General features: G+C 36.7%; 5 protein-coding genes across 12 annotated transcripts; 2 read left to right on the top strand and 3 right to left on the bottom strand.

The window, feature by feature from the left end:
• Nucleotides 1-12,202: 12,202 nt before the first annotated feature.
• On the bottom strand, nt 12,203-24,170 carry if-1 (cytoplasmic intermediate filament protein). Of its 3 annotated transcripts, XM_006814706.2 has the most exons (25): nt 24,060-24,170; nt 23,427-23,513; nt 19,817-19,855; nt 19,525-19,569; nt 19,079-19,132; nt 18,818-18,880; nt 18,298-18,357; nt 17,858-17,920; nt 17,706-17,765; nt 17,562-17,612; nt 17,364-17,420; nt 17,093-17,152; nt 16,446-16,499; nt 16,275-16,331; nt 16,096-16,167; nt 15,899-15,982; nt 15,719-15,760; nt 15,147-15,496; nt 14,842-15,052; nt 14,557-14,733; nt 14,303-14,428; nt 13,847-14,076; nt 13,412-13,514; nt 13,090-13,308; nt 12,203-12,936 (listed from the first exon to the last, which is right to left on the bottom strand). In XM_006814706.2, exons 2-25 carry the CDS (start codon nt 23,493-23,495, stop codon nt 12,886-12,888), a joined length of 2,397 nt encoding a protein of 798 aa, XP_006814769.1. In that variant the 5' UTR covers nt 23,496-23,513; nt 24,060-24,170; the 3' UTR covers nt 12,203-12,885.
• Nucleotides 24,171-27,414: 3,244 nt separating this feature from the next.
• Nucleotides 27,415-71,731, bottom strand: LOC102809371 (transient receptor potential cation channel subfamily M member-like 2). Its single transcript, XM_085502056.1, has 27 exons — nt 71,556-71,731; nt 71,219-71,338; nt 69,418-69,610; nt 68,488-68,651; nt 67,798-68,002; nt 67,569-67,605; nt 65,343-65,453; nt 64,832-64,878; nt 64,193-64,232; nt 59,002-59,136; nt 57,286-57,332; nt 39,716-39,872; nt 39,142-39,274; nt 38,731-38,791; nt 36,774-36,874; nt 35,510-35,644; nt 35,046-35,117; nt 34,751-34,844; nt 34,439-34,543; nt 33,721-33,820; nt 32,437-32,716; nt 30,726-30,863; nt 30,172-30,426; nt 29,870-30,047; nt 29,538-29,667; nt 29,206-29,399; nt 27,415-28,528 (listed from the first exon to the last, which is right to left on the bottom strand). Exons 1-27 carry the CDS (start codon nt 71,598-71,600, stop codon nt 28,446-28,448), a joined length of 3,360 nt encoding a protein of 1,119 aa, XP_085358182.1. The 5' UTR covers nt 71,601-71,731; the 3' UTR covers nt 27,415-28,445.
• Nucleotides 71,732-73,431: 1,700 nt separating this feature from the next.
• LOC144349483 (uncharacterized) lies at nt 73,432-83,595 on the top strand. Of its 4 annotated transcripts, none has more exons than XM_078008050.1 (8): nt 73,432-73,623; nt 73,826-73,905; nt 74,916-75,015; nt 75,327-75,434; nt 75,735-75,847; nt 81,556-81,664; nt 82,217-82,336; nt 82,819-83,595. In XM_078008050.1, the coding sequence occupies exons 1-8, from the start codon at nt 73,540-73,542 to the stop codon at nt 82,948-82,950; spliced, it is 846 nt and encodes a 281-aa protein (XP_077864176.1). In that variant the 5' UTR covers nt 73,432-73,539; the 3' UTR covers nt 82,951-83,595. The 4 variants fall into 4 exon arrangements, with proteins under 4 accessions (XP_077864176.1, XP_077864178.1, XP_077864175.1 ...); XM_078008052.2 differs by having other exon boundaries at nt 73,440-73,589; nt 73,826-73,895; XM_078008049.2 differs by having other exon boundaries at nt 73,440-73,633; nt 73,826-73,895.
• Nucleotides 83,596-86,036: 2,441 nt separating this feature from the next.
• On the top strand, nt 86,037-103,632 carry LOC100378364 (hepatocyte growth factor-regulated tyrosine kinase substrate-like). 3 transcript variants are annotated; one of them, XM_002733345.4, is made up of 17 exons: nt 86,037-86,142; nt 89,318-89,402; nt 92,124-92,199; nt 93,419-93,511; nt 95,636-95,756; nt 96,023-96,075; nt 97,662-97,730; nt 98,133-98,257; nt 98,603-98,681; nt 99,158-99,250; nt 99,493-99,573; nt 100,290-100,322; nt 100,875-101,039; nt 101,441-101,645; nt 102,095-102,267; nt 102,447-102,620; nt 102,854-103,632. In XM_002733345.4, exons 1-17 carry the CDS (start codon nt 86,106-86,108, stop codon nt 103,415-103,417), a joined length of 2,226 nt encoding a protein of 741 aa, XP_002733391.1. In that variant the 5' UTR covers nt 86,037-86,105; the 3' UTR covers nt 103,418-103,632. The 3 variants fall into 3 exon arrangements, with proteins under 3 accessions (XP_002733391.1, XP_085358181.1, XP_085358180.1); XM_085502055.1 differs by having other exon boundaries at nt 98,603-98,687; nt 101,444-101,645; XM_085502054.1 differs by having other exon boundaries at nt 98,603-98,687.
• Nucleotides 103,633-113,942: 10,310 nt separating this feature from the next.
• LOC100378213 (acid sphingomyelinase-like phosphodiesterase 3b) lies at nt 113,943-120,446 on the bottom strand. Its single transcript, XM_002733344.4, has 6 exons — nt 120,209-120,446; nt 117,493-117,706; nt 116,319-116,566; nt 115,878-116,041; nt 115,180-115,360; nt 113,943-114,660 (listed from the first exon to the last, which is right to left on the bottom strand). The coding sequence occupies exons 1-6, from the start codon at nt 120,303-120,305 to the stop codon at nt 114,149-114,151; spliced, it is 1,416 nt and encodes a 471-aa protein (XP_002733390.1). The 5' UTR covers nt 120,306-120,446; the 3' UTR covers nt 113,943-114,148.
• Nucleotides 120,447-126,744: the final 6,298 nt, after the last annotated feature.

Genomic DNA, 126,744 nt, shown 5'->3' with positions numbered 1-126,744 from the left:
TACTGCCTTCATTATGAATTTATGCCACCAACAATAAAAATGCGGTCACTGGACAATTACAGATACAAGAGTACAAAATGTCAGGGGAAAATTATTAGAAATGGCATTACTTTCTATAATGAGATTATATCTTCACATCTCAAAAAAATATTCCAAATCATAATATTTATAAAACATTTGAAAAAAAAATAATATAAATTATACACAATTGGATGTTCATTCCTATAATGCATTGCATGGATGTGCTGCGCAGTAGTTCACATTTTAAATTCGGTTACATATTTGCTTTAGGGTACACCATATATATTTATTAATATTAAACATTTGAGTGGTTTGTCTCCGCCCCTGTTTATATCACAGATTAGTCATTTGCATATGAATGTGTCAGACACAAGGTCACACAGCCACTGAAAAAAATCATTGATTTTAGTGTTTTCATCTGCCGTTTTATCGAACTATAGCTATCCCATTCCTTTAATTTTTTTGGGTTTCCAATAGCCTTACACATTTGGATGCCCCTACACATGTTAAAACAGACCTTGATGGGAAAAAAATCGCTTGTGCAGATAAACAAGCTTGAAAATCTTTGCTGTGACTTCATCGACGTTTTCTAGGAGTTTATGTTTTTCAAAATACAAGGTCTTTAACAAAAAATAACGTATACTTATTGTCGTTGGATTAACACCAAATTTAAGGTGACAATGAGAGGAACTTGAATGTGTCCAGACAAATTATTTCATGGATTATTTACCAATGTGTTGTGGTTTGAGTTGGGGTCAATGCGACTAAAACAGAAATTAAAATTCAGGACACTATTTTTCAAAATGCGTTGCTTGAATAAAATGATCAGACACATTCAATTTACCAGACTATTGAACAACTAGGAAAAGCGAAAACAAAACTTATTATCACCAGCATAAATGCGTAATTATTTTTTTTACAAAAAAAGTAATTTTTCACTTTTGATTAAGTAACTCACCGTAGAATGCAGATACGGGCATGACAAACACACCTTTGAAATGCTTGAAGTCTGGCGATTCCAAAAATATATACTTTCCTGGGTCTATTTGTAGTCGTTTGCTCCCAATTAGAAGATGAAAAAAAGTATGCAAATAATAGTCCCGCTACCTTAACTGAAAACTGAGGGGCTGCGCCTCGGTGAGTAATTGTTCCATCGGGGAGACACATCGTCAAATAATTCTCTGTTAATTATTTTGATTTGTTTATTATTTTATAACAAATCTCCCATACTTGACAAGCGTCACCTACATATTACACAGGGTATACATATTTGAATTCCCCCAAAAAATAGATATAAACGTCTGTATATATTGGATTATAATACCGTCATATTTTAAGTAGAAAGAAATGGACTCGGGACTACTCACTTCGATTTCGGACGGGAGCGTTCCGCAACCAGTTGAAAAATAGGCCCGCATAAATCGACTTTAAGGTGCCTTTGGCCTCAAAATTGTCACTTTTCGCAAAAAACGGGCCTAAATTCTCCTAAAATCACCAAAAATCTCTAAATAGGTCGGATCGATTCCCCATCCCACCCGTGAGATAGACAATATGGTAAGCGCGTTGTAGACTCTTGTATTTCAGTTACGCATAGGCGTTCACAAAAAAACGATTTTTAAACTTCCAGGTGAAAATGACCAGGATGTCTCAACCTGGACAAAAAACAGTGGGTTTGTTGTTTAAACGATCTATACTAATGTTGGGGACTTTGAAATTGAAAACAATGAATGTTGACGAGTCGCACATCATGGCTGAGTAACAAGAATTACGCCGATATCCTTTTGGTGGCTTAACACAATATTTATATAGAATTATTATTAATGCTTATATTAATTCCAATAATTCTGGTAGTTTCAGATGTTGACTAAATCGGTATAAACCGTAATTATAGTGATGCCTCCAAAATAATAATTTCTTAACCGAAACAGCGTAAACTAACAATGTTCATGGTTTTCGAACTGTTATACAAAATAATGAACCAGGGCGTTCCACGATGTTATTGAAACGCGCTTTCCAAAATTACTACCACTGCGTTAGCTTTAGCTTTCAGAAGCTGTGAAATGGATACATGGGCTAAACAAGATATCAAGTTCCTTATCCTACACTATCAACTTGTGAAGTAATTTTCATTAGTTCAGACCCCGTTGAATAATGACAGTGTACTAGCGACACATATACACTGACACATATACACTGACACATATACACTGACACATATACGGCGATAATATCAGAATATTATGGTCTGGCAGATGTGTTGTTTGTCGCAGGGTGTTCCACGGCGTTAGCGGCAAAAATACATCCTACAAAATAAAGTTTAATAGCTTTTAAATCACATGCTTCTTTAAAGATAACATTGATATCATAGAATGAATACGATATTTAATGCCGTGATGATGTATCTTGTGGCAAAGCGAGTGAAAATACAGCATGAATACACCGCGTCACGAGTAAAAATAACTGCCATACCCCACAAACGTTATAGCGAGTCCGTGGCGTTATGTTTTGTAACATATGCTTCCAAACATGAGTAAACCCGCCAGGAAACTGGGGAACTGAGGAAAGTCGTAAATATGTCATCCAAGCTGCTCGTACACACGGTGACTTATTTAAAATTATTGGTTAATTTGGCGAACCATTCTATTTGTAGGCAAATGTCGACGGGTAATAACAGCGAACAGTAAGCTACAAACAATTCAATGTCTCACACATTTATTTGACAGAATTTGTCGTAGCAAATACTAAGTGGGCACGTGTCTGTTCTTTGTACATATTCCATGACGCTTGATACTTTTTGTGTGCACAAATATTATTCAAATATGCATGGCTGTTCAACAACAATAATAATAGTAGAGTGGCAGGATATATCTTGGCAGTTCAAATTGCGCAATCTCAGAAGCAACAACGGTAGTGACATTGTAGCGTTAGGTGGTGAAACTGGCATACACTACGCTCTACACTTTCGGCACTTCAGTATAACGCGTTTAACAAAAAGGGTAATTTATTCTGAATATTAAATTATTCTCCGGTGTACTGTCGCAGTCTTTATAGTATAATTGCCTCAGTAACGAAAGTACGTGGGCTAATTACCGAGAAGACGGTTTTTCATGGCGGAGGTATCATAATTGTTGTACAGCGTGTGACATTGCTCTTCAAAACTGAATGACACGCATGTATCCAACAAGCTTTAGCTGTACGCGTACGTTATGACCAACAAGAATAGTCAATCATATTACCAACACTTGTACGTTTCATATGCAGAAAATATATCATGAGTGACCCTACAATATCAGATTTATTTAAAACGGGGGTAGTAATTTTCGTTTGCTCTGCTCTGAACCTTTGACGAGAAACAAACTGACAATTTCTACGCAAGTGTAATGAATGCATTATATTCTTTGGTCACGAATTTGTTATGATAATTGGAAATTATATGTCGCGAATATATATGATTTCACACTGCGAGTCGGCCTATTTATTTATTTATTTATTTATTTATTTATTTATTTATTTATTTATTTATTTATTTATTTATTTATTTATTTATTTATTTATTTATTTAATGTTTTCGAGTTTGCGAAATTTGAAAACTCCGTTGGTGATTACTTGCGCGAGCGTGAGTGTACATGCTGAAACCAAGAAATACACACTTTCCGCAACGGAATCGAAAACTTCAAATTAGCCACCTACTGTTCACAACGTCTAATGCTCCCTTACATTTAACATCAGTCTGTAATACTCCAAACACATTCCCCTAATTAGGCTGTTTAACTTAAATCTTTAGTAAGTCATCAATCATTTTTTATGATCTAACTCGGCATCCAAAATATATTTCACTTACACTAATTGTATACATAAAACACAGACGAGCTTTGGCTGACAGCTCGGATGAAATTAATAAAATAATAAAACCATGCTGTTTTATATGAGATTGGTCGTGTACTCAGTCACAGTCAAATCAATTGCGTTTAAATTACTTTGGGTCAATTCCACGAACTATCGGTGTACATGTTTCAATTTGATATGATTGATAAGATTACGTGAATAAGGTATAGGAGCATTCAATGACGACTCGCGTAAAAATCCGACCAAATCATATGAATACTAAAGTGTCGTTACATATTGATGACTTGGTTAAGATATATGTTCAAAGGTGACTTGTTGAACTTTTATTTTCATCCAAATGACATTTTTTGTTTGTTTCTTCAAAGTAAAGTTGTGTGATCGTGTATCCAAGGATCACTGTGTTTATTTTATTAATATTTTGTTAAATGTAAATACAAATACTCCTCCGTGCGTTATGACGAACTCACTCATAATCCTATTAGTTTAACATAAAGAAATAAAAGAAATGACTATGAAATCTGATAAGGGCTGTCTAGGTGTTGTCATATTCTGTTTTTTCCAGTATTATAATTTCCAGTATTTACTGTGAATGGTTACTAAACGCCAAAAATAGTTTTTATCCCCGAATAGATATTCGTTTGTAAAGTTAGATTGTGTCATTCAGTCTTATCTTTGATTTTGTTTGTACTTCATACAACTATATTACGTGATTAAGGTACATATATTTTTTTATTTAATTGTCTGTCATATAATAGAAGCGAATAAAGAGCAGTTCTCAAAACACAAAAAGCAAACATTTCATACGCGGCTATGAAAGCTATGAAAGTATTCGAGTGTTTAAATAAGTACGCTAAATATTCCGTTCCATCATAATATGTGAGAGCTCCGTATAATTTTACTACGACGATAAAATAGTTCGAATAGTGTAATGTGTAAAGCAGTTTACGAGATATCGCGTAACATAAAAAAGCATGACTATTAAATAGTTGAGTGTCGTTGGCATGTTGAAACCTTAGCAACAGTTGCTATAGAATCCCATCTTAACGCATTGAAGAACTCGAAATATAGCTCGCATGGATAACTGGAGACAAGCAACTAAGTTAAAACACACCTGGTATCCATAATTAATATACGATTAGTTCAGAATAGTTGTCAGTATTGTCACACACAATTACACAAGCAGAGTATTTTTCAAAATACTCCAAATGTATTCACCTTGTCTGGAAAATTTCTACACTCGTAATTAACATTACTGCATTGTCTGAGGACTAATTTGAAATAAAATGTTTGACGGATAAGTAGTGTGTAAACATACAAAGCGCTTGCTCGCAAAAAGAAACGGTGTAATTTTGCAATATTGTTATTCAAGGCAGCGTCAGCAAGTAGAAATTTGCGCCGATATGTTTATTTGGTATTTCGCAATGGATAATACGCTAAACGTATATAGTGTGTGGTAGCGAACTCCATGATTGAGCGAACTTGTGTTACCGCTACCGTCAATTGCACAGTTTGTCGAATGGACCGAGAGTCAAATATGTGTTAATATTTCGTGTCATGACACATTGTGACAATCATTTCCTGAACTGAATACAATATCGAAATCCGATCGATTTGATTTTAATAAAATATCCCGAAAAAGTTTATCAGAGAATTGTGGGTATATTATGTGCACCTAACAAAAAGACACGATCCGACACCATTGCATGTACATTTGTTCGAACAAAAAACATAATCGTATTAAACATGTTCCTTTGTTTTCAAATATGAAAAACGGTTAGCTTTGCGTGCATAGTATCATGCGCTTATTTTACGGCATTATACAGAAATGATGTAGCGACAATAACGATAGCGATTTATGATATGAATTGGTAAATTCTCGATGTATTTTCCCATCGTATTGATGTATTTTCTCTACTTTTTTCACCTAAGTTTGCGGCAGACAATGTTGAATATTGCATTGTTTCTTACCTGCAACACAGTCACTCTCCACAGTCTGAAATAGCATGAATAACACATTCACGAAGACGTAAAGTATACTGGAAACCATTTTAGTATCGTTGCAGCTTCGGCTCATGATACAACGACGAACGCTCCCTTGACGGGAATACTTTATTATTTGTGGCTCCCAGTCGTTCCTTGCTATGAACTTTCTCCTCAGTTATGAGAAAAGAAATGATTACTGCTAAATGTAGCACGTGACTAGGTGAATGCTAAAATATGCGCATGCGTGGCGGTAGTCAAGCTATAGTTATTTGAATTTGTTTCTTTTTTGTTATAAACATGAATGCATAACAGGTTGCACTGAACATTTAATTAAGAACAAATGGTATGACGCAATTCAATGCCCCTCACTGTGTACACTAGCGTTTTAACGTTTAAAAACAATTAGTCGTATAATTGCACGTTTACGGTGATCATCCTCAATGTGATCCATAAACAGACGGTGATTGGTCGAATTACATACATTGAGTTTAGAGTCTGGGCGTTGTAGTAAATGTATTTATTAAATATTTGGCTACTTTTTTATTATTATCAACTTGTGAGTATGTTATAGTTTCGCAGAATACACTTCGTAAACTGCAGAAAGGGGACACTGTTAGAAACTGTACCAGGTACAACTGTCGAATTAAATGATTTTATAGCTTAAACTTGACGTCACTGAAGACAAATCGCCGAATAATGCGGCAGATGATGTGCATTAAATAACAAATTAAACTAAATTATTTTTTATATATATAATAAATTGTCAGCTGACGGAAACCACGAATCACGAATGTCATACGATTTTCTTTAAATTGGCAGATTACATTGGCCAACAACGTTAATTTCATGGTAACGAATGCAAATAAGCTCACATGTTACACGAACACTGTATTTGGAGCGTGCAACATTACAACAATGATAAGGTGTGTCACCTTGGTTACCCGAAAGACGAGAAATATTAAATCACTCTTACTTACCGGGTTTGTAATATGTGTCGACAGAAAATAATAGTGTATTGTTAAACAAGTGTACTATGTTAGCATAAAGGAAATTAATTTTTAAAATTATAGGCGAGTCAACTTTTCATTACACTTTGTTTCATTTGCCAGGTTAACGGTGACAAAGACAGAGAATTGGTGCGTATAGCGATTTTCTCGTGAATTATTTCCACTCCTTTTAACCCCCACCAATACCACGACGATCGACTACGTGCTAAGCGACATTTTATTATTAACACATATTTGTAATGTATTGACTCTATGTTTCTATGGTTCACTCTTTTTTACTTTTTACTGTTGCTTTTTAGACTACGTAGCAGTATATAGGTTACAAATCCAACTTGTTCTTTTATTGTCTTGAATATCAACTAAGGCGGAATAAGCTAAAACATAATTACCGTTGCTCATTTGCTCAAATGTTTCTTTCAACTTCGACAATCAAATAGGAAACAATCAAACAATTTATTTTTTAGACAAATTATAGACATGTGAGACAAAGTTTCTCCTTAAATCCCTTGAAATTCACCAACGGCATTCAATACCACGCATCGATAATTGCGCATGTGATTGGCTTTCTTGTACTCGTTTCCTGTTATGCGCGCGGTGGTAAAGAACTGGCGGGCAAATTGCTTTACGGAAATGTTCGCAAGATGTTCAACTGTGAAATTGTCACATAAATTGTTCTAATTGTGTTGATTCAATTAATTTGTTTTTTTATACGAAAAAGCATATTAACTTGACGGAAGTTAGTAAATGTCTTCCTTTTTAGATTTATCGTAGGGTCATAAATTTGGATGACGACAGAAGATCACACCTCGGTTGCTATTGCAATTTGCTATTTTATAATTTGGTCCAATCTCTATATTTATTTCCAATGACGTATGTTATGGAATATTAAAAAAAAAACAATATGCAAACTAGAATCCATAGATCATCGACAGTTTTTAAACAAAAGATTGACTGTCTTTATACCATGTCTCTAACATGTTGCATAGCGTATGTTAAAAATAATTAATTATGTTATTACAAATGTATTCATGCTATGTAATACTTTCACATGCAGATCATTGCAACTGGTTTGAATAAATATCACTGTAATGTTTGCTGCAGTGCCGATCAGAACGTGCAGCGTGTCTGATGGTTACCGGAATCGTTACTGACACTTTAATAACTCTGTACGAGCGTAGTGGCGACATTGAATTAATGAATTCTCAAGTTGGCCATGAAAATGATTGATTTAAAATGACAATTTCGTCAAATTGGGATTAAATCGGACGCGTTAGATAGATTATTCCGATATTTAAATTGCTCTTTTATTTTGAGTGCTTTATCGGTGACAGTCAGGTTTGTTTTTCATATATTTTTTTTATAACGCGCGTTAGGCGGCGCCTAAATTATGAACATTTAAGATTGCGAGTGCACATTTGTCTTAGTGTGTTGTACCCGGGGGAACAGTGGGTTATAGCGTTATTGGTAGGAATCGCATTTGTAGTGGTTCGAATTACGTGTTTCGTGTTCGTATATATCTCTGTAATTTGTAGTAGTGGAGTGAATGTCGCTTTGGATAATGTCACTTCTCTCCTCCGTCCACACAGTGACAATACTGCGTCAAACTATTAATTATTAAGTTATTTACCCATGTAGAAGCTTGAGAGCATTCCTGCTATAAACGTTATAGCGGGTGCAAACTAGATTCGTACTGGTAAATTGAAACTTCCCTTTTCAGTCCATATCAATGTTCCAATAAACCCACCAACTACCCCAGACGGTTAAAGCAACCGCAAGTAAGATTCGTAAGGATAATTTACAACTTCATTTGCATAGTGCATACTATACACAGATTAAATATCCCCAAAACAGGGGAACTGAGATTGTTACAAATTGAAGCAAATCGTTTTCATAACATAGATAATTTGATAGCGACAATAAGAAAGTCCCTTGCTATATTGTAATGTTCATAGGAACTTTGTAAAATAGTGTAAAGAGGGGAACAGGTGCATTGCGGAATCGCGTATAGAATACAAATGAACAAGCAATATATACACGTAAACCAGATGAGATTTTAATGGACTTAAATTGGGATTTACGAGTAATTATAGTATGCTTGAGTATTACCGCCAATCATTAAAAAATGAAAGGAATATCAAACTACCGACGGTGGTCACGCAGTGGCACTCTTGAGCGACCACAAGAGAAGTGGTTTTAAAACTCGTACGAATAGTTTATATACACAGATTATGTTGCAATGTAAACATCTTATTTAAATACATTGAAATGTTAAATATTGTTTAACAAATCACTAATACGAGTGAAATGTGAAATATTATTAGCCCCTCTGCGCTTTATTGTATGTGTTATCGTCTACATTTATTCTCCCTACTGAACTATACATTATTACATTGAATGAAGCGACAATTTACAATTCATATGTACATAAGTTGTTCGGGATCTCGCGTTGTGGTGACATAACCTAGTCACATTTGTTGTCCGAGTACGGTTTAGGTATAAGTACTATCACGGGACAGAAGGGTGCTATGAGGACATAGCCCGAAACATCTTCCGATGACCCACGGTGTTACTTGCACTGGTTGCTTCAATTTAATTCAGAGTAAAACTAGACTCGGTTCCATTTCTCTTGCCGCTGCATTAATATTATTGACTTAGGCACCCGAGGCTGTATGTATTGCAGTCATTTGTGATACATTTGGTGTCCGCAAATGTGTTGGTTTTAGATATGAGTATTTTATAGACACAGTAGAGCAATGGTTTCTTCTATACACTTGTGTAACACAAACGAGCGACGCCAATTGGCACCGCAAATAAAAGTCGACAAAAGCAGAAATTGTTTTTTTACCATAGAAACAAATGGCAATTGATAATATGTTTATCACACTCTCATCAAAACGAAAACCGTGACAAAAACGATGAATTTGATGTTTTCTTCTCCAGGATATAGTGCTCATGATCTCACGTAACTCCGGTGGCAGCCATTTTCTTAAGGTCGAACGAGGACAACATTACGTCACTGGAGTAGGTATTTCAGATAGATACTCCCGTAAAGCAAACATGGCATCTGGATCAGATGCATGTGTTGCCAACTAGTCTTTTGCGTACAAATAAATGTTTTTCCATCCATGTAGGGAAAATAGACAACAACAGCAAATACCAAGAAGTCCACAGCCAACTATTTACAGCAGTATTAGCTGTTCTACTATAGCCAAGTAATGGTGTCCTCGTTTGAGCTCAAGACTGAAATGGCCGTCACTATAGTTCAAGTCATGATCCGGTTACTTCATTCTTTTAAATAAAACGTTTTAGACAGAATAAATTAATTAGATTGAAATATACATGATTTGCGTCAGGAAAGATGCAAAAACATTAGTTTGTACAATAAAATAACTAACTTTATAAACTGACTAGTCCTATGACAGTTTTAGTGTACCACGCGCACCATTGCACTACAAATGAATAACACTGCTTTGTTTTAGAGCTGACACCAGGCCCACTATTTCAGCCAATGAGTAACAAGTCAATGGCTGTGATGGTCGCTGACGTACAGAGGAAACCATTGAAACGTGTGATTGCGTGAATTGTTCGTGCTTGTGGTTTAAATGTGTAGACAATATGATTTATTCAGTTTGTGTTTTTTGTGTGTATTACTGAAATTCAGACAATCTTTACCTGTGTACTTTGTGCTCACACCAAGGAATCCACAGTCACAAGCTGTGGCAAGCCCTGTGGTATGCGCCCTCGTCAAAATATCCTTCGTATAGGATTGGCATGAGAGGGCGCCATACGACCTAGATGGAACGTTTCGAAGTTAGCCGTTCTCATGCAAGCATGCAAAATACGTAACAAGGCGGTGCGGTCTCACATCCACGACCCAGATTCTTTAGACAAGTTATTGCCATAAATCAGGTAAATTCAGGAGAAAGGTATCCTGATGGAGGTAGACATACGAATATGTCAGCAGGTAGACACATGAATATGTCTACACGTAATGCCGAATCTGATTGACTGTCATGGTCATGAGGTATAATAATATTATATAATACACAACAACACACGCGACACGCTAACTAACACAAGCATTATATTGTTTATATTTTAATAAGCACTATATAAAACAGCCCATATAAAATAACAAGCATATCTTCCATAAATAAACCATTGGTAAAACGAGACAAAGTAAACGAGTACTATGTGATCATATTCAATAAAGTGCATAAGACCAAACTTAAAGTTACTTCACGCTTGTCTGTTTACAACCGTCATGGATGTTGGGTAACATGCGCGTTCTTGTAAGGTCACTGATTGAACTACTTGTAACACTCTATTCGAGGGTGTGTCTCTGCATTATCTGTGATAACTAATCAACTACAAACATTCAGTATTTATTTATTCAATGATAATGTCACCTGATTATACAGCACCTTTAAATGAGTGTATGCCGAATGATCACACCACTGAAGTTTTTATGTGATTAACCTTAGACTTTACGATAAATTCAATGAATTACGTGTCTTATAAGTTTCTAGACACGATGTCAACCCTTCGCCAACGTCGCGCAACTGTGGCTTAAGCTATTCTACATTTGACTGAGTACGGCTAATTAGTATTCGTCGCTGGTGTATTTTAATATTTGAACAGTCTTTTTTTTTCACAGACCCCGTCGTATGGTGACCAGTTTTCGCGCTCCATCGTCCCCACATGCTAGAAAACATATCTAGAATAATAAACGTTTATTCTGCTTTGTTTTTATACTATATTAGGTATTCAACAACACCCGTACGGCACACTCCCTCTCCTTCAGCGTGCTATTTTCACATACCAAGTTTTACCTTATCATTTCTTTGATACAAGCTTCTGTACGGTCAAATACTAAACTATGAATGAAGCCTGAAGAAAACGCAATACTCGAAATGAAAATAATCTCCCAAACTAAGTAAGCCCCCTACTATATAGAACTCCTACCTATATATAGGACGACTATTGAATTGCAGCATGATAAGAGCTGCCGCCAGGTGACCAAGAAAAATGGAACAAAATATTAGAACTGATAGATCAATCAAAATGCTGAAACCATTACTAGTTACCGGGCTTTTTGGCTTGTTTTACGATGACAAATAAAGCGGAAACCAGCCAATAAGAATGACTTGGGTGTTCGAAGTCGCTCAGGGAGCCGCCCGCAACACAGCATATGTTCCAAACAAACACCGTTGGGGGCAGTATATCAAAATTAGAAGTCAATATACAAACATCCCATGCGGGATGTAAACTGGAAATCGTGTCTAGCCTTGTTCTTGTTCAATAATAGAAATAACATACATTCAGGTGAACTGCCAACAACTCCATGGATTGAAAACAACAACTATCCTTTATTTCATTATATTCAGCACACACTGTATCTGTTTATTACAAAGTTTCTAGGATATATTTCAGTTAATACGTGCTGTCAAATAATATCATGAACCATTGTCCAATGGAAGCAATGTAAACGCCCAGAGACAACACAATTGACTTAGAAACATGTGAAAATATATTCTCAGATCCATGATGCGCGGAGGGTGCCCATTCAACAATTCGAGCAATGAAATTAGATAAGAAACCGGAAAATGTATGCTTATAACTCAAGGCTAGTAAAACGACGGGAAATAATGTGAAAGACTTAATAGGTAGCAGATTGTTTGGTTCTGGGGATAATCCACGCAAATTATAGGAATTTTCTGAACTCATTTATTTTGGACAGCGCTATGAGTTGACAAAGCTTATTATATGAATAATACTTCACATCACACTGTAGACTAGGAGCACATTCAGTATATAGTTGTTTACAGCAATTAATGAATTTAAGTAAGTAAGTCAATAAACAAACAAATCAAATTAACTACTGGAATATAAAAGAGAAAGTCATGGTCTATATAATGCGACAACCAGACTGCTTGATATAGTTCACACTTATGAAAAATTACACATCTAAGTGTTTTATCGCATGTATAAAATCGTTGTCTTCAACGGAGTTCATCAGTTTGGATACCTAAGCGTATTCTAATACTCTTTTGGACTTGCTAAAGTGGGTTGTCTTGACCTACAGAATAACGGAACAAAATACTATAAGTTAGAAAAATAAGTTTGGAAGACTAATGCCATTATTACTGATATCAACGATGGGAGTATATGCAGTGCACAGTTTGAAGACAAATGTGTGAGTTAAGTATGTATATCAATTTGTGAGCCGTACCGTTCCACTTGTATCAACCAAGCATGTTTCACTTTCGTCATCACTGATGTCACTCATATCGTCCCATTCATCTTCGTCATCGTCTTTATTGACCGTTTGTCCTTTCATTTTGATTGTCATACTTGAGCCTGCCCTCAATACCTGTCCAGACTTGAAGCTGAAGTTGAAGTCCCTGCCTCCCTTGCTCCTTCGTAGTTTGTAACCTTCCAGTGTTTGATCCTAGTGAGTCAAATGAACGATAAACGCATACCATAATATTAATAGATCACATCGATTATTTTTAAAACCACTTCACTTAATCTGTTTGGTAAAGCTAACTCACCGAATCTCCCTTGTTAACTATCTTTACACTTTTTTTGGATACATCGATTGAAATTTCAAAGCTTGATTTCTGCTCTTCCATTTCCATTTCATCCAAATTCAGCCTAAAAAAACAAAAAATGGCATTAATGGTTTTCGTAGAACGCGAGTGGGGGTATTACGTTGAAAATTAATACAACTTGTGTAATATTAATCGTAATCATGATGCGTTTTAATAAAGAAGACACACTATAAATAAAACGATGGGTTTATATGTGCTTTTTATATGTTTTAAATGTACGACCCCCTTCTTTCACGAGGACCCTAGTAAGTCGCGACCCTCGATAAGTCGCACTTTTTGCTTGGATCCCGACACCCGCGACTTAGCGAGGTGCAACTGTATTGTATACAATGATGGATTACAATGCTTTGATACTTAATAATTTTTACTTCTGACCTGTTTTCTTCCATCTCCAACAATTTTCTGAATTTCGCAATTTCTTTGTCAAGCAAAATTCGGTCTCTTTCGGCTTCGGCGAACTCCCTCGCTTGTCTGTCTAGTCGATTGAGTAATTCGCGGATTTCTTCGTCCTTCTCTCTAATAAGACCGAATTGGCGTTCCTGGTCTTCTAATAGTTTCTTTTTTCTTTCTTCGAGTTCTTGAACGCGTTCTTCCATGAAACCAATCTGCACAAATTATAAAAAAACAGCGAAAGTATAATGTAAACAAGTACGTCAACAGTTTCAATGGTAAAATACTTTCCCGGCAACATGCTAAACATATATTACATTACCGGCATCATTTGTAGATAATTATCAACAGAGTTTTGTTAACTATTGTGTAAGTGGTATTCAACGATGTTTATAGTTATGCAAAATTTCCTCATTTGGATTCATATATATATATACTTGCCTTTGCTAAAACTGATCTGTGCTGATCATCCATTTCACCAATCTTGAGAAGGGCAAGTTTCAGTTCGTATTCCGTTGCGTTAGATCTGCTCTTGAATTCGTCAACTTGTCGTCTCATTTTTTTCAACTATGTAATACATACAAATAGTGTAAGAACAATCACACATTTCAATTGGCTTCGGTATGTATTTAACACAATCATATTGACCAAGTCTCTCCATATATTAAAGGTTAGTGATTATGATAAAAACCTACTTCAAAGCCGTACTCATTTTCAATAGTCTTTTTGTATTTCTTAAGCTCTTCGCTATAATGTTCACTCCATTTCTGTAATGTCGCTTTCAGTTTCATCTTTTCTTCTTCCGCTGCCTTCTTGTCCTGGTCAAGAATACCAGATATGATCTGTTTCTTTGCCATCTTGATTTCTTCCCACTATGACAGTAATAAGAAAATTATTGAAATGTGGTTATAGTCGTACATGTAAATTTCAATGCAGTGTTAGACATTAATTAATTGTATGAATTTGAATAAGTTACAAACCTGCTTCTCGATTTCATCTTGTAGTGACATTTCTTTCCTGAAGGTACTCTCCAGTTCTTCACGCAGCTTCCGCTCCTGTTCCGCTATTTTACGAGCTGCAGCCAGTGCCTTAGCTTTGCTCGCCACTTCTTCATTGAGCGTGTCTTTTTCCAAATTAATAGTTTTGACTTCTACGGTTTTATTTGCTAAATCAATTTCTACTGATTTTAGCCTGTGGAAAAAAAGCGTTACAAGTTTAAAATTTGTTTAGATTTTATGTCTGAAATACTTGTGCCGTGGAGACACTTCTTTGTATATATACTCACTCTGCCCGGAGGTCTCCAATTTTCTTATTCCAGTCATCCCTCTCATCGTCATTCTGTTGTCTCTCTTCATTGATCGTCTTGATAAGTTCACGGATGTCACGTAATGATATTTCGTACTCATCCTTCAAGTCTCCAATTGCATTAGCTACCCGTTCCTCACTAGTGTTTAGTTTACCCCAGACTTTTTTCACTCTCTCGTCTCCAGTTTCAATCTTCCTCACAACATCCACATAGCATGCGAGACGTTCGTTCAGAATACGTAATTCGCCCTCGTAGTGTCTAGCTAAACTGACATCTTTATCTCTGGTACGCCTATTTTCCACTTCATCTTCTAGACTTCGCTGTTTGGCCTGTATAAGACAAACATTGTATAAGAAAGAGGCATATGCAAATCGCAATCATCCTCTCTGGTGAAATCTGTACATTGAGAAAAACTATTATTCAGACGTGTGTGTAATATACAAGTGTGTTCGTCGCACTCAACGTGGCTAAGAAGGTTTTTAGGAAAGATTATACCGGATGTTGAATAGTGAGACAACCTGATGAAACATTTAATCCAAGATAATGAATACCTCCTTAGAAATGTCTACAGATTTTTCGACGTCAATCTTCTCCTACAGAAAAAAAAACAAGTAAATGTTGTTATCAAAAATGCAGAAGTAGCAACATTGTTCTTAATGTTTACGTTTTCTATCTAGAACCGAGGTTATAATGATTCATAATTCGTTATTGGTTTCAATTCAGTACCCCACCTTTAGCGACGCGGATTCATCTTCATCACTTGAACTGCTTGAGGAACTGCTAGATGAACCGCGCCTGTCGTCTTTTACCTCGGGCTACAAAGATAGTTTTTATCTCATTAAAATTTAAATTACTTGAAATAAATGTATATTAGATTTAGAAAGTTACACTGGACGTGTACAACACACACTATAAAAAGCAAATGTACCTTTTCCGGTTCTTCCTCTGCATCACCACTACTTATCATATCCTGTGCACCGTCTAAGATCTGCTGCAGTTTCTAAATTTAAAAAATAAAGAGGGCTATTGACATGAATAATATTTGATTAGAAGTATTCGGTAAATTACCACAAATAAATATTTTGTAAGTTAATGATGCTTCCCTACCTCAGCTGACATGTCGTCAAGATCGCCCTCAATGGTCAAGCTAGTTTCAACAGATACCTTGAAAAGTAATACATATTTGATGAGTTCCATATATCTTTGCTACTAGCCTATGCAACATTTAAATATAGAACTGCTTATTCATTTACTATTATGGTGGTAATCTGAACTTACTTTGCTGTCTCCAACTTCTATCGTCTTTTGTTTTTCGACTTCTATTTTCACGCCCTAATAAAAAAGTGTCAATTAAAACAAATCATAAACACGTCACAATTGCATACTTTATACATATAATCACATTAGGCATTATTACTGATAATAAAGTTTGCACTACTTGAACACTTAACTACCCCTATGGTAAAAATGGAACGTGTGATGGCGTCATGCATTGTAAGGAAATTTCTCATACCAGCCGTTAAATCATTTTCATAATTTCCACCTGTAATTATAGGGTTAATACGTTTTCATGACAGATCATCCTATTTTTTTCTAAATAAAAGTGCTTGCTTCTATTATCCACTTCAATAGGAGTAGATTTTACTGGGGTAACATAAAAATGCACGATTTGACGTTGTTGTCAAACTCCATGTGTCGCGAACTACATTTCTCTGTTAGCAATGTATAAATATATAAACTGTTAAGAATATACTACACTCCTCTGTGCATTTGTATTGAATTGTGTTTGTGAGTAACCAGTCAATGACCATATAGGCATTAAAATCAACATACGTTCTTTGATGCAGAAAGCATACATAAATACAGGCACAGCCCATTACCATTTACGAATAAAGCAAACTATGCAATACTAAATTGAAACTTACGTCTGTCTCTGTGTCACCTTGTTTCTCTTCTTCTCTTTCATTCTTTATAGTCTTAGTGTCCTATAATATAAAATGCGACGATGCGAGTTAGATCAAAACCAAAAGTCCATGAATGTTATATTAAGTACATCTAATAGTGAATGTACTTAATTAATGATGTGAAAGAATTGAAATACTACTTAGTGAATTTCTGATATAACGTATACATGGTAACATGACTTCACATGTAGAACTGGATAGATATAGAGTTGCAGTTTACATGAAATCTTACCTCCTCTTTTTCCTTCTCTACTTCTTTTTCTGTTGTAACACTTGTTTCTACTTCCATCTGTAAGAAAACACTACGATATTAAAATAGTGACTGCAATCTGCTGTGCACATCAAACCCACCTCATTGAAGGAGAGTAGTTTGTTAGTAACACAGAAATGCATTGATTATTATCACTGTTATTATGCATAACATACATACCTCAACTTTGACGCCATCTTTTTCTATGGTGACGCTTTTTTCCGTTTCCACCTATAAAATAATGTCTTTTGTTATAGCAAAATGCAGTTAAGTAAACCATTGATTACTTTTTCTTTCTGTCACTCACTCATACAATGTTTTTACCTCTGTTGTAACGGTCTTTTCACCATCTTCCCCTTCCGTGACAGTCTGCTCTACTTGCATCTATGTATGGTCAAAGGAAATGAGGTTATTGAAATGAGGTTTTGAAAATAGATGTAAAAATACATACTATATATTTGTACACTTATACTTACTTCTTCAGTGACTTCCACTTTCTCACCGTTTGCTTCGACACTCACACTTTTCTCCACTTCCATCTACAGAAACACATTAACAAGTGTTTTAATTATTTATTTTAGTATTTTTGATTTATTTAGTGAGAACTGTACAACACATGTGTGATATATTTATCGCAATATCAATCAGATTAGAGTGGGAGCAAACATTCACAAGACAAAAAACAAATAAATGACTGATAAGTATGAGCAAGCACATGTTTTTCAGGTGATGACCTTATTAACATGTGTTATCTGTATTCATACATTGAACACATTGAACAAGTTATATTTCGATTAACCATATTTCGTTTAATTTGCTTGTAGCCAACTACAGTCAGTAACTGTAAGTTGTCAGTAACTGTTTCTACACTGTTTGCCCCCCTCTTCCAAACAGAAGCAAATGGGCCGTCACTTACTTCAGTCGAAACTGTCTTAACACCATCCTCGTCTTCTGTCACAGTTTGTTCTATTTCAACCTGTGTAGATAATAATACGGGGAAACGCATGGAGTGAATAAATCAGAAAACCTGAAGTTTGAGATAACACAATGCTGGAGGAAACAAATTACAAAACAAAATAGAATGCGCATATCTTTCATAATATACATAACAAGGGTTTATATATTTTTACATATTTTTTACAAAGAGTGGATATTATTCCTAGTCACAGCAAGAATTCCATCTTTCCCTTATTCAATAATTGTTTCAACCTCGACCTGGTGATTTTAAACACATTTTTTGAATGTACAAATAATTTCACAAACCGCATTATTCCATTGCACTATTCCATCTCTCGATATTTTCAATGGACATAAATAGCATATATACTGATAAAAAGATTGTGGCGCTGTATTGTGATTATTTGCCAGAAGCGTATGATTCCTGGTGTATGTATATTTCTAACAATGGCACACCTTCTATAATCACATGTATTTACCTTTGTCGTGACTTCTTCTATTTCGCCATCTTTCTCAGTCGTCACTGTTTGTGTCACTTCAATCTTTGGCAGACAGAACAATCAAATTAAAATGAGATAAGAGATACTTATTTTTATATCACATATTATTTAAGCAATGGCTGCGTTTTTCGTATAATTCCTTTGTCGGTTAAAATGTTTTTGTAATAAGGGGCAACACATGTTTTGTAAATTTTACAATCTAGGATTTGGAGTAATCTAAAATATATGTTTATACTATACCTCCACGCTTTTTTCTCCATCTTCGCCATCGTTTATTGTCTTCTCTATTTCTACCTGCAATTAAGAAGAGTGTAATATACGACCTTGTTATTACACAGGTGACGATGATATGAAACAAGGACACACATACTGTAAAATGACTAATTTTCGCTGGGTTGAAAATTCAGGCATATTCAGTGGGTTTTAAATTCACTGATATATCGTTTAGATAATGTGTTCTAAGCTATTTTTTACATATTCACTGACTGTGTTTACATTTAGCTCATTTTACAGTCAGCGAAATATGCAAAAGTAAACCCCAGTGAATAATTATCTCTTTTATAGTAGCATACACTAGTTTACTGTTACTGCACAGCACAGACACATCAGACTTACAATTAATGATTATAAACGTGTATGAACAATGATTATACGAAAATTCATAAGATTCTGCATTGGAAACTCACAGATTTGATGTCTTCTCCTTCCGATCCTGAATCTTTAATATCGACCTAATTATTAAATACAAATATGTTTAATAATTATAATATATACTTTTAACTGACACATGGCGCATTCTTATATGATCTAGACATGTTATCATCGGATGGTCGAATATCAAAACTGCTGTAGAGGTTTAATCAGTAAAACTAAATCATTTGTTTTCGTTAATGTCAAAAATATTTACGAGAGACCAATAATGTTTTATTATGATTATCGCACTGTAGGCACTATAAATTATATGGTGTTTATGCTTACGTCTCTACTGTTATTATTAGATAGATCAACCTTGACACCCTAGAAAAAAAAGAATACAGAATTATTGGCAATCTGATCTACATGAACCATAATCGATCGTATGGCTATAAATGTCAATATGACGTCGACCCTATAATCATCTAAAATATGCAGTGTCGTTATGCTAAACTATAAGTTTGGCTTGACTGATTTGCTGGCTACCTGTATATTTGTTCACATCTCCCATCTACCTCGTTTTGATACCTTACTGGTAAGCTAGCTGGTTACATTTTGACTACCTGGCTAACTACCGCCTCGTTCTCATTACATACCTGGGCACCTGCCTGACTACACATCTGCCTTCCTTCTAACTACCGAGCTAGCTAGCTCCTGACCGCACGGATGGATACGTTCCTAACTACACATCTGTTTTGACTACCAAGCTGGCTACCTAGCTGCCGATCTCCCTAACTGCCTAAACTGGCTACTGCATGCCTAACTTACTGCTTACCTTCCTAGTTACCTAAGCTAGCTACCAACAGCCCACGTAGCTGGCTACCTTCCTATCTACTTATCTACCTAGCTTCCTAATTACCTAACTGTTTTCCTTCCTATGCTAGATACCGTCTGGTCAGTAGCAGGTTACCTTCAAGTAACTAGTACGAAGACTACCTAGGTGTCTGATTACCTAACTGGTTACCTTCCTGACTACATGGTTACCTACCCCACTGTATACATAGCTGACTACATTCCTGGCTACATAGCCGTCTACAATACTATTATCTAGCTGGCTACCTTCCTTGATAACTAACCCCTTATCTGTGCACTTTCATGGTTACAATCCTGGATGCCTCACTGGCTACCGAGATGAATGTCTTGCTGGACATCTAGCTTTAGCGATTGGGAGTTACGCCGCCTTATTTCCATATTTTGCTTTAGTTCTCCCAAATAACCTATTTTAAAACATGTAATAAATTGCTTGTCGTGTTTTATTGGAACAAAATATGGCATTCTCGTAAACACAAGATAAAATCCAGAGGCTCTTACATTTTTGCATAATCACCTATGAAATATACACCTACACATTTGGGCAAACAATGGATTTAGTTAGAATGACCCCTGAATGACCCGCCTGGTGTTTTATGTGTGTTGGCGAGTACGACAACGAGTCCACTGTATTTTAACTATTCAACTACCGAATCAGTATGTTTGATGATGTTACATAACGCGGTAGGTACTGTAACGCTCAAAAGTCTCGCAGGTTCGCCACTGATTTTCTTAGCAAGGGAAAATAATCGGGTGTTCAACAGACAATGGGCCAGTGAATTAAGTTATTTATGATGGTGTAATTGTTTATAAGCACTTTAGATTACTTAATTTAATGACTAGGTCTTAACAGTTTATGAGAAGAGAAGATGGGTGTGGTATTCATGTCATAAAAGGACGTTTACCTCCAAATTTACACAAAACACTGATGACGTGACGATTCTTCGAGAACAATTTGCAAACGTACATGGAGGGTATAACTTATTTTCGGCTATTCATTTTATATTTTTAAGAATTTATAAGAATACTAAAATGGTTCCTCTCGAATATATTTCAAGAACATAAATATTAACTTGCTCTGTAACTTATACTCGTGTTCACTACAACGAATGATATACTGTTATTAAAATGCCATGGACACGAATTCTGATTTGTTGTAGTAACTAAACTATTTACCGCTCCTAGGTAGAGTTTATAGATGATATAATTAAATAGATGTGCCAGGTTAAATGTCTTACTGTGCCTCTCCAGGTACGTTTGGGCGTTTTCAGTTAATCAACGAACAAATCAATCAAACAATTAATCAAATCATAACTAAATACACGGTAACACTATTTATTTCAAGGTCCATTAGTCCTGTTCATGTACCTGTTCAGACATTGTCACAAAGGAGTGTCTCGTCAGTGTTTCTAGTACGAGGCCATAATAGGGTTATTGTTATCATGGTGGCAAGGTTCAGAGGTTCATATCGCCGTTACCCACTTTACCGCACGTACCAGTTTAATCTTACACTGTGTCTAACGATTATTATTTATATGCATTGGATGATAGGGAATAATAATATTATTATTTTTATGCAATTAAATATCATATATATTGCACCGAAATAATGTATTTTACGATAAAATTAAGCTATTCATTTTTTCGCAGTTATTTAGTTGCAAACAAGTTCTTTATAATGAGTTATTTCGTGACACTAACAACTAAAATGGCTGTTTTATTATTACCACGAAGTACGAACAACTATAAAATGACTGGACAAAGAACCCTGCATTCTGATATACATTGAGAATGTACTTACAAGAGTAATTGCTTGAACTGTTATTGAAGAATATAAATTGAAATAGAAGAGATGAAATACTAAATTTTGGTCAAATAAACATGCTAATAAACGTAAATCGAATAATATTTCAGTTCCCTACCAGTCGTACTGTGCATAAGCAAGTCAATGTATATTACTTTGCACCATTCCTCGTCCGCATAGAATAGTGGTGTGAGAGAAATTATAGGTACTAAATTATAACTGAAGAGTGTGGGCGAATCATCTAAATATGTTGCATTTATTGTTTGTGTTTTACTTTAATTATGTCATACTTGCATTGAATATCTGTTACACATTTATTTTATTTTATTTTCGGCACTCTTTTATATAATGACCTACATCTCACCAAACTGGCTCTGACTGGATTTACCAAACTCCCACCGCCGCTCCCACATTTTTGATTACAGTAAAAGACGTGGCCCAACGCCAAATACGATAATAATCTTTGTGGTAACTAACTAGATCTAGTCTCTCAGATTATAAGAACACACAGTCACAGACTTACACCAGGGCGTATGTTTTTAAATAGTTAGGTAATTAGGAACATGCCCATTTACCAACACACTTGGGAGACGTATAGCTTCTTGGATGTGTCGAAGACGAGGTTATTTTCTCCCCAAATTATTTCTATCTGGTAATGGTTACCATCCTTATACAGCCTGGCCTAACAAATAGGCCATTGGACATGAATAAAATAATCAGATAGCTTTCTTAGAAACACCTTTCTTATAGGATGGAGTCATATTCGACAATATCACTGTCGTCACATTATTAAGCGATGATATTATTATCGTGATACATCTATAGTGATACAGTATCTGCTGTGGTTAACATGTAACTGTAATCCATTCATTGAACTTAACGACCAATCGATGAACTTACACTCTTCTACTGCAAATGTCTTATTCATTTTTGATTCTTTTTCGTTTGACTTGTTGCGTTTTCTGTATTTCTTTTTACTTTCGCCAAGCATTTGTTGTTCCTGATGTTGTCAGGGTTACGTTTAATGACAACCTGTCCAATTTTGATTGTAAGGTTAACAAAGGTCAAGCCTCGGTGTAATGTGTGTCAGACGCACTCGGTCAAAGGTTAGAAATAAACACAACCTATGTTTTAGTGCATTTATCAAGTGGCCCACAGTCTATCTATACCTGCTGGATATATCATATACTAAATAGCGTCAGTAATCAGTGGTCACCGAACCTTGCCTACTTCACGTAAATTCGATCATGCTAACGAAACATTAGTTCAAACAAAACGTACCTTCACATCGACGTCGACACTTAACCCTTCTTTGCTTTTAGCTTCCGCCTGTCCCATTCCGTCTTCCATGTCCGTTAATGGTGGTTACTTATAATTGAAAAATAAAAAATAAACATATAATTCCAAAATATATTTAACCTTGCACCACTATGTGTGTACGAGAGTTTTTACAATTTAGTCGCAAAAGCGATTTACGTAAAATATTTTCCATTATAGCCGTAATTTAATGTTCTGAAGCTAGCTTTGGTAATGCAGCGCGATCTAGGTGAGGCTTCTTCTCATTTAGATGGCATACCGAGATAATGAACGCACATAACTAGAATACTACTATAATGAACTATATTGCAATCATTACTGAATAATCTACCAATTATATTAATCGCATTCTGTGTTTTTATATATGCGCGTTTTAAACACGAGACATTATATACACTGTACATTGGGTTTGGTCCAATTACGTATATTTCTTCAAAAGTTCGGATAAAAGTAATCGGAGTTTCTGTCTTAACTAAAACGGTTGTTGAATAATACTCCGTTCAATTACAAGGTTATGGATAAATATATAATACATATTATGCAAAGATTTTACCAATTCAACATTCTGTCCAACATTAATACAGTAGCTGCACTCACCTTGTTGCAGAGTGAAGATAACGCCAGCTTAATTCGAATGAACGAAATATCGAACGATAGCAACTTTAGTATTACCAGGCGCCTCGTACGCCCTCCGCCTACGCTGTGCAATAGCCAAATATGGGCATACTCGTGATACCTAGGTCATAGATGCTTAATCGTCGTATGACATCCATCAGTTGAAGTGGCTAATAATTAACGCCATATTTATTTATCTGCCGACGGTACTGTGTTATCAAACGTAGTGCATCATACTATGGATTGTCCTTAAAGGGCTGTGGTCGTCACACAGCGCGTCTTCTAATTACGCGTAAATGTTTTTATTCGCGGGATGAACAGGTATCCAGTGAAAAGTTGGCCAAATATTGTGATCTATGTAGTAATATGGAGTAATACATATAACAATTGGCAAGATTGATCTTTTGATTCAATCAGCGCTGAATACACTATTAATATATGGTTTTACAAGCTCAATCACTTACAAATGTCATTCAATGCCACTGAGCGTGTGTTCATCATTCTGTCCCCTGATAGGCTCTTACCTTCATCACGTGCACTACGCATTTCAATACAATATGATATGACAATACTATGATCTACATATACTATACGTTTGTTTGGTTCAATTGTTGTAAACAACTACCCTGCCTTATGGCACCAAATCGCCTAGCTGCACGTCACCACACGTGCTAATAGCATAAAACCCGTCCACGCGATCCGCGTCACACAGTGTAGCCAGATTGCTGATGGCTTTCACCATCCTAGTAGAGTCAGATCTGAAGGTCTTTGCCGCACTCTGGCTACGCTGTGTGACACAGTTCGTGTGATCTGTATTACGGGGACTAAGTGTTCGGAATAGTGCCCTCAAATAATTAGTATGGAAACACGATGTTGGTGTCGAGCCTGTGTTGTTTCTTTTCATGTTGAGCTAAACCTACTAAGAACATGTCATCTTACCGTGACCGCTTCGGGGACCGCTTCTACGATTTTTATCTCTGGTACCTTCAATTTTCATTGGATCTGTTCATTCCTTCTTTCAAGTTTTTGTCGCATAATTCTGTACGCCATTTTCTGTTTCCCAATTGACCTGTCAATCTATCGCAGTATTTCTTTACTCTGCCAAATAGATATTAGGGCGCGTACCTTTTCATCAAATCGGAAATTGCGTAAAGTTACGAACGATGTTGTCTTCACCATAATTGCAATGAGAGGTTACTTCAAGTTGAAGAAGACGATTGAGGGCGTGATTAGGGCTCCAATGGTTGGGCCCTGCGTATACACAGTCGGGGCCATGTCGGGGTTCAACCCTATAGGAGTTCAACCCCGAGGGTTTATTGGAGCCGAACTTGGCTCTAGCTAAACACGTATACACGGCCATTTTTGCTGGCTCGAGTCGTAGGGCTCCGATAAAATGCTATCCTGTGAACGTAGCAATTATCATCACCGCATAATAATAATGGTGACGATGTCATGCTATGCGTCAAAAGAAGAAAAATTTTATTACATACAAACTTCGTACACACAACGAACGGCACCAATACTCTTTCCATTCTCCATATCATCGCTTCCATTTGCAATTCGCTACCTCATTACTATTCAACCTGCCTATTTTCCCCTATGCTTGTCAGAGCTATAAAGGGTTGTACACGAACCGTCTAGCTTTGTTTACCACATCTATTGTTTATATTAATCCTGAGTGGTTGGTTTTATCCATGAATACATATATTTGTATCGTATCCAAATGACACGCATATTGATAAATATTAGAATGCAAAGTCATAATACAAACAATTAGCATAAAGTTATAGAGAACTAATGTAAAATTCAACAAATGTAAAATACAACAAATTTGGGCTTCAACTCATTTAAATATTTCGCACTGTCTCCTAAATAAAAATTAGCAATTTGAATGTAGTGTAGTGCGACGTAATGTTCTTAGGATCGTAGATCGAGAATATGTGATGTGTATACTGAATTTTAGTTTTATTGCAACAATTAATAATTCAAAACTGAATCAAGGTAGGTTGATTAATAAAAATCACTGGAAATAGGCAAATAATTTTCTAATTGAAAAATACTAACACAGATAGCGAAATAATCCAATCTGTTACATCGAACCGTTCAATGTGACGGTACACTATGATTGATACTTTCCTCTGGGATGAATTTTAAATTTTTACCGAGTCTATAATTTTACATGGTAATACTTTCTTCTATTTACCAAATTGAGGATTTTGGGTCCCGGCATTATGAATGTATTCACGATGGTTGAGAACGTTGTAAAATAACCTGAATTACAATAAAGGGGAAAATAAACGAATCGTTAAAAAAAAACATGCGAATACTATCACAATATAGCTTAATTTAACCAAATGTATATAAAACATGTACAGATCCTCCACGGACGGGTTTTATTTTTGATAATAATATTCAGCGGGTACAGACAACACCCTGAAATCAGGGTTGAGCTGGCACTAAAGGTATTATCCTAGGTCCTATGTAACCGCTTTTACTGACGTAATGCTTTTAATAAAACACAACCGTTAAGTGAGAACAGAACAAAATTAAATTTGTCCAAGTCAGACAGACTTACTGCCGATAAAACTGCATTCATTGTTTCCAAATTAACAAATTACAGGGAGTTTACAACAACTATTTATCTCTTTTAAAATATTATCTACATCTCATAACTTTTACAATGATGACGCCGTACTCAGCTAATATATTCATCCCTCAAAATGAATAGATTTCAACACTCACAATTGCTACGTTTTAGCGCTCGCTATTCATACATATTGCAATAATTTGGCGACTGAGTTTGTCGTCAATCATTATCACTAGCGGTGACTATCTAACAATAACATCACCGCCTTCGCATTATGTATATTTTCTGTAGTGCTAATTCAGCACGAGATCGAGTAGAATTTTTACATTTTCTGGGTCGCGTTTTCGAAATCATGGTCTATTTTATTACAATCTACCGTGTTTACAAATTTTGACGGGGTAACATTGAGGTAAATAACAATAACAAAATAACACAACGACGCCCCTCGCATTTTGTACATTAAATTGAACAAATCTGACAGAGGATCACCCAAGATATCTACATCCAGAGTATTGAAGCAATTGAGATGGTAGTTTTGAACAAATCTGACAGAGATCACCCAAGATATCTACATCCCGAGTATTGAAGCAATTGAGATGGTAGTTTTGAAGAAGTCGAAAGTAGCGTTTTTGTTGTCAAAAATGATATTTGCTAAAAATAAAGAATTGAAAAAAATTCCACAAAAAAGTAATAAAATCTGACATACGTCTACCCAAGGTATCTACATCCCAAGTATTAAAACAATTGAGCTTGTAGTTTCAAGAAGTCGAAAGTAGCTTTTTTTATTCAAAAATGACATAAATACTCGGTAAAAATATAGAATTGAACAATTCTGACATAAGTCTATTCAGGATACTGACAGTATCAAAGCAATTTATGTGGCACTTATCAAGAAAAAAATGAACATTTTAGAGATCCACCCAAGGTATCTACATACCTTGTATCAAACAATTCAACTGTTTTTGCCAAGAAGAAAATACCATTTTTACAAAAGAATTACAAAAATATTCATTAAAAAATGACAATGACACGGTCAACCCAATGTATGTGCACTGTAGACCAAATTCCATCATACTAGAAGTCATTTAAGCAATAGTTTTTGGTAGCTAATTTGCATGATTTTGCAAACTAATTCTACTTGTCTTCATGAGGCAGAGTCTACTCTGTTTCATTTGACTAGATAAGGCAGGTTGAACCCATTCTACTTGTCTTCATAAGGTAGGGTAGTCTGTTCTATTCTATTTGTCTTCACAAGTTAGAGTAGTCTGTTCTACTTGACTTCACAAGTTAGGGTAGTCTGTTCTATTTGTCTCCATGACGTAGGGTAGTCTGATCTAACTACTTGTCGTCATAAGGTGTGGTAGTCTGATCTACTTGCTTCATAAGGTAGGGTAGTCTGTTCTATTTGTCTCCATGACGTAGGGTAGTCTGATCTAACTACTTGTCGTCATAAGGTGTGGTAGTCTGATCTACTTGTCTTCATAAGGTAGGGTAATCTGTTCTATTTGTCTTCATAACGTAGGGTAGTCTGATCTAACTACTTGTCTTCATAAGGTGTGGTAGTCTGCTCGACTTGTCTTTGTAATTTATGGTAGTCTGTTCTACTTGTCTTCATAAGGTTGGTTAGTCAGATCTACTTGTCTCCATAAGGTAGGGTAGTCTGATCTACTTGTCTTCATAAGGTAGGGTAGTCTGATCTACTTGTCTTCATATGGTAGGGCTGTCTGAACTATCCTAGAATGATGAGAACCAGAGAATATATCTTGCCAGTAGCGACTGTCCTACGAGGTAACCTCAGTTTTTACTTGTCTCCAGCACTGGTTTACACCACGATGCTCAAAACTTTCCAATTCATAGTCCGACTCTGTAAGCAATTAACACTAGTATCAACATCTCATGTGATATTTATCTGTGTGAAAATCAATTTTGCAATCATTTGGCCATGATAATGTTATTCACTACAGTGTTGGGTACATAATTAATAGTGTGTATTGCATTATCCCGTGAAATTGCAAACCATTATACACATTTAAACGAAACATGTATGTAATTTAACGGATTCGATTAAGTAATCTCAATAAAGCCAATCCTATATCCCTACATGTAGCTATATTTAGTATTTATTTATTAATATAAAATGATTTATATAAAAATTATTCTATGAGCATTTTCAGCCATTTTATTGATATACACTCCTTTTTTATTATCACATGTGTAGGTTGTGTAGTTGTTTTTATTATAATGCAAAATTCAATTGTGGTAGTAATATCTATATATTTATCTATTACTTTAATCACATCAGAATTATTAAAATAACAGGACTTACAAACTGGTCATTCAATAATTTGAGTAAACTAAAGTTTGTGTGCATAATGAAAAAAAAGTGATTTAAAATGCACAATTTCTAATAGGAAAATTAAGTGTAAAAATAATGAATACATAGTAATAGACACATGTGTTAAATCAGTATGTGTATAATTGTATTAGACCTAATTTACATAATAATAAATAATGAGGTATATGAAGAAAGAAAAATCCCACCTGATTTAGGTACAGATGTATAACGTTTCTGTTTATAGCATTTACTTGAAACACACTTGTACATAAGATATGGCCAATAAAACAGACAACCAAATGGAAAGAATGGTACTTTGTTCTTGTATTCCATAATTAGTCCATATCGATAAAAAGCCCACACTACTTCTGAACGTGCCTGGATATCCTCAATGTAAAAACTAAAAGAGTTCAGAACTCAATGAGAAAATACAGTCATGAATATATCTGAATTGTCTTTACGTGTATTTATAAATCAATACACTGCCCTGGAGTTGATGATACAGCCATTATTATGAACGATATTACTACATACAAACCTGAAAACAGCAATCAACAGGTTGAGAAGTAGGACGTTAGTGATGAGTACATAAATTCCAGTTAATATAGGAATTAACACTTGGATAATACATCCTTCATTGGTTAAACTTTCACATGCAATGTCATCACCTGTGACACAGATACGTAGGAGTACATTAGTTATATTTGCATATGATACATTTAGTCTAGTTGAAAGCTTCAGGTTTTGAATATATATAGAACATACAATGCGTTTTCAAATATTCACGTACAATGGACGGCTATTGTTGCTATTTTGGGCTGTGTCATGTAAACATGTTGATGCTTTATTTGATTAAATTAAATACTATACCTTCATATTCGTCAGTCAATAAATCTCCAAGAATTTGGAAAAAGGGCTTGTATAGCAAATGGGGCAGTGTTTCCATTTTGGAGTGTGGATTGTTCGGGTGAAGTAGTGCTTCCATCATGGCACCATAACCAAAAATAAACACGAGTAATATTACCAGAAATATGAAGAGTTCCATCACCTACAATTGAATTCAATTGGGACTATTGAAATGTCAAATGTATGTCCATTTTGCACGTATTATCTCACATGTGTGTGAATGTAAGTTGTAGAGTAACTTTGTAGAAACCAACCAAGGTACTTACCATTCCTCTGATCATGACGAGCTTCGGGCCAAGTTTGTCATTGGCAAAGCCCATAGGTAGTAAATTCAAGTAAGATGCGCATAAGGTGAAACTATAGAGCACTCGTACGAACACAAAATAATTGTCAGGTACAACGATTCGTGCAAGTACAGATATCCAAAATAAAGCTAACATTGTCACTTTGATCACGTTCCACTGCCTGAAACAGAAACTAATCAGTTTTCGTCGTAATCCAACTCTGTCAATATAGGAAATCTGTAAATTTGAGGAAATGATAAAATTATATATTTATTTGGCCATTGCTGACAAATGTGTAAATACGGCAGTTTGTATTTACATTGCACGTATGGTATTGAATTAGGAGGTGAATTTCATTACAAGCATCACAGCAAACATACTTAAAATTAAAACTAGTCTGCTTGGTGTGAACTAAAGTACAAACATGCTCGCACAGTGTCACGGTAAATTGCGAGGGATTAACACGTTCTCACTTCAAATATATGAATTATACAATTCTACTCAGTAATAATTTCAAATGGCAAAAAGACACCTACCAGTCGGATTTCCTCGATAGTGATACAAAACATCCATACAAGTACAATTATTTCCGAGATGCAAGGGATGCCCACTAAGGGAAGAAGGTCTCTCAACACAAAGGTTGTTAAAACGATAAGCATGTTTATCATCATCATCTTAGCAGAAAAGAAAGAAATAAGACTGTGATCATTTATTGATATAACATTTACATTATGTTATATGCACACTACTAGTACTATTTGATAGTAGTAGTATTCTACTGTAGAATATCATATAATTAGTAAGCAGATTATCAACACGCGGTAGATTATCAACTCCGGCAGAGCTGTATATGAATCACAGTTTTTATATACTTATTTAGCTCACATTTTGTTTTTGTGTGGTATTTTGTGCATTCACTTTGTGATTAACTAAAAGTAAAAAAACATTCGCATCATTAAATATGCATTTTGAAAAGTTTGGGGTTTGCGAAGTACAAGCAACCAATATATGATATACACCCACAAATCTCACACTAGATGTCCTTATTATTTATGGTATGATCTGTTTTTTATTATGATTATTACATTTTGTTTGTTGTTGTTTAAAGACTAAATACTTTTGATACGTTTTCAGTTTCACAATATTATTCTTTTGAACATTTTTGTCACACCATATATAAACTAACGCAACAAAGTATCTAACGAATAGTGTGATTAAAACAGTTGTGTTCCTGTAAATAGGATTTGAAATAGAAAAGACGTTGATGCGCATAAGCTAGCGAACATCAGACGTACGGAACGATCCATCCAGGTCGACTGTCCTACAGTTATAAACAATTTGGACAAGTACATTATCACATATGAACAATTCTGAAACAATCAGTATGTAGCACATGTTTGTGAATTTCATTGATGGAAAGAAAGTCAACAAAGCGTAGCGTTCACCACCCCAAATGCATCTAAGATCTAAAGTGTGTGTATATGAACGAACAAACGAAGTTCAACACCGTCCAAATCCAGACATTGTAGAGTATTGCTTGACACAATTTTATTTAGATTGAATCTGTTTCCATGTCCCTTGAAATTAAGACACACAACTACAGCCATTTCATATCTTCGACCACAATCCATACAGGCAGTAATCATGCTTTGTCATAACAACTGTGGCAGAAAACGACTACAATTTGAAGGGCGTGGAATATGATTCTCTGGTGATTCCCTGAGTAGTTTGGTTCTAACTCTATGTTGGCTCACTTCCACAGATTAGCTGTAAAACATAGCGATACTTTAGACTGTTATTTTACTTCCAAGCTTCCGACCAGCAAATTCAGGTTGAATTGTAGGATTGAAAGTCACAGCATAGAAGCAGAATCTCTATATTTCTCAGATATGTTCGTTAAGTGATTATGACTTTATCAAAATTGTTGTATAAATAGGACAGATTTGAACTTGAAAGCACAGACCGCAACCGCGTCTTCCGCGCTTTGAGTTATAGTTACAGTCCCAACTTAGTTTATCACTATTTAGTTGATACTTTGATTGTGAATGTTTGCTGCTTTACTGCATTTTATTTTTTCGAATGCGAAGCTAGCAATCACAGTGTAATTATGTGTCAGGTCACAGCATCTTAACTGTGCTTAGCGTAGGGGCATACATGACCATGATTCTGTCTGAGATATATATGTAAATAACGAGTCTTTGCATATTCGCCTTATTGCAGATATGGAATATACTTTTAAAAACTCACCAGATTGAAGAAGAACTGAAATTTGGGCGACAAAAAGTGGACACTGCCCTCAACAACTCCATTCTTTCCAGAATCTTGGTTCCATATCCGAGTCAGTTTGGTCTGGCAACAACTCATCGATATGAATTTCATGGCATGACATGCCCATGCTAGCGTCAGGCATGTGAATTTGTGGTTTTTGTTGAGATTGCAGATTGGTTTATGTAGCAACTTGTGGGATTTCTCCGTATCCTTTTGGTAGCACACTTGAATGGCATTGCTAGCTAAATTCTCAAATTCTCTATAAAATAAAGTTGGAAATCAATATTAATATTTGTATTTATTGTTATTAATTATAGAAATTATATTTTTTTCTGTAACTACGTTTTGGGTTGGGATTGGGTGTTATTGAACCATGTATTTTCAACCTTATTAAATAAATGTGCAAATGCAGTGTCTTATACATAACGCCTGAATCACTATTAGTTCGATGTATCTTTAGAAAAACATAATCGTTCTTTTCATTGTGTGCTTGTGGCCTATTCTAGAAAAAAACTTATTTTGTGAGATGAATGTGGTATGTCTTGTTGTGTATGTGATAATTGACCATAAATTTACTTGCAACATCGATCATCGTTCTGGGGGAATGTGATACAACTCAGGCACAGGGCTCTATCCAGAAAGAGTCATCATCAAGGGGAAGCTTTTTAAGTAGTCATGAATAATTCTTGATAGGAATTAATGTTCCTTGTAGAACCTGACATAATCATTGTTGTGAACCAGTTACGAACATTCCATCTGACCACACCACATTGTTTCTGCCATGGTCTCGTCCAAGTAAACTTCCAGCATTCTCGATGGCAACAACGTCGATTGTTCTTTTCATCCGCGACAAGTGAATGAACGATGCTGTGTCAATGTATTTTAATCAACAGTGGTACCAGGTATTGTCTAGACATATCCGATTCCAGTTAGATATCGCGTACGATGCCACTTACGACCAACAAATTATTCATATCACCAAAAGTGTCTCTATTTTATATATAGTAAAAGTGCTCGAGAAAATAACTAGCTACATTTGTAAACAGTGGCATTGATCCTGAATAGTTTGATGAAATTTAACCGATTCCATGCAAAAAATATTAACCAAACAATAATGGTATTGACTGTTTGCAAATAGGCGTGGTACGGGTAACTGGAATTGTTTTTTGTTCAATGACTGTTGTGGGATTGGTAATATTTAACCTGCAAACACAATGTGGTGGCATTCTTCGAGGTATGTAAATAGTTATAAAAGGTACATACATTCCCTGTTCTTCCAAATCTTCACCAAGATGCCTTTCTTCATATTTTGAAGCAAACTTACTCAAGCTTCGTAAAATTCTTGAGCCCAATAGGGCAAGAGCTGTAATAGTGGATGATGACGGAGATTGTCATTGGAATGTGAAAGGGTAGACACGTAAAGTTGGATTAGGATTCTTGTTGTGTCCTATTAAATATGTTACGCCAAATGTCAATGACTATTAATAAGGTTTAACAGTTAATCAGATAAATTTATAAAAATAATAATTTAAATTATACGGCAATTTGAATATTTGTGGTATCCCATGACTAGTTTATAATTGACAGTGGTGGAAATTATTAAATAAATGAAACGCAAATGTTCTAATGCATAATATATGTGTTACCACGAAAGGAAAACAATTAACAAATGATAATAACTGCAGTAAATGTAATTATGACACGAATGTCTATGCGGCCTGTATTTGATACTGTTATTGCAAGTGCGGAATGTTTTTAACGAGCGACTGGTATGTGGCCGATAGGTGTTGAGCTATTGTAACTAGTAGAGAACATTTTTGATTTGACATGACACGGAAACACGACTCGGCGTATATAATAAAAAATCGATGGAAAGAGGGTAAATATGTATTGTTTTTATTGCAAGGTTGGTGAATTCAAGAAAACGTGTCACCATACAATAACTTCACCACCCAAAGAAGCTTATTATTATACCACTTACCAATGTGATCTGGAGCAATGTTCCATAGTAACTTAGCCATTTCGTACCTTCCGCACAATAGAGCCCACACATAGAGGTCTTTCACTGATGGTGTGTATTCGGACACTGGAAATTCAAAACGATTTATAATTTAGTCCACCGTGTAGTGTAATATTATAATAGGTATGACACTAAACTTTAGTATCCTCCCCACCCCTCCCCTCCCCTCCAAACCTGTATCCCTCTTTCTCTATCACCGTCTACCCCGCTATTCTTTCTTCTGTTCCCCCTCTACCCCTAAATGGAGTTGCTTATTTACTCGAATTCACTTACAATCGATATAGTTTGGGTGGAATACTCCTCTTGTTAGACGTGCAGCAAAGTCTGCTACTTTACACAACAGAAGGTCGTCATTCCCTGATTTATTCTATAGGAAGAAACATAAACGTATCAATTTGTGCTTGTTGTCGGTGATCAAAACTGCAAATACCTAGAACATAATTACATCCTGAGTCCACTGTACTATGGTTGGTGTCCTTAGTTGACACGGCATTGAATATACTATCTCTCACTTATTCGGACACTTATTCACCTTGTAATAGTTATCTACCGTTTACATGCAACTAACCAAATTTAGTTTACGTTTAACAAGTCGTAACAGTGAAGTGTCATCTTCAATCAATTCATTGTAGAACAACACCTGAAAAAGATAATGTAGAATTAATTAACTATTCCATGATGCAAATACAGATATAAAGGCAACGAGTAACAATATTGGGAGATAACAAAATAACAATCATAAATTAATAATCAAATTAGATTAACGTTCAGAATAAATCACAGCTTTGAGTCTTTTCGAGCTGCGTTTATTTATATATTTTGTTAAACTAGCTAATTTGGTTTATTCATCGAAAAATTCCATTATGGTACCAATTGAACACACGTGCAATATTATTAGCGGAAGATCATGCTGTACATATGCACACAATACTTCGACAGATGGAAAATGATTTGTTAGTGTGCCAAACATTTTCTAGCTATTCGTATATGATATTATCATAAATATAGTCCACTATGTATAAAAAAACTTACACTTCTATAAAGATGTCCTAATGTAGTCTTGTCGCAGAATGGTTGCAGTGGCATACCATTCTCAAGACAAATCTCCAGGAACGACGCTTTGCCCAAAACCAACGCTGACATCATAATTGTCTTATATGATATACACTGTAACGGAATAGTGATATATTCAAATGAATTATATTGGATGTGTTCATAATTTATTACGCCGACTCTAACTGCTCATCAGATTCTAGGCGCAGCTAAATTCGATAGTTTTATCATATGTTAACGGTAGTTATTGATGAATGATCTTAAATATGAAGGGTAAATATTAATCGTCAAACATATATATTAATCAAGTTTTATTTATTAGTTTTCCATTACTTCAGATTGTATTTTCTATAATACTTCCTCTATAAATATTGCTAATAAAGATGTCAAGGACCAATGCTACAAAAAATGTCATAGTCAGTGACGACCAGTTATCATTGACTATAGGTGTCAATTTTAAACAACAAAAGACATTGCGGCCATAATAGCTCCGCTGACTTTTCAGAGTATCTTACTCAAAACAAAGCCGAACAAGGTTTGCACATGGAACATATATATCGAGTAGCAAAGCAATTTAGCTGGTAGTTTTCCAAGAGATTGTTTTTTTAAAAATAACAACAATAATTTAACTGTAACAATTAAGAATTGCCCACAGTGGTAAAAAGAAAGAAATACGCTTGATCCACAATATGAAAACAAGCGAACTCACCGTGAAATAACGCCTAAATAGACTTTTATATAAAGCTTTCATTGGCCATATTGAATCGAATGATTTTATGATATTATAATTACGTTCTAAACGTGAGCAAACAATTTTAAGTGAAGAGAAACTGGTTTGGAACCATGAAAAAAGGCCTCTAGTCGCCCATGTTTGATTCAAAATTGCGTGCACTTTAACACAATATGAATGGCCATCATATCAACTTTGATTTAAATTAACTTTTTTTGATTATATTATCAATTACCTTGACTACCAAATGTAAGTCATGGTGTATTGTTTTTGTGTGAGCTTTGAATGAGATCAGCCAATAAGTTTACTGACGGACGGAAGGAAAGACTTTTGTAGATTTTTGTAATCCGTTAAATAAATATACATATATATTTCTCATTTACTTATTCACTCTCATTCACTGTAAGCCCATATTAAATGGAATATAGAAACGATGCATCAAGTGCGAGTAGAGGAACGGTTTAGAAATACAACATGAAACATGAAAAATGAAATAAATATAAATTATCTTACTTGCTTAGTGATATTATTTTCCAGCATATACTCCGCATCTTCTGTGTTGATATCCCACAGGGTCATGAGAAGGAGAGTAGCGTGATCTGAACTACAGGACGCTATTACAAAACAGAATATCTACTTTGAATATTAAATTTAACGAGTATGATGCATTCCTACAATCTATTTTACCCATCGTATACATGTTAGATGTAACCCAACGATTATCTGATTTACCAAACATACGCAACACCTTTTCGTCAGATTCTCATTATATTTACCATTACGATACACTTTACCCATTATAGGTGTTATTGGATTTGTCTCTCTACGATCTATGGATGGGTATGTTATTTCCACTATACAATATATCTTCCCACTAACTAACTTACGCATCATATACATTGTAGACATCTTCCCACTAACTAACTTACGCATCATATACAATGTAGACACCTTGCCACCACCTGCTTTTACAATCATCAACACACCTGTAATACATCCATCACTCTAATTTACTTTTTTCAAAATGCCCGTTATTTCCAGTTTACCGATCGTACCTTCCCTCCATCTACTTTACACCTTACATACGCCTTTCACCGTCTATGATACGCATTTCACCGTCTATGATACGCATTTCACCGTCGATGATACGCATTTCACCGTCTATGATACGCCTTTCACCGTCTATGATACGCCTTTCACCGTCTATGATACGCCTTTCATCGTCTATGATACGCATTTCACCGTCTATGATACGCCTTTCACCGTCTATGATACGCCTTTCACCGTCTATGATACGCCTTTCACCGTCTATGATACGCATTTCACCGTCTATGATACGCCTTTCACCGTCTATGATACGCATTATATACTGTATAACTTCACCTCTTGTATATAGTATATCTTCAGATCAATTTTTCCAATTACATCCAGTCATCTACTTTACACATCATATTCTCTATATATCCTCTTATCATTCAGTTTACCCATCATTTACAGCACAAATACTTACTCGCAGGATTAATTTAATAAGTATGCTGTGTTCAAATTAGGTCTGATGTATTATGTAGCATCAAAATTACTTGTTTTAAAAGCCAGCTACTGCGAGGCTCATACGCTGGCGGAATATTTTCATATTTTGGCGGAACAGCCACTATGTAGTGTTTGGTACTGATCCCTACTATTATGTAGCCTTATCGTTCCTGGGTTTGAGAATATGCGAATTGATTTCTGATCTCTGTTCACTGTTCACTGCATGGTCAAAATGATCGATAATAATAATAGTGTGAACATTGAAACCAAGTTTAAATTTGTTCGATTTGTATTCAAGTCCTTGTCATGAAATATTAAACACAAAGAAATGAAATGTTGTGAATACGGGTTACATATTAGATGCAGTTGTGTTGTGACGACAACAACAATCGGTTACAGTCAGCTTTAATTCAATCTTGAACTACGTCACGTAATTATGTTCGTACATAGATGAATAATGAAACGCTCGGTGAGAAGAACGACTTGTATGTAAATAGCATTGTATACCTGATAATGAATTCAGTCCACAAGAGTGAACACAGCATGGTCTGAATGTTCTAATAGAGGTAATGTTCGAGTCTTGCCGCGCGAAAAAAATATCTCTTTCGATATTTAGAACAAAATCTGCACTCATACTTTTATCATCAGAATAAAACGAGAGCTGTAGGAGACACAAGTCGGTTATGCCAAAACCATCGGCAATTCCAGTTAGCCCTACCAGAACCACCCGTAATTGCCGATGGTGCTCGAAAATAAACCCTGCAGTAAACAATGGTGTGGTTTAAATACGCGTATCAGCCTGATATGTGAATCCTGAATGGCAGAAATGTGTATGCATTTGCATGTAAACGGCTGACAGTCGGATATTTTGAATTATATTGATAACTGCTCTATGTGGTCAGAAAGAAATAACATTATACGCATCAGTAATACATCTCACCTTTAATAAGTCCATTTTTAAGTATCTTCTGTTTGTGATGATCGATTCCGCAAGTTATTATCTGAATAAATGAACAAATAATACATATTCAGAAAAAATAAAGAGTCATGAAACTTAAATACATTAATGTTTCAAAATAAATCTAGGATTGGGTGGATAATTCATAACAGATATTCTGGAAATATTATATTCTGAGCTGTATCATATATGATGGCAAATCTGGAACATTGTTTACGCAAACATTCAGATATTGGCTCAGAGTAAAACATTCTGTATGTGTAAAGCATTAAAGCTTGTCATGTTATATAATGATACAGCAAGATTCTATTCCAAACATTAACGCATTCGAAACACGTTCGTTAACAAAGCTATTTTTTTTATTTTCATAAATGTATGTATATGTCTACGTGCCTTGTGGTTCTCATCTTTAGAGTCATTCAATGTTAAAATATCTTTCAGCAGTTGAACACACATATCAACGTCTGTGTTGTCGTCACAGAAGGTACTCTTGACCATACCTTTAATTTGGTTTTCTGTCACTGATCTGAAAATAATTCAAAGTATGTGGCACTTTTAACATAGACGTAGATGTTTCATTACTATACGCTATAATTCGAAATTCATGTAATAAATTCACGCCATACTACACTAATTGAAGTAACCCAACATAAATCATACATGGGACATGTTCTAGACTGAAATTAAATATAGCTATTTCTAAAGGCATTGAACTACGACTTATCGTGAGCTGAAAACAAAGTGTATGTGACACGTATATTATGAAATTCTCTAATCCGGATTTGTAGTTGCCATTTTAGTACCTGCAATCACTGCACATGCGTATTAGTGGTTCTAATTTGTTATCTAACGAATATTGTTATATGTCGTGCAACTGAAGCTTTGTTATTTTATGATAATTCATAATCCGATCAATACTGTTTCGCTTCAGCCCACAAAAGATAAAAATGCAGAAAACACAACATACTTTTGCGTTGCTATAAATGCAAGTATTTCGGCTGTCTTTCCCCCATCGCCATATGTTGCTAGGAGACGGATCCCTTTTCTGAACGCATTGTAAGCAGCTATTAATTCACTTTCTCCACCTTGGAGAAAGAACCACGTCACAGCTACTGGCCGACATTCTAAAAAGAAACAAGTTGTTTGCAAATTATGAGTTTTTAAAATGATTTAACAATTTTAAAATTGACTTTTTAAATGTTGCTATCCTTACGTATCACTTAGTACTGATAAGGAATGTACCATTATAAATTATGGGCAGCACAGAACAGGAGAGTAACAATTCTGTATGTACAGCTAATAGACTGTTGCGTTGTGACGTCATATGTTTACATTCATGCAGACCACCATATGACATTCGTCAAATGTCGCTCACCGCTGATCACTTGCTCACTAGCTGTTGTGACAACGTTGCCAATAATTTGTTTTATTAACAGAAATATATGCATGTAGAATTAAACAGCAGGAACAGGAGGAAAAAGGTAGTTATTTTGATCCGTAGCGAACGACCCGGACAATGACCGATTTTTGCTAACCAGTCACTGCGCACGCGCAAACGTAAACAAGTGCGATAAGCAATACAGGATTGGTGGGTCACAAGGCGCGAGACAGTGATGTCAAAACTGCGCTTGTATGTAATCCTATAGGCGGCTCAAACACGGCTGTGTTCACAGTCGTGACTGTCGAATTGATGGTAATTTCGCTATCTGTCTTACTAAATATTCTGACATTTCCAGTGTCATTGTGCATGTGTAGTGTAGAAACAACTACAGGACAGAGTTGTTGTGATGGCGTAGCCCAAAATAACTCACTGATGCCCCGTGGTGCCAGCTACTCATACATATATGCTTCAATCTAATTTGAAGTACTTGGCCAGCTAAACAAAAAATTCCCCCATCAACAAATCATTCCCTTATTTCCACCATCCGTTGACACTGAACAGTGGCGAAACATAGCCAGTAACATTATCGATTTTCTCTCAATGCAAGAAATCACCTGCTGCAGTCGCAGATTGGTTATTTTCGATATCAAACTGTGTATAAATCATCTTCTGTAGTCGATAATTGGCTACTTGCGACATCAAACTGTATATAAATCACCTGCTACAGTCGCTGATTGGTTACTTGCGATATCAAACTGTGTATACATCACCTGCTGCAGTCGCTGATTGGCTACTTGCGATATCAAACTGTGTATAAATCACCTGCTACAGTCGCTGATTGGCTACTTGCGATAGCTAACTGTATATAAATCACCTGCTGCAGTAGCTGATCGGCTACTCGCGATATAAAACTGCGTATAAATCACCTGCTACAGTCGCTGATTGGCTACTTGCGATATCAAACTGTATATAAATCACCTGCTGCAGTCGCTGATCGGCTACCCACGATATAAAACTGCGTATAAATCACCTGCTGCAGTCGCTGATTGGCTACTTGTGATATCAAACTGTGTATAAATCAGCTGCTGCAGGCGCTGATTGGCTACTTGCGATATCAAACTGTGTATAAATCACCTGCTACAGTCGCTGATTGGCTACTTGCGATATCAAACTGTGTATAAATCACCAGCTGCAGGCGCTGATTGGCTACTTGCGATATCAAACTGTGTATAAATCACCTGCTATAGTCGCTGATTGCCTACTTGCGATATCAAACTGTGAATTTGATCAAACTGTGTAATTTGAAGTACTTGGCCAGCTAAACAAAAAATTCCCCCATCAACAAATCATTCCCTTATTTCCACCATCCGTTGACACTGAACAGTGGCGAAACATAGCCAGTAACATTATCGATTTTCTCTCAATGCAAGAAATCACCTGCTGCAGTCGCGGATTGGTTATTTGCGATATCAAACTGTGTATAAATCATCTTCTGTAGTCGATAATTGGCTACTTGCGACACCAAACTGTATATAAATCACCTGCTACAGTCGCTGATTGGCTACTTGCGATATCAAACTGTGTATAAATCACCTGCTGCAGTCGCTGATTGGCTACTTGCGATATCAAACTGTGTATAAATCACCTGCTGCAGTCGCTGATTGGCTACTTGCGATATCAAACTGTGTATACATCACCTGCTGCAGTCGCTGATTGGCTACTCGCGATATAAAGCTGTGTATAAATCACCTGCTGCAGTCGCGGATTGGTTACTTGCAATATCAAACTGTGTATAAATCATCTACTGCAGTTGATGATTGGCTACTTGCGATATCAAACTGTGTATAAATCACCTGCTACAGTCATTGATTGGCTACTTGCGATATCAAACTGTGTATAAATCATCTGCTACAGTCGCTGATTGGTTACTTGCGATATCAAACTGTGTATAAATCACCTGCTACAGTCGCTGATTGGCTACTTGCGATATCAAACTGTATATAAATCACCTGCTGCAGTCGCTGATCGGCTACTCGCGATATAAAACTGCGTATAAATCACCTGCTACAGTCGCTGATTGGCTACTTGCGATATCAAACTGTATATAAATCACCTGCTGCAGTCGCTGATCGGCTACCCGCGATATAAAACTGCGTATAAATCACCTGCTGCAGTCGCTGATTGGCTACTTGCGAAATCAAACTGTGTATAAATCACCTGCTGCAGGTGCTGATTGGCTACTTACGATATCAAACTGTGTATAAATCACCTGCTGCAGGCGCTGATTGGCTACTTGCGATATCAAACTGTGTATAAATCACCTGCTGCAGGCGCTGATTGGCTACTTGCGATATCAAACTGTGTATAAATCACCTGCTAAAGTCGCTGATTGGCTACTTGCGATATCAAACTGTGTATAAATCACCTGCTGCAGGTGCTGATTGGCTACTTGCATTATCAAATTGTGTATAAATCACCTGCTACAGTCATTGATTGGCTACTTGCGATATCAAACTGTGTATAAATCATCTGCTACAGTCGCTGATTGGTTACTTGCGATATCAAACTGTGTATAAATCACCTGCTACAGTCGCTGATTGGCTACTTGCGATATCAAACTGTGTATAAATCACCTGCTATAGTCGCTGATTGCCTACTTGCGATATCAAACTGTGTATAAATCACCTTCTGTAGTCGCTGATTGGCTACTTGCGATATCAAACTGTGTATAAATCACCTGCTATAGTCGCTGATTGGCTACTTGCGATATCAAACTGTGTATAAATAATCGGCTGCAGGCGCTGATTGCCTACTTGTGATATCAAACTGTGTATAAATCACCTGCTACAGTCGCTGGTTGCCTACTTGCGATATCAAACTGTGTATAAATCACCTGCTATAGTCGCTGATTGCCTACTTGTGATATCAAACTGTGTATAAATCACCTGCTACAGTCGCTGATTGCCTACTTGCGATATCAAACTGTGTATAAATCACCTTCTGTAGTCGCTGATTGGCTACTTGCGATATCAAACTGTGTATAAATAATCGGCTGCAGGCGCTGATTGGCTACTTGCGATATCAAACTGTGTATAAATCACCTGCTACAGTCGCTGATTGGCTACTTGCGATATCAAACTGTGTATAAATCACCTGCTATAGTCGCTGATTGCCTACTTGTGATATCAAACTGTGTATAAATCACCTTCTGTAGTCGCTGATTGGCTACTTGCGATATCAAACTGTGTATAAATAATCGGTTGCAGGCGCTGATTGGTTACTTGCGATATCAAACTGTGTATGAATCACCTGCTGCAGTCGCTGATTGGCTACTTGCGATATCAAACTGTGTATAAATCACCTGCTGCAGGTGCTGATTGGCTACTTGCGATATCAAACTGTGTATAAATCACCTGCTATAGTCGCTGATTGGCTACTTGCGATATCAAACTGTGTATAAATCATCTACTACAGTCGCTGATTGGTTACTTGCGATATCAAACTGTGTATAAATCACCTGCTACAGTCGCTGATTGGCTACTTGCGATATCAAACTGTATATAAATCACCTGCTGCAGTCGCTGATCGGCTACTCGCGATATAAAACTGCGTATAAATCACCTGCTACAGTCGCTGATTGGCTACTTGCGATATCAAACTGTATATAAATCACCTGCTGCAGTCGCTGATCGGCTACCCGCGATATAAAACTGCGTATAAATCACCTGCTGCAGTCGCTGATTGGCTACTTGCGATATCAAACTGTGTATAAATCACCTGCTACAGTCGCTGATTGGCTACTTGCGATATCAAACTGTGTATAAATCACCTGCTACAGTCGCTGAATGGCTACTTGCGATATCAAACTGTGTATAAATCACCAGCTGCAGGCGCTGATTGGCTACTTGCGATATCAAACTGTGTATAAATCACCTTCTGTAGTCGCTGATTGGCTACTTGCGATATCAAACTGTGTATAAATAATCGGTTGCAGGCGCTGATTGGTTACTTGCGATATCAAACTGTGTATGAATCACCTGCTGCAGTCGCTGATTGGCTACTTGCGATATCAAACTGTGTATAAATCACCTGCTGCAGGTGCTGATTGGCTACTTACGATATCAAACTGTGTATAAATCACCTGCTGCAGGCGCTGATTGGCTACTTGCGATATCAAACTGTGTATAAATCACCTGCTGCAGGTGCTGATTGGCTACTTGCATTATCAAATTGTGTATAAATCACCTGCTGTAGTCGCTGATTGGCTACTTGCAATATCAAACTGTGTATAAATCACCTGTTACAGTCGCTGATTGGCTACTTGCGATATCAAACTGTGTATAAATCACCTGCTACAGTCGCTGATTGGCTACCTGCGATATCAAACTGTGTATAAATCACCTACTGCAGTAGCTGATTGGCTACTTGCGATATCAAACTGTGTATAAATCACCTGCTGCAGTCGCTGATTGGCTACTTGCGATATCAAACTGTGTATAAATCACCTGCTACAGTCACTGATTGGCTACTTGCGATATCAAACTGTATACAAATCACCTGCTGCAGTCGCTGATCGGCTACTCGCGATATAAAACTGCGTATAAATCACCTGCTGCAGTCGCTGATTGGCTACTTGCGATATCAAACTGTGTATAAATCACCTGCTGCAGGCGCTGATTGGCTACTTGCGATATCAAACTGTGTATAAATCACCTGCTACAGTCGCTGATTGGCTACTTGCGATATCAAACTGTGTATAAATCACCTGCTACAGTCGCTGATTGCCTACTTGCGATATCAAACTGTGTATAAATCACCTTCTGTAGTCGCTGATTGGCTACTTGCGATATCAAACTGTGTATAAATCACCTGCTACAGTCGCTGATTGGCTACTTGCGATATCAAACTGTGTATAAATCACCTGCTGCAGGTGCTGATTGGCTACTTGCATTATCAAATTGTGTATAAATCACCTGCTGTAGTCGCTGATTGGCTACTTGCGATAGCAAACCGTGTATAAATCACCTGCTGCAGTCGCTGATTGGCTACTCGCGATATAAAACTGTGTATAAATCACCTGCTGCAGTCGCGGATTGGTTACTTGCGATATCAAACTGTGTATAAATCACCTGCTGCAGTCGCAGATTGGCTACTTGCGATATCAAACTGTGTATAAATCACCTGCTGCAGGCGCTGATTGGCTACTTGCGATATCAAACTGTGTATAAATCACCTGCTGCAGGCGCTGATTGGCTACTTGCGATATCAAACTGTGTATAAATCACCTGCTACAGTCGCTGATTGGCTACTTGCGATATCAAACTGTGTATAAATCACCTGCTGCAGGTGCTGATTGGCTACTTGCATTATCAAATTGTGTATAAATCACCTGCTGTAGTCGCTGATTGGCTACTTGCGATAGCAAACCGTGTATAAATCACCTGCTGCAGTCGCTGATTGGCTACTCGCGATATAAAACTTTGTATAAATCACCTGCTGCAGTCGCGGATTGGTTACTTGCGATATCAAGCTGTGTATAAATCACCTGCTGCAGTCGCAGATTGGCTACTTGCAATATCAAACTGTGTATAAATCATCTACTGCAGTTGATGATTGGCTACTTGCGATATCAAACTGTGTATAAATCACCTGCTACAGTCATTGATTGGCTACTTGCGATATCAAACTGTGTATAAATCACCTGCTACAGTCGCTGATTGGTTACTTGCGATATCAAACTGTGTATAAATCACCTGCTGCAGTCGCTGATTGGCTACTTGCGATATCAAACTGTGTATAAATCACCTGCTACAGTCACTGATTGGCTACTTGCGATATCAAACTGTATATAAATCACCTGCTGCAGTCGCTGATCGGCTACTCGCGATATAAAACTGCGTATAAATCACCTGCTGCAGTCGCTGATTGGCTACTTGCGATATCAAACTGTGTATAAATCACCTGCTGCAGGCGCTGATTGGCTACTTGCGATATCAAACTGTGTATAAATCACCTGCTACAGTCGCTGATTGGCTACTTGCGATATCAAACTGTGTATAAATTACCTGCTATAGTCGCTGATTGCCTACTTGCGATATCAAACTGTGTATAAATCACCTTCTGTAGTCGCTGATTGGCTACTTGCGAAATCAAACTGTGTATAAATAATCGGCTGCAGGCGCTGATTGGCTACTCGCGATATCAAACTGTGTATAAATCACCTGCTACAGTCGCTGATTGGCTACTTGCGATATCAAACTGTGTATAAATCACCTGCTACAGTCGCTGATTGGCTACTTGCGATATCAAACTGTGTATAAATAATCTGCTGCAGGCGCTAATTGCCTACTTGCGATATCAAACTGTGTATAAATCACCTGCTGCTGTCGCTGATTGGCTACTTGCGATATCAAACTGTGTATAAATCACCTACTGCAGTCGCTGATTGCCTACTTGCGATATCAAACTGTGTATAAATCACCTGCTGCAGTCGCAGATTGGCTACTTGCAATATCAAACTGTGTATAAATCATCTACTGCAGTTGATGATTGGCTACTTGCGATATCAAACTGTGTATAAATCACCTGCTACAGTCATTGATTGGCTACTTGCGATATCAAACTGTGTATAAATCACCTGCTACAGTCGCTGATTGGTTACTTGCGATATCAAACTGTGTATAAATCACCTGCTGCAGTCGCTGATTGGCTACTTGCGATATCAAACTGTGTATAAATCACCTGCTACAGTCACTGATTGGCTACTTGCGATATCAAACTGTATATAAATCACCTGCTGCAGTCGCTGATCGGCTACTCGCGATATAAAACTGCGTATAAATCACCTGCTGCAGTCGCTGATTGGCTACTTGCGATATCAAACTGTGTATAAATCACCTGCTGCAGGCGCTGATTGGCTACTTGCGATATCAAACTGTGTATAAATCACCTGCTGCAGTCGCTGATTGGCTACTTGCGATATCAAACTGTGTATAAATCACCTGCTGCAGGCGCTGATTGGCTACTTGCGATATCAAACTGTGTATAAATCACCTGCTACAGTCGCTGATTGGCTACTTGCGATATCAAACTGTGTATAAATTACCTGCTATAGTCGCTGATTGCCTACTTGCGATATCAAACTGTGTATAAATCACCTTCTGTAGTCGCTGATTGGCTACTTGCGAAATCAAACTGTGTATAAATAATCGGCTGCAGGCGCTGATTGGCTACTTGCGATATCAAACTGTGTATAAATCACCTGCTACAGTCGCTGATTGGCTACTTGCGATATCAAACTGTGTATAAATCACCTGCTATAGTCGCTGATTGCCTACTTGTGATATCAAACTGTGTATAAATCACCTTCTGTAGTCGCTGATTGGCTACTTGCGATATCAAACTGTGTATAAATAATCGGTTGCAGGCGCTGATTGGTTACTTGCGATATCAAACTGTGTATGAATCACCTGCTGCAGTCGCTGATTGGCTACTTGCGATATCAAACTGTGTATAAATCACCTGCTGCAGGTGCTGATTGGCTACTTGCGATATCAAACTGTGTATAAATCACCTGCTATAGTCGCTGATTGGCTACTTGCGATATCAAACTGTGTATAAATCATCTACTACAGTCGCTGATTGGTTACTTGCGATATCAAACTGTGTATAAATCACCTGCTACAGTCGCTGATTGGCTACTTGCGATATCAAACTGTATATAAATCACCTGCTGCAGTCGCTGATCGGCTACTCGCGATATAAAACTGCGTATAAATCACCTGCTACAGTCGCTGATTGGCTACTTGCGATATCAAACTGTATATAAATCACCTGCTGCAGTCGCTGATCGGCTACCCGCGATATAAAACTGCGTATAAATCACCTGCTGCAGTCGCTGATTGGCTACTTGCGATATCAAACTGTGTATAAATCACCTGCTACAGTCGCTGATTGGCTACTTGCGATATCAAACTGTGTATAAATCACCTGCTACAGTCGCTGAATGGCTACTTGCGATATCAAACTGTGTATAAATCACCAGCTGCAGGCGCTGATTGGCTACTTGCGATATCAAACTGTGTATAAATCACCTTCTGTAGTCGCTGATTGGCTACTTGCGATATCAAACTGTGTATAAATAATCGGTTGCAGGCGCTGATTGGTTACTTGCGATATCAAACTGTGTATGAATCACCTGCTGCAGTCGCTGATCGGCTACTCGCGATATAAAACTGCGTATAAATCACCTGCTGCAGTCGCTGATTGGCTACTTGCGATATCAAACTGTGTATAAATCACCTGCTGCAGGCGCTGATTGGCTACTTGCGATATCAAACTGTGTATAAATCACCTGCTGCAGTCGCTGATTGGCTACTTGCGATATCAAACTGTGTATAAATCACCTGCTGCAGGCGCTGATTGGCTACTTGCGATATCAAACTGTGTATAAATCACCTGCTACAGTCGCTGATTGGCTACTTGCGATATCAAACTGTGTATAAATTACCTGCTATAGTCGCTGATTGCCTACTTGCGATATCAAACTGTGTATAAATCACCTTCTGTAGTCGCTGATTGGCTACTTGCGAAATCAAACTGTGTATAAATAATCGGCTGCAGGCGCTGATTGGCTACTTGCGATATCAAACTGTGTATAAATCACCTGCTACAGTCGCTGATTGGCTACTTGCGATATCAAACTGTGTATAAATCACCTGCTATAGTCGCTGATTGCCTACTTGTGATATCAAACTGTGTATAAATCACCTTCTGTAGTCGCTGATTGGCTACTTGCGATATCAAACTGTGTATAAATAATCGGTTGCAGGCGCTGATTGGTTACTTGCGATATCAAACTGTGTATGAATCACCTGCTGCAGTCGCTGATTGGCTACTTGCGATATCAAACTGTGTATAAATCACCTGCTGCAGGTGCTGATTGGCTACTTGCGATATCAAACTGTGTATAAATCACCTGCTATAGTCGCTGATTGGCTACTTGCGATATCAAACTGTGTATAAATCATCTACTACAGTCGCTGATTGGTTACTTGCGATATCAAACTGTGTATAAATCACCTGCTACAGTCGCTGATTGGCTACTTGCGATATCAAACTGTATATAAATCACCTGCTGCAGTCGCTGATCGGCTACTCGCGATATAAAACTGCGTATAAATCACCTGCTACAGTCGCTGATTGGCTACTTGCGATATCAAACTGTATATAAATCACCTGCTGCAGTCGCTGATCGGCTACCCGCGATATAAAACTGCGTATAAATCACCTGCTGCAGTCGCTGATTGGCTACTTGCGATATCAAACTGTGTATAAATCACCTGCTACAGTCGCTGATTGGCTACTTGCGATATCAAACTGTGTATAAATCACCTGCTACAGTCGCTGAATGGCTACTTGCGATATCAAACTGTGTATAAATCACCAGCTGCAGGCGCTGATTGGCTACTTGCGATATCAAACTGTGTATAAATCACCTTCTGTAGTCGCTGATTGGCTACTTGCGATATCAAACTGTGTATAAATAATCGGTTGCAGGCGCTGATTGGTTACTTGCGATATCAAACTGTGTATGAATCACCTGCTGCAGTCGCTGATTGGCTACTTGCGATATCAAACTGTGTATAAATCACCTGCTGCAGGTGCTGATTGGCTACTTACGATATCAAACTGTGTATAAATCACCTGCTGCAGGCGCTGATTGGCTACTTGCGATATCAAACTGTGTATAAATCACCTGCTGCAGGTGCTGATTGGCTACTTGCATTATCAAATTGTGTATAAATCACCTGCTGTAGTCGCTGATTGGCTACTTGCGATATCAAACTGTGTATAAATCACCTGTTACAGTCGCTGATTGGCTACTTGCGATATCAAACTGTGTATAAATCACCTGCTACAGTCGCTGATTGGCTACCTGCGATATCAAACTGTGTATAAATCACCTACTGCAGTAGCTGATTGGCTACTTGCGATATCAAACTGTGTATAAATCACCTGCTGCAGTCGCTGATTGGCTACTTGCGATATCAAACTGTGTATAAATCACCTGCTACAGTCACTGATTGGCTACTTGCGATATCAAACTGTATACAAATCACCTGCTGCAGTCGCTGATCGGCTACTCGCGATATAAAACTGCGTATAAATCACCTGCTGCAGTCGCTGATTGGCTACTTGCGATATCAAACTGTGTATAAATCACCTGCTGCAGGCGCTGATTGGCTACTTGCGATATCAAACTGTGTATAAATCACCTGCTACAGTCGCTGATTGGCTACTTGCGATATCAAACTGTGTATAAATCACCTGCTACAGTCGCTGATTGCCTACTTGCGATATCAAACTGTGTATAAATCACCTTCTGTAGTCGCTGATTGGCTACTTGCGATATCAAACTGTGTATAAATCACCTGCTACAGTCGCTGATTGGCTACTTGCGATATCAAACTGTGTATAAATCACCTGCTGCAGGTGCTGATTGGCTACTTGCATTATCAAATTGTGTATAAATCACCTGCTGTAGTCGCTGATTGGCTACTTGCGATAGCAAACCGTGTATAAATCACCTGCTGCAGTCGCTGATTGGCTACTCGCGATATAAAACTGTGTATAAATCACCTGCTGCAGTCGCGGATTGGTTACTTGCGATATCAAACTGTGTATAAATCACCTGCTGCAGTCGCAGATTGGCTACTTGCGATATCAAACTGTGTATAAATCACCTGCTGCAGGCGCTGATTGGCTACTTGCGATATCAAACTGTGTATAAATCACCTGCTACAGTCGCTGATTGGCTACTTGCGATATCAAACTGTGTATAAATCACCTGCTATAGTCGCTGATTGCCTACTTGCGATATCAAACTGTGTATAAATCACCTTCTGTAGTCGCTGATTGGCTACTTGCGATATCAAACTGTGTATAAATCACCTGCTACAGTCGCTGATTGGCTACTTGCGATATCAAACTGTGTATAAATCACCTGCTGCAGGTGCTGATTGGCTACTTGCATTATCAAATTGTGTATAAATCACCTGCTGTAGTCGCTGATTGGCTACTTGCGATAGCAAACCGTGTATAAATCACCTGCTGCAGTCGCTGATTGGCTACTCGCGATATAAAACTGTGTATAAATCACCTGCTGCAGTCGCGGATTGGTTACTTGCGATATCAAGCTGTGTATAAATCACCTGCTGCAGTCGCAGATTGGCTACTTGCAATATCAAACTGTGTATAAATCATCTACTGCAGTTGATGATTGGCTACTTGCGATATCAAACTGTGTATAAATCACCTGCTACAGTCATTGATTGGCTACTTGCGATATCAAACTGTGTATAAATCACCTGCTACAGTCGCTGATTGGTTACTTGCGATATCAAACTGTGTATAAATCACCTGCTGCAGTCGCTGATTGGCTACTTGCGATATCAAACTGTGTATAAATCACCTGCTACAGTCACTGATTGGCTACTTGCGATATCAAACTGTATATAAATCACCTGCTGCAGTCGCTGATCGGCTACTCGCGATATAAAACTGCGTATAAATCACCTGCTGCAGTCGCTGATTGGCTACTTGCGATATCAAACTGTGTATAAATCACCTGCTGCAGGCGCTGATTGGCTACTTGCGATATCAAACTGTGTATAAATCACCTGCTACAGTCGCTGATTGGCTACTTGCGATATCAAACTGTGTATAAATTACCTGCTATAGTCGCTGATTGCCTACTTGCGATATCAAACTGTGTATAAATCACCTTCTGTAGTCGCTGATTGGCTACTTGCGAAATCAAACTGTGTATAAATAATCGGCTGCAGGCGCTGATTGGCTACTCGCGATATCAAACTGTGTATAAATCACCTGCTACAGTCGCTGATTGGCTACTTGCGATATCAAACTGTGTATAAATCACCTGCTACAGTCGCTGATTGGCTACTTGCGATATCAAACTGTGTATAAATAATCTGCTGCAGGCGCTAATTGCCTACTTGCGATATCAAACTGTGTATAAATCACCTGCTGCTGTCGCTGATTGGCTACTTGCGATATCAAACTGTGTATAAATCACCTACTGCAGTCGCTGATTGCCTACTTGCGATATCAAACTGTGTATAAATCACCTGCTGCAGTCGCAGATTGGCTACTTGCAATATCAAACTGTGTATAAATCATCTACTGCAGTTGATGATTGGCTACTTGCGATATCAAACTGTGTATAAATCACCTGCTACAGTCATTGATTGGCTACTTGCGATATCAAACTGTGTATAAATCACCTGCTACAGTCGCTGATTGGTTACTTGCGATATCAAACTGTGTATAAATCACCTGCTGCAGTCGCTGATTGGCTACTTGCGATATCAAACTGTGTATAAATCACCTGCTACAGTCACTGATTGGCTACTTGCGATATCAAACTGTATATAAATCACCTGCTGCAGTCGCTGATCGGCTACTCGCGATATAAAACTGCGTATAAATCACCTGCTGCAGTCGCTGATTGGCTACTTGCGATATCAAACTGTGTATAAATCACCTGCTGCAGGCGCTGATTGGCTACTTGCGATATCAAACTGTGTATAAATCACCTGCTGCAGTCGCTGATTGGCTACTTGCGATATCAAACTGTGTATAAATCACCTGCTGCAGGCGCTGATTGGCTACTTGCGATATCAAACTGTGTATAAATCACCTGCTACAGTCGCTGATTGGCTACTTGCGATATCAAACTGTGTATAAATTACCTGCTATAGTCGCTGATTGCCTACTTGCGATATCAAACTGTGTATAAATCACCTTCTGTAGTCGCTGATTGGCTACTTGCGAAATCAAACTGTGTATAAATAATCGGCTGCAGGCGCTGATTGGCTACTTGCGATATCAAACTGTGTATAAATCACCTGCTACAGTCGCTGATTGGCTACTTGCGATATCAAACTGTGTATAAATCACCTGCTACAGTCGCTGATTGGCTACTTGCGATATCAAACTGTGTATAAATCACCTGCTACAGTCGCTGATTGGCTACTTGCGATATCAAACTGTGTATAAATTACCTGCTATAGTCGCTGATTGCCTACTTGCGATATCAAACTGTGTATAAATCACCTTCTGTAGTCGCTGATTGGCTACTTGCGAAATCAAACTGTGTATAAATAATCGGCTGCAGGCGCTGATTGGCTACTCGCGATATCAAACTGTGTATAAATCACCTGCTACAGTCGCTGATTGGCTACTTGCGATATCAAACTGTGTATAAATCACCTGCTACAGTCGCTGATTGGCTACTTGCGATATCAAACTGTGTATAAATAATCTGCTGCAGGCGCTAATTGCCTACTTGCGATATCAAACTGTGTATAAATCACCTGCTGCTGTCGCTGATTGGCTACTTGCGATATCAAACTGTGTATAAATCACCTACTGCAGTCGCTGATTGCCTACTTGCGATATCAAACTGTGTATAAATCACCTGCTGCAGTCGCAGATTGGCTACTTGCAATATCAAACTGTGTATAAATCATCTACTGCAGTTGATGATTGGCTACTTGCGATATCAAACTGTGTATAAATCACCTGCTACAGTCATTGATTGGCTACTTGCGATATCAAACTGTGTATAAATCACCTGCTACAGTCGCTGATTGGTTACTTGCGATATCAAACTGTGTATAAATCACCTGCTGCAGTCGCTGATTGGCTACTTGCGATATCAAACTGTGTATAAATCACCTGCTACAGTCACTGATTGGCTACTTGCGATATCAAACTGTATATAAATCACCTGCTGCAGTCGCTGATCGGCTACTCGCGATATAAAACTGCGTATAAATCACCTGCTGCAGTCGCTGATTGGCTACTTGCGATATCAAACTGTGTATAAATCACCTGCTGCAGGCGCTGATTGGCTACTTGCGATATCAAACTGTGTATAAATCACCTGCTACAGTCGCTGATTGGCTACTTGCGATATCAAACTGTGTATAAATTACCTGCTATAGTCGCTGATTGCCTACTTGCGATATCAAACTGTGTATAAATCACCTTCTGTAGTCGCTGATTGGCTACTTGCGAAATCAAACTGTGTATAAATAATCGGCTGCAGGCGCTGATTGGCTACTTGCGATATCAAACTGTGTATAAATCACCTGCTACAGTCGCTGATTGGCTACTTGCGATATCAAACTGTGTATAAATCACCTGCTACAGTCGCTGATTGGCTACTTGCGATATCAAACTGTGTATAAATAATCTGCTGCAGGCGCTAATTGCCTACTTGCGATATCAAACTGTGTATAAATCACCTGCTGCTGTCGCTGATTGGCTACTTGCGATATCAAACTGTGTATAAATCACCTACTGCAGTCGCTGATTGCCTACTTGCGATATCAAACTGTGTATAAATCACCTGCTGCAGGCGCTGATTGGCTACTTGCGATATCAAACTGTGTATAAATCACCTGCTACAGTCGCTGATTGGCTACTTGCGATATCAAACTGTGTATAAATCACCTGCTACAGTCGCTGATTGGTTACTTGCGATATCAAACTGTGTATAAATCACCTGCTGCAGTCGCTGATTGGTTACTTGCGATATCAAACTGTGTATAAATCACCTGCTACAGTCGCTGATTGGCTACTTGCGATATCAAACTGTATATAAATCACCTGCTGCAGTCGCTGATTGGCTACTTGCGATATCAAACTGTGTATAAATAATCGGTTGCAGGCGCTGATTGGTTACTTGCGATTTCAAACTGTGTATGAATCACCTGCTGCAGTCGCTGATTGGCTACTTGCGATATCAAACTGTGTATAAATCACCTGCTGCAGGCGCTGATTGGCTACTTGCGATATCAAACTGTGTATGAATCACCTGCTGCAGTCGCTGATTGGCTACTTGCGATATCAAACTGTGTATAAATCACCTGCTGCAGTCGCTGATTGGCTACTTGCGATATCAAACTGTGTATAAATCACCTGCTGCAGGCGCTGATTGGCTACTTGCGATATCAAACTGTGTATAAATCACCTGCTGCAGGTGCTGATTGGCTACTTGCATTATCAAATTGTGTATAAATCACCTGCTGTAGTCGCTGATTGGCTACTTGCGATATCAAACTGTGTATAAATCACCTGCTACAGTCGCTGATTGGCTACTTGCGATATCAAGCTGTGTATAAATCACCTGCTACAGTCGCTGATTGGCTACTTGCGATATCAAACTGTGTATAAATCACCTACTGCAGTAGCTGATTGGCTACTTGCGATATCAAACTGTGTATACATCACCTGCTACAGTTGCTGATTGGCTACTTGCGATAGCAAACCGTGTATAAATCACCTGCTGCAGTCGCTGATTGGCTACTCGCGATATAAAACTGTGTATAAATCACCTGCTGCAGTCGCGGATTGGTTACTTGCGATATCAAACTGTGTATAAATCACCTGCTGCAGTCGCAGATTGGCTACTTGCAATATCAAACTGTGTATAAATCATCTACTGCAGTCGCGGATTGGTTACTTGCGATATCAAACTGTGTATAAATCACCTGCTGCAGTCGCAGATTGGTTACTTGCTATATCAAACTGTGTATAAATCACCTGCTGCAGTCGCTGATTGGCTACTTGCGATATCAAACTGTGTATAAATCACCTGCTACAGTCACTGATTGGCTACTTGCGATATCAAACTGTATATAAATCACCTGCTGCAGTCGCTGATCGGCTACTCGCGATATAAAACTGCGTATAAATCACCTGCTGCAGTCGCTGATTGGCTACTTGCGATATCAAACTGTGTATAAATCAGCTGCTGCAGGCGCTGATTGGCTACTTGCGATATCAAACTGTGTATAAATCACCAGCTACAGTCGTTGATTGGCTACTTGCGATATCAAACTGTGTATAAATCACCTTCTGTAGTCGCTGATTGGCTACTTGCGATATCAAACTGTGTATAAATCACCTGCTACAGTCGCTGATTGGCTACTTGCGATATCAAACTGTGTATAAATCACCTGCTGCAGGTGCTGATTGGCTACTTGCGATATCAAACTGTGTATAAACCACCTACTGCAGTCGCTGATTGGCTACTTGCGATATCAAACTATGTATAAATCACCTGCTGCAGTCGCTGATTGGCTACTTGCGATATCAAACTGTGTATAAATCAACTGCTACAGTCGCTGATTGGCTACTTGCGATATCAAACTGTGTATAAATCACCTGCTGCAGGTGCTGATTGGCTACTTGCGATATCAAACTGTGTATACATCACCTGCTACAGTCGCTGATTGGCTACTTGCGATATCAAACTGTGTATAAATCACCTGCTGCAGGTGCTGACTGGCTACTTGCGATATCAAACTGTGTATACATCACCTGCTGCAGGCGCTGATTGGCTACTTGCGATATCAAACTGTGTATAAATCACCTGCTACAGTCGCTGATTGGCTACTTGCGATATCAAACTGTGTATAAATCACCTGCTGCAGGTGCTGACTGGCTACTTGCGATATCAAACTGTGTATACATTCTATAATTGTATATGTTGTTTATATGTCTGATTTGTGAACACAACACAGCCTTCTTAGAAATTCAAATTAAATGAAAAAAAAACAAAATTCCAAACCCATTTCATAGTACTAGGCGACAATGGAATGAATGAAGAAAAGAAGAAGAAGCGAGCAAAGAAACAATGGTTAGCGAGCGAGTGGTTGCAAACAAAAAACGAACAAACAAACGAATGAATAAACGAAAGTATTTTATCAAATAAATAACAAATATCATTATGCCACCAACTTCCTCAGATTATAGTTCTTGTTGTCCAATGGATTGTTTTCTCTCCGTGTTTTTCGCTGGTGGCGCTTCGGGCATGTGTTAGACTAGTGTGTATTGATTTGTTTATTGCCAATCACAAGGACCACCGCTAAACCGCCAGTTAAACTTATTTTTGAGAGAACACCGGTGAGATTATTTATAAATCTGATTTCCTATTTTATAAATTTAAACAATAATATAATAAGAATGAATATCAGTTATTATAAACAATCTCAAAGCATACACACGTACTTATTATTTTTTACGATATCAGCATAGAACGGTAATATAATAAGTACTCTCACCTGTGGAGTCAAGGTGTATGCCCTCAAATTCACCAAGGCTATAGCAACTTTAAAAAAAATAGAAAAATCAAATAAACAAATAAATAAACTAAGGTGTAATTGAGACAATAGATGTGTACATCAATTAGTAGAAGTCGAAATTAAAACACAGTAAATCGTTTTCCAAGAATCGACTGAACGCGCCGGACTAGTGCTCCAGTCTCACACATGTATATTATTAAGTACGCTGGCTTTTTTATATAAATGTTGACCTGCGTGAGTTTTGCTCTGAAGAAAAGCCACTTTGCCCTTCCCAGATTGAGTACGCTATAAAAGTCTAAGAAATTGTATTACGTGTATGCGCAAATGTTTAGGAGTCACGTAATGTTGCTTGTTGCTACTGTTCTCAAAACATTAACATATTAAAAATGTGGCAGCTGAAAGTCACACGGCTATATACTCAGAAAATAGACATTTACTGAACGTAAGACGGATATTACAATATTTACAAATTTTAGATGGTGGATTGTGTGATTATGTGAGTATGTAACTATTGCACTGACATCCCAAGAACCACAAATCAGATTCCAATGAAATTTACTTCGGCTGCATGGAATATTTGCTGATTCTGTTTTTTTCCATGGAATCCGTGCATGATAATGAGCATAGTAATTAGCAAAAATCTAAAATATGTAAGATATTTTTGGAATTTTCAAATATATTTGAAAAATCAGTTAGCTGTAAAAGATCTAAATGACACTTGGAGTATATGTGCAAATGGACATTTCGTAATTCCGTTCAGGTGAGACCAGCGCCTCAAACATATTTGATTGCGAGCAGGTTTAGTGCGCCGCTTACGATAGGATGGGGGAAATGCCCGTATTGGAAAGCATTGTTTAATAAATGTTGAACTATGAACACATGAAGCAACCCGCTAAGTGCGGTTGAACGCCAGAGAATGACCAATATAGTAGGGATTTGTGTTATGAACGTGGTTTTGTCGCGAAGTTGCGGATTCGGATTCCAAACACACACAAAGAGCCAAAACATGCCTAAATGAACGATCGAAAGTATATGACACCAGCGATGCCGTATGTAGGACAAAACAAATCGTTGAATCGAATTTTGGTTATATGATATTTCATTCAGTCGTAATATGACTACGTTCGATGTATAACAAAATCACATTTCCGCACGTGAGAAAATTTCACTTCTCAGCGGCCATAATCAGGAAATTTAAATAGATAGAACAAAAGTAAGACAAAAGAGTATTGATCAAAAACAGAAGGCTTATGAATTCTTCTTATTCCTGCTATTCGTCAACAAGATACAAGGCTCTACGACAATTTGTAGAAAGACAGACATATCAATTACGTAAACTGCATAACACTGGCATCGGAAAGTAAATATGTAATATGCGTATGAGTGAAACGGAAGTACATGTAGTGCTGCTCTGATTAATTAATTGCGCATATCAGTTAACCCAAATGTAAATCAATGACGTCAATATGCAAATATATACATTTAAAGACACGTGAACTCAGATTCAATACTACTATCAAGGTTATGTAACACTTCTTAGCAAACATTGCGTTTTACATTTTCTAATTCACGCTAAAATTATCAGTTGATGTAATTAGTGTCAATACAGTGAAACCTTTAAATAATCTAAAACTCATGATGAGAAAGTTAAAAAAATCAGATTGAATATTGATGTCTTAAATGTACTAATCATACCTGGTCATACGCTGGTATTCCTTCCATTGACAGCAATTCCCACAGAATACACCTTGGGCCTCCTTGCCGGCGTAATTGTGATTGTTATTTACATAAATGATATCCCAAATATGTTTTGTGCAACTTGAACATCTCCTGCATTTAAGCATTGTGATAGTGTATGTGTTAGTTCTCCAGATATATGGAATGTAGATGTATGGAATGTACTTACAATCCAATGACAAAAACACCACTACAATACAAGTGAACAATTTTTCATGTAAATATGTATATATATATATGTTTGGTTGTTCTTAGCATTTGGCAGGGGTGATCGTAACCTCTTGTGGTGAGAACCAGTGTGACTGGCCTGCCAACGGGGTGCTAAGGATTTCATTGGAAAAGTTATCAGTTACATCCGTTAATGTAATACAATACAAGTGTAGTGTATGACTAGCAAAACAACCACTACAATACAAGGGTAGTGTATGACTAGCAAAACAACCACTACAATACAAGTGTAGTGTATGACTAGCAAAACAACCACTACAATACAAGTGTAGTGTATGACTAGCAAAACAACCACTACAATACAAGTGTAGTGTATGACTAGCAAAACATCCACTACAATACAAGTGTAGTGTATGACTAGCAAAACAACCACTACAATACAAGTGTAGTGTATGACTAGCAAAACAACCACTACAATACAAGTGTAGTGTATGACTAGCAAAACATCCACTACAATACAAGTGTAGTGTATGACTAGCAAAACAACCACTACAATACAAGTGTAGTGTATGACTAGCAAAACAACCACTACAATACAAGTGTAGTGTATGACTAGCAAAACAACCACTACAATACAAGTGTAGTGTATGACTAGCAAAACAACCACTACAATACAAGTGTAGTGTATGACTAGCAAAACAACCACTACAATACAAGTGTAGTGTATGACTAGCAAAACATCCACTACAATACAAGTGTAGTGTATGACTAGCAAAACAGACACTACAATACAAGTGTAGTGTATTACTAGCAAAACAACCACCACAATACAAGTGTAGTGTATGACTAGCACATCCACTACAATACAAGTGTAGTGTATGACTAGCAAAACAACCACTACAATACAAGTGTAGTGTATGACTAGCAAAACAACCACTACAATACAAGTGTAGTGTATGACTAGCAAAACATACACTACAATACAAGTGTAGTGTATGACTAGCAAAACAACCACTACAATGCAAGTGTAGTGTATGACTAGCAAAACATCCACTACAATACAAGTGTAGTGTATGACTAGCAAAACAACCACTACAATACAATACAAGTGTAGTGTATGACTAGCAAAACATCCACTACAATACAAGTGTAGTGTATGACTAGCAAAACAACCACTACAATACAAGTGTAGTGTATGACTAGCAAAACATCCACTACAATACAAGTGTAGTGTATGACTAGCAAAACAACCACTACAATACAAGTGTAGTGTATGACTAGCAAACCAACCACTACAATACAAGTGTAGTGTATGACTAGCAAAACAACCCCTACAATACAAGTGTAGTGTATGACTAGCAAAACATCCACTACAATACAAGTGTAGTGTATGACTAGCAAAACATCCACTACAATACAAGTTTAGTGTATGACTAGCAAAACAACCACTACAATACAAGTATAGTGTATGACTAGCAAAACAACCACTACAATACAAGTGTAGTGTATGACTAGCACAACAACCACTACAATACAAGTGTAGTGCATGCCTAGCACAACAACCACTACAATACAAGTGTAGTGTATGACTAGAAAAACATCCACTACAATACAAGTGTAGTGTATGACAAGCAAAACATCCACTACAATACAAGTGTAGTGTATGACTAGCAAAACAACCACTACAATACAAGTGTAGTGTATGCCTAGCAAAACAACCACCACAATACAAGTGTAGTGTATGACTAGCACATCCACTACAATACAAGTGTAGTGTATGACTAGCAAAACAACCACTACAATACAAGTGTAGTGTATGACTAGCAAAACAACCACTACAATACAAGTGTAGTGTATGACTAGCAAAACATCCACTACAATACAAGTGTAGTGTATGACTAGCAAAACAACCACTACAATACAAATGTAGTGTGTGACTAGCAAAACAACCACTGCAATACAAGTGTAGTGTATGACTAGCAAAACAACCACTACAATACAAGTGTAGTGTATGACTAGCAAAACATCCACTACAATACAAGTGAAGTGTATGACTAGCAAAACAACCACTACAATACAAGTGTAGTGTATGGTCAGCACAACCAGTACAATACAAGTGTAGTGTATGACTAGCAAAACATCCACTACAATACAAGTGTAGTGTATGACTAGCAAAACATCCACTACAATACAAGTGTAGTGTATGACTAGCAAAACAACCACTACAATACAAGTGTAGTGTATGACTAGCAAAACATCCACTACAATACAAGTGTAGTGTATGACTAGCAAAACAACCACTACAATACAAGTGTAGTGTATGACTAGCATAACAACCACTATAATACAAGTGTAGTGAATGACTAGCAAAACAACCACTACAATACAAGTGTAGTGTATGACTAGCAAAACAACCACTACAATACAAGTGTAGTGTAGTGTATGACTAGCATAACAACCACTGTAATACAAGCGTAGTGAATGACTAGCACAATAACCACTACAATACAAGTGTAGTGTATGACTAGCAAAACATCCACTACAATACAAGTGTAGTGTATGACTAGCAAAACAACCACTACAATACAAGTGTAGTGTATGACTAGCAAAACATCCACTACAATACCAGTGTAGTGTATGGCTAGCAAAACAACCACTACAATACAAGTGTAGTGTATGACTAGCAAAACAACCCCTACAATACAAGTGTAGTGTATGACTAGCAAAACATCCACTACAATACAAGTGTAGTGTATGACTAGCAAAACATCCACTACAATACAAGTTTAGTGTATGACTAGCAAAACAACCACTACAATACAAGTATAGTGTATGACTAGCACAACAACCACTACAATACAAGTGTAGTGCATGCCTAGCACAACAACCACTACAATACAAGTGTAGTGTATGACTAGAAAAACATCCACTACAATACAAGTGTAGTGTATGACAGGCAAAACATCCACTACAATACAAGTGTAGTGTATGACTGGCAAAACAACCACTACAATACAAGTGTAGTGTATGCCTAGCAAAACAACCACCACAATACAAGTGTAGTGTATGACTAGCACATCCACTACAATACAAGTGTAGTGTATGACTAGCAAAACAACCACTACAATACAAGTGTAGTGTATGACTAGCATAACAACCACTATAATACAAGTGTAGTGAATGACTAGCAAAACAACCACTACAATACAAGTGTAGTGTATGACTAGCAAAACATCCACTACAATACAAGTGTAGTGTATGACTAGCAAAACATCCGCTACAACACAAGTGTAGTGTATGACTAGCAAAACAACCACTACAATACAAGTGTAGTGTATGACTAGCAAAACAACCACTACAATACAAGTGTAGTGTATGACTAGCAAAACAACCACTACAATACAAGTGTAGTGTATGACTAGCACAAAAAACCACTACAAATCAAGTGTAGTGTATGACTAGCAAAACAACCACTACAATACAAGTGTAGTGTATGACTAGCAAAACAACCACTACAATACAAGTGTAGTGTATGACTAGCAAAACAACCACTACAATACAAGTGTAGTGTATGACTAGCAAAACAACCACTACAATACAAGTGTAGTGTATGACTAGCAAAACATCCACTACAATACAAGTGTAGTGTATGACTAGCAAAACATCCACTACAATACAAGTGTAGTGTATGACTAACAAAACAACCACTACAATACAAGTGTAGTGTATGACTAGCAAAACATCCACTACAATACAAGTATAGTGTATGACTAGCAAAACAACCACTACAATACAAGTATAGTGTATGACTAGCAAAACAACCACTACAATACAAGTGTAGTGTATGACTAGCACAACAACCACTACAATACAAGTGTAGTGCATGACTAGCAAAACATCCACTACAATACAAGTGTAGTGTATGACTAGCAAAACATCCACTACAATACAAGTGTAGTGTATGACTAGCAAAACAACAACTACAATACAAGTGTAGTGTATGACTAGCACAACAACCACTACAATACAAGTGTAGTGTATGACTAGCACAACAACCACTACAATACAAGTGTAGTGTATGCCTTGCACAACAACCACTACAATACAAGTGTAGTGTATGCCTAGCACAACCACTACAATACAAGTGTAGTGTATGACTAGCAAAACATCCACTACAATACAAGTGTAGTGTATGACTAGCAAAACAACCACTACAATACAAGTATAGTGTATGACTAGCAAAACAACCACTACAATACAAGTGTAGTGTATGACTAGCACAACAACCACTAGAATACAAGTGTAGTGCATGACTAGCAAAACATCCACTACAATACAAGTGTAGTGTATGACTAGCAAAACATCCACTACAATACAAGTGTAGTGTATGACTAGCAAAACAACCACTACAATACAAGTGTAGTGTATGACTAGCACAACAACCACTACAATACAAGTGTAGTGTATGACTAGCACAACAACCACTACAATACAAGTGTAGTGTATGACTAGCAAAACAACCACTACAATACAAGTGTAGTGTATGACTAGCAAAACATCCACTACAATACAAGTGTAGTGTATGACTAGCATAACAACCACTATAATACAAGTGTAGTGAATGACTAGCAAAACAACCACTACAATACAAGTGTAGTGTATGACTAGCAAAACAACCACTACAATACAAGTGTAGTGTAGTGTATGACTAGCATAACAACCACTGTAATACAAGCGTAGTGAATGACTAGCACAATAACCACTACAATACAAGTGTAGTGTATTACTAGCACAACAACCACTACAATACAAGTGTAGTGTATTACTAGCACAACAACCACTACAATACAAGTGTAGTGTATGACTAGCAAAACAACCACTACAATACAAGTGTAGTGTAGTGTATGGCCAGCACAACAACCACTATAATACAAGTGTAGTGTATGGCCAGCAGTGTCACATCTGTAAAATCTTTACCTACCACGAACCCTTGGATTCATCACCCGGTGTGAGGAAACGCCCTAAAATAAGCATACATTAATATTATTATTATACTATATAATGTAGTATGGATAGCGTAGTTATTGATGCTATTATGTACGTATATTGTCACATATGATGCATGTCAATGTCACTTGAATTAGTAGTGCTCAGTGGTGCTTGTTCTTTTAAAGCGGGGGAGTCTTCGCCTGTGTGCATGCGTCAGATGGCCATAGCGTTTACAAACAAGCGTCTACTCAAGAGCCTTCGCGTTTTTATCGTGTGTTGTTATCATCGCTTGCGACCCAATTCTCGCGCGTGCGCAGATGACGACCCTCCCGCTTTAAACATTATCATCGCATCATGGTTGAAGCGTCACGCAACGCGCGTTTCAATTTCGGAGAAATACACTTGTACAAGGCATGTAAAATAGTGCACGCTGCACGACGACTGTGGCGCTTTGGTATAATTATGAGGGGCATGGTCATTTTATATATTATAGCATTTCCAGCTTCATTGAGTGGCATACTTTTTCTTTGTTGATAAAGCTTGTTACACACCCATACATCATCCATATGATCAACGTGTGCCGTTAGACGCACAGACAATTTGCATAAATGTAAATACGGCATTGACTTACTTGTATCCCATGTATCAAACTTTATAACTTCATGACGACTGGTATGACTTCAGAGAAATGAGAAGTAAGTATAGGGTATGTTATATCAGAATACAAAATGGGTGGGTAATGAATAGATGAGTTGTAATATTGACGCAACGTATGCTGAGGAACTTATTAGAATAAGTTTGCTGTGCGCAAAAAAGCAACAACAAAAAAATACGCATGTGATTGTTATTGTACGTATCAAATCATTCCGCGCATGCGTATTCCAGATTTGTTATTTTTTCATTGAATACATACTAAAAGTGCTGCTAGAAACAATTCGTTTGGCTCATGCTAAATTGTTTTCCAATGCATGCATACAATAATATTACAATGTACATTTTCTCTATCATATTTTCTTCTTTAATATAAAACTAATCAATATACTTTGAATAGAATAATAGAACTAAAGGTGTGGATGACTGATATGTGAATGAACAGTGTTTCAACAAGTCAGTTATTCCCAAAATCAGAATATTTATTTCACCTTTGAAGCCAGCATTCATTTTCAGCACATACATCGCAGAGATCTTTATCGCCACACTGCTGACAGTGTAAACCAAGACCAATTATCCTGTCTCCACAATTATCACAATGCCTTAGAAACGAAAACAGTTTGTTTAGCACAGTTATCGTGAAACAGTCGGCATTTTGGGTTATGGTTACTCCTTCTACCGAGTGTGAAGTAAATCGGCCAACACAACAAGATCGGACATGTCAAAATCCGTGATTTACTGTAACTTTACAATAAAATTGGCCGCCAATCGGCCATCATTGTTCGAATAACAAAATTACCACACATGTATATGTATCAGATAAGTTATTAAGGTAGCGGGACTATTATTTGCATACTTGTTTGCATCTTCTAATTGTGACTAAATGACTACAAATAGACCCGGGAAAGTATATATTTTTAGAATCGCCAGACTTCAAGCTTTTCACAAGTGTATTTTGCATGCCCATATCTGCAATCTACGACGCGTTACCCAATCAAAGGTGAAAAATTACTTTTTCTGTAAAAAAAAATTACGCATTTATGCTGGCGATAAGAAGTATTTTTTCACTTTTCCTAGTTGTTCAATAGTCTGGTAAATTGAATGTGTCTGGTTAGTTTTATTCAAGCAACGCGTTTTAAAAAATAGTGTCCTGAATTTCAATTACTGTTTAGTCGCATTGCCCCCAACTCAAACCACAACTCGTTGGTAAATAATCGATGAAATAGTTTGTCTGGACACATTCAAGTTCCTCTCATTGTCACCTTAAAGCTGTGAAAATTTGGTGTTAATCCGACGACAATAAGTATACGTTATTTTTTGTTAAGGACCTTGTATTTTGAAAAACATAAACTCCTAGAAAACGTCCATGAAGTAACAGCAAAGATTTTCAAGCTTGTTTATCGGCACAATCAATTTGTTTTCCCATCAAGGTTTGTTTTACCATGTGTAGGGACATCCAAATGTGTAAGGCTATTGGAAACCCAAAAAAATAAAGGAATGGGGTAGCTATAATTGGATAAATTCGGCATATGAAAACACCAAAATCAATGATTTTTTTCAGTGGCTGCGTGACCTTGTGTCTGACACATTCATATGCAAATGACTAATCTGTGAAACAAACAGGGGCGGAGACAAACCACTCAAATGTTTGGAAACACTCATTGTGTGTCAGATAGCTACTGATAACACATCCTAACATTGCTTTGTCTTGAGTTTATCTTTGAAACTTATAGACACACAGATTAAACCTGTGTTGTTGATTTTGGAAAACACTACTGAGGCTGCCTTGCTTCCCTTCAGAAAATCTACATTTTAACCAACTTACATGACATTCTATGTTATATTGACTTTATCATATGAAAGTTTATGGTGCATTTCATCAATTAATAAATAAATGTGAAAATCGTAATTTTCAACACAAATAATAGTCTCGCTACCTTAAGTAGATGTGAAGGTTGAAAAGAATTTGTTTAGGGGTATTCCAGATACAGCTCCGGATGCACACGCACACTGGCACGCTTACATGGAAACTAAAGTTTCGAACTTCGTCCGAACGGGAGCTATTAATGTTATAAATCTCACGGTATATATTTCCCCCTCTTTCAATGCTCTTTTCAATACAAATATGAATACTACAACGAATGAACCTATATGTTAGTTAGTTGCATTGAGCAACTACATAATACGAAGCATGAACAATATATATTTATCGTTTACTTTTTCAGCATTCCGAAGTCCACATTATATGTTTTCACTCCATTTTTCGCATTAGAAGTAAAACAAAAAAACAACCTTCTAATAATTATTATGATGTATACAGGTGTCCGCCAAAGGACGTGATTGAGTTACGCAGATTCTTCAATAACAATCAGAAGTTTAATCCCACAACAGAACAGTGCCAAATAACTGTGCCACAGAACGGGTGAATCAGAAAGATTAAGCACGCTGCACATGATCACAAATTTAAACGTTTTTTTATACAACCGAGTCGCCTCTGAATAATGTCAAATTTGTTATAACTTTCCTGATTGGCCAGTTTAGGTGTCGTCATCAATCGCCAATTCATGATCTGGTAGTAAATCATAGATCGACGGAAGTGATTCATTTAGGAACCACCCACAAATTTTTAATATGCATAATCAACGATAAATGCAAATAGAACCATTGATTATAGAAGTATACAATAACATATGGGTTCAGCAGATATAAATACTTACCAATCGAATTCTCTTTCTTCGTTTTTATTCCATGGTACTAAACATAAGCAAATAAGTGAATTTAAAAAGTCACATTTAATTTTCGCTTGTAACACTAATTCGTGTTCTCTTACAATTGTCTACGTAACATAATTTATAATTTATACATGTATATAAAATATTGTCTGATGTTACCATGGCAACCCCCAATGCCTCGCCAAGTACAGATACGATATTACATAATACATACCGGTTTGGGGGACATTGTCTGTGTATGTTTTTTTGAGATATTCGGCCAGCTCTTGTGCAAGACGACTTGTTCGTGACAGGTTATCTTCATTCGAATCACCATCCTCAACGAGGATGAACAAATCGTGTCGCATATCAAACGGTTCACTCATCATATTAGTTTCAGTTCCCGTATAAGTGTAGGTGACATATTTCTCTTCTTCATTCTACAACACAGAAAATACGTTCATGTATTTACAATGGTTAAATATAAAAAATGCAATATTGAATAAAATATTAACAATAGCTGATATCTTTTAAGATGTGTCAAATAGTAGCTACTCTTATAAAATTAAGCATATTTTTTTAAGATCGGCACCATAACGAAATAAGTTCAACACTCTGCATTCGATAATAATAGCCAATTTGGTATGTGAGTAACTGCAATCTATTTTCTAATATCAATGACACATAGTATAGTGTAAAGTTCGAAGAAGCAAAACATGCTGACGTTCAGCTAATATAATGATAATAATAACATGTAAGGTCAGGTTCCTTAACAAGATAGCAATACATTTTCTTATAAGTCGCGCTGTCTGACGACGAATCCCATTTGGCACAAATGATCAGCTATGCTAGACATCAGCATGAATATATGGAATCTCTTTTGCACACATTTACGCCACTTACAGGAACGGTGTTGTGAACTTACTGTACAGAATATAAAATCTTTTATCTTACTTTCTGCTATAATAGCAACTATATAAACATCGTTCTTCAAACACATTCCTTTATACTTCATTTTCTCATGTTCCAGGACATTACATAGGCGTTTGGTTACCCCCCTGCTTAGTCCACTGGTAAAAATAATGGCTCCTGGGAACACAGTAAATAATTAAGTTAATCATTGTGGTACTATGATTAGCTAAGATGGTAGTGATGCCAAAATGAAAATTTGCAATTTTATTCAAACACGGCTTTATTTGCCCAACTGTTTGCTATAACTGACGCCCATGCGTCAAATGATAGTTAAGCTTATCATTGTTTAATTCAATTATATTTCGAATTGTTTATTTTAACAGTGTAGCAAATATTATTTAATTGCATGTTGATGATCGATCGATCTACTATGCAATAGTGACAGGTTATCATTTCTTAGAACTAACTTTCCCACAAAACTGTTGATAGTCTTTATATATATTAGAAAGAGTGTATCATTCGTTGTCACTGATATATTGTATGGCGCTGTGACATTGGAAGGAGTGTATCCTATGACTTATCAATCATATATATTGAGAATGATTCCCACTGAATTACACTTTCGAATATGTGAAATACCATCATTTTTTTTAAATTAATTAATACATTGTATTTTGACCATAATGTGAATATATTCCAACACAATAATTGTACTCATAAAATCTACTACAACATATTACTCTTATAACGTATATTAATAATTGCAAATAATTTATCCCATGGGCTGAAATTGACAGTTAGGCATAAACGTATTATATGTTGTATATATGAATGGTAAATTGTTACAGTATAGTATCTCCGAGTGGTTAGATAGTATATATGACTTCTCAATAGATTCTTTTAATGGTTAAATACTATTTATGAATGGCATGGTTAATCTAACCAGTATGTAAGGCTGCTTGCACAACTAATTTCAGAAACGCTGTCATTCGTATCGGAGTACCAATCTCGTCATCATATGACATAATACAGTACACGTTATCTGGCATTCTATTATCAATATTCAGCACGTATTTTGTTTTCATCCACAGCTGATTGACATCAATCTTTTCATCTTTCTTCACACGAATATATAACTGTAAAATCAAACGTTATTGGTCGGTAAATGCAGTGTACGGCGCGCCGTAGTCTGTGGCAATAGACAACTCCGTCGCCTAATAACGATATTTCTCAGTACGCTTACAATGTAATCACACGAAAACAAAATGTTTAGTAATAATGGCACACTATTATTAGGCATGTTATTTTTTTGACCAAGTCAGATTCGGTTTGGATTCATAAACCAAATAATGAATATTTTGTTTACTGTCAATTTTTTCTACAATACGAAAAATAACCCGATACTAAAATCTATCCAACTTTACATTATGCATATAGTTATGGGAAACAAATATGTAACTCCGTTCCACTTTAACAAGAATTCTTGTTTACATAATGGCTATTATAACTTATCTAAGTCCAATGATAGTGAACAAAACACGACATTTAATCACACAGATACTGCTCGATTGACTGACTGTGTTCAAAACTTCAGAAAAAATGCGCCACCAACGGTGCACGTAGCCCAATATTTTGCTAGGTTCCAAACATCTAAGCGCCAATATGAAAAAGTTGACGCGTGAAAAAAGTTAACCCGCCATCCATCTTTTCTCTAAACCACGCTCATTGAATAAATAAGTTGTCCGCGTTACTTCTCAAAATATCCGACCGTCACATACCAGAAATATGGCTACTATCGTTATTGAATTACCGGGACTAATAATGCGTATTATGACCAATACGTTTTTTTTTTCCTTTTGCAAACACAAGACAGCAAAATAGTGATTCCATTTAGTTGGTAATCACCCAACTTAGTCATCGACATAGGGGTGTATTTGCTGTATACGCCGATTACTCCATTGAGGCATTGCATGAGATCAGATCATTGGATTTGCTTGGATATAACAACACTCTTGAATTTCTAAATATTGATGTGGACATGGTTAGCCTTAAACATGGTGAGCTGGGATTTTTTTCTGTATTTTGTTAATTATTATGGCTGTTACCTGGATATACTGACATATTCTCTTTATTAACCAGTCATATGCAAAATAATAATACAATGCTAAAAAGTATTTCACTATTTATATTTGAAACATACTATCTATTACTCGTAACATTATATAATCTATGAATACATTCCAAGAATAATATTTCATCCAGAACTTTGCAAAGCAGCAACTTTATTAGCTCTTGGTTGATATTTTCTAGTCACAATTAGAGCTGATTTGCTCAAGGCGTTCAGAACGAGTCACCTCCGACAGTATCATATAATTTGACTTTTCGTCAGTGGGCGTCGTTTAGAGAAAATACGTTTGGCGGTTTTACTTTTATTTTTTGCGCGTCACCGTTTTTTACTTTGTTTACCACCTAGCAGAAACAGTGGACACCGTTGGCGGCGCATTTTTCGTGACGTTTTGAACACTCAGCAAATTTGAGCAGCATTTATAACAGAGAAGTTTTGGACAAAGTAAAAGAAAATATTTGTCAAGCTGACCATACAATTGTACCTGACATATAGGTTAAACGGATTCCAATACAGAACTTCCCTGTGTGATAATTAAAAAGGATACAATAATACTCGTTGACAGCACAAACGTACTATGTATGTCATAGGTTACAACGAGGCACACACAAACTGTTACCTTCTCATTTCCATTATTGCCACAGTCAGGCATGTCTACATTGCCCTTGATGTCTGGAACACACGATAATCTAAACTGAGCATCTGGGGTCATAGGGTGTACTTGCTGTAAGCTATAACACTGTAATAAAACAGGAAGAGAACATGAGGAAGTAAGTCCATGGACTGATAGATAGAATATATAAAACATTCACTGTGGTCCACTACCATGATATGTCTCGTTGTTATAACACATGGAGATAGTTATTATCAAAATGAATATGCTGTGAATAACAATTGTGGGTATCTTCTGATGATAAATGAGTAAATCTGGAAGAGAAATCATGAATGAGTTTCACCTCCACTTTCACTTCGTGTGGTGTAATAGTGTTGTCTAGCGACATAGCTTCTTCGATTGCTGGGTCTTGTAAGTACTCCTTCAGGCTAAATCACAACACATTTCAGTGTATGAATGTACTACATCTAAACCGTTCAACGTATTCGAAACCACTGATTATCCCAAGCGTGGTTATAACGGATGTGACCTTTTGACCCGGACTATGACGGCTAGGGGGTATTCAGTGTTCAGTTTATGGCACACCTATCCACCGCGATAGAAATCGAATGTTTTCGTCAGTTGACGATGAGCGCAGCCGTCCTGCATTTCATGAGGTAACTCAAACAAAAGATAAACCTTAAACCCCATATAATTATGTGCATCAATTGTATTACATGCCGTCAACACAAAAAACATATACAAGTACCTCGGCTGTCAGTGGAAGATCAGATATGTTGTCATGAGAAAGATTCTGGTTCACTCCTGAAGTTTCCTTTTTTTTCTTTTAATGCATATATATATTTTTCTAACTTGGTCCGTGGTTGTAGATTTGGTCGGAAATATCTGGGATTATTTTGTTAAATGCAAAGAATTCAAGGAATGCCAACTTCCGCCGTTCTCTGAATTGTGCAAGTGAAATTAAATAAGCTTCTACTGTCACGTGAAGACTGAAACATGTGTGGGTGTTTGGCATCCTATCCTCAACGGTCGTGTTTCCAGAGATCAGTGAACGTATGCAACAGGTCGATATCAGATATTGGGTCTCTGTGTCGTTATGCATCATGTAATAGGTTAAATTGATGTAATTGTAGCGTAGCTCACAGATAAAAATCTCTTTCGCTTTGTAAAACAAACACTTAGAACTTAGTGAGAGGCATATTTCTAACCGCTGAAATAATTGTATAAGGATTATATTCAGGCAGTATACTTGCTTGTGATTCACAGCAAATCACGTGAATCGCACAGTGATTCCACACTCGGCGCAGTTGGAGTGACGTAACGAAGTTGGGGTTAAAATGTCGTTATCACTCGCTGAAGATAGAAAATTGTCCCTCCGAGAAATATTAATAACTATAATATGTTCGCGTCCGTCCGTCCGTCCGTCCGTCCGTCCGTCCGAATGAGTACACAAGTTGGTGGATCAAGAATTGTTGAAGGGTACTCAACTTGCAATTGTCGGTCATTTCTTCAATAAAAGATGGTCGATGATTTTCTCTGGAAATCAAAAATAACTAGGGAACACATGTTCACATTCTTGTTTCGGCCTTTTTTGTAATGGTATTTTAGTCATTTCTGGTACATTTGGTGTTATTAAAGTTGTTTTTTTCAGATATTAGGATTATCGACAAACAAAAGCTATACGAACGTGTGACAAACTCATTTCTATCAAAAAAGAAACACCAGAGAAATTGCAGAATACACTTTTATTTCTATGTGCGAAACCCTTATATTGTACTATAAATAGCATTATAGCACATATTACAGATAAGTCATTGCACACGCAGGTGGCATCGATGATCATTGGTTATTTATAGACGTCCAACCAATAATTAACGACGTCGACAGTCAGTGACGTCACATCGAACGTTCCGAAAAGAGCCGAGTGGTAATATTCATATGTGTTTAATGCCAACGTGACTTCTGTACATATTCGCACAATGCTTCCTAAGGGCTTGACCATTAGAAACTCTCGAAGGAGAATTTGAAAAACATGGTATATTCATTGAAAAAAAACATGTTGGGAAAAAAATACAATTATAAATAATTTGCACAGTTTTTCTACCGTCTCCACCACCCAGAGTTTCCAACCCACGTCTTCCGCATTTTCCCAACAATGAAATGTATATGCAGTGTTGTTATTTGACAGATCGAAACAGAGTTAAAAGAATGCAATGTCGTGGGAGTGTTTACCAATCACGATGTCTAGTCACTCATGAATGAGGAACTTGTTCATGCACAGTAACGCCAAAGAGTAAAATGCGGAACTGGTACTAAGTACATGTAATATGTCACGGTGTACGGCGCATGGTGAATTAGGCCACGCTGATTATTGCTGGTTAGAGGGTATCGCTTTGTTTTTTACATGCACGGTAACTGTCGGTAAATACTTATTTTAGAGTAACTCACGACTGAATTTGTATTATGTAGTTGCAAGAGTACATTGTCTGTTGACATGTACTATTCACCCTGCCGTGAGCATACCTATTATGTACTGCCCACGTACTGCCAACGACTGTAATAGGTCACAGAATTCCCAAGACCTCATTCTGGTTACTGTATATATACCTTCAGACCCCGAAGTGGCGTTCAACTGGCGACGTTATTCAGTCTCTCATTTCGAAATGCCTTTTAATGAAGACAAGTAAGTATAGGTAATTTAATTATTATTTGGCATTTGTGTTTGATATATGAATATCACTGTAGCTGCATAGCACTGTCACATCGTGGTTTAGCAAACTTCAGTATATAAGTGTTAGATGTATGATTCGTGATGTTGACGTATTTCAACTAACTGTGTAGTCCCAGCTTGACTCAAAATTTGCTCAAAATGTAAAAGTGAAAATATGGATAAAAATCGTTGCACATACCTGTAAGTTTTAACTATTGAAGTACAATCGCCCCACCCAGCCCCTGATATTATCAAGCCCGGCAGACTATTGCTCGCCGTGTTATAATACTAGTAACACCATTAAGGTGTATTTACATAATTATTGTAAATCAACAATACTGTGTTCTAAAATCATTAACTAGTCTTAAGCCTTGTTCACACTGGGCAAAATAAAACGGTGTCACACCGGCGTTTATAACGCCGTTATTAAGGGTTGGATCGGATTCCAAACGCCGTAGTCACACTGCACCGACTTCAATGTTTCCTTTGTCGTTTTACTTATACCATTAATAGATTAATAATAATTCTAGTATTAATAATGTTTTGTAATTACCTATTAATAAATTCGCTATTATAGTACTATTGTTGGTATAACTGACTGGTTGATAGTTTACCCATGTGTAATTTTGGCTTATCACACGAGATTTGACCGCACATTAATCAATATTAATCCAAAAGACGGCTTCTTAAACGTGCAAGCAACGCAGGCATACAGTATGTTATAGACGTACTCGCAGAATGACATGAGGAACTTTATGAATAATTGTATTAATAAGTATATAATATATAGGCGCTGACAGTACTGGATTCTATTCTCTTCATTGTAAAAAAGAATGTATATAATACTTTAAATCAAACTTCCGTTAAAATGAATGTTTTTGTTGGTTTAGTCACATATCAATCTATATTGTAGTGTGTAGTACTTTATTACAAAAGCAATGTCAACTGAAAAAATACCATTCTCGTACATTTTGTCTACATTACTCATCACAGTGACACAGCCATGTGTGGCAGTGACGTTTCAACATGGCTTTTGCCAGCGTGTTATCTCCAAACTGCTGTGAGCGTGGATGCAGTACAAAGACATCCAGACGTAAGTTACTAAGTTAAAAATAATCAAATCATTATGTGTAGATCGGGTTCGATATTGAGGTAATTGCCATGCTCAATTTTTATGTTGCATCAATATTTAACAGGTTGAGTTCCATTGTCGTATCATTTGATTCAATTTTGCTTATATGACATGGCCGAAATGGCGAATATAGTTTTTTTTCATTTTCCCCATGTTAGTTATTTGGAAAAGTAATGAAATGTTACTTTTTAGTTGACAAAAACATTGTAACACTCCATATATGATGTGCATACATCTAATGCAATATTATTACATTCTCATTGGTATTTCAGCATCGCGGTAAGAGAAAGATACAAAACAAAAGAAAAATCTGGAGAAAGAGCAAACATCATGATACAAATGTAGTTTCGAGGAAAGCACCTCATGCACATTCTAAAAGGGTAAATAACTGGATAGATTTATACATTTATTGTGCATTTCATCCCTGGATCTCAGCCCGTGACCAGCAGGTCAGTCATGAAATGGCATGGTTTGTATCGTTCTAATGTTCTTGCTCTTCAGCATCCGTCAATTATTTTGGCTCCATGAATAAAACATAGATTTATAATATATAATATGTTTCATGTACAAATTAACAAGTAAGACCAGTATTTAATTTCTTCAATTGTAATTACACAAATTTTAAGAGAATCCCAAAAATTATAGCACAGAGTGGTTAGCGATTTTCATTAATTTTACAGATACAGCCACATCGCCGATGCAAGATTTACCCTAAATCCACCAATACGGATTACGAAGGTTACACCCAAAATGATGGACCAAATAACGTAGAGAGATACATGCCCCTAGGCAGGTAAGACTGGTTAACTTACTGAACTCTTTTACTACATACGTTTGTACACTGGAAATCGAACGAAGTGTTTTCAAATTAGACACATTTTTATATCCACATAAATATCACTCTACGTGATTTATAATTAAACACATAACAAGTTTAACTTAAAATAACAAATGGTTTATATTACAATTTGAAATGGAACATATTAAGTGTTTATAATCTGCATTTAATTGAAACTAATTAAGTCCTCAACTTATTTGCAACTGATTTAGTGTGTTCAAACTATTCGTAAAATTTATAGATAGAAACAATATCCAACAAAATGGACATGTACATTCAAAACAATTGAAGTAATACAATGAAACAAACGATCACATCTTTGAACTCTTTTATAGCTTCGTTTTCATCGTAGATGACAGAATGGAACTTTTCATGTAGATGACTGACCGTCGTCGTCCGTCTGTCTGTCAATAATTACATTTTCATCTCGTGCTTGAAAGTCACCGGCTCAGTTGCTTTGATATTTGGTGTGAATGTAACTTGGGTGAACATCTGTCAGACAATGCGTTTCCTGTAGTAAATAAAAACATTGACAATGAGTGTACGTTACTCTGAAATTGAACTCGCAATTATGTTAAATGCGTGGGTGAAAAGTCAGCGGTAAACGTACCAGATGTGATTTGCTTTTTAACTTTATTAATAAGTGTATTTATGCGCGAGTTTTCAGATGCATTTGAGAGTTACGATAATTTATAAAAAAGCCAAACCAAAATCTTAAGGTTTGGACAAAATTTGAAGCACCTTTCAATAAATTGCGTGGGCAATACAAACCTTTGATATGATTTTTGAATTTGAGATATTCGTACTACCTTATTTCTTGGTACAAGCTTTGAGATGGCAGACACTTCATCATCACTGCCCATGCTTGCAGTTTCAGAATTGTTAGTGTTTTTATTCCATCTTAAATAAATCTTGTGACTGCTCACAAAGGACACTTAGGTTTAAATGAATGTTCGACAGTGGCGACAATTGGACAGCGAAATCAAAGAAGGGTGACGATGAAAAAAACGACCGAGATTGCTGGAGTCGTATTTGCAACCGAGAATTCTGAGACGATTTAAGTATCCTGTCAGATTCGCTCAGGAGAAAGAGAAAATCGGTCGCACGTGGCGACTAATACGGAGGTGTCTTATTCGACTCGGTGCAGGGAGAGGTAGTAAAAACGAGTGGGTTATCCTCTACCCTTTGACCTGGTTTCACAACAGTGACTTCGGCGAAAACGTGGGTGGTTACAGTGGTAAAAGGGGTTCGTACCCACTCACCAACAAAAGAAGCAACATGCAATTAAATTGTGTGGTATCAACACACTTATTATCACTAACGACAGTATTCCCTTTATTAGTCAATTCATTTTCTTTGTCAGCCTATTCCTGACTGTCATCTAGACCCATTTCATTTGCATAAAAAACAGTATTCTTATTTGACTTTATAATTGTACATTTATTTTACTTAGTATTTTCCCATTTTCTTTATCCGGCGATAAGGACCAACCAGATTTTCTTGTTTTACTGGCAGTGTCACCGATATTCATGTCATTTTGGTAGTTTCAGTGTTTAACTATTTTTTTGAGTTTTCATTTTATGTGTAAAATTACCATGTTATTATCGGGAGCTTCCTTACATACTTCGTCAATGATTTCATTCAAAAAATGTTTCCGCGTTATCGTTTGATGGGGGTGGGGCGATGATCGATTGCATCCCAGAGGAATTAATCGCGTTTCTTCCACAACGCGCCTATACATATTAAGCGTATGAAGAATTCATTAGTCGGGAAAAAATATGGGTACATTGGATAAAATAATTATATTATTAGTCAGCCTAGTGTCTTCATCAATGGTCTGATACCTAAAATACTCATGAGAAGCATAGTCAATGATTGGCTACAACTGACAATCAGCCTAAAATCATTGTAACATTGTTTGGGGATGGCACTGAAAGCACTAATAATAGTTAGTTTTTTTCAGAAACAAATGCATGAATGCCCTCTGTCAATTCTGGTAAAAGCTGGGATTTTCTTTTTCCGCTTTGCCACCCCAGTAGCTGACTAATACTTCCGTATTTGAGCACATTTGGAGACAACATTCTTATCGGTTATACCGATACCCTGATGTATTGCTTCCAGTAAGAAGTCTTTATGTGGGTCATGCCGCATTTTATCTAACTGACTAGAATATTGAATTTAGCGCCATGGATCGACTGTGTATGCCAATCAAGACTAAGTCTACTTGTGATTGACTGAGTCTGCCAAGCCCATCTCGACCTTGAACTTGATTGTTCGGATGGGATTTCCCTGCATTTAAAATGAGTTAATAATTAAAAACACATTAATACATATAATTAGCAGGACCTGCAATCTAACGAATAGTTTTGGTACTTGGCCCGGGCATATATATTTTTGTCTTCACACATTCCAGTTTCACTCATACAACAATTGCGTTCAAAAGATTGGCACATACAGACTACAGGAAATGTGACGTGTTCTTTTTGTCATCATTTCGAGGGCAGGGGTCAGTTGAGTCAATATGAAGCTGTGTATCTGCGTCGTCGTGGGTCATTGCATGTCGGCTTATTTTGTAATATAACTAGATATTTTCGGTTCGAAGCAGTTAGATATACAAAAAGTTGACAATTTGCCATGCCCCGGAAGAAATCCCCATTGTTAGGCAAATAATCATGATCGACCACGTCTCGAAACTTCCCGGAAATTATTTCTACATGAATTCCCGACTTCAGACGATAGTAGATCACAGCACGGGGAAACGTCGCATAACTAACAGCGATTTGTTCATACTGAAATGGCTTCAAAGTGAGTTTATATTTAATTTCTTGACTTGAATATACTTAGTAATACACCCATTGTTCGATACATTGTCTGCCACTCGGTGTCTGGTTCTGTTTAATGTTTTGACTGGCTGCGACCCCAGTGGGATAGCATGCGGTTCAACGCAATTATGCATGTCAAAACTAGTGGTGTGAATGGAATAACATATAAGCTTCACACAGATTGATCATGGTAGCACTAGTCATGGTTGTAGCAGACTCTACAGTACATTTGGTGTATAATCTATCGACTTCCTGGATTGTCTTAATTTATATATAGGTTCAATAAGTTAAAATGCGCGACAGCAGGCCTGACCCCCGGATCACAAAATTCGTGTAGTTTGCTACCTACCCAATGGCCCTTCACATTGAATGGTATACTATGCCTGATTATATTACAACTGCGTCACCTTAATGGCACTATCAATGTACTGTTCATTAACTACAAAAGTTTTTCTTGTTCGTGTTTCAGTCTACAAAACACCTTCACTGACGAACACATGCTAGAAACCATATATCATCCAGCATTAGTACTCAATTAAATGCTAGCTAATTACTTCATATTTGACATCGTATCGTATTACATCATTTTTTGCTCAAGACCATATTATTAAAATGTATATGTTGATAACGTCATAATCTTGATTTATGAAAACCTCATAGTAGCCAACTAACTTCGTGTGGTACTATACGTGTACCTATGGTAATACACGAGTGTGCTTCTAAATAGCAATATAAAGATATTACCTAGAATATATATTAAGAGTGTGCTGTTGCTGTGATATGCTGTGGATATATCATTAGAAATCACGCGTATTGCGTGATTATCACAAAATTGCACATCGAACTCATTTCGAAGCGTAAATGATTGAGTCTCTGAATGAACGTGTTATGTTCCCTGGGTATGCATACAAGTGTAATTTGTATTGCCTTCTTAACGATAACCTCGTTAAGGCTAAGACATACAGACGCGGATGTGACGAGCAAAAATTAGTTGGATTTGATGCACTAAAATATCCTTTGATAACAAAATGTCGGCCACATTACGATGGTAAAATGGTTCGTCATCTCCTTCGACACTTAAATTAAAATTATGTTAAGATAACAGACGTTGAAAATTACAATTACGATATAGATTGTGCCTTTACCATATTATACTGTAATTTTACAGCAATAAAATAAATAAAGTCTGCAAACTGTTCAACTTCTTCGCAATAAGGTGCCGGATTGTGTTCATCGCAATTTATTTTCCGTCGGGTTCCTATCACATACATATTTCTAACTCGATTTGTTGCAAAATTAATCGAACGCAAATGACATAACATCGTATAATTTCTAACAATGTAAATAACATCTAAAATTTAAGTCAACTTAGTCATTCATAATCAATTTAGACCTGATATCTGATAAGTCGCATGGTTCAGCGGTTGTAACTCTGAGTGGCTCTGATTATTACTGTAATACTATTGCATTCTTATTCAAAAGGAACTAGAACATTGATTGATTAATTGCGACCCGAAATATTGGTTTCGAATACTTGTCAACTGTGAATTCTGATGATATTTATATTGTTCAGCCAATTATAACTAGATCATGAGTAATGCATATGTTTAGCTTGATACAGCCTTTTACTGTTTTATCTTGTAACAGCGTATAAGGGAATACATAATTTATGAGCATTTCCAGGTCCGTTATGGAGATATGGATTTAACTTTCTCTACCGACGTAATGGCAACCTTGCAGATGGAGTTACGTACCCTCTCTTACGTTATCGCGATTTTGCCATATCCTCATCCGTGCTTATGAAATCTTTATTTCTGTTTTCACAATCGAGAATTACCTCGCCTGCGGATAAGCGTCAATGATATCGTTCTGTAAAGCCACTGGTCTACGCGTTCGTGGTACACGTATAGAAAAGACTCTTCATCGCAAATCACTATTATAGTATAATACTGTTCTAGTCCACATTATGCAAAACAATAATACAAACCCACTCAAATATAAATTATAAATTCTTGGTAAATTAAAGGTTATTACTAAAAAATAAAATCGCAGAGAGTTTATAGAGAAATGTTGTGTCTAAAAATGTACGACTGCTTTTGAGGTGATAGTGGGCGGGATATATGACATAATGTACGCTACACGTGAGAAGGTCGCTTTTAACTCCCAATCATTTGCTGTCATTAACGTTTTACAGGGGAGATCTATAATGTTTGTTTGGCTTTGTTTAGATATATATGGTTAATAGGCATGCTCATTTATAAGTGACCTTATTCCAAGACCTTTCACGTGTCTGTATTTCAAACATACAATACTTGTTGCGTTTCGTGGTCAATGAATTGTACATAGGCTTTCATTTACCTGTCAACTTTACAATTTAGGTGATGCCACATTGATGCTTGAAGCACAGTCTGTCATATCAATGGCATGCTAAAGTTATTCAGAATCATGAACCTACAAAGACATGTGTGGGTAGTTGAGTTATTCCGATACAATGTATATCATTCATATAAAGTATAAAATTAGTCCTTGTGGAACACCTGGCATATCATTCTCCCATGATTCACCGGCAAATAAACATTCTCTGTACTCTGTACTATTTAAATATAAGTAGACATACAAGTTAATATATTGCCACATATGGCATATGACTGAGTTTGTTAATTACTAATGAAATGTAAAGTAAAAATCGAAGTAAATGGAATCAACTTAATTGGTCACTTTATATCATTTTATTTTTGAACCGAGTGCTCCAATCTGTTTGTAGGGTGTCACAAACAAAACATTTGTTATTTTTGCTGTAATACTAAGGATATTTTTTTTAAATTGTTTCAACTTACATAGAAACGCAGACAGAGAAAGCGGTCATTCATCTTCAGAGCTTTGGCCAAGGGGCTACCATTCTCACGAACCGAGTGTGATGAAGGATGCAATACCAGTGATTGCAGACAAAGTAAGTAAATAATTATGTTAGTCTCATTAGTTATTATATGTAGCATACGACAAATATCCACCATATAATGAATGGTGTTGTATTGCATACACTGACCATTGTACAATGTCGAAGCCACATAATATAAGAAAGCTTGAATTGAAAATGAAATCATTTTCTCAATTTGTCATAATAGTGGATATTATGTAACACTTCAACAATCCTTTGCTGGAGAATCAAAAACTGTAAATTATATTTTCATACATTTGTTGAGCTCATTCACTTGGGATCAGACTATGTTTTACCTGAACGTTTCCTTTAAGATAATGGTTATGACCTTTGATGGTTCTACATTGCATGTATATATCGTGTATATCATGTATATGTATCCAATGTTTAGTTGATGCTTTTGGTTCATCACCCTTATATTTGATTAATCGATTTGAAAATAGCATGTTTGTTATTTTGAATTATCATGACATATATTGGTTAATTTCACAGTTACCCTTCTATAATATTCACGCGATTTTATGGCGCGTATACACCAATTAAGCATTCTCAATGGTTTTGCAGCATCGTGATGATAAAGTAAGACATATCAGCAACGAAAGTGTGCCAGACTTTGGAGTCCATAAAAGGAGAAAGTCGAAGAAAGACGACCAGGCGCCAGAACCTTATATACGTCCTAAAAAGGTAGTTATTTGGGTTCACTGCAATGATTGGTGCACCAATTTGACTTTGTCATTAAATATCTAATCTATCAACTGCTGATCACTCATCTAGTTTTATAACACTTACCAGTAAATTGCTATTCACGTTGTATGCTTCAAACTCAGACTACAGATACTAATTTGTCCTGGCAGGCAGCCAACCAAGGTCGCCTCAATTATTTTTGTTTAAATTTTACCCTGTTCAGGGGACGCGAGTATTCTCATTTAAAAACTGGGTTATCACATTAACTTGTACTTGTTATATTGATAGGAAAATAGTGACATTGTCCTAAGGAATCTGATCGTGCATTCAAATGTAGTACAACTTGCTGTATATTAATTTGTCTGTGCCAACAAAAATGTAGTGTGATATTCGTAAGTCATGCTACGTTTATGAACTACACTCTACATTCCAACCACAGTCTCGCGTGTTTAATTTATCCCAATAATATTCGTTTTTTTCAGAACCAGAATCATCGCAAGCCCAACAACACTACCCCTGTAGGTTACATCAGAAAAACACCCCAGCATGATGAGTCTAGCATCTTGACGTTTACATGTAAAGAAGTGATTGTGCCAGTGAACTCATTCAAGTAATGAAGAAGATTACTGTACTAATTGAAAAGTGTCGGGTAATTGGCATTGTTAGTGGAGATCACCAAACTTGTCGCACAGATAGTAAACATTCTAATTGTGTGAGAAAATAACACAATTACTGAATCAGTTGTAAATCTGCCGAATCCTTCAATCTGCATCGCTAGAATTGACTGAGAGTTGAACCGTGCCTTATTCAAATTACATAATATATATTATAATGTAAATATTCGAAATATGATTCGTTATACAACATAATTTGAGCTAAGTGTCTACTCCAGAACAAATTAGTTGCTACTAAATCGTAGCTGTTCTATCGCAGTTGTAACAAAGATATAATGTATATACAATTAAAGTAACCACACAGTAATACTAGTATTCAAAATCTGTATTTATCACGCTGATGCACATCCGATTTGTATGTAAGTGTGTGTATCAGTGTTTCAGAGGCGTGTTCGTAAGCTGTAGTCATTTTTTTTTATTTTCGTAATAATGTAATTTAAATAAATAAAAAACGTAATTTCGTAGACATGGGCATGGTGTAAAATGTAATCAGCTATTTTATTCGTCCGTATTTTGTACAATGATATTATTTTTTGTATGCGTGTATAGCATTTTCAAAATTAAATGTAACTCGTACTACACAAATTACCGAAAATATTATTAAAATGTAAAATTTAATTAGGAATTTACTTTATCTGAAAAGTGTAAAAACCTATTTATACTCTAAATGGAACTTTCATTTTATTTATTTCATTTTCCTGTAAAAACGTAAAATGACGTTTTTATTTCCTGTAACCTGTACCAGCTATCCCCCTTGCCGTCCCTCTTGACACGCGTTAATTAGAAATGCCCCACGCTAGAAGGACATTGAGTCCATGTGACTATCATATAGATCGTGGACAGATTTAACATTTAGGAAAATATCGTGTTCACGATTTAGCAGGGTGAGAATAAAAAAACCTCGGAGAATGAGTTTTAAATACTAGTACACATGGTGTTCTCCGACCATTGACGTTTATATCGTGGTCCGAGCCTGAGTTAGATCCTGAATATTCATAAGTTGATTAAGATGTAGTGTTAGCGGACTGTTTGAACAATAGAGAAGAGCCAAAAAGTAGTATTACTCGACTAATAGTTGCAACCGTATCTGCATAAAGACATGTGTGGATGCACAGCACTGAACTTATGCATGCACAATGACCGCCGCACACTCCACATGTCTGACACATCCCATCTGAGTATGCATGCTATGTACGTTCAGTAGCGTTCAGATGGGTTCAGTTTTATGACTGTGATTTCGTGACTGTGTGCCACACACTGCTACGACTGAACAAATCTGACCACATTTGATTTTCATCCAACCGTCATTTTTATTCGTAATAATATGTGAGTTCTCATGGGCGTGGCACTCGTATCACTTGATCTTAAACCTGATCGTTGTGTGACTTTAAAACTCGTTTTGTTATATTCAAACCCTTGTTGTTTTTACCATAATAGGATGCCATATAATCTGATTCTATCTAGTAGCAATTTAGGTTTCTCATAGCATGAACAATGTGTCAATAATTAACAATGTCTTTAAAATAGTTTTATCTGCGTTTTTTGTCTTCAGTTTGATAGTGAAATTTACAAATTAGTGTCAAGGTATTTTATAAAGGTATTTATACCATACACACGGTTCTTTAAATGCATCGTAATTTCACTAACTAAAGGTTCGTGTTCACTATTTTCGCTAATTTTAAAATTAAATTAACGTGAACATGTAAAATAACGATAGAATTTATGAATTTAAACTTGGTGTATATGATAAAACTATCAAAATAGTGAAATTAAATGTGAGTGGAAATAAACGGTCTTACAATATACAGATATTATGATATTAAATTAAAAAAATATCGCCCGGCATTTTTCTCGTTAAAGTAAGAAATAACCAGCTGCAACGCGGTCGCTGATTGGCTGTTCGCTCTGACTGACTATCACCTGGTCTGTGTATAAAGAATTAACATCTCAGCAAAACAGGTCGCAGATAAGTCTATGTAGTCACTGCAAACATACCGCATTATTAAAATCAATTTTAAAATGTTTGTGAAATTGATATGTCACGGTCCGGGACATTCTCCCCCTTAAAAATTTGAAATCTATAACCTTTGAAACGCTATTTCCTGCATTTTGAGGGACAAATTTTGCTGACACAAAAAGTTTTAGCTTGATTTTGGAGGGGCGACGGCACCAACCCCCACCCACCCCCGTGCCACTGCCACTGTTTCTTTACTAGATAATATTTATATGAGTTTTAACTATTACGATGAACCTAACGCAGAAGCCCCGGCCTCATCGTCCGTTTTGGCTCGAGTGTCATTTATATTTATATGTACAAGAGATTTAACGTCAATCACACACAAATAAAAGTACACATAACTCACTATAACTGCAGATTACATGTTTTACGTCCCTGTTGTCACGGTACTAGAAAATTGAGACAAGGACAAATACATAATGCATGTACATGACCTTAGTCAGCTATCTCAAGATAAGGTCATGTACATGCATTAGTAAACCAAATATTCACCAACACAAATATGGAGAACAATCTAATTTACTTTACCATTATTATTTTTGTCTACTTTTATTTGCGTGCATTTTATACTTGCGTGCATTTTTATTCTCACTTTAATTGTTTGTTTGTCTTTATTCACATCTGTATTGCAATTCATTCAACATCCTAATAGGGATACGAACACAATAAAGATAATTATTATTATTGCCACATACATGTCAAGGACTATGGACTAAGAATCTCTATATGAGGCGAGGAGTCAGTCGCCCTCTCCCGATGAGTCATTCTATTTTCAGTATATGACGTCATCGGGCTACCTAGCATAAAGAAGTGTTGCTGAAATATTATCCTATTCCGAAAGAAAAGAACAGATGGTCTAAATATAAAGTGATGAATCGCATAATATGGGTATCAATATATGCTTATGATGCCGATAGTGTTAATACTCACTGTTGTGACACGATTATATTAGCTAGCGTATTTACGTTTTATGAATTTCCTTGCAAAGTTAAGTGGCACTATCGACCATCGCCATTTTGGATTTTATTGGAAGGAAGCTAGACATTTATTTTGATCGTTTTGTAGTTTTATCTTCAAAATGTTTAGTTCTAAAGGTTCATTTGACAAACTTGTAGGTAAGTACACTATCAAAAAGCATTGTTTATATGTATCTGTGTTGCGATGTGCTGATATAGCAGAAAGAGGCCATTTCTTGGTCATCGTCGCCGTCGCACATCAATTATATGTATTTCACTATTTGTCTAGCCGTTTCGTCAACAAATTATCTATGATCCTCTGATTTCTAAATTATTTTTCAACATAGTGTATCTAATGCGTTTTTACATGAAATTTATTTCACTTGTTTTGTTGTTGACTATCTGCTTTTTCACTGGTGTAAACAGCTGGGCTTAATGTTTACACTGCTTTGGTCATAATAAAGTGAAGCATGTCAACGAACTCTTTCTGTATGAGGTTATTCACAATATACCGGAATGTACGTCAGAGTGCATCGTACAGCGAAGTTATTGTCAGAAACGCAAAGCTTCGACGATAATACCGTTATCGTACGATGGCAATAACTTCGCTGTACGATGCACTCGGACGTAAATTTCAGTATTTTGTGATTAAACTTATTATTATTCGCCTTTCGGAGGACCGGTGATCTTTCAAGTTGATCGGTTTTCTGATCGGGGAAAGAGTTCCTTTTGTACCCCACATCCCTAATCCTACCCCTACCCTCCAGCACTCCCCATTTAATTGTACATGCCCCTCGTAAGGACATCTATAGTTATCTAGAGGGAGCATATACAAATGAATTGGGAGTGAGTGTTAGAGTTAGGGTTAGGGATGGGGGGTACAAAAGAAACCTTTGCCCTTGTCTTTAGTACATGTACATGTTATAAAACTTTCTGAAGATATTCATAACATGATTGTACAATAGTTTTTAAAGTTTTTATGAATGCATAAGAGAATAGTTACGGCCTTTCTTATGATTGAATAAGAAACAGTCATGTGTCAGTAGAGTGCATGTGTGGTGCTTTGATTATGCGCCACACATGCTCACACACACAGTGTCATGTCACCCTACCTTTATTTTATTCTTGTTGACGTTTTTGTTTTTATGTCAGTCCTTATCTTGAGCTGCCAGAACTTCCATAAACAAAGTGGTAAATTTCTTTTCTAAGCAGACTGACTAAATAGATTGACTCTCAGTCGATGTAAACAATGCTGGCATAGTCTCTATAAAAATACCCAGATATCATTAACCTGGATAAATTTCTTACACAAATATGTGAAAATTCATGATTACAAGATTTCTGTAAAATTAGAATGAATGATACAATTCAGCACAATTCTACCAAAACAACGCAAGGCCAAATATTTATATCCCTTAATACTTGGCTGAAAACAATTTTAGCTTTTAGCTTTAGTCTATCCACAAATGAAAAATTCATTTATTCAAGATTGGTTACATATTTCAAAATGTGTTTAAAATTACTGTTAAATGGCCCTTACGATTATGTTCACAGGGCATAAACGTTCATTTTCGCCATAGCCCTATGCCAGCAAGCAAGTAAAATACGACTGGACATTGGACTATAAACCACGGCCTAAGTGCCAACCGTGACCAAGTTTAATTTCAGTCCATTTGTATTTATAAAAAAAAAATGTTATGTTCATCTAAAGCATGTATGTCTAAAGTAAATGTTGACTAAATAGTTACCAGCACTACAAGAAAGCTATATTGTTCATATATTATCGTTGATGTTGTCAACATATGACCTTTGTATGTACATGTATGTCCATGCTGTGACTCATCAGTTTACAATATGACCACTGTTATCAGTATACTGTAATTACAAACATCTGCTTATTGTTGGAGACATTTCACTAACAGTGTGTTTTCAAAGTTTTTGTTCATACATCAATTTAAGTCTCACTCGTTCACAATGAGTGGAGTTCTGTCACATGATTACAACTGTTTCTATCACATCTGTCTTGTATTGGCCAATGAGAATTCTTTTATTTCCTTAGTTATTATTCTACACATACACATATGTCATAATCAAAGGTGTATGGTTATATGCCCATTACTGGTTATGGCATGATATCTGTTATCAAAATATCCAGAATACCGATATGCAACAAATTGAAAACTGTATTCTTTTTAAACACCAATTGTTTGATTTGTTGTAAAGTCCCCAATTCAGTGGTATATATTTGATGGGGCATGGTCACTTTGTGGTTACAGAACAACTCATGCTTCATATCAGTGATTTATATCATGTGCTGTAGCCATCACATAACCATAATAATTTATCTACTGTACATGTACTTTCCTAGTCATAAGCCCAGGGATCTCAACATGTAAAATCAGGGAAAGTGAGGGGTTGGTGTATACCTGAGGACCACTTTAAAGAAGATGAAAATTATTTTGTTTAACACTGTAAATTATGTCATTTCCTCTCAAAACATTGTCTAAATAACAATTTTCGTTCACTGTATGCCAGATTAGAAGGAATATTATGTCTTTTTGAATGAAGAGCTTCTTCATGTGGTTCTGTATGATTTGATCTGAAACAATGTACTCTGGCCTGACAGCTCAAGTCTGTTATTAACCAATCAGAATGCTGTGTCATACTGATGCAAATCTTTGGGAATTTCTGCATATTGATGATGGCATTTTTAATGTAATGCAGAAGTGCATTACCATGATGTTAAAATAGGATCTGTTAGCACTGGTTTCAACAAAACAAAAAAAAAATGGTGAAATTTTTTTGTGGAGGAAGCATTCAACACATTTCAGTCTACAACAGGTCACTTCTGAACATAGTTTACCCGTTCACCAGGGGCGGATCTAGGATTCTGGAATAGGGGGGTGAGTTGGCCTAAGGCCAAGTTCGCGAGCATAGTTAGGCATCTGGCATTGCCTGTGTCAAAAACTACAATTCTTATTGCTTTAATACTTGGTGTATATGTACCTTGGGCAAACCTCTCTTAGATTTCTCCATTTTGTGATGATTTCTTAAATTCTATAATTTTGATGAATATCTTTGTCATTTTGGGTACCTTAGGTAGACCACTCTCAAATTTGTTCTTTTTCTATTGATATCTTCAGGTCTTTAATTGAAATGTGCATTGCCAACAGCGGAGCTATCTCAGCCAAGTTTGTTTTTTTAAGATACATGTATTATAATTAATAATGAGTTGGAAGGATCTTTTATTATAAATTGCTTCATCACATTCACAAGTGATGAAAACATTATGTATCATTTGTTATTATATCTAATTTTTTTGTTTCTCCTTTAGATAAAGCAACTAGTCAGTTATTACTGGAACCTGACTGGGATGCAACTCTTCAAATCTGTGACTGCATAAGACAAGGTGATGTGACGTAAGTAGTGTTGTGACATCTAGCTTATTACTGTAGCAGGAAGGTTGACATTTTTGAATAAAGAATTCTCTGTCTGTTATCTCCTTCAAAACCTTACTGTATATTGTTTAAAAGCCTGGATGTCAAAAAGTATTTTATACTCGACATAGACTTTACTACATATATATTTTAGAATGGTGAGTCCTTGTTCATACATAATATTATACATATGCACGTCAATTTGTTTCACGATCTGATTCAAGATGGCCGAATGGCAGCCATTTTTGTGCTAAAAATCATCAAAATCAACCATTTCTCGGCTGTTTACAGATGGATTTTGTTCAAACTTGGTATATACATTAGACATTATAGGACCTTGATGCACATCATTTTGTTTTACGATTTGATTCAAGATGGTCGAATGGCAGCAATTTTTGTGCTAAAAAAACCTAAAAATCAACCATTCCTCGGCTGTTTACAAATGGATTTTGTTCAAACTTAGTATATACATTAGACATTATGGGACCTTGATGCAAATAATTTTGTTTTTCAGATAAGATTCAAAATGGCCGACTGGCGGCCATTTTGCATTAATGAATGTGGTTCTCGTGCCATATCTCTGACTTGCTTTCACTGATTATGTTCAAATTGTAAATATATTCATTATACATCATGTCATAGATAGACAGATATATTGGTTTGACGATCCTATTCAAAATGGCCAAATGGTAGCCTTTTTTGTGCTAAACAATCATTTATGGATGGATTTCGTTCAAACTTGGTACATATATTTGACATTACAGGTTCCTGATGCACATCATTTATTTTTCAGATCGGATTCAAAATGGCTGTCTGGCGGCCATTTTGTTTTAATGAATGGGCTTCTAGACCCATATCTCCGACTTGTTTTGACTGATAATATTTTCAAATTTTAAATATTCATTATACATTATGTCATAGATAAACAGATATATTGGTTTGACTATCCTATTCAAAATGGCCGAATGGTGGTAATTTTTGTGCTAAAAAATCATCAAATATGAAGCATTTCTGGCATTTATGGATGGATTTCGTTCAAACTTGGTACATACATTAGACATTACAGGTTCCTAATGCTCGTCGTTTTATTTATCAGATTGGATTTAAAATGGCTGACTGGCGGCCATTTTGTTTCAATGATTGGGCTTCTAGAGCCATATCTCTTAAATGCTTTGACTGATTATATTCAAATTTTATATATTCGTTACATGTATTCATGTATTCAAAATGGCTGATTTTGAATGCTGTTCCAGAGCAATATCTCTCAATATGGACAAGTACTTGTTTGAGGATCAGATACAAATGTCAATCATTTTAATGTTAAAAAATCATATTCCTGACATAGTTACATGTATATTCCAACTATATTACTATAAACAAAACTATATATCTTAAATTTGATAACTAACGGGGACTGTGCCATGCATGGCTTGTTTTAATTAAAACTACCCTGAAACTGGTTGACATACAAACATATATTGCATTCATTGTTGAACCTATTGTACGTAAGAAAACCTGAACAATGTAATAACACTAGATACCCACTTGGGTATTTTCACTAAACCATGGATTGGAAGTTGACATGCCTAGTATGTGACCTGATTGAATGGACACACGTATATACATTGGTGAAGGCGCTGATTCGATGGAAACTATGCTACAGCACGCAATCTGATTTAACGGATATGTGTATTGATGAATGCCACTGATTGGATTGTTCCTGCGAGCATGCACATGCCATGTGTTGAACCAAGCCTCAGAAGGGTGTATGTTTTGTGCCTGGTGAACTGTCTTCTCCTGTGTATGTCTGTGAAGGCATTGAGGGACCATTATTAGTCCCCATTCAGACGAAGTGCGAAAACGGGGACTTATGGATTGACCTCTGTGCATCCATGTGTCTATGTGTTAGCACCTATATCTTAGACATGCCTGAACCGATTACATACATACTTCACACATACGTCATACATAATATTATACATATGCACATCAATTTGTTTCATGATCTGATTCAAGATAGCCGAATGGCAGCCATTTTTGTGCTGAAAAATCATCAAAATCAAGCATTTGTGGATGGTTTTGTTCAAACTTGGTACATACATTAGACATTATGGATTCCTGATGCACGTCATTTTATTTTTCAGATCCAATTTAAAATGGCGACTGGCGACAATTTTGTTTTAATGAATGCAGTTTTAGTGCCATATCTCTGCCATGCTTTGACTGATTATGTTCAAATTTTATATTTTCTTTATACATCATGTTATGGATTATATATGTATTCAAAATGGCCGACTTGTGACAATTTTCTCAATTAATGCTGTTCCAGAGCAATATCTCTCCATATGGACAAGTACTCGTTTGATGATTAAATACAAGATGTCAATCATTTTAATGTTAAAAAATCATCTTAATCAAGTGTCAGCTTCTTCATCTATATCTCTGACATGTTTATGTTTCAATTATATTACTATAAACAAAACTATATATCTTAAATTTGATAACTAACGAGGACTGTGCCATAAGCTTGTAAAATTCTAATACATGGTACTACACTAGCTCTGTCTGCCTGCCTCAAATGAAAGAAAACCCATGTGAATTTTTTTAGTTTTGATCTTTTCTAACCTTGCTACTATGATTTTGGTCTGTGAGTTTGTCTGTGAGTGTTGATATTGTGTAAACATATTATTATCTACTTTCCAGACCCAAATATGCAGTGACAGTTGTAAGAAGGAAATTACAGGATAAAAATCCTCATGTATGTGCATACGGATTACATGTAAGTTTTTATATTTTTTTCCTCACTACACTTCATTTCAAATGATTTTGCTGTCTGTCAATAGTTAAGATTATGTACATTCAATAGTCTGTTATGTTCTTCACAATATCAATTATTCTAGAGCCTTGAAAGTTGTGACATTTTTGATACTGTCAGGTCAAGGTACATTTTCATTTTCATCTCGCAAAAAGCAGTGAACAATACATTTAATACTATACTTGTTGTTTTGCTCTCCTCCATTAACCTAAGACAGGCTGATTCTGTGGAGGGAGAGGGTTTGCACAAATCAGCATATGATTGTCTTTATAAATAATAACTGTAATATACTACTATACCTGCCAACTTCATGTGGGTGCCTTGGAAGGTACATGTATATACTACACCTACCCCAAGCCTGGGTCATTGTTTTAGCACAGAGAATATTTTGTGAAAAAAAATTACACATTTGGTAGAAAAAAGCACCACGAAAATTTACAGCAACATTATTGTTCCTCTCATCCCAAAAATCTCAGAACTAGATCAAGGAAGAAAATAATTTGCACTGTTTTTTAGCTCCGCTGTTGACTTTGTCGAGCGGAGCTTATCATATGAGTGATTGTCAGTCTTTTACTTTTTCGACTTCTTCTTGAAAACTAAATGCCTGATTGCTTTGATACTTCATACCTCTCTTGATTTGTTAATTTTGATGAATATTTTTTGTCATTTTTGGTAAAAAGTGATATTTTTGATTGAAGGTATGATTGATTTGATATTATTAATATAAATATTACAGGTGGACTTCTCTCAGATTTGTTAATTTCTTGATATCTTCAATTTTTTGACATGTGCATTGCCATCAGTGCCTCTGTCTCAGCCGAAAGGCTGTTTGTTTTTATCATCTCTTCTAGACTGATGAAACACTAAAAGTTATATCAAATGTTAGTTAGGGTTATACTCATTTTTGATTTACAGGCTTTATTTTTTGAAAATATTCTGCGAGCTATTTATGGTTCTCCTAAAAACAGTGATGCAAGTAATTAATGAAGAGAAGCTGTTTGTTAAAAAATTAGGAGAATGACATTTAGATCGTGCAGGGTCAATTGAAGTGAAAGTTATCACTTGACCTAGAAATTAAGGTTTTGGAAAAACCATATTTGTTGCTACCATTTTATTGTAACTCACATCCACGGCACTAGTTTTACTTCATGAACATTTCATGCTTTAAATTTAAATATTTCAGGTTTTGGAGTCAGCAGTTAAAAACTGTGGAACACTGGTCTATGAGGAGGTTGCTACAAAATCTTTGATGGATGAATTTAGGGAATTAACAAAGGTAAATACTATGTAATTTATACTATGTGACTTCCCTCAATCACCAAAATTTGTCATTCATTCTAGTTCACAGCTTTAAAATTATTTGTTTGATCACTGCTGAATTGACGTATGACTATAAAAACCTGTATCATTTGCAGATGCAGGCAGTACAAAATGAGGAAGTGTTCCCCGGGACACTGGCTTTATTAGCTCCGCTGTCGACTTTGTCGAGCGGAGCTTATCATATGAGTGATTGTCTGTCGTCGTCGTCCGTGTCAATGTTTTACTTTTTTGACTTCTTCTTGAAAACTACAAGCCTGAATGCTTTGATACTTGGTGTATATGTACCTTGGGTAGACCTCTCTTAGGTTTGTTCATTTCATGTTGATATCTTCAATTCTCTAATTTTGGTGAATATTTTTGTCATTTTGGGTAAAAAGTGATATTTTCGACTTCTTGTTAAAAACCGCAAGTGCAATTGCTTTGATATTACATATATAGGTACTACATGTGGACCTCTCTCAGATTTGTTCATTTTGTAATGATATCTTTAATTCTCTAATTTTGGTGAATATTTTTATCATTTTTGGTAAAAAGTGATATTTTCAACTTCTTGTTAAAAACCGCAAGTCCAATTGCTTTGATACTACATATATAGGTACTACATGTGAACCTCTCTCAGATTTGTTCATTTCGTGATGATATCTTCAATTCTCTAATTTTGGTGAATATTTTTGTAATTTTTGGTAAAAAGTGATATTTTCGACTTCTTGTTAAAAACCACAAGTCTGATTGCTTTGATATTACATATATAGGTACTACATGTGGACCTCTCTCAGATTTGTTCATTTTGTGATGATGTCTTCAATTCTCTAATTTTGGTGAATATTTTTGTAATTTTTGGTAAAAAGTGATATTTTCGACTTCTTGTTAAAAACCAATAGTTCAATTGCTTTGATATCACATATTTAGATACTACATGTAGACCTTTCTCAGAATTGTTCGTTTCGTGATGATATCTTCGATTCTATAATTTTGGTGAATATTTTTGTCATTTTTGGTAAAAAGTGATATTTTCGACTTCTTGTAAAAAAACAATAGTCTGATTGCTTTGATATTACATATATAGATACTACATGTGGACCTCTCTCAGATTTGTTCATTTTGTGATGATATCTTCGATTCTATAATTTTGGTGAATATTTTTGTCATTTTTGGTAAAAAGTGATATTTTCGACTTCTTGTAAAAAACCAATAGTCTGATTGCTTTGATATTACATATTTAGATACTACATGTAGACCTTTCTCAGATTTGTTCATTTCGTGATGATATCTTCGATTCTATAATTTTGGTGAATATTTTTGTCATTTTTGGTAAAAAGTGATATTTTCGACTTCTTGTAAAAAACCAATAGTCTGATTGCTTTGATATTACATATATAGGTACTACATGTGGACCTCTCTCAGATTTGTTCATTTTGTGATGATATCTTCAATTCTCTAATTTTGGTGAATATTTTTGTCATTTTTGGTAAAAAGTGATATTTTCGACTTCTTGTAAAAAACCAATAGTCTGATTGCTTTGATATTACATATATAGGTACTACATGTGGACCTCTCTCAGATTTGTTCATTTTGTGATGATATCTTCAATTCTCTAATTTTGGTGAATATTTTTGTCATTTTTGGTAAAAAGTGATATTTTCGACTTCTTGTTAAAAGCTGCAAGTCCGATTGCTTTGATACTATACATATTGTTCATTTTCTAATGATGTCTTCAGTTCTTTAATTGAAATGTGCATTGCTAACAGCGGAGCTATCTCAGCCGATAGGCTGCTTGTTAATCTACTCCATGTAAAATAGACCTTATTTTCACCCTCCAGTAACTGTGTTGTGTTGTCAAGTAAATAGTATTTCACACATTTGTATTCTTCCCTGTTACATGTATGCAATAATTGATATATCTTTCACATTTCCTGTCAAATTACTATCTGTGTTTATATTGTATTTACATGGGTTGCAGCTGTTTAAAACTAGTACTTCGCAATTATTATCATCTATATTATTGTCAGCAATTTCATTCTACAGTCCCTGCTGTTCAATAATTCTGTAATGTTATTGTTTGCTCCATTTTGTTTTATAGACTGGCAGTGATAAAGTTAAAAACAAAATACTGGAATTGATTCAAGCCTGGGCGCATGCTTTCCGCAATGAACCCAATTTGAAAATTGTAGAAGATACCTACCATCTTATGAAAATGGAAGGTATGTATTAATACATGTGCATAGGTGTTGCATTTAGATTGCATTCAAAATATTATTAAAAAAAATAAAGCTCCTGAGAGCTAGAAAATGCAAGATGATTTGAAATAATAATTAAAGTAATAAGTAATAAATAATGACTGAATAAAACAGTTGCCATAGTGACAACGTATATTTACCATGCTTTAATAACATATTTTGTTTACATGGTTAGTACAAATTTTTTCATTGAAGGCCAATCATATATTTTTGACATCATTTCTTACCAGGTTACAGTTTTCCCCCGTTGAAAGAAAGTGATGCTATGTTTGCTGCTGATAAGGTATTTTTCATACGCTATAAATATACATTATAAATATTTGGTATGAATAATAGAACTCTGTTAATCATATCTATTTTGTCCACTTAGTTTGTTAACTTGACCAAACAAATTATGTCAGCTTGATTGAAGTATAATTTAGATGATATTTAAGCATTTCCTGTAATGTGTTCGTTGTAATGATGTGGAATCAAATTTGACATTGATTTTTGGCTCAACGGACCATAGGTCCGCTGAGCCTATGGGATGGGTTTCTGTCTGTCTGTTTGTCTGTCTGTGCACGACTTCTTCTCAAAAACCGCCGAACCGCTTGACTCGATTTTTGGTGTGTGGATGCCTTGAATTAGTGTAGATGGGAAATTTGTTCATGAGAAGTCTATCTGTCAAAAATTATGCAAATTAGCCCTCCAAAACTCTAAAATTTCTTCTATGCTACTATGACACTAAGTGGTCTACAGTGCTGATATTGATAGTGCATGTGGCTTGGGTTGTTCTCTATCAGTTTTGTCAATTTGGTAAGGAAATTTTCAATTTCCTAATTTTGGCGAATATTTTAAAATGGTCCTTTTTGGTCAAAAATTCTATTTTCGACTTCTTTTTCAAAACCGGTAGCCTGAATGCTTTGATACTTGGTGTGTGTGTGTACCTTGTGTTGACATATACTAGATTTGTTCATCCCATGCCCATATCTTTCTCTAATTTTTGGTTAAAAATGGAATTTCAACTAACCACTATTTCCAATGCCTTGGTGTTAGGCATGCATGTTTATTATTCCATTGACAACTTTGTGTGGTTGTTTGGCGATATTTCATTTAAAAGTACAAATTTAAACAAAAGGTTGTGGCATATACAGCACTTATCTTTTGTACAATAGCCGTTGAGCAACAGTCCATTGGCCTATTTTTTTTAACTTTAAGTCACTTTGTCACTGTGTGGAGCTAGGTTACTGTACATGTATGTGGCTGGTTTCTGGAGGTGCAAAGCAAAACATTTGACTGTATTCCTTGATTTCCTTTGGATTCAATTTAATTTGACTGGATGGCTGATGTTTTTGTTCCTAACAAGCCAAAACTAATTCAATGTAATCAACCATTTCTCATATGTGTCTTTCAGTCTAACTTGGTTAGTGATACATGTCATTTTGACACACTTTATCACACAGAGGCATTTTAATTAGTTCCTGTAGTCTTATGGATTGACCTGCAGGTGTCTGTTTCTGCCATTCTGAACACAAATTTACATGGACAGCTATCATTTAAACTTGATGATTGTCATTTTGTTTTTTACATTGAATTTCTGAAATTATGTACAGATTATCAATTTCCTTTAATTTCATTATAAATATATCTAAATTAATAATTCTTATATTAATAATCACAGCTTATATAGTGTATGATTTTCTTCTAATATCAATTGTCATATTGTCTGCATCACAGGAAAACTTGTAAAAAAATTATATTTTGCATCGTTATTCCTCAACTGTCTTTGATGTCTGTTACATGTATAATGCAAAAAAAAATAATTAATTTATCATACATTTATATACATTTCTTTCAACGTCAATAATTCTTGTATTTTGCTTTCAAAAGGCACCAGAGTGGGTGGATGGTGAAGTGTGTCATAGATGTAGAGTAGAATTTGGAATGATGCAGAGAAAGGTAAGGCATATCTACTGATAGTACTCGCTGGTTTGTTGTGTCAGTGTATTTGTTATGCTTATGTACTTAAATTTGCATTTGTATTTTGGGTGTTTATTATGTGACACATTTCTTGGTATGAATATGCTTGTAATATTTGAGGATTTGCCATTGCTCTGATTTGATTTACTAACAAAGGTGAATCTTTTATGTCTGAACATAGTTCAGTAGCGTTAGCAACTAAAACTCCGGGCACAATCACTAAAATGTTGACATACTGAAAATTGTGAAATTTGACTGTTTAGGACATATTTTTTGTAATTTGAACATATTCACACCATAACATATGTGACATAACATACTAAAAACACTATTATTTTTTCATTTTTTCTCTATATCATTTATTTCGATGTTTTTCCACAGCATCATTGTCGACACTGTGGCCAAGTATTCTGTAACAAATGCACCTCAAAGTCATCTACAATACCAAAGTTTGGCATTGAAAAGGAAGTTAGGGTCTGTGAAGCGTGCCATGATAAATTGAACAAGTAAGTGCTGGTTTGGTTACAGAGCAAGTCTACCACTAGAACCTATTTCCATGGTGCAAGTTGTTTTTCTATAATCAACAGAATTTAGAGAATTGGTAAAATGATCATTTGGAAAGAATAGAACTTTCTATTGTTGGTTATATGTCAGATTTAATAAGGAGTCAGATAATGAAATTAGGATAAGATTACCCACATACATAGGATTGTTATTGCAGCTATAGAATGACAAGCAACCTTCCTATACTGTGTTCTCAACTCATAACTTTGTTATTTTTTAATCTACATGTATATTGAGAATCTGATTGCATACTAAAGTTTGACTGTAAATACAATGTTGTATTTCAGGACTGGAGGAGCTGCATCTTCAGCGGAAGGAGATCTACCAGCTGAATATCTAGCCAGTCCACTGGCACAGCAATCACAGGTACATGTATGTCACTTTACTCAATGTGTAGTCCTTTTACCTGTAAATGAGTAGTAACTTTTTAGGTTATGAAGCAGTATGTTTCAGCTGAGTGTCAAAATGTTCTTGTTTATCAGGTATATTTAGTGGTTTCTAAAATCAGTGAATTTATGTGAAAACACCTACCATGAAACGCAGAGTAACATAATTTATATCTGTCATCAAATTTGTGTGTAGTAAAAAAATAGTATGTAATACAGTGAATGTAATGGCATCATACAAGTCATACACCTGGGGAGACACTTTACATCTAGACTGCAAAATTCTTTGATGTTTATGTATTGCTCAGCCATATTTTGAAGTTAAAACTGCTGTATAATATCAGCATATCTTAATGTTTTTCACTCACCGCATCACATAGAGTGATTTTGTTGGCTATGCAGGTACCTAGTTAATTCATCTGCTATGGAAATTAAGTCTTGACTTGTTTGTGTTAGGTTCCTGCCAAGCGAAGTGAAATAGAATTACAGGAGGAAGAGGAACTACAACTAGCAATGGCATTATCATTGGATGAAGCTGAGAACCGAGATGTAAGTCACTGTCACATACCGGTAATGCAGTGTTTAAACTTTAAAAGTTGTTAATCTCTGAAATTGCACCATGTATGTATATTCATGTCCCAGAAAACTTGTTTGTAGTTTTCATTCAACAAAAACTGTTTTTACAGAATTTGTACTTGAGTATATGAATTCTTAAAATAGTATGTTGTATCATAACTCAGTACCTTGTTCCACGTTAACTGCTAATGTATAACTGTGTTTTTGTTTTACAGCGTATTCGAAAAAACAATAGAAGTACTGTTAGTTCAACTATTTCATCATCACCGCCTGCTTCAACACTATATTCTTCAACTGTGAGTAACTAATAGTCATGATTGTTTATGTGCCTCAGTGTTCCCTCAAGGCATTTATTTTTGCCAAATTTTGTAAGTGAAATTAGGCAATCCAGGAAATATTTTGTGCATTTTGTATTCCAAATATACTTGATTCAAGGTGGTCTTTGAGATGAGATCACCATATTTCTTAGTGCTCGATTTGCTTTGGAACAACATGCATATGCATGCACACAAACTATTAAAGATTCCCTTTTTTGTTAGTATGTGTATTCCTTGTGCAGAAATCTTGCTCTACCAATATCTCAATCAATACTGCTACATGTATAATCCTATTATTAACCATGTTTTGTATTACAATGCTGCAAATTTGAATATTAGGTAAAACCATGCAGGGTTTATGATGAGTACATTAAATGAAATAACATCAAACTCTAAAAACACTGAGATTATTCATTGATGATCTAAATACAGTTGAAGTAACCTTAAGTTCAGTTTAGGGAACAATCTTGAAATAATGAGCATTTCTAGCAGTGAAAACTGTTTATGGTATTTGCTCAATTATAGCACACTGGCAATAGAAGTGCATCTAAACCAACAGATCATTAAAATAAGACTAATTGAGCAGATGTGGTATGTCAAATAAACTTTGACAAGGATTATTTTTTTAGCGTTTTCATTTGTATATTATTATAGCATGTTATGTAAATGTTATTCAATTTTTTTTTTTTTTTTAGTCAACAACTTCCCAGCAAGACATGGATCCTGAGGTAGGTTGGGAAATCTTATTGTGGTTCAGTATAGCATATGTTGTAGCATGTGGTTAAGAACCATTGATAATTGGCTAATAATTAGAACAGGGACATCACCTATGGTCAATACTTTTTAAGGGTAACGATGCCCTGGAATTGCAATCATACTGATTTATTAATATGATTCATAGCGTCAGTAATCACCATTAGTGTAGTGCTTGTTACATTATTGACTCCTGGTCAATAGATCTGACTAAATCCTACATATTTACTTGGGGTGAACACCCAAAAAGAATCCCAGATAATAATGGGGAGGCCAAGATTCATTCAGTAATGAATACAATTTTGCAGGAACCACCATTGTTCGTGTTCGATCAGGCTAGATGGCACATAAAGTGACTATTATAATAATTCCTTTATGGTATGGGGTAATCTTAAACATGCAATATGGTGTTACCAAATGCACTATATTTACTGTGACACTTGAAAAGTCCAGAACTGCCGCCTGACTCAAAATTGTTTTTCGAAAAAGATACAACTCACAACAATTGAACCTTTTCTTCATTTCAGCTCGCACGTTATTTAAATCGATCCTACTGGGAGCAGAAACATGACGAACAGAAAACTGCTCCATCCGCACCAACTAGTGCTGAAATTACGCCAGCCACTGCCCCACCAATGTCTGGATCCTCTCAGACACAGCCTGCATACTCATCATCTGGAAAAGTATCTGAAGTAAGTAACTCTGTCAAATTGTCTCCTCCTCTGACAGCTTTGTCACATTTCTCCTGACAGTCAGTGTCGTCAACGTTCAATAAAAAATCACTAGAAACAAAACCAGACTTTAGGCAAAATAGAATAAAAAAGTGTTTCCAGTATCCGAGCCTTGCCCCGTTTCCACATACATTCTTTACATGTAATCAAATAATAACAAAATTATTTCAATGGAAAAATACAACAACAAAAAAATGTATATGTACCCTTCCCTTTTTTTCTGTTTTTCAAAGTTACTTAAAACACACTTGTATTTCACCTTAAGTAAAGCTTCTATGATCTGCTTATTCCTCTTCACAAACTAAATGATATTTAGTCATCAAAGTAATTGAATATTAATATTTCTACTTTTCTCTCAACAGCAGTATCCCAGTGATAATGGTGAACATGAACAATTCCTACAGACGTTATCAACAAACATTGATGTGTTTGTGAACAGAATGAAAAGTGATTCCCAGAGAGGTCGTAGTATTGCTAATGACACGTCAGTACAAGGATTGTTCCAGACCATCACCACCATGAATCCAGAGTTGTTGAAAATTGTTGATGATTTGGAAGACAAAAGAAGTGAGATTACACTACTATAGTTCACTTAAAGTGCCACTGCCGTTACATAGAAAGCATAGTGCTTTCGACAGTATTTCACATACATTGTACACGTCTCATAGCACCTCTCTACTTGTTAGTCAGTCAGTATGATTGTTATACAGACTCTGCTATATTCTCATAGTAACTAGCTCGTACTGTAAAATGACTAATTATCACTGGGTTTAAATTTCGCTGATTTACGATTTCAGGCATATTCAGTGGGTTTTAAATTCACAGTTTTATCATTTAGATAATGTGATCTACGGTATGCTAAATTTTACATATTCACTGGGTTTTAATTTACTGCATTTTCCAGCAAAATTAAAACCCAGTAAATAATCAACCCATTTACAGTAAGTGTTGACATTTTCCATCAATACACGTAACCACTATAAGCTCATTCTAACTCGTGTACATGTCTCTCATAGACTACATGGAGTCTTTACAGGACAAGTTAGCTCAAATACGGGATGCAAGAGAAGCGCTGGACGCTCTGCGGGAAGACCACCAAGAAAAAATAAGAAGAGAAGCAGAAGAAGCTGAAAGACAAAGACAGATCCAAATTGCACAGAAGTTGGAAATAATGAGGCAAAAGAAACAGGTAAACTACTAGTGTGGATGTTTCAAAAACTTGTTAGTTTATTTAGATTTACATAGCATTTCAGTTAATGTAGGTCATTGGTGTTTTCACTTTTCAGACTTCATACTATGTGCTGTATTCTCTGCAAATGGCAATTAATGTAATCATACTCATCCATGTACATTTATCTGTTGTCATAGGAATACCTCGCTTATCAGAGGCAGCTAGCCATGCAAAGGCTACAAGAACAGGAACGTGAGTTACAGATGAGATTGGAACAGCAGAAACAACAACAGCAAATGAGGCCCGCCCACTACACTGCTCAATATGCCCCACAGGGACCACCCAGTCAGCAGTACAATCCACCCCAGCAGGTATACAAACTAGTTTCCTTGCAGTGTACTTTATTGTGTGTACTGTACAAATTACAATCAAGTACAACTTTGTATCTTATGTAACAGTCTGATGAACATGGTCTTTCCATAAATACTGTATGCATGGTTTGATTGGCTAATTCAACAACCCAGCGATGGCTAGTCTACTGCAGCAACAATTATAAACCATGGGACCATCATCTAAATGTCTGATGTTTATTTCTCTCTTTCAGACATTCTCCCCTCCAAACTCAATGCAGAACTCACCTGTGCACTCGTATAAAATGGCACAACAGCCAGCACCAGGTACTTACATGGAGCAATCAGCACAGGCACAAGTTAATGGTGTCAACCAAGGTCCAGCTTACACCCAACAAAACCAGTATCAACAGCCCCAGCAGAACGTCTCCTACGCTCCACCTCAATCCCAGCAGTATCCGCCCCAAGGTCAATATCAACCACCTCAACCCCAGTCAACATCTAGTTTCAGTGCCCCCTCCTCGTTAGACTACAACTCGGCTACAGTAGAGTATTCGCCTCATTTTGCTGAATACCAACAACCGAATGTTTACAACATGCAAGGCATGGCAAATTCACTGCCGCAATTGAACCAGGGTCAGCAACCACCACCACCTGAACAGCAGCTGCAGCAGCAGCAACCACCACCCCAATCCCAGCAGCAGTATGGAATGCCTCAGCAAGGACAAGGCAATGTGTATCCCCAGCAGCCACCAATGTCCGGTCCAGCACCTCAACAATCTTACATGCAAGAGGCTCAGCTTATATCTTTTGATTGATTACTATTTCTTATTGTCTCCTTTTTTCGTGCAATCTGACAAATACCATGGATGTGTTATATAACACTTGGTAATATTGACAAGCAGTGAATGGAGATACAAAAATGCTTTTAAATTATCAGACAGATTTCACACTCAATCATAAAAAACTTCATTATTGTTAACTAAATGAATGACAGCTGTATTTCCCTAAAATAAAAGGTACCGGTAATTTATGATGATAGTGTCAATATCTCTCATGCTTTGAGATTCAGCTTGTTAATGATTCTGCCATGGATTATATATTTATTGGCATCATGGATCAAGATTCTCTACAGTGCATAACTGGGTAGTGTTTCAACTTAAATAGTGTAAATAATGAAATCTGTCACATCAAATGCTGTTTGTAGTACTTTTTGCAGATGGTGCTAGATTTTACCTTTATTTAAAATCACTGTTCCTCTAATTAGCATTGGTATTTTATATTATTCTGAGTCTTTATGTTTCGATGTCATTTTTAAAAACCCAGCTTTCACTTCAAGTGAATTCTAACAACCACTGTTTGCCGATCCCATTTCACTGATGACCTGCTTGTTGAGCTGCATGTCTCTGGACCAGATCTGTGTTATATTTTGTTCTACAAAATCTAGCATTATGTAGCATTACAGTTTTACTCTCCAAGGTTACATATATTCAGCAACCACTTTGCTGTTACTGAAACATGTCAGTGAATTTTACTTCATCACTTTGATAAATTTCCAGTATCTATGGTGAATAGCATTTTTTTGTTCTATAAAGTTATGGCCAGATTCTTGCACACCTCACAAGTGTTTATCAAGCAACCATGGTGTGTTTGGCTTCATATTCTCACTATTTTGTTATTAGTTACCTGTGTACTAACATGGTTGCAATATTAAATGTGGGAATTTTTTTAATTGTATTACCTACTGGTAATCAGTATCAGTTGTCTGTATACATTAAATCTTGACATCTACCATATAACCAGTAATTTTCTGATTATAATACTACTAGATTCACTCATATTTATACTTATGTATTTACGCAGAAGAATGACAAAAATAATTTATTCAGTTGGAATATTTTAGTCTGTTACAGTAAAAACAAAAAGTGTGTAACCAAAAAAAGGGATTTTTTGTGCCGATAGTTAGTGTATTGACTGAATTGGGGGGGGGGGGTTGTATGTGATAATCATTTACACTGTATGATAATTAATGTAATTATTTTCTTATTTTAATATTTAGTACATGTCTGCATATTAGGTTTGGCCTTTGTTTAGTATCTGTTGTTGTTTGTAGTACCTTTAAGTTACATGGTTTGGCATTTATGCAACTATATGCCAGCAATATAGAAGTATGTCTTCAGCTATAAATGACATTATGGGAATTTATCATATGGCTGTGTGCTAGCAACAGCACTCAGGAGTTTTCCATGTGACAATATGCCAGCAAGTACACCAGCAAGTTTTCTATGTGACTTACCTAGCAAGGAAACTAGTGAAGAGTTCTTAATGTGACTGTGTGAGTAGAGCCAAGCAATGCAACAAGGATAGGTTACCATGTGATTATTAACCAGAAAAAAAACGAGTGTTTGCAATCTTATAACTGAAAATCAAATAAAAGGAATCAAGTGTATGCTTCAATTCAAGGTATTACTCATTTTGCGATGATTGTCTTTCAGTCAAAATAAACAATTGTAGGGAATTTGCTCTGTCAGTGCCTGTAATTGCCATTCGACCTCCAAATGTCAGCCCATGCTCACATAAATAATGCATTGCTCTGAAGGAACAGAATGGAATTGACTCCATGTCCTTCTCTAAATGATAGTACAGCTCTACTTACTTTGTACTGTAAAGCCCATCCAAGCTGTATTCAGTGTAAAATTCATATTTTTAATCACTGTTTGGACAAAGTCTGAAAACATAGACTCGTAATTTCACCACTTTGCTTGTTTGTATCCTGTTTATCCACACCTGCATCACTAACATGCCCAAGTCAATCACATTTAAACGTCACACACGCATCCTACATTTTATAATGTGCATTCATTTTGCAATCCGATTCAAGATGCCAAGTGACGACCATTTTAGTGGTAAAACAAATCATCAAAATCAATCATTTCTGTCATTCCTCTGAACCATATCTTTATATGGGTAGAAATTGTTGAAACTTAATATTGGGTGTAAAGCTTGTCACGATGTTTTGGAGATCGGATTCAAAATGGCTGACTGGTAGCAATTTGGCTTTTAATTAAGCTGTTCAACATTTATGCTGCATCATACATATATATTTGGATATACTGGTTTATGCACATACATTGGTTTTGTGATCCTGTGATTTATGGGTAAAAAGGATAAAAAACAAGCGTATCTGCCATTCCAAATGCACTGAACATAGTGGTATCCTGGTGCAGTTTCAAAATTGTGCATTTCTGCCTATCAGGATCAAATGTATCTTTACACATAAGTCATAAATCAGTCAAATTCGAATTAAAAATGGCTGACTGTTTTGCAGGATGGGGGACTGTGTTGTGTCTGTGACTTGTTTATGTTTTACAGAAAGTGACATACTGCTAAATCTAGATGGGTTTGATGCAATATGGCACTTACAATGTAGCATCTTAGTTTTATTAATGTTTCATTTGTAAATAAGATATTACTGAATGCTAGTCTGTGATTTGTTCAGGCAATGTGTTTGTTGTACACTAAGACAGCCTGAATGACTTGATGAGTTGACTGTATGTATACACTGTGTTGAAGGATGTAATATTAATAAAAATATTAAATGTTATTCAGTTCTCTTCCTTTGATTTCCAGATTTGGCTGTTGTCTGAATCTGTATTCACTATATCAGGCTCCTGGCATGGCACAGTTTCAAATTCAAACATGCACACATACTTGCAACTTGCACTTAAAATGTATGCGCATTTTGGCTTTACTTGGCTTCCTGTCAGACTTGAAAACTTATTTTTATTGCTTTGTTTCTTCTGACTAATATATCAGATGACTATATAGTCATGTGACCTAATTATTATTCATAACTAATATCTCTTGCACTGTTGCAAATTGGGACATGCAGTCAATGCTATAATGGATTAATGTATCAGATGGCAATAAGTGATCATGTGACCTTGTTATGCCTGGAGAACATTGCAGATCCACACATACAATCAATAAAGACAAATATTGGGAAATGTATATATCAATACAATATATAGTCATGTGATTTTATTGGGCGCTATATGTATAAGTTTAATATAGTTCAGACAATAAATGGTCATTATAGCTAATAGAGTTTACTACATCATCTACCAGAAAATATGTGGAAATAATAAATTTCATTTATTACTCATTAGGTTTAATCACAGATTACAGCCCCAGACGGAAACAATTAGAGAATATACCGATGTCCAAAGGGACCCCCCCCCCTCCCTGGCCATTCTGTCTTCATTCTCTTTTTGTTTCCGGTGAAGTTCACAGGGATATTTTTTCACTGGGTATTTTGCGTAACAAACGAGGCAAAGGCCGATCACTGGTAGCATAGTGGATGTTGCATCATGACACATGATCGTGGGCTGAACACCAAAAGGGGTCAAGCCCTACCCTGGGTGAGTGTGCCACACTCAATGGAAAGGCTAATTCCACTGACGAGATTCATTCACTAACGAATGAAACTTTGGAGAAGCCTTGGTTAAGGTCCGCCGGTCCATGTGTTTGACAGTGCCTGGTTGATGCCAGCATAGCACATTAAATTGCCATTTGATAGAGAGATGGCCGCACAGCCCTGTCATGTGTGTAGTACCAAAACATGAATATGGCTTCTTTGGCAAAAATGCACTATATGTCAGCACTTGCAACTTGCACATACAAAAAAAGTCAGGAGAGACAACAGTGACATTCAACTGTCGCCATGCACAAAAACATTTAAAAAAAAAAGAGAGAGACAGATTACAATATTTTCTAAGCTTCTTAGTATGCTTTGACGATCGACAATAGCATTTTCTACATCACGGTAAGGGCTTTCCATTTTAAGGACCCATTATTCTGTTGAATCGCCAGCTCAATTTGAATTTGCCTCAATTTTTGTTTTGGCAGAGTGAATTTTTTTGTTTTTTTCATGAACTCATTTCTTGTCTTATCTTAGTCATTAAAAAAGACTAAGAACGTGCTGACTAGACCTACGGCACATAAGACATGTTCATCTTGCCACTTAGCAATGCCAGTTTGGGACCCTCACCTGTGTTGTCACTCTTGCCTTGGATGTGAACGGGACTTGGGAAAGCACCAACGACGAGACTTTCTTCCATTGTGGAGTTAGTTCCCCCATTCAGTAGTACTGAGGTGGGCATGCCCCGCTCCACTACTCTTGCCGGGGGAACGGAGCTCCCAATCACCGCTGGTACCAACATTGGGATACAGCGTGTTCCTACTAGGGCGCTAACATCAATAGAAAGTACCGAGGTGGGATCGGTACAGCCCTTAGTGGCTGAACTGGTCCAATCCACCTAGACTACATCGGCGCTTGCGCAACCCGGTTTAGTTGTACAAGTACTGGGACAGACCTTGTTGTCTTCCTCTAACGATGTTAGTCATGGTGAAAGGGGCTCCTCCCATGGTGACGAGGCTGCTTGGAAGGCTTTGCTGGTTAGCTTGATGAGTGCTTTGTTGTCTCTCGCCCCTTCTTTGTCGGGACAAGCACAGGTTACCCAACCAACCGGAGCCCAGCTGACTCTTAACAATATGCAGCTAAGGATGCAGCTTGTGAACCATGCAGTGTTTGGTACAAGACATTTGTTTCATTTGGGATACTCGTTTGATGCCTCAGCCTCCACCATGGATTTCTGCCCCAATCCCAGTACCCATGCCCTTGTGATGGGTTGCACGAATAGGAAAGGCCACGTTGCATGGTCATTTGGCCGGCAAGTGCATCAGGAGCTGCGGGCAGAATTTAGGCCCATCAACTTTATGGAGCGGGTTTCCTTGGCTTTAGACCGTCAGCTCGCCCTTTTTAGTTCTGACCGCATTAGTAACAAACCATGGTCTTCGGGCAGATGGGCCAGTTTCTGGCTGTGCAGATAGTCGCTATGTGTGACATCCTGCAAGTCCATACTGCCCTCTTAGCAGAAGCAGTTTCGGTCGAGTGGTCGAGTGTGCCTATCCTACTCCAGTGGGAGACGAGTTTGATCGCCTGTGGAGAAGGCCTTTGGTGCATGACAGGCTCTTTGGTGGCCAGCTACCTGATGAGGTGGACGGTTTGGTGGTTGCTGAGGATCAACATATTCAATTGAAGCAATCATCCTTGTTGGCCAAGGTTGCTAGCCCTTCCGGCCAGCAGTTCAAACCAAAACCACAGGGCGGCTCAGGTAATAAGTAATAAGTAAGTAATAAATGGAGGCTGGGGTTCTGGGAGCTCTAGCTCTGAACCCCTGTCCGCTCCTTCCTGATCACGCCTTTAGCAGCACACACCAGCTTGGCGCAGGAGAGTTTCCAAAACCGGCCTCGGTGCTTCTGTCAGTGCACTTGGGGTATTGCAGCAGCAGTATCTCAGATTCCCTTTAGAGGGCAAAGTTTACAAGTTTACCGCACTCCCTTGTGCACGGCGCCATACGTCTTCACCAGGATGTTAAGACAGGTGACCCAGCTACTCCACCGGTCATCAGTTTATCTGAACCCATACCTCGACGACTGGTTATTGCACAACCGAGACAGGGAGGTGTTAGCAGATTAATGCTCCTCCACAAGTTACGCTTTTTAATAAATATTCACAAGTCCAGCCCCATACCGCAACCTAGTTTTTCTGGGTATGCAGTTCGACAAAAAGCAAGGGCTTGTCTGCCCCTCTCAGGCACAGTGCGACTCCCTTATGGAGCTCGCCAGCCAACTCCTGTCGATGGGGTCGGCTTTTATGCGTGAACTGACATGCCTTATTGGCATAATTACTTCAGTTCATCGTCTCGTTCCATCAGCAGCTCTCCGGTCTCATTCAATTCAGAGGTGCTTACTGGACCACAAGGCCCACATGCAATACCTGATGTTCAGGGTTCAATTACGGATGCATCGCTCCAAGGGTGGGGCGGACATCTGATGGATGTATGCGTGCCGCCAAATCAATTGGCTGTAGTCCTACGGTCTCTGATACATTTTCAGGAGGTCGCACACCATCACAGAGTCCTGCTTCAGACTGTGACAGACAACACCTCAGTAGTGTTGTACATCAACAAGGAGGGGAGCGCTTCCCCCACGTTGTCGAAGCTAGCAGAAGAGATCCTCCTTTGGTGCCTGGAGAGCCAACCTAACAGCTCACCACCACCTGGGATACGCAGCAGTGCTGTAGATGCCCTCTTGAGACATATTCGGTTTCAGAACACCAAGTGGCAGATCACTCAGTGAGTGGTGGATCACCTTTTTCGTCGCTTCTCTAAGAGATGAGTGCCCAATTGGCCAGTGAAGGTCTAGTTTCTAATGTTGCTTGACCTTATAATCAAGTCCCCAGTGGAATTGCTGGATCTTCCGGATCTGTTCATGCTGGACGGTATTCTGCCAATGAGCCCCACAGCACCAGACGTTTGTATGAGTCCAGATCGAAACTCTACATTGATTGGTGTAACAAAAGGGAGATTGATGATCTCCGTCTCTCTATTAGTGAGGTAGCGAGGTGAAGACTGGACTGAAACTGGTTTCGAGTTCAGTTATGCAACAACTGTTAAAGTCTTTCCACTCGAAGAGGCCGCGTGCCAAAGAGCTAACAAATTCTCCAGACTTGGTCTTCGAGCCTATGGGAGAGGCGGACATGAAGTATGTCACTATGAAAACAGTTTTTCTCTTGGCTCTGTCGTCAGGTAGGTGGCGTTCAAAGATCGAAGCATTGTCCTTTAGGGATAGATGTGCCTCCTTTATGTTTTGAAGACTCAGATGGGCTTTCTTGCCAAGAATCAAATCCTGGGGCGTGATCCTAAACCAATCGTCGTCCTACGCCTTACTAACATAGTAGGCACGGAGGACCACCAGGAACAGATGTTATGTTCTGTCCGAGTTCTGAGTTTGTACTGCGATCACAAACCTGTTTGTTTACATAATCATACCTACCAGAAAAGCTGTGGAACCCGCCCACTTCCTTACAAGCTTCCGAACGACCTGCTGTGTTGCACCGGAAACATTTTGGAGAATGGAGATGAAATGGCCTCGATCACGTTGGGGTGACCCCTTTAGGCAATGTTACCTTAGGGTGTTTCTTTTGGACCTGGGTATATTCTCTGATAGTTTCCATCGGGGGGTTGTAATCTGTAGTTAAGCCTAACGAGTAATAAATGAAATTTATTATTTCCATGGATTTTCTGGTAGGTATGATTATGTAAACAATCGTGTTTGTATAACTCTACTAATAAGTACCAGACAAATCATCGGGAGTTTGTGCAGCTATGCTCATTGATTTAGCCAAGTTGTATAAAACGTTGATGTAAATAGTGTTGGACAATAAAAGACACAACTTTTATTTGGGAGAAACGTCCACTTATACCCATAGAGATTCTAAATCTTCAATGGTTGAAGAAACCGGTAATGACGCTGATTTTTACCTTTATTTTGGCCAAATGGTAGCCCAAACTGGGCTCCCTATCCTCATGGCATCAAAGATTTTAGTCCTTTTTTTTAACTGCTTAGGAGACTGTTTTGACAGAGAACAGATAGTTTGAATTTATATGTACATATTAAACACAGTTTAGTTAGAAGAATTGTGTGATGAGTCTGGTTTGGAGTTTTGTAGTCAATGCTCAGTGGATGTGTTCGATACATTTGTTTTGAGTAAAGAAACTTATGTCGTACAAAGACTCTTCCCAATGTTGACAAATCTAATAATAATAAATAATGAGCAAATCAGTCAATATACAGAGGAAACTTGTTGGTTCATTGGCATGTGGCTGCTGCTAATTGTTCAATACAATAATTTCATCAAATACACGGGTATATCAAACCAAAGTTTCGATTTCTACTTCTAGAAACAAACCAGAGGCTCGAACAGTGCACGCTTTTTCAGGGATACCGAGCAGTACTAAGTACCAACCATGGCATTGCCTAATGTGAGAAATAAGATTGTAAAGTTCCACTGTGAGAAAGATATGCCTTATAATAAAAATGCCTTGAAATTACCACTGTACTAAAAATTTTGGCAAATTATTGTAAACTCTACCTTGTTGTAATGCTTCTACGGCCGTTTTATACGGTAGAATGTAGCCCCAGTGGTATTACAGCCAGCAGACCTATTTACATGACCTCTGACGATCAAGGAACTTTTGAGAGCACCAGTATCATGTAAAAAAAATATTATTGGTGATTATAACACCAAGGTAGGCAAGCCAACACACCTAAAAACTGTACCACTGGAGACAGAAGTTCAATTATTTTCAAAGAGGTAGTGCGTAGACTTTGAATCACTTTTCATGCAATAGACAACAATAATGATTGCCGAAATGACTGGAAGAAAGTATCAAGGCTTCCCCTAATACAATTAACATTCTTTCTGTGTTATCCAGATTTATGCATAATGATCTAAAGCGAGTCATATAAAGTGATCATTCACCAGACTCTATAGAACATGTTTTTAGCCAGGTTTGGAGTTTATCAGTCAGACCTTTCAATTTATTTATTTCGAGAACGAAGAGAAATTTGAGAAGCATACTCGACATATTGTAGGGGACGTATTTGGAACTCCCTCGACTCTTTTCATCGATATCAGAGTGAAACCCATTTTTTCCAGCCCTGTAGCCGCGAATGTCTTTCTTTGCGCACACACACTACAGAAATTAATGGTATGTTTCCGCAAAGTCCCTCCCCTCTCGCGCACACCCCAGCTCGTGCGATTCGCACTCGCTCGGGTCGGACCGCTTCGTGGAGCGCCGACGATGTCCCCTGAGATGAACGGACGGACAAACAGCTCACAGCATATCATTTCTTATTAGCTCCACGATATCACTTACATGATCAACTCCGTAATTACATAAACATACCTAGAGATTGAACAAATAACTCGGGATTAACACCTTACATTTGCATAAATCCATGACTGACAGCCAGTTTGAGCAGTCAAAACGACTGTTTGAATCATGCTTTTCCGTCGCTTTTACGCGGAAATCGCACTGACATCGCACCGAACTCGTAAATTAACATCGCAGTTGTATCGCGGACATATTCATGTTTGTGTACGACATGAAAATAAAGCACCACAGGCGTTAAGATTGCCGAAAAGAGTGATTTTGCGGAGCACCCCGAAGAGATGTTTCACGCTTGAGTGTCATTTGCATACTGAAAAGTGGCGGCCATCTTTCCTTTTATACACCCAGACCCGCGGTTTAATACAGCAGACATTATGAAGTATATACCATGAAACTTCTTTTTAAAAAGTTAACTGGCTAAAAGTACTTTTCACCTAGCGATGTGGTCAGAATTGTTGTCATGTCTCTTCATGTGTTTTGTTTGCCAATTACAGTAAGAATTAGTGGGCTAAGGATGATGATTGTATGTACAAGTGCACTAGTGCAGTTGTTTATTGTTTCCCTCCGGACCCCTCGACTAATGTAGTGGCGTTATAATGCCTCTTGACTAGTGTAGTGGCGTTATCGTTCCTCTCAACTAGCGGAATCGCATTATCGTTCCCCCTCAGCCAGTGAAATCGCATCATCGTCCCCCCTCAGCTAGTGGAACGGCATTATCGTTACCCCTCGCGGTGTTTTCTCGTAAATCAATAAAAAGAATTCCAAATCAGAAAATGATATTTATTTCATGTAGTCATATTCGGAATAAGATTTGAATTGTATTATCGGTTGTTTGTGTTATCTTATTTTCCTAGAATCGAGCATATGTATGTTATTACAATAGATGCAGGTCATATTTACATATTTGTGTTTGTCGAGTCAGTCCATACGAGATTTAAATGTTTCATAAACAAAAAACACGTACATCATGTTATACGCAATGGTCGTTTGTGTTGAAAAATAAAACACATAATTCAAAGTTATCAATCTGAATTGAAACTTTAGTTCACGTACCCACTCCTACTTATTTTTATTTGCAAAATTGAATTTAATTGAGTTGATTCTTCACCTTAAAGTATTAGGATTCGATTGACGATTCAATGAAATATAGAATAAATTGTAATTAATCTATTAATTTTTGCAATTTGTAGTAGAATGTAATAAAATATTATTGCAGATGTATTCTAGAAATTATTGAAATTTAACAAGTAAACTACTTAATCTAACTGTTAATATCAATAATAATAAGATGGTATAACTATTACACACATTGAGAATTTAGATATTAAGAATTCTGTGACGTAAGTAGCTGAAATGAAGGCCTTCATATCACCGAAATTGTTTGGTTTTGTGGTCGCACGTTTTTTAGTGACGAACAACTTACACAACCAATAATTGTCAATTTCACCGAATGAGTTTTCACCCATTTACGTCATTTTGATGTCATACAAGCGGTATCTCGCTAGATGATGCGACTTTTAGGAAAGAGGTATTGTGGAACATATACACTTAACAAATTTATTATTAGTATATATCTAGATTGGTTAAAACGTTAAAATATGGGTGATTCCCATCGTCCGTCACTGGCGATAAATGCGTACAGTTAAAGTTGAAACATAACTAATCAAAGAACGAAAACCACCCAATGGGTGCAATTCACGCGTTTTTGCCAGATCACTTTCATTAAGTCTCGTGACGGTTAGTACTATCCTAAGAGATCGTTACGACAAACCAGAATGACGTTATGAATAATGTTATTGTATTGAAAGACGCACGGCTACTGGCTGACGTGGTGGACTCCATGCATGCATCGTAGTCGCTTACACGAATATTGGTAATGGCACACATTTGCATTTGTTTGCATGTCTCATCACAAGGTGTGACATCATAGCTCGCTGAACAATAGAGGTTGTATTTCTCGAAGTTTTCGCTATTTTCCGGCTTGAAGGACTCGGCTAGCTCGTGTAGAGACTCAGTGGTGACGTCATCAATCGAGTACGCCTCAGTTGCCGTGTATTCAAGTACCCATTCTGGTGAATTGTTCTGGTTTGCTTCTGACAAGTTCATTATATACTGCATGATGTCGAGTAACTTCCCCGTTGAACGCTGATACTTGAAAAGTCTCACGGCTGGGTTGTTCGCCCCAAATTCAGCATTGTACACATACTTATTCCGCCACGGAACCACTGCCGGGGCCAACAACATAGAACTGATCGGCTCACCTGGGAGAGCAAAGATGATTACGTTGTTATAGATAGTCATATACTCAATAGAGTTTAGGTTTAGATCAAAGGAACACATTTTAGTCGTTGCATTGACCCTATATTAAAAAGACCCCATAGACGACTATGGATGTCGTGCCACAAGTTCCCGGTGCGAATCTTATTTTCTAGGGACTACAAGGTAGCTGTTTTATTCATTTATTTGCCAACTATACTTTTTGTCTCTAACTAACTCACTCACTCACTCCCTCACTCTCTCACTCACTTTCTCACTCACTCACTCTCTCATTCACTCTCTCACTCACTGTCGCTTACTTTCTCACTCAACCACTCGCTCACTCAATCTCTCTCACTCACTCACTCACTCACTCACTCAATCGCTCACTCACTCACTCACTCACTCACTCACTCACTCACTCACCCACTCACCCACTCACTCACTCACTCACCCACTCACTCATTCACTCCCTCCCTCCCTCCCTCCCTCCTCAATCAATCAATTATGAAAAAGATAAATACCGTTGTCATTGTACAACACCTTGAAGTGGTCTGTGTGATGGTGGGCGTAGAACTGTCCTATAATGATGTCGGCGTATTGGCTGATTATATCTATATATCTCTCATTGAATTCTTCATAGAACCAAGGTGACGAGTGTGACCTCTCGGGATGCCCGGGTGGGATATGAGCAAGGATCCATACCTAATTATAAATTACAAAACCAACCTTCATTGGAGAGAATCTTGGTGATTACATCAACAACCGACCTTTAAAATATGTTAAAACTGACCGTCATATATCTGATTGATATGTGGTGTGGCACAAATCCTCCTAGTCTATGAGGATGTCGAGCTTTAAAAACATTAATGATGATTTTAAATGTACTAAACTATAATAAAACTGTGACTGGTAATCTCTCGCAATAGAAAAAGTAGTTTACCAGAATGCACATAATGCACATTTCAATTCAATTCTATATTGATAAGAAGGTACTATGAACAATTTATGTGGATTTTACACCGACGTTGAAAGCTAACTTTAGTATTGCCACGACAATAAATGCGTACAACATGAAACACCAATCTCCTGTCGGGAAATTATATGTTAAATTAATAATAAGTTTGGCCCACGATCACAAGCTTATGGTTATAGTGGCAATGTGAGCCCGACAACTTGGGTCACCAGTCAATATTCGAACAAATTCTTTGGCAGGTCTTACCAATTGGTTATTACGTTTTGCCTCTTCTAAGGTGTTTTCCATCCAGTCGAACTGTCCCGCAGGATCCGGCATTCCTGCGGTTACTTTATTCGAGGTATAGTAGAGATTGGTATTTGGTACTATTAAACGTACGTCATTTTCCATCACAGTCGTATAATAAGCGGCTGGAAAAACGCAAATACTCGAATTTAGTTCGTGGTGATGGTGAAAATACATTTATATCCACAGGTGAGTAATAGTAGTGTGAATTGAAAAACCTCTCAAGTGAATAAATATAGAAATGTATAACAATTCATAGCGAAATTCATCGACGGAACAATAATTTGGAATATGTGAAGTGTATTCATAAAAAAAATGGTTGAATTTGATAAAAAAAAATGTCTAATATGAAACAGTATTTTGATATTGCATGATGTCAGTAGTCATAGAAATCGTCACCACCTTTCCTAAGCGAAGCTACGGCATCGCTGTCGTGATTCAACCAACCACTCCACGCGTCAGCAATCGCATTGTATTGTCGAGAGGTCTGTACTGGAAGTTGATTACTAGGATCGTAATCGTGATTGGCTATAGCTGGGTACACTCGGGTATCAGGAAATATGTCTGTGATGACCTGGGTCAAGTTGGCTATAATCTCTATCATCAGTTCTTCGCCGACCATGGCATCGGGAACGTGAGGCGCATCATCCCTTCAGAATAAATACAACGTAAGAATAATTCCCTGTCATTATATAGCACGCTCGCTCAACGTCCGAACATAATGTTTAATAACGGAAAACGTTATTTATAAAGCCGCTTGAAATAATTTTCAAAATAGAAAAGATTACATTCGTAGATAATTTTAGTGTAAAACCTAAAGTAACAGTAGCTACTTCTTGCATACAATCCATTCAAATATCTACACGTGATCGTAGCCAAACGGCCGAGGCGCGAAAGTTATTTAAAATTAAAAAAAAATTCTGCAATGACGTGTAAATGAATAACGTAATTTTGACAGTCTATATAAACAAAAAGTTATAAACTAAGAACAAAAACAGTCACAGTAGTTGTCTTCAAGTATTAATGCCAACAATTTTATGCGGAAAAAGATAAATGAATTTGCCGAACCACTGGTCACTCAATGAATTATAACTATCATATGATAGCGAATTAATAACACTTGACTGAATATACAAAATGCGTTTGTTTCCCGTGGCCAATCCTGCAGCGTACACATTTTAGAGATAAACTGATCTTTCCGGCGGGGTGAGAGCAAAGTGCTTGCTGGGATACCATGTAAGAGAATGATATGACGCAGACACATAAATAGGCAAGTCATCCTAAGAAATAGAATTATTGATAAACAGTATAGATGCAGTTTCGTCGGTACCCGAAGTCGTGAAATATGGCTGAGCTTCACAATGTTAAAAAAAACATATATTTTGAACATTTCAAATCAAAATATATAAAAATATATAAAATGTATCTGAGTTTGAATCTCCCCCCACGAACTATAATAAAACGTTTCACAGCGAAGTGGCACATTACCCAGTTGATAGTAAAACGATAGTGCCGAAATTCTGACGGCAGAAATAATGGTTCAATGTTTTAATGCAAGCAACGTAGTATACTTTACCCTGTCCATACTATGAAATCAACGTCAGGCTTGTTGGCTTTCATTGCCTGTACCGCAGATACCACTAAACTCATAGGCGAATCGCACTCATAGTCGCCGTAGTACCCGAGATCCTTTGCGGTTGTCTCGTTCCAGTAGTGGCAATAGTACGTGGGATCACCCCGCATAGAGTATTGGTAATCGTAGTGAAAATCAGCTACGTGCCAGAAATAGCCTGAAAGAGAAAATAAAATAAAAATTATATTCTACTTTAGAAGAACATTTAGTTACCTATAGTTTATTTTATGGGTTACACTGAAAATTATGTTAGAAACAGTTTGTTTCTTTATTTAAAACTAATTAAAACGTCTTTATTCAAGATATAAAGATTTATTTTTATTTACAATCACTTTGTTATGAACTTTTGATCTGTTTTAAACTGTAAATTATATTTACGACCAGCCCAAACATATATGGGAACGGTGCCTAAGGGGGATGAACAATCGTACTTGCTGCTCCTTTTTTGGTCTCTAGATGCAATAACGCGTGACATCTGACATATATTGTCAACATATGATTCATGTATATGCGTACACAAACAATGAGGCACTGCTGGGTGGAAAGGAAATATCTTTACGTAATTGCATACGTATGACAGTTGATTTATATATTACAGACACCCATAATGCCTCTGACATATGAAAGTAATCATGTGCATGCTTGACCAGTCACGGTGAAAAGTGGATCACAGTCTTCTAAGTTATGTTGTAAGGTCTGGCCGCTGTTCTCGCAGAATTTGCAGATTTCAATGATCGATGGAAATTGCCATTGCGATAGAATGTGCACGTATGTATGACAGCTATTACAGCTAACTCAACATGAATATGCTAATAGAGTGCACATGGTTGAGCAGATACTTGTTGAACTGATTGTAAGAATATTAATTAATAATTATTAGATGGATTAGTTACCATGCCTTCCGTGGTGGGAGTTATTTCAATTTGTATTCAGAGTATCAGAGAACTTTGCCAACCAGTCTAGTCGCCACTTGATACCTCCTTTTGACTATATGATTTATTCGATTACTTAATTGAACCAACAGATACGGTGACTTATGACTGTGTGTTATAACTGTGTATTTTGTAATTGTGAAATCTAGCCTAGAGATTATGTCATACTGTGGTGATGTGATGACATTGTATTAAAAGCAGAAATATAGTAATCTTACAAATGATTATTTTTTTCTATATATGGCTTAATTATTTGCTGGGTTAGTTTAAATGCTGGGTTAGGTTGATCTAAATGCAATGTGATTGCATAATGCAATAGATGCGTGGAACCGATGTACATGACCACATACTGCAATGTCATCTGTTTTTTGCAGAAACAAAGCAAGTATTATGGCGTTTTAATTAGTTACATGTAACAAAGAAAGGTTAATCAAATATTCGGAGGCGCACCATCCACAGTGCACTGCAATCGGGAGTCCATACCCTGCATACACAGGGCACAGAAATCGAGAGAACATCGGTTCGAAGAACACTGTCAGAAATCGGGAAAATACATCGCCCACAAAGCACTGAGATCGGACGAAGTGTTTCATTGCGCTTCCATCATCCGATCTAAGCATCCATTGTTCAGATTGTCGCGTTATCAAAGGATGATACCCGTCGGGAATTTTAAATTGCATTTATCCACAAGCTATTGTATCTGCTTATTGTGTTGCCGATGGCTACTGGCATTGTATTATCGATACACATAAATAACCATGTAACGTATGGTGATTACATTAACCATAGTCAGCAAAGTCTTCTGTGGGAAAACTATTTCATCTGCATGTTCCTCATTATAATTTCACTCGACAAACAAACTCATTACCTTATTGGTCATGATTTCTTGACACAGCAGAGGTGTGTATTTTTGTGTTTAAACCATCATCAAATGAATATGAATCAGTTCAATAGTATGTCACAGCATGACCAGTTTCCTCCAATAATGTTGTATGTATTCAAAACGCGTATGAAACAATAGTTATATTATAAACAATAAATACAAGTAAGCGTGGAACTGATGGGATTCGGTGCATTGAGACCCTATGACTAGGAATGTGCTTGAAGTTGGTTCCTTGTGAGGTTATACCAGTGCTTCCCTGCTTCCCTGCACATTTTACAGGATAACAAACAACTTGTTACTTGAATAGAATATATATGATAGATATTGCAGCTAAGATTGGTTGAGCGATCAGAAGAATTTGCCAACTAAAATAGTCGCCATTTTACAACTTCTTTTGACTACATGTTTCATATTGATTACTTGATTGAACCAACAGATGCGGTGATTGTACTTATGGCTGTGTGTTATAATTGTGCATTTTGTAATTGTGAAATCCTGCCGTGAACTATGGCATACTGCTGTGATGCACACTATATTAAAGAAAGAAGCAATGAAATCTTGCAAATGATTACCAAGATATAGGAACAGTATGTTTCAGTATGTTTTCAGGCCAGTGACTAATAATATTAATGTGTTGAAAGTGGGTTGATGTGCTTGTACCGCTCCTCACATATAAAATCATTGTATTATTGTAAATCATCACATGCATTGCCGTTATACACATTGCTGGAGATATGAGACAGGATCAGTAATATTACTATTACTATATAGTAGTTTTACTGAATTCAAGACGACTACACTATTTAAGGCGTGTCCAACGTGCAATACATTGTACTAGTCTTACCTACGTCTTCCATCGCCACAGTCTGGGCTCTGATATGCGTCGACAAGTATACAAATAACAAGACGGCATATATACCAGACTGAGCTCCAACATACATATTTGTTTCTTCTTGAATTAAGTAACGGCAAATAGGGAGGAATCGACAGCCCGGGTTTTATGATTTCCGCTGCGCCGCTAACAGTGCGTTCGTTGTTGTCACGGCAGACCCAGCATACAGGCTGTGAACTGTCCAATGAAACTCTGCTCGACCTTTTATAACAATATTGTAACCTTTGAACTTTACATACATATGCAAATTGCAGCTGGTTTCTTGGGTCCATCACACCGCCTATCGCCTTGACAACATGCACGACACACACGAATTATCTGAGCAATGTAGTATGCTTCGTTGACACGATGCGTCAATAGAATTACTAGTACACCAGAACACAATGTGTTTCCGACCATGATTCTTGCAAAATATCAGTGGCAACGCATGAAAATATATGCACGAATGTAATATTATTTATAGTATTTTTTTAATTTTAAGAATAAATTGCCCATTTATATCAGTTTTAACTCACAACTGCATGTGTATGCTGAATAACTGTATCGCTAGTATCCAGGCTGTGTACTGTTTACATGCCTAGAAAATTTGCTAGCAGGAGTATAAACAGCATCGGATTGAGAATAATATACTAGTAATCTAGGTTAAATGCTATAAATATATATTTTTCATTAATCTTTGCTATTGATTTCGATTTACTTATTAACTATATTTAGCTATGTGTGCCATGATAAAATATGATTCAAATATTTGAAAATGAATTGTTTAGATATTTAATGTACATACAAATCAAAATATTTGATATAATCTGTCATGTTTGGATATTTATTATGTTGTACTCGTTGACAGTTCTGGTGATTTTCTGTAGCTTTCATTGGAACGTGTAAAATGTGGTGAAATTCAGCAATTGGTATAACAGTTCTAATTTATTATCAATGTATTTTGTAGTTCTTTCATTAATATTGTAGCATATTTTTGGATGACTATTGTAATTTTCAATTTTCTAAAACATTACGAGATATTTGAGCTTTAGGGTAATTTCATTCTTGAAATGATTACTCAGCTATTTTCTGCTCGATAACCATACAGTTATAAGACCAGCTCGGATATGTATTCGCTCACCAACTGAAACATCATAAAAACACCGTTGATTGGTTTCAGTTTTTTGTAATCACAGATATTTGTCAAAATATAAAACCATGTGAAAATATCATAAAACAAAACATTATGTTTTTACTGACACATTTTTAAATATAATTTAGAATAGTGAAATTCCATGAAAATGCTGTTTCTGTAACATTATTTATGAATAGGTAGCTACATATAAGTAATCTAATTTGCGAAAAAAAAATTCAAAGTATGCATATGCTGTATATATTTTATAGCTGCCGACAAATGTGTTTTTTTTGTGTGTAAAAACAGCATTTATTATTTTATGGTTTAGTAGTCGAACAGTGGGATTTGCAAACAAAGAGTGTTTTTGTAATATACTAGTATATGAACATATATAATTGGGTATAATAATGCGTGTAAAATAATAACTCAAGAACATGACCATGAGTTTCTAATAGTTGGTGGCATATACTTTTTAGTTGCACGACCTGTATGCAATATTCTCTCATGCACCAGTTTACCATTACGAGTAGAACAGAAGATGGCAACTTTTCCTGTCATTTGGTAGCGATGACAATTTTCCATTTGACCAGATCTGATTGGTTGACTACATTCATGTGTAAATATGTTACCTTGATAATCTTCTGACATATGAACTGCACCGAGTTATGAATATTCAAATTAGCAATAGTAACACTAATACGTTTACAGGTTGTACTAGTATATTAAATATTAACATCAATAAAGGTTTTAAGTAGTTTATTATTACACAACACTTCAATCACAATATACACTACGATGTACGTATGTCATATACATCAACTCTGTACACGTGAGTATTGTGACCAGACAAACAGTTACATTGATACATTGTTAGGCTACAGGTAATTTTATTAAACTGGTTTCTCAAGATCCTATCAAGTATAATCATAGGAACAATATAAAAGAGTGCCAATATAATTATATTAATCATGATAACGGAAACAACTTGTATGGAGTAATTGTCATTTTCCTTTGTGCTAGCAGTTCATTTATGCTGTACTTGTCACATATATTCTATCTGGAACAATCTCCTGTTTTTGATTGCGCACCATAATTTAAAACTCATCAAAATCGACTCAGTGATTGGTGGTCTCCCTTTCCGTAAGAATAAAATACTGTATAAGTACCCTAGATGTCATGTATAGTGACGATCAACTGTATTCAACGAAATACTATATACTACTTAACCCAAAAATGTAACAGTTGTTTCATTCAATTTGGAATGATATAATAAAACTAGAAATTCATGTTTTTAAATGATGGCAGAGAGACTAGTCTGCTATCACTGCTAACTTGTGATCATTGCTCTTTTCGTGTTTTGAAAAATCATCGAATTTGAGTTGGGTTTTCGATTTTTCAGTTGTGAAAATATTCGACCTCCTAGCTCAAACATGTATACAAATATTTTGACTGACGATAGATATCCTATTAGGTGCTGCTTGATTTTTTTATTTGTATATACTGATTTATCATACTATATGAATATTAAATCTAATGCTCTATTATATATGTCATTGAATAAAAATATAAATATAGCCAATTTGTGTACAGTAAATACCAGCAGCAATCATTGCATGTTTGACCCCTATTCTACCATCGTGTTATTTTCTAATCATGTTTCACGCTTGAATAATCACCATGATTTATGAATAATATGAATCTAACACTATTCAGCGATCACTTTAGGTTGTATTTCTAAACCATGGAAACCTGTGATTATATACCCTATATATAAAATATGTTTTCGAAATGCAGTCCCTCACCCCTTTGGCTATTTTCGACGATTTTTTGTCGCCGGAGCGATTCACGTTCCAAATTTTGGTTCTCCGGGCGTCTCTAATAAATACCCTATCTAATTGCTGGGCTAAATTAGCTAAATTATGAAAAATTCATAGAAGATTGGCGAAAATCGGTCGTTTTTAGCCTCAACGTTTTTTTGCTCGGAAACGCAAGGGCGATAAGACTCGATTTTCAAGAACGCAGGTCGCTCGGATCGGACGGTTTCTATTGTTTCGAGTCTGTTGTGTGTCTAGAAAAATAACAACTTTGTTTTTTTGGTGAATATAGAGGCGGAGAAGGCGTGGCCTATTCAGCATTTTGTCAACAACCAATCACAAGACTGGTTACGAACCACATCGAGGTCACGGCTCGGTTAGCCTTGTACGAGGCGCGGAATGTAAATTTATTATTTTGTGTATACTAGAAGAAAACGTACTAAGGGAATCACCAGTTAATCTGGCCTGGGGGGTGCCGGGCAATTCTAGGGGGGCTTTCCATTTTCTGTATATGAAAAGGGGGGCTAACAATTTTTCCAAGAGTGAAGGAGGGGGGGTTATAATTTTCTGGGTTTATTCACATATATTGTATAGACGACGGCTGCTGTGATGAACATACTGCAATGAGAAAGAGTTATTGTTTGTTTGTTTTATTGCACAACAATAACTTAATCAAATTAGTATAAAACATGAAACTTCATTTGTAAACAACAGTATAAACCTCTGTAAATAGCATAAAAAAACTTACTGCACTTTCCACTGTATGAAGAAAAACAAACCTTTTAAACAAGTTTGTGAAAAGCAAACACACTAATATAACACAAAATATAGAGATAAAATATATTTATATAGTGTAATATTTTGTATGTAAATAAATAAAATATATATAAAAAAGTTTTCATATTTTTTAATAAAACACAACTTTCTGAGGAACTGTAGATATTGAACCTAGGCATCTATTTTTGATCCTCTCCATTCCTATCAATCTCTATCCTCATCGCAAAGAATGTCAGTATCGGCACTATCACCAGGATCATTAGAACCACTTTCACCATCCTCATAACTCTCTCCACTGGAACTATCAGACAGGCACTCATATTTTAACTTCAGTTCTTCATACTTCATCATCTGCTGCTTAGCTGCAGCACAGAAGACATTGCGATGAATGAGGTATTGCAAATATACTGCATCCATCTTTGACAACTTCAAATTGGCTTCAGTTTGGTCTGAGATTTCAAAATCTACTGAACCATGTATACCATCAGGGAAACATCTTTGTACAACCTCAGTGGATGTTATCCTTTGTAACAAAGCTGTAACTCCTCTTGAAAAACGATCTCGTTTTCGCTTCTTCACTTTTCTCCTGTTTTCTTTTCTTAACCAAGTCAGTGTTTTATTAAGATCTGCCATGAACTCAGTAGATTGACTGCAGTTCACTCACCATGCTGTCATTGTAAGTCGTCTGTTCAATAGCCCACTGTTTTAGGCGTCTTCCATAACTGGTAAATAAGTCAGAGTAACTTTCCCCAACCAGTGACAAACAGTGAGAGGCCGTACCACTTCTTAAGCGTGCATGAGACCCCATGTGTGAATAGTAATAGTGAAAGAAGACAGCCAGATGATTGGCAGCCGCGTTTCAACATCACGCAGAATTTCAAAAATGGGCTTTTATCTTTGGAGAATTCTGAGAGCATCAAAGAATTTTCCTCTAAGTATGCAGTGGAAGAGCAATATGTCATAGACTATTTACAACACCTTACCACACTAAAGCAAATGAAAACCATTAGGGAAAAAGGTAGAAAGAAACAACAAAAAAAGAAGCAGGAAAAAAGTCATAGTGATTATGACTGGATTTCTTTGGTGTTGAATGGGACACTAAAACATTGACAGCAGCTGAGTTGGATAAGTACCTGGACCATAATAAGCTATCAAAAAAGGGAACAAACAAGACAAAATAAAAGCAATTACCAGTGATGTAATCAGAAAATCATATAATGATCAAGCAAAAACACATAAAATCACTGAACATTTACAAACTGTAAACACCAGAATGTGCAACACTGACGAAACTGACTCAGAGGACTCTGATGGTGATGATCTCGTTGACAGTGCAGAGGAAATAGAGACTGATGACTTAATAGTTCCTTAAACTGTAGTGACGAGGTCAGGGAGTAGAGCTGGAACCTGGAAGCATGCAACGATTCATTAATGTACCATATTTTGTCTTTTTCTAAGGGGGGACAGCCCAATTTTTAATATACACCTAGGGGGGACTTGTGATTATTTAACAATAACATGTGAAATTCACCGGCACCCCCTCGGTCAAATTAACTGGTGATTCCCTAATAATTCAAAATTACGTACGTATTGGAGGCCGTGGCGTGTGTGTTTTAAAATGATGTGTGCATTTAAAAAAAAAAAACGGCGTGACTGTGCGTTTTAATGGTATGTGCTTTAAAAAATCATGTGTGTATATTAAATGGCGTGGGTGTTTTAAAAACGTGTGTTTTAAAAATGACGTGTGTGTTTTTAAAAATGGCGTGTGTTTAAAAATGACGTGTGTGTTTAAAAATGACGTGTGTTTAAAAACGACGTGTGTGTTAAAAAACGACGTGTGTGTTTTTAAAAATGGTGTGTGTTTAAAAACGACGTGCGTGTTAAAAAATGACGTGTGTGTTTTTAAAAATGGCGTGTATTTAAAAATGACGTGTGTGTTTAAAAATTGACGTGTGTGTTTTTAAAAATGACGTGTGTGTTAAAAACGACGTGTGTGTTAAAAAATTAATTGTGTGTTTTTAAAAATGGCGTGTGTGAGGTCGAATGAAAATTTCGTGTGTGTAAAAAGAAAAAACGCGTGCATTAACTTATTTACGTCTGTGAGGCGCTGTTTTGTACTACGCACGTCGTTTTTAAACACATACGTCTTTTTTATACACACACGCTATTTAAAATACACACATCATTTTTAAATACACCTACATTTAATGCACCTACCATTAAAAAGCACAGTCACGCCGTTTTTAATATGCATACATCATTTTAAAACACACACGCCACGGCCTCCAATACGTACGTAATTTTAAATTATTAGTCCGTTTTATTCTAGTATACACAAAATAAAAAAATTACATTCCGCGCCTCGTACAAATAAGACGATTATTTCAACCAATCGTGTCATGCAACTCCCCCCTGGCTCAACTGGTTGTTGACAAAATGTTGAACAGGCCACGCCTCCAACTGTGTCGTGCGTTCGGGCAAACCGTTAGGAATTCCTAAATGAAGTCAATTTGTGTAGTTTTCTTGATTTATTCTGCAGATATCGGTAAAATATAGGTAAGGCTTTGGCGAAATTTGAAGGAGCAACTAATATTCTTCAACCTGGTATTTTATTTAGATTTTATTTTTCATTCTTTTCGTCTGTTTTTTCGAGTTTAAAAAATGTGAGCTGGCTGGAGCCTTCATCCCTTGTCTATTTCTTACACGAGATACCAGCCGATACCCCCCCCCCCCGCTCATAGAGACTGCTACTACAGTTGATTATAGTTCCTGGGCTCCGTGTG

This window comes from Saccoglossus kowalevskii, chromosome 8, assembly GCF_978046115.1.
Source record: "Saccoglossus kowalevskii chromosome 8, keSacKowa6.1, whole genome shotgun sequence".
NCBI classification, from domain to species: domain Eukaryota; kingdom Metazoa; phylum Hemichordata; class Enteropneusta; family Harrimaniidae; genus Saccoglossus; species Saccoglossus kowalevskii.
The sequence above is the reverse complement of the archived record's forward strand: the minus strand, read 5'-3'. Positions and strand labels throughout refer to the sequence as shown.

Bases quoted from the DNA above. Each gene is read 5' to 3' on its own strand.
- if-1 (XM_006814706.2), bottom strand. From the start codon at position 23,495: ATGGAAGACGGAATGGGACAGGCGGAAGCTAAAAGCAAAGAAGGGTTA. The intron at 17,153-17,363 runs GTAAGATTTCAT...TTTATATTATAG, and splicing joins TAGAGAAGGAAAAAGAGGAG to GACACTAAGACTATAAAGAA. The intron at 13,515-13,846 runs GTCAGAAGTAAA...TTGTTTTTTTAG, and splicing joins TTGGAGATGGAAGAAAACAG to GCTGAATTTGGATGAAATGG.
- LOC102809371 (XM_085502056.1), bottom strand. From the start codon at position 71,600: ATGTCGCTAGACAACACTATTACACCACACGAAGTGAAAGTGGAG. The intron at 65,454-67,568 runs GTAAGTATTTAT...TTCGTTTCTAAG, and splicing joins GAAGAAAGAGAATTCGATTG to GCATTGTGATAATTGTGGAG. The intron at 28,529-29,205 runs GTGGGATTTTTC...AATTGCTTACAG, and splicing joins TACATCTGTACCTAAATCAG to AGTCGGACTATGAATTGGAA.
- LOC144349483 (XM_078008050.1), top strand. From the start codon at position 73,540: ATGTCACGGTGTACGGCGCATGGTGAATTAGGCCACGCTGATTATTGC. The intron at 73,624-73,825 runs GTAACTGTCGGT...ATATACCTTCAG, and splicing joins CTTTGTTTTTTACATGCACG to ACCCCGAAGTGGCGTTCAAC. The intron at 75,016-75,326 runs GTAAGTTACTAA...TTGGTATTTCAG, and splicing joins CAGTACAAAGACATCCAGAC to CATCGCGGTAAGAGAAAGAT.
- LOC100378364 (XM_085502054.1), top strand. From the start codon at position 86,106: ATGTTTAGTTCTAAAGGTTCATTTGACAAACTTGTAG. The intron at 99,574-100,289 runs GTGAGTAACTAA...TTTTTTTTTTAG, and splicing joins CAACACTATATTCTTCAACT to TCAACAACTTCCCAGCAAGA. The intron at 101,040-101,440 runs GTAAGTAACTCT...TTCTCTCAACAG, and splicing joins CATCTGGAAAAGTATCTGAA to CAGTATCCCAGTGATAATGG.
- LOC100378213 (XM_002733344.4), bottom strand. From the start codon at position 120,305: ATGTATGTTGGAGCTCAGTCTGGTATATATGCCGTCTTGTTATTTGTA. The intron at 116,567-117,492 runs GTAAAGTATACT...TTTATTCTGAAG, and splicing joins GATTTCATAGTATGGACAGG to GGATGATGCGCCTCACGTTC. The intron at 114,661-115,179 runs GTATTTATCTTT...TTGCTCTCCCAG, and splicing joins GGTGTTGTACAATGACAACG to GTGAGCCGATCAGTTCTATG.